Below are 144,179 nucleotides of genomic sequence, written 5' to 3' on the forward strand. Positions count from 1 at the left end.
GTGGGGTCCAGGGTACATTGGTATGGTCATCTGCCCAGGGAAGTCAAGTTGGCATCATGGTAGCATCTGCAAGTTGGTGGCTGAAAAGCATTAAGATATAAAGCAGAACAAATTGTTTAATAATCAGAAAGGTAAGAATAGAGCAGATGAGATATGGGGTCTCCATTTTAGAAAAAGCTAGGAAGTCTATTCTAGGTATATTCCAAGGGACCCATGATTTTATTAATGTTTTCCTGTGCTTGACAGCTAACAATAGGTGGGCTAAAGATATTGTCTGGGGAGATTGCGTCAGAGTTGGTAATACAACTAGAAAGCTGGATAAGGGCAGAGAGTAGCTCCAAAATATGGGAATAGTATATAAATACCATTAACTGTAATCCCTATCTATCTGACCTGTGGACCATATTAAGCACAGGAGCCCGTGTAACTTCTGCATCCCTGTAGGTCTGAGCTCACATTTCATTGTCATAGCTAAGAGCATTCCAGACTGCACTCATTCCAGGATCAGTCTTCTTGTGTGTGGCAGAGTATGTTGACCCAGTCTTCCTTCAGAGAGTGGAGCAGTCCCTACAATTGCTGTTCCACATTGAGGGCAAGGTCCCAGAGAGGGTCCATGATGCTGTTCCTGATAGAGATGGTCAGCGATGGTGTAGAGAGGGATCTGACAGAGGTCTAGGCCCATCAAAACTCTGTGAGAATCCCAGGATTCCTTGACTTGGGCCCCAGATTATGGGGTGGCCTGGTAATGACCAACTAACCTTGTCCTTCTAAGTGTAGCATACCTTGAGCATATTGTATATTATATAATTTATTATTTTTTTATTTATTTAAAAAGGAGACATTAATAAAACCATAGGATAAGAGGGGTACAACTCCACATAATTCCCACTGCCAGAACTCTGTTTCCCAGCCCCTCCCCTGACAGCTTTCCTATTCTTTATCCCTCTGAGAGTATGGACCCAAGGTCATTGTGGGATGCAGAAGGTGGAAGGTCTGGCTTCTATAATTGCTTCCCCGCTGAACATGGGCATTGACTGGCCAATCCATACTCCCAGCATGCCTCTCTCTTTCCCTAGTGTAGTGGAGCTCTGGGGAAGCGGAGTTCCAGGACATATTGGTGGGGTCGTCTGTCCAGGGAAGTCTGGTCAGCATCATACTAGTATATGGAACCTGGTGGCTGAAAAGAGAGTTAACATACAAAGCCAAACAAATTGTTAACCAGTCATGGGCCTAAAAGCTGGAATAGTGCAGATGAAGTGTTGGGGGGTCCTCCATTTTGTAGATAGCTAGTAGGCATATTTTAGTTGTATTCCAAAGGGCCTAGTTTTTTTTTTTTTTCCCCAGCCTGAAATATGATATGTAGGTGGATCCAAGTTATTGTGTGGGGAGGTGATGTCAGGGCTGGAAAAGGGACAGAAAGCTGAATCAGGGAAAAGAGTAGCTCCCTAATATGAGAAAGCGGTATAAATATTGTTGATTGTAAACCCCATCAATTTGATTTGGTTTGGGGCCCATATTCAGCTTAGGAGCCTATGTGACCTCTGCATCCCTGTAGATCTGAGCTCACATTCTTTGGTCATCAGTAGTAGGAATATTCCAAGCTGCCCCAATATAGACCCATCTTCCTCAGGTGTAGCATAGAGTATGTTGTCCATATATAATAATTTATTAACAGATTTTAGTGAGCACTCCCTTCATGACTTGCAAATAAGCATCTCATTGTGACCTCAGATGAACTTTCTTAGCTGTGGAGGTGTTTCTCTCTCTCTCTCTTTTTCTCTCTCTCTCTCTTTCTCTCTCTCTCTCTATCTCTTTCTTTCTTTCTCACACATTTCCTTCTCACCTAAACTTCTAATCCTATCATGAAGATCCTGAGTCATAATTTTATCTAAGCTTAATCATCTCCAAACTGTTCCATCTCTGGTGGTTACAACTCTACTATATGCATTTTGAGGAACCTTCCACTCATATCTCTACTGTTAATACAGTCTCTGAAATTTTTCATTTTATTTTATGTTTGGTTCTATGTCTAAATTTACATGATGTTTAATTTTCTGTAAATGATTTAATAGAACTTTCTATATCCTTGAATACCTTTAGAATTTAGCTATGAATTTTGGCATTCACTTTTCTAATTTTTACCTCTTTCCTTCCTATTCTCCTAAACATTTCAGTAAATTCTTCCTATAATAATTCCTTCCACAGGGAATTTTGTTCCTTTATTTCTTTTCCATATAAAATTACCTGTCTTCCCCTTGGCTGTAGCTCCTATGCACCGTCATATTTAACTCCTACTTCATTTTATATTTTAAAATATCATTTTTCCTAGTTTCCTGTATATAAGGGAGGTAATTTCACACATTATATTCTGAGATGTTTAAGAGTAGAGAAGTTGATATTTTGATTTTGGTTGAACTATGAACACCTCACTTAACTGCTTGTGTCTCTTTTTTTTATTACTGTTTTGTTGCCCTTGTTGTTGTTATTGATGTCATTGTTGTTAGATAGGACAGAGAGAAATGGAGACAGGAGGGGAAGACAGAGAGGGGGAGAGAAAGACAGATGCCTGCAGACCTGCTTCACCGCCTGTGAAGTGACTCCCCTGCAGGTAGGAAGCTGGGGGCTCAAACCAGGATCCTTACACTGGTCCTTGAGCTTTGCACCACCTGTGCTTACCCCTCTGAGCTACCATCCAACTCCCCTGCTTGTGTCTCTTAAGTCTTCTGATGTCATTTTTCTTATCTGTGAGGCTGGTATAATAACACAATTTTGTTCAATATAATCAACTTAAATTCATTGAAGTTAGTGGGAACCCAATAAAGAATATCAGGTAAAACATACATGACGCTTACTATGTACCAGGGCAGAAATCTGAGTGCTTGACTAATATCTATTTACTTAATAATCTCATACAATTTTATGAGATAGATATGGCATCATTTTTACAGACCAAAAAAAAAAAACCGATATCCCAAGTTTTCCAAGTCAGTAGTTTGCCAAGAATGATTCTACCACTGATTGGTAGTGCATGTGTATATGACCACAAAATTTTGTTCAAGAGAAAAATATTTATTGAGGCTTTTGATTTGTATGTTTGTTTTGTTTTGTTTTTCTGCCACAAGGGTTACAGCTGGGGCTTAGTGCTGACACTACAAATCCATCTCCCCAGACTGCTATTTTTTCATTCTTTTTTTTTTCCTTCTATTTTCATTTGATAGAACAGAGAGCAATTGAGGGAGAGGGAAACAGAGAAGAAGAGAGAAAGAGAGACACCTACACACATGCTTGCTGATTCTGAAAGTCCCCTCACCTACAGGTGGGGAGCAAGGGCTTAAACAGTTGGTCCTTGTGCATAATAATGTGTGTGCTCAGCAGGAAACTCCACTGCTCAGCCCCCTTGAGTATATTCTGTAATGATTGCACACACAGAGTCACAGTAAACTTCAGAGCCCCTTTTTTCATATTCATAAGTCATTAGGTCAACTGGAACTCAACTGGGATTCAGCAGTCCAGGTTCAGATGAACTGATTCAGCCAAAACAGATTTGTCTTGAATGGATGACTTTTCGGAAGTTAGCTGGTCACTGATTGTGGGCTAGCCATTTTCACATGGATTTGATTTGACTGAGATAGCTCTCAACTGTGTGTTTTCCTGCTAGAGCCACAGGTGATCCATACCACACTCTTTTCATGACAATGGAAGAAATGCAAGTGGCCCCGTGAAGACACACAAGGATGTGGAGGTCTTTGTTGAAAACTGGCACTCTCATTTCAGCGAACCAAAAACAAGTTACACAGTAAACTTGACGTAGGAATTGGAAAAGTACACAACCATTACAAGAGTATAAATGGACAATAGCTGGAGACTTGAAAAGATAATGGATTCAGAGAGACTACTCAGTATCACACAAAATGACAAGATAGAGTTTTCTTGCTTTACTTTGTATTGTTTAGTTTAATTGGATGTCCTGGGGATGACATAAATCCACCAACATGATTTCAGTGGTTGAAAATTCATGGAGACACTGTTTTGTAGCATGGTTCTGTACTCATACTGTTTTTAAACTTCTTTATTACAGGGATTAATGGTTTAGAGTCAACAGTAAAATGCAATAGTTTGTACATGTGTAATATTTCTCAGTTTTCCACATAACAGTTCAATCCCCACTAGGTGCCCCTATGCCGTCATGTTCCAGGACCTGAACCCTTCCTCCCCACCCCAGAGTCTTTTACTGTGGTGCTATACACCAATGTACTTGTACTTTTTATAGTTTACCAAACCTGGACAAAATATATATATATATATACACATATATATATATTCATAATATCCTGATATAAATCTATCTCTAATGCTTTTAAATAGCAGATGCTTAAAATCAATTTTTGTCAACTTCATAATATTAAATTGAGTGGATCTACTCTTCAAAAAGTATAAAATACTGTAAATATAACATTAATTTTTCTACAATAAATCCCTTCTGATATTTTTGGCACTAGTTTCACTTTGATGTTGCTTTCACTCAAGGCCATCAAATTAATTGATTCACTGCGTGTGTTGTCAATAGTTGAATTAGTCCCCTCAGGTTATCAGATAATGCTTGTGTCACATCAAGGGTAATAGCAAAAAATAGTAGAATGTGGGGCTTGCTCACCTGAGGTTTCCAGTTTGTTCCCTTGCACTGCTTGTAAAGGAGTATACTTTGATTTCTCTATCGCTTTCATCAAACTTACAATGTTAAATTAATAAATTAAATCTCAAAAAAGGTTCAGGTTGTGATTCTCCTGGTAGCCTGCACATCACTACACCTAAAATCTGTGTTCAAGATCCTGGTCCCCACCTGCAGGTGGGGAGCTTTGTGAGTAGTGGAACAGTGTCTCTTCTTTTCTCTCACTCTCTAGTCCTCTGTATTTTACTCTCTATTGCTCTCTGTCTCTTAACTATTAAACAGGGAAAAACACTGATTGGCAGGAATAGCTGAATCCTGCAGGCACCAAGCCCAAGTGATAATCTTGGTTTCAACAATTAAAAAAATCAATCAACAAATACAAATCTCAAGAATTTGTCCTTTTCTGTGATTTTTTTTAACATCTGCCCCCACCACTGTCAGATATCATCATTGAACAAAAGATGCCAGAAATGAAAATTTCAGCCTGAAAAATAATGGCACTGGGAAGTCAATTGATGGCACACAGGTTATCATACACAAAGACCTGAGTTTAAGCCCCTAATTCCCACCTGCAATGTAGAAGCTGTACAAGTGGTGGAGCAGGTGGCAAGTGTCTCTCTCTCTCTCTCTCTCTCCCTCTCTCTCTCCTCCCCCATTTCACTCTATCTCTATTATGAAAGAAAAATAAAGAAAAAGAAAAATATTTAAAAAACGGCTGCTAGGAGTGATTTAGTCATTATCTAACCACCAGTGCAGTAGCAACAAGAACAAGAAAAGAAAAATACACTGTTTTATATCCAAAGACTAGTACTCCCTTACAGTTCCTTTCTGTTTAGATTAGAAATACAAAATAGAAACTAGTTATCACCAAATGAGAGTTACATGTGCCCAAATATTTGAGAAGACATTACTCTACCTGCTTAGACCATCTATTAGTTATCTCTATTATAGACTCACAGATTTAAAGATTAACAGGGTCAAATATCCTACAGAAAAGAAACAACATATTTCTTAACCTTGAAACTTCACAAATACTCATGGAGAGATTAACAAATGAGATGAAGATTCCTTATCTATGTTTAAAGTAATGAGTCTCAGTATAAGATATGTTGTCTTTGTTTGGAATTGATTTAGATGTTGATCCATGTTGGCATTTGCTGGATGTGTTAAATAGAGCAGAATCTTTTAAAAATTGTATGTGCATATTCATGAGCTAAGAGATTCTGATTGGACAAAACTATTGGAAATCTAAGAATCTATGACTTCAGAAGTACCCTTTCTTCTTTGGTAACCTCTTCAAGGCATCTTTTATTTCCTTGTTCCTTATACTGTAAATCAAAGGATGCAACATGGCTATGATCCCAGTGCAGAAGACAGATACAAATATGTCAACGGTGGAGGAACTGCCAATGCTGGAATTCAAACAGACAAAGATACTTGAGGTATAGGAGAGGCTCTTCACTGTCATCACATGAGAATTATAAGTATTGAAGGCCTTGGGCCTTCCTTTAGCTGACGTTATTTTTATGATGGAATTGGCAATATAACCATAAGATACCATGATAACTAGGGCATTTGTTATCCCAATCATTGTGAATATTGCTACCATAGTTTGTACAAAGAACATGTCATCATCATAGAAAGACAGGATTAAGAGTTGAGGCAAGTCACACAAGAAGTGGTTGATGGTATTAGGCCCACAGAAGTGGAGCTGAAGTATAGCATAGTTGGGATATAGAACCATAGAGTGTAGCCACATAAGACATTAAAACCAACCTAATACAGAGGATGGGTGTCATGATGGAAGAATAGAGCAGTGGATTACAAATGGCAGCATATCGATCATAAACCATAGCAGTTATAAGACAAGACTTATTCAGTCCCAGGGTTGCAAAGATGAAGTGCTGAACAGCATAACCCATAAAGGTGATAGTTTGCTATTCTTGGAAGAAAGCAGAGAGCATCTTGGCAGATGTGGATGTTACATAGCAGACTGCAGTCATAGCAAGTGTATAATGTGTTAACTATAATTCCTAGGAAATAGAGGGGAACTATGTATTATTTTCTTTACTTATGATGAAAATCTATCATAAATTTATAATGATGGCAATGGAGCACCACTTGAACTCTGCCAAAAGGCCAGTGGAATTGGACAAGAGTACTTGAAAAGTACTTGAATTTTAAACAGAAACCTTTAAATCCTTGTGTGTCTACACATGTCCATTTGCACCTCTTTCATTGTCATTAAAAGAAAAATGGTATGTACCAATACTGGTTACAGGAGGAAAACATATAACTAAAAATGGGTATCCCACAATCAATGCCAACTTCAGAAGTCATCAAGTTAAAATAACTCTGTGATGACTGAGTCACAATTAATCTCAATCTAGATTAGTTGAATTCCAGTTGAACTCCAGCCAGCCTAAAGACTTATGAATCTGGCAATAAATGAAAGGAATAATCAGTCCTGAGGTTGAGTGCGGCTTTGTATGAAATATTCATTAAGAAATATACTCAATAATTATTGTTCCTCTTGAACCAAAATTCATGACTATAAACATATACTCTCAATTAGTGATATACTAATTCCTGGCAAGCTACAGAAAACCATGCTTCACTTTTCTTGTCTGTAAAATAGTGATGTCATCATGTCAGTCTCATGTGTTCATGTCATATGATGAAGGAAATAGATATTTCTGCTGTGAAACATAATAAACATCATATATGTTTCATCTGTTATTGTTAATATTAAGTTACCAGTAAGTTCAAGGAATTCAAGTTGATCATATTGAACAAAATCCTGTTTCTATGCTAGTTTCCTGAGTTCGGAAATGGGGCATGAGAATATGGAAAACTAATAGGACAGGTATGTGATGATGGTGAAATAATTGAAAACAAATAGCTCTATTCTTGCCATTGTCACTTACCCAGAATTCCTCCTAAGATTCTGTGCCTAGAGTGCTTGCCACATAACTGCATTCCCTTGCCCCTGAGCCACACCCTTGACCTTGGTTCTCTGGCAGACCCATAGTTCAGTCAGGGAGATGCCTCAAGTAGGTATTTGTCAAAATATCTTTCTTTAGGATCAATTGAAGGGAAAGAAGCAGCAATTTTCACAAGTCAGTATATTCCTATTGATTATTCTCAAGAGAGTTGGGTGATGAAATTACTGGGAAATTTTCTCTACTAGTCCCTCATGATCCAATTAGAACAATCATACCTCACCACTATATAAACATACCATTCTGAGCTCTGAAAACACAGTGTTGTACTCACATATATTAACTTAATGTTTCAATAATCTGGGTCACAAGTACTGTTATAATGCTTATTTCAAAGATGTGAACAGTGAAATACCAGAAAGATCAGTAACTTCCCCAAAGTTACCTCACAAGTCAGTAGTCAGTAGAATAAATTCAAGCAATTTCACTCCAGTGTCTGGCTCTTCAACCATTATATTCTCCTGTCTCTAGCACCTCTTTGAGTTGTTTCAAGCTTTAATTTCAGGAACAAGAGGGGCCTTAGGATTCTCACAAACAACATCTTTAATCTCTCCTTCATATTTATAAAGTCAAGCTAATAACCACTAAAAACTTTGAAACTCAGGGGTCGGACAGTGGAACACCAGGTTAAATGCACATAGTACAAAGTGGAAGGACCAGCTCAAGCATCCATGTTCAAGCCCCAGTTCCCCACCTGCAAAGGGGGTCCTCTTTCACAAGCAGTGAAGCAGGTCTGCAGGTGTCTCTTTGTTTCTCTCCCACTCTAACTCTCTCCCTCCTCTCTCAATTTCTGTCTGTTCTACCAATAAATAAATTAAATAAATAAATAAATGAAAAAACTTGAAACTCTGCTTTAGTGCTGTGTGGTCATTATTGAGCTAATGATTCTCATTTCCTCTAGTTTCTGCTTGGGAATATTTTATTAATTTACATCACACTATCTTAACTACCCCTCCCCTCTTTTTTATTTTAAGAGATTAGTATACTATGAGCATGTTATAAGTTCTTTACAAATGATTTATTAACATAGTCTGACCTTAGTGAAAGCTCCCTTCCTTACTTGCAAATAAACTCCCTATGACCTCACATGAACTTTCTTGCCCATCATGAGCTAGCTTGCCCTTCTTCACCTTCTCCTTCTTCTCCTCTTCTCCCTTCTCCTCCTCCTTCTTCTCTTTCTTTCTTCCTCTCTCTTTCTCTCCCACTCTCACTCTCCCTCACTCTCTTTCTCTCCCCTAATTTTCTTATAAGGTTCTATATTTGTCCCTCATTTATGGTTTCAGCTAAACTTAATTATCTCCAAAAGGTCCTGTCTCTAATGGTTTCAGCTCAAACGTATGGAGGAAACATCAGTTCATATTCTATTGTGTCTCTTTTTAAAAACATCAATTTATTTCATACGTAGTTCTGTTTCTAAATTGACATGATATCTCCTCTTGTCAACGATGTTTGTTTATGGCCATAAAACCCTGAACATGCCCAGTATCGTCTGATCTCAGAATACAAACAGGGTTAGTACTAGGATGGGAAAGAACAATGTTAGTACTAGGATGGGAGAGAACAATGTTATAAAACCATCTACATTCCTGAATACCTCTTTCAGATTTAACTAATAATGTTGGTGTTCTCTTTCCCAACACATATGTACTTTTTTCTTTCTATTCTCCTACAATTTTCATTAAATTCTTCTTATAATTTATCTACTGAAATTTTGTTCCTTTATTTACTTTCACTATAAAATTACTTTGGCTTTCACATTGGTTGTATCTCCTAAGTATTATCATGTTTAATTCAAGCATTTAATAGTACTAATTATTCCCACTTTCCTGTATATCATGGAGGTAATTTCACAAGTTGTGGTTTGAGATCTTTAAGAGTAGAGAATCTCATATTTGTGATCCCTGTGAACTCTGTAGCTCTCCATTTATTTGTTGTTTCTTGATTCCTCTGACTTTAATTTTGTATCTGTGAAACTAATATGACAATAGAACTTCAATGAATATAATCAACTTGAATTCTTTAAACATAGTAGAACTCAATAAATAATGGACATGATACATATATAGTGTCAATTATGTGCTAAATCTTGAATCTGAGTTCTTGACAAGTATCTGCTTAATTGATCATCCTATATAGTTTCATAAACTGTGTTATTTTACAGACAAAAAACTTAATGCATAGAAAGTTTTCTGTAGTATCCTATCAATGAGTGGTAGAGTCTAGATTTATAATCAGGAGTTTTGGTTCAAGAGAAAAATAATTATAAAGTATATTTCTCAATGATTCCTGCCTAAAATGCTACACTAAATCTCAGTGCCTATTACCAGTTTCATTTATTTCATTTATTACTCTTCAGGTTTACCTAAGGTCAACTTGAATTCAGCCAATTTAGGCTGAGATTAACTGTGATTCACCCAATATGGATTTGTCTTGAATGAAAGACTCTTCTGAAGTGTGCTGCTATTGACTGTGGGTTGGTCATTCTCAGTTGGGTTTGGCTAAGCTATATCTGGTGCATATGTTTTTTTTCTCCTAGAACCAGTAGTTTCCCATATATTTCTTTTCATGACAATGGATAAAGTGCAAGAGGACACATGAAAACATACTTTGCCTTTTAAGACCCTCGTTGAAACCTGGCGCTCTTAAACTTCTGTCAGCCAAAGCAAGTGGCAAGGTAGATTCAAAGTCAAGAATTAGAAAACACACAAAACCTGTGACAAGGTTGCAAGAAGAATGGATACAGGGAGACTTGACAAAAAGGGGTGATGATTTGATCTATCACACAGTGTGACTGGATACTCTTGCTTTAAGCTTTATTATTTAATTTGATTTAATGAAACAGAGAGCTAATAATTTTGCAAACATAATGTCAGTGGTCAGAAATTCATTGAGACATTTTTCTGTAACACTCTTCTGGATTCATTTTTCATTGTTCTACCAAACCCTAGATCAAAAAAATATAGGCATGTCAATAGAAATCCATCATTCCTGTTTTTAAATGCCAAGTGTTTTAATTAAATTTTATATCAACTTTTTGGTATTAAATTGACTGTATGTAAAGTTCATGAAATTTAAAATGTGTGTAATGATAATAATTTTAATTGCATACTAAATTTCCTCTGAATATTTGGCACTTATTTTTTCTTTATTGCTATTATTTGACAACTGATGTATAATTACACTGTTGTGATTAAGTGTGTGTGTGTGTGTTGTCAATAGGTGGATCAGTACAGTCAAAATATCAGGTATTATGTTGCCATAGCTAGAGAAATAGTTCAGCTAGTAGACTAGCTAAAAGATCCTGATTTAATTCATAAGATTGCATGCTCTGGGTTCTCCCTCTCTCATGTGAAACTCTTAACCTATCTCATATCAAAGATATAAAGTAACTCTTAAGAAATTGCTTTATTTATAATATGGATTTTGATTATTATCTTACATTAGAAATAATCACTGAACACAAGGTGCATCAGATTCATAAATAACTGAAAATGAGGGGACTATTTGGTTCCTTATTATTAGAATGCCTCTCTTATTCCTTACTCCAGATGATGGAGATTTGGATTTGACCAAAAATTCATACATGATCATCACTGAAACATGTCATAGACATGGGCTAAGATTGGTCTTTTATACAAATTGTATAACTTTGTTTCTATCCAATGGTATATCCTCCTAATTCTTAATTCCACATTAGTTATAAACAAATGAAAGGACTTGTCACCACATATCTAGATTCTGCTGCATCAGAATATCTGGGAAAGAAAATGGGTTTTTTTTTTATTAAATATTTCATTGGATAGACAGAAATTGAGAGGAGAGGTGGAGCTAGGAAGGGAAAGAGACAGAGATACACCTACATCTGTACTTCATTACTCACAAAGCTTTCCCCTGCAGGTGGGGACCAAGGTCTTAACAGTAGTGTGTGCACTTAACCAGATGCACCACTGCCAGGCCCCGAGAAATAAAAAGGTTCTACTATCATAGGTCTCTAGTAGTTATCTTTATTTTAGGACCAAGGGCTGATGTTTAACAAGGCATAGTCTCAGTAGAAAAGAGAAATAGCATATTTATTACTCTTGATATTTTGCAAATGCTTATGGAGAAATTTAATAAATGATAATACTTTATGAAAGTTTAAAGTACCAAACACCTAGAAATTAAAAACATTATGGTTGTGTGGAATTGATTCAGATATTTATTCATTTTGGCATGATATGTATGTTAAACAACCTTCTTTGTTGAAAATCTACTGAATTTTGGCAAAACCCACTCTGTGCATATTGTCATAGGCTAAGGAATTCTGATAGGACAGATCTACTGGAAATCTAAGAACTTGTGACCTCAGAAGTACTCTCTCCGCTTCGGCAACCTTTTGAAGGCATCTTTTATTTCCCTGTTCCTCAGGCTATAAATCAGAGGATTCAGCATGGGTATAACCACGGTGTAAAAGACAGATGCAAATCTATCAAAGGTGGAGGAACTGCCAATGCTGGAACTCAAGTAGACAAAGATACTTGAGGTATAAAAGAGGCTCACCGTCATCACATGAGAAGCACAAGTGTTGAAGGCCTTGGACCTTCCTTTAGCTGAAGTTATCTTCATGATGGAATTCACAATATAACCATAAGATATCATGATAACAAGAGCATTTGTTACCCCATAGATCATTGTGAGTACTGCCATCATGAATTGTACAAAGAAAGTATCAGTACAGGATAAGATCAAGAGTTGGGACATATCACACAAGAAGTGGTTGATGGTATTAGGCCCACAGAAGTGGAGCTGAAGTATAGCACACAGTTGAGATATAGAACCAGAGAGTCCAGCCACATAAGACATAAAAACCAACCGGACACAGAGGGTGGGAGACATGATGGAAGAATAAAGCAGTGGATTACAAATGGCAGCATATCGATCATAAGCCATGGCAGTTATGAGACAAGACTCACTCAGTCCCATGGTTGAAAAGATGAAGTACTGAACAACACAACCCACAAAGGTGATAGTTTGCTGTTCTTGTAAGAAGGTAGAGAGCATCTTGGGAGCTGTGGATGTCACATAGCAGATATCTAGGAAGGACAGATGTTTGAGGAAGAAGTACATGGGTGTGTGCAGGTGGGAATCCATTCCTATTAAGACAATGAGGCCCAGGTTCCAAGTCAGACTAGCAATGTACATCAATAGAAACAGGATGAAGAGAGGTACCAAGAGTTGGGGAAAATCTGAGAATGCCAAGAGGATAAAATAAGTGACCTCTGTAGTATTTTTTCCTCCAATCATTGGATTAATTCCCCTAGAATCAGAAAAGAGAACACAGTCATTGACCCAAAAGAAACGATCACATTGCAAATCTTACATGTGTCATTATTCCCTCTCACTGACTATTTATTGTTTAAGAAGAAATGCTTCACTTTTCTTGAGAACAGATTCTAGCTTTTCACCTCTAAAAAAATGTAATCATGTGCTACTTTGTGTTTCAGATTTTCAATTTCAACTCTTGTGAAAATTAAAATATGGGGGGGTTCCCGGAAGATGGCGGACTGAGAAGCTGCTAGTCGCTTGAGCTCTGACCACACAGTCTGGAAACAATAGGATTTTCTGCCTTTAGTAGGCCAGTCAATAATGGGTCCTAGCAGTGACACCAAGGAGGTGACTATAACTTAATTTGGGTTAAAAAATAGAGTAGAAAAAAAGGGAAAAAATTTTTTTTCTTTTAAATTATTATTCCCAAAGCGCATCTCCTCCCCCCTTCCCCCTCCCATAACCAGTCCCTGGAGACCAGCTCCTAGCAGGCTCCCCTGCTGAGATTCTTTCTTTACCAAGCTTCCTGTCCCACCAGGGAGTATCATTCATTCTAAGTCTATTCCCTTCTGAAACCTCTGGCGTTTTTTCTTTCTAAGTAGCCAAACCCCCCCACCATAGCTAATTAAATAATAAAAAATAAATAAGTAAGAAACTCTTTCCTTTCAGCGCTCTTTTATTACTGTTCTTTTTCTTATCTTTTTCTTTTTTCTCTCTCTTTCTTTTTTTTTTTCTTTTTCTCATTCTTGTCATCCTTTCTTCCTTAAACCTACAGCTTTCTGAATTAACTAATACATGTTTGGGAATTATTTTGGGGAAGAAATCTGACTCAGAGTGGACTCTCGCTGCGAGTATCTCTGCTCAACTTCCCTTCCTCCTTTCGCTACCCCTAGAATATACAGTGGATAGTAGATTTGTCTAGTCCTGCTATCCTTGTCTAGTCCTGAGGGTTTTTTGTTTGTTTGTTTGTTTTTTCTTTCTTAACAATCTGCTGCCTCTTTTCATGAGGTTTGAGGTAATCTGGGACAGGGTTTTTTTACCCGGCTGTATTTTATTATTAATATTATATAAAATCATATATCTCCCCCCCCTTTAGGTTGATCAGAATGAACTCTTAGGGTATATTTCATTGCTAGGGTAATGGGCATCTTATCTATTGTGGGAGGAACTTGTCTCATTACTCCTACCTTCTCTACAGAATCTCCCCATCTTCCTCCTCCTAGATAATTAAAAAAATTAAATTAAAAATAAATTAATCAAAAAAACCTTTCCTATCACTGCTCTTTAATTACAGCTCTTTTTCTTATCTTTTCTCTTTTCTCTCTCTTGTTTCTCTTTTTTTTTTAATCTTGTCATACACTTCTTCCTTCTTCTTTGCCTTTCTGAATTAGTGAATTATTTTGGGGAAGAAATCTGACTCAGAGTGGACTCTCTATGTGTGTATCTCTGCTTTACTTCCCTTTCTCCTCTTGTTACCCCTAGAATATACAGTGGATAGTAGAGTTGCATAACTGTCTATTCTTGCAATCCCTTCTTTCTTTTCTCTTTTTTCTTCACTGGCATTTGGTTACTATTTTTTGACAGACTGGAGACATTGTTTGGCTAACTGGTAGTGATTAAACTGCTTCAATACTTGCTTCGGTTGCTATTGTAATTCCTGAGGTTGGTGAGTGCAATTGTCATAAAGGTATTTAGTACAGTGTTGCTTGTACTCAAGACACAACAACTGAGGAACAACAGAGCATAAAAAAAAGAAATACATAAATCAAAAAAATGGGTAGATCAAAAACAAATAAAACTGCTACTCCAATGAATGAAGAAAAGAGCCCAGAAGAAACTACAAATCAGCCAGAAGTAACCATAGATAAGAAAAGTATGCAAGCAATAATAAACTTATTAATCACAGAAATGAAAACAACATTGGAGGAAAGGAATGGCAGTATTAGGAAAACAACAGTTGAAACACCCAAGGAAAATACTGATTGTCTTTAGACAATTAGAGAACTGAAAGCTGAAATAGTTGTAATGAAGAAAGAAGCTGAGGGAAGGGAAAGAAGACTAACAGAAGCAGAAAACAGAACCATACAAAAGATCAATGAAGGCAAAGGTTGGTTCTTTGAAAGATTAAACAAAATTGTCAAACCCCTAGCCAGACTCACCAAACAAAAAAGAGAGAAGACTCAAATTAATAGAATTGTAAACGATGGAGGAGATATCACAACTGACACCACAGAAATCCAGAGAATCCTGCAAAACTTCTATAAAGAACTATACGCCACCAAGCTAGAGAATCTGGAAGAAATGGAAGAATTCCTAGAAGCATATGCCCTTCCAAAACTGAACCAAGAAGAACTACAAAATCTAAATGCACCAATCACAGACAAAGAAATTGAAACCGTTATTAAGAATCTCCACAACAACAAAAGTCCTGGACCAGCTGGCTTCACAAACGAATTCTACAAAACTTTCAGGAAACAGTACCCATACTTCTTAAGTTTTTCCATAAGATTGAAGAAACAGGAGTACTCCCTTCCACCTTCTATGAAGCCAACATCACCCTGATACCAAAAGCTGATAAGGACAGAACAAAAAAGGAAAACTACAGACCAATATCTCTGATGAACATAGATGCCAAAATATTAAACAAGATCTTGGCCAACCGGATACAGCAACATATCAAAAAGATTGTTCATCACGACCAAGTGGGATTCATCCCAGGAATGCAAGGCTGGTTCAACATGCATAAGTCAATCAATGTCATTCACCACATCAATAAAAGCAAAGCCAAAAACTACATGATTATCTCAATAGATGCAGAGAAAGCCTTTCACAAAATCCAACACCCATTCATGCTCAAAACTCTACAAAAAATGGGAATAGATGGGAAATTCCTCAAGATAGTGGAGTCTATATATAGCAAACCTACAGCCAACATCATACTCAATGGACAGAAGCTGAAAGCATTCCCCCTCAGGTCAGGGACTAGACAGGGCTGTCCACTGTCACCGTTACTCTTCAACATAGTATTGGAAGTTCTTGCCATAGCAATCAGGCAAGAGAAAGGAATCAAAGGAATACAGATTGGAAGGGAAGAAGTCAAACTCTCACTATTTGCAGATGACATGATAGTATACATAGAAAAACCTAAAGAATCCAGCAGAAAATTACTGGAAGTTATTAGACAATATAGCAAGGTATCAGGCTACAAAATCAATGTACAAAAATCAGTGGCATTTCTTTATACAACCACTAAATCTGAAGAAGAAGACATCCATAAATCACTCCCATTTACTGTTTCAGTAAAGTCAATCAAATACCTAGGAATAAAGTTGACCAAAGAAGTGAAAGACTTAAAATTATGAGTCGCTACTCAAGGAAATAGAAACTGTTACCAAGAAATGGAAAGATATCCCATGCTCATGGATTGGAAGAATAAATATCATCAAAATGAATATTCTCCCCAGAGCCATATACAAATTTAATGCAATACCCATCAAAGTTCCACCAAGCTTCTTTAAGAGAATAGAACAAACACTACAATCATTTATCTGGAACCTGAAAACACCTAGAATTGCCAAAACCATCTTGAGGAAAAGAAACAGAAATGGAAGCATCACACTCCCAGACCTTAAACTATTTTATAAACCCACCATCATCAAAACAGCATGGTACTGGAACAAAAATAGGTATACAGACCAGTGGAACAGATTGAAAGCCCAGAAGTAAATCCCCACACCTATGGACATCTAATCTTTGATAAGGGGGGCCAAAAGAATTAAATGGAAGAAGGAGTCTCTCTTCAATAAATGGTGCTAGGAAAACTGGGTTGTTACATGCAGAAGAATGAAATTAAACCACTTTATCTCTCCAGAAACAAAAATCAACTCCAAATGGATCAAAGACCTAGATGCCAGACCAGAAACAATCAAATACTTAGAGGAAAACATTGGTAAAACAGTTTCCCACCTACACCTCAAGGACATCTTTGATGAATCAAACCCAATTGCAAGGAAGACTAAAGCAGAAACAAACCAATGGGACTACATCAAATTGAAAAGCTTCTGCATGCACTGCCCCATCACGACCACCAGAGAGACTGACAATGTCATCTCCTCTGGACCTGCATTCAAACTTCAAAGAAGCTGGGCAGAAGGACGAGAATGGGTCAACGCATTCTCCCCCCGTTATTGCTACAAACAATTATACTGTCACAATTGATTAATAATGCTCTGGCAGTGCCTGGTGGGAATGGAGAGTCAGAAACACCCCCTCTCCCTTACACAGGAGCATATTTGAAAGTTACATTATGAAAGTGGAGAAGGTGGGTCAACATAGACGGACAAAACAAGTCATGTTATGACTTGCCCCTCATAAAAACAATACAGAGATTGAGGCCTCCCAGGTACAAGTTGACATATTGAAACAAAGAAAGATTAATAGTTAAACTGTACCAAACCTAGATGAGCAGTGGTCCACGACTAGGCAAAGATCTGTATGCCCCCATAGAAGATTAATGGTAGAGATAGCCCTCAGCAAAAGTCTAAAACAATTCTGGGTATGACCTCCCCTGGGAACAGAACGATACAAAGTATTATACCCATTCTTTACAGTTATAGGGGAGTAACATGTAGCTTGCCAAAGCCACAAGACTATTGTTACTTCTTTATGAGCTGGTTGCTTAGGCAACCTGAATGTAACCTGAAAAAAGTATAAAAGCTAATGCAGTTTCACTATTAAAACGAGTCCCGATTCACCCTCCAATAGAGTGTGGTGTCTATCTGTTCTCCCTCGCCGACTCCTGACCCACCTGGGAGGTTGCCTTCAAGACCCCTGACCCTCCTGCTGCTCATCCACTGAGTGGTCCGCGGCATCTGCACAGCCAAAGAAACTATTAAACAAACAAAGAGATCCCTCACAGAATGGGAGAAGATCTTCACATGCCAGACATCAGACAAGAAACTAATCACCAAAATATATAAAGAGCTCAGCAAACTTAGCAACAAAAAAGCAAATGACTCCATCGAAAAATGGGCAGAGGATATGAACAAAACATTCACTTCAGAGGAGATCCAAAAGGCTAACAAACACATGAAAAACTGCTGCAGGTCACTGATTGTCAGAGAAATGCAAATTAAGACAACACTAAGATACCACCTCACTCCTGTGAGAATGGCATACATCAAAAAGGACAGCAGCAACAAATGCTGGAGAGGATGTGGGGACAGAGGAACCCTCTTGCATTGCTGGTGGGAATGTAAATTGGTCCAGCTTCTGTGGAGAGCAGTCTGGAGAACTCTCAGAAGGTTAGACATGGACCTTCCATATGATCCAGCAATTCTTCTCCTGGGATTATACCCCAAGGACTCCATAACACCCAACCAAAAAGAGGTGTGTACTCCTATGTTCATAGCAGCACAATTCATAATATCTAAAACCTGGAAGCAACCCAGGCGCCCAACAACAGATGAGTGGCTGAGAAAGCTGTGGTATATATACACAATGGAATACTATGCAGCTATCAAGAACAATGAACCCACCTTCTCTGACCCATCTTGGACAGAGTTAGAAGGAATTATGTTAAGTGAGCTAAGTCAGAAAGATGAAGATGAGTATGGGATGATCCCACTCATCAATAGAAGTTGAGTAAGAAGATCTGAAAGGGAAACTAAAAGCAGGACCTGAGCAAATTGTAAGTAGGACACCAAAGTAAAAACCCTGTGGTGAGGGGTAGACATGCAGCTTCCTGGGCCAGTGGGGAGTGGGAGTGGGTGGGAGGGATGGGTCACAGTCTTTTGGTGGTGGGAATGGTGTTTATGTACACTCCTAATAAAATGTAGTCATATAAATCACTAGTTAATTAATATGAGAAGGGGAAAATTAATTGTATGTCTCAAAGTTTTCTTAAAAGACAGACTGAGTCTTTTTAATATATAGGCCACAGCATATTTGATATGCAGACTCTCTCAAAAGCCTAGACCAAGTAGATCAGAAGCAACCAATAGCATAGCTATATACAAGATACTGGGTACTGTACAGCAAACCCTAACAAAAGGACTTTTCAAAGTTAACCCAATTACCAAATAATGTGATGATAACATTAACTATCCATTGTCTTTTTGAACCCTAAGACAGCAGGAACCTCACATCTCCACTATAGAGCCTCTACTTCCCCCAGTCCTGGAACCCTTGGATAGGGTCCACTTTCCAGTATGCCTCTCCCAATTCATATCAAATAATGTTGCATCAGCCGATCGCAATCTAATCAATGCAACGACTGCCACCTCAACATGCTTCAGCTCAGACTGTGTCCAGAGATTTCAATGTGTGGAATGACAACCCTTCAGCTTCATTACTCGGGTGAGACCTTTCCTTTCATAGTATACTCTAATTCCATCCCAGGTGGTTCACTTTCTAACAAAGTCCCAAAACCTAGATATGCCCCAGTTTCTATGAGAGAGAGCATATGTTCACACGTATCTGTACTACTGCAAAATATATACCTGAAAGCAGAAGTACACTAGAGTTTGCAGTGAGTACCCCCCTAACACTTCCTCTTCACTATTCCAAGCTTTGGGTCCATGATTGCTCAACAATTTGTTTGGCTTTGTATGTTAACTCTCTTTTCAGTCACCAGGTTCCAGATGTCATCAGGATGCCAGCCAGGCTTCCCTGGACTGAAGACCCCACCAGTGTGTCCTGGAGCTCCTCTTCCCCTGAGACCCACCCTACTAGGGAAAGAGAAAGGCAGACTGGGAGTATGGACTGACCAGTCAATGTCCATGTTCAGAGGAGAAGCAATTACAGAAGCCAGACCTTCCACCTTCTGCAACCCACAATGACCATGGGTCCATGCTCCCAGAGGGATAGAGAATGGGAAAGCTATCAGGGGAGGGGGCAGGATATGGAGATTGGGTGGTGGGAATTGTGTGGAGTTGTACCCCTCCTACCCTATGGTTTTGTTAGTTTATCCTTTCTTAAATAAAATTAATAAATAAATAAATAAAGGGGAAAAAAAGAAAATTAAAATATATTTTAATAGATCATGGACAACTTTAAAAACAATAAAATCCTGTTGTTAATATAAAAAGGTAGAAAAGGTTGTTTAAGTAATGCAATTCATAATCCAGTAAAACTTTTTTTCAGGGCTCATCTGGTCATTGTCAAAAAGGCAAGAGACAGGATATTATGATAAGGATAGGGACAAAGTAGAAACCTTGTGTGTTGTTGCTTGGACTGTAAATTGGTATAATCATGGAAAAATATGTAAGTCCTTTAAATAATTAGAAGCATACCTAAACATGATTCAGAAATTTCACTTTTTCATGTGTACTCAAAGGAAATAAAATCACTGCCCTCAAAAACTTTCTGCAAATTTATATTAGTTACAGAATTATTTATTTTTATTTATTTATTTTTACTGAAACTGAAAAATTTGTATGCATCAAAAGCAAAACAAACTACATGAGGATAACCAGGCAACTGAGTAAATGGGAGAAGATATTTGCAGCATTATTTATAATAGTCATTATTTGAAGAATTACACACTGACAAAAGAATGGTTAAATTGAACATTACATTTATATACATGTTTATCTACATACTGTGTATGTGCATAGAATATTGTTCACATGTCTGATGATACATTATTCTGGAATATGATGAAAGTATAACCTCATTTTGTAATAACCTGAATAGATCTTGAGGGCACTGTACAAAAAAAATGATAAGTCAGATAGACTAAGACAGATATATGCTCTTTTCCACTCATGCAAAATATGAAAAAAAACTCAACAAATAAACTAATAAAATGTGGATTAGATCTGTATTTGCCAGAAACTGGTGTTTGGGGTAATAAGGTAAAAGTGGCCAAGGTTACTCACACGATTATAAAGTCATATAACAAATAATTTCTAGGAATTCCATATACCACATAATGACAACAGTTAACAATGTTATATATTCACATAAAGAATAGGAAAGCAAGGAGTCAGGCGGTACACAGCGGGTTAAGTGCATGTGGTGTGAAGCGCAAGGACCAGCATAAGGATCCCTGTTCCAGCCCCCAGCTCCCCACCTGAAGGGGGATCGCTTCACAAGCAGTGAAACAGGGCTGCAGGTGTCTTGTCTTTCTCTCCTCCCTCTCTTTATTCCCCTCCTCTCTCCATTTCTCTCTATTCTATCCAACAACAAAAACAATAATAGCTACAACAATTAAAAAGGGCAACAAAAGGGAATAAATAAGTAAATCTTTTGAAAAATCATTTTTAAAAAGTCAGTCAGAGCAGTAAAGTTCCCATGACAGAAAAAAAAAAAAATCACAGAGTGGAGTGTTGATGATACCTGGTTAAGCACAGGTATCATCAAGCACAAGGATTGGAATTCAAGCACCCGCTCCCCACATTCATGGGGAACACCTTATGAGAGGTGAAGCAGGTCTGCAGATATCTTTCTCTCCCCATCTCTATTTCTGCTTCCCTCTCAATTTCTCTCTGTTCTATTAAATAAAAATAGAAAGGAGAAAGTAAAGAGGAGAGGAGAGGAGAGGAGAGGAGAGGAGAGGAGAGGAGAGGAGAGGAGAGGAGAGGAGGGAAAGGAATAGAAAAGTGGCCACAGGAAGCAGTGTATTTGTAGTACATTCACAGAGCCTCAGAATTTTTTTAAAATTATGTATTATAATTCAATATTATGGTCACTCATAGTTAAAAATGTAATAGACTTCATAATCCCTGAGAAACTGAGAGGAGTTGTGCATAACTTTTTTTATTCATGAGAAAAATCTATCCTAAATGTCAAATGTCATAAGTGGATAATCTAACGAGAGAGGAAAAAATTCTAAATATACTCACTCTTCTTGCTTATTATTTTGCGTGTGTTTACTATCTGCCAAGATAGAGAAGGAAGGATGCACAATGAAAAATTCTTTAGAGATCAGGGAATCTAGCAAATCAATTCTTTCCCAAAACTGATAAGTAAGGATGCAGTTATTTTCAGGCTTGTGCAAATAAAATCACTTTAAGAAACCTGAGAGTGTTGCTGAGTGAAGAACGACATGACATAAAGAGGTAAAAGATGGCTAGATTGTTCCAAATCACCTGTGATTCTTTAGTGCCATCTCTGACTCCAGACACCAAGGAACTCCAATGATAACAACGGAGAACCACTTCAACTGTGCTCAAAAAAAAAAACAAAAAAAACACTGTATTTATGCATACATATTGTATCTTTTTTAATATAGAGATGAAACTGAGTGACTGCTCTTTCAGTTCTCAGAAATTATGAACCAAAGCTATAAACTGAAGTAGAATATACATTAGGTAATAACCTAGAAAACAGAACCTTCAAGGAAAGAATTAATTAAATGAATCCTCAAGATGGATACATTTGAAAAACAAATATGTCTTAATCATAGTTAATTACCTAGAAATTTATAAGATATCATTTTAAAATTTACTGCTCAAATGTTAAATTAGGCACTATTAAGCTATTTTCTAAACATTTTGTCATTTGGTTTCAGCTGATCTTTTTTTATCCCTACTTGACAACCATAAAAATGGTAACATATCAAAGCCACATCCTTGAGAAATTATAAAACTAGAAAGCAATATGGATCTCTCTCCAGAGAAGAATGACTCACAATTTTGGTTAGTGATTTTTTTTTCCCAAGGAAGTTTCAGAATTTGATTAAAATTAAAGAAAACTTTAGGGAAAACACTAAGAAAGGGGTATAAAAGTGAAGGAACGGGAAGAGTTAAAGAAGTTACTGAGGGTCATAAAGACAGTCATGTCGGTCCTATTGGAAGATTCACCGACGACTATTAAAGTAACACAGAATCCAGGCTATTCTCTAAATCTTGTCAGCTGACCTTGGCCTAAATGCTATCTGACCTTCACCCAGGGAAATAGACTCCTTGAACCCAAATTGAATCCTGTATGTCTTTTCCAAAAGATGGGTGTTTCCAGGTCTGAAATTCATCTGTAACTCACAGCAAGAGAGGTGCCTCCAGGTGGGATCCTCAGAATTGTGTTATTAAGAGCAGAGATAGGATGTGAGGGCAATCTGGCTGCGACATCTGTCATCCCATTGATCGCCAGGGTTGATTCCACTGATCTGGCTGGCTAGTTGGGTGTCCCCTTCCTCCCTCACCATTCCATGTGCGTCCCTCTGGAAGCTGCACGCTCAGTTGAAGAGGACAACCTTCCCCGAATAGAGACGGACCGGTCTTCAGTCTAGGGTATAGGAGTAGCTGCGCTCCCCTGCTAGAACCTCCAAACAAGCTCTCAAGAGCAGAGATAAAAGAATAAAAGTCAGAGGGAGAAACTCTCCAGGTACTTGTGTTGTATAGTCATGATTGCTTTGTGGATTAGCTAATTCCATGTCCTCACTTTACCATGTCCCTTCTGATTCAATTCCCAACTTCCCCATGGTCCTACCTGAACTGTTGATTGTACCTTTTCTACTAATGAACTTGGGGCCATTAGAGCTGGAAAGTACAGAGTAATTATGCGATTTTCTTTCAGTTACTAGGTCATGACTGGAAGTCAATAGAACTAAGATATTTGACCACGATGACACAGCCAGCAAAACAATGTATACCAACACACCACCATTTTAGTTATATACTAACATGCATTTCTTTAACTCTCTGACCTGAAATCATCAGAGCAGCCCTCTGGGGCACTTGTAACATTATGTCCTATGTCTAAGTGAGGGAACCTAGACAATAAGGAACACAGGAAAACTAACTTGTGAATTACCATGGTTAAAGCTATCAATATTGACATCAGTCAATCTGGGTTAGATTTGGTTTCTTTTCAGTTGCTATTTCACTTTGAGAAAATTAACCTCTCTGGGCTAGGTGGTGGCGGACCTGACGGGGAATACACATTACAGCACACGAGGACACAAGTTCAAGCCTCATCTACAGGGGGAGGCTTCTTGAGTGGTGAAGCAGTATTACAGATGTTTCTCTCTCTTTCTCTCCTTCCCTCTCAATTTCTGTCTCTACCCAATATAAATAAATAAAAATAAAAAGAGCCTCCCCAATCCTCAGCATGCTCATCTATAAAATAAATGGTTCTGAGAGTAGTAAGTACACTATGAAATAGGTCTTCATAGAGAAAATAACCACCCTCTGTTAAGAGTAGGCCACATTTATGTGCACTGAGTTGGAGCTATTTCTACAAGTTAAACTAAATTACCAGCATTTATTTAAAACATATGCTTAAGGTCATCTGCACACAGTTTTTAACAATTGGAATTAGTATATCAATATCATGGCAATACTAGGAATATTTTAGATAAAGTCCCATCCTGGTTGGTCCATTGAAACCAATCTTATGTAAGGAAAAAGGGGAGGTTAGAAGGAAATGAATTAATTATTTGATTAAACTCTTTTTTCAAAATAAAACTTTTAGTGGGGGTAAGTAATGCTTTACAGGACAGTTATTAACACATGGGTACAGTTTCTTACCTTCTTTTTTATTATTAGCATTTTTATTATTTAAGAAAGGAGACATTAACAAAACCATAGGATAAGAGGGTACAGCTCCACACAATTCCCACCACCCGATCTCCATATACCATCCCCTCCCCTAATAGCTTTCCCATTCTCTAGCCCTCTGGGAGTATTGACCCAGGGTCGTTGTTAGTTGCAGAAAGTGGAAGGTCTGGCTTCTGTAATTGCTTCCCTGCTGAACATGGGTGTTGACTGGTCAATCCATACTCCCAGTCTGCCTCTCTCTTTCCCTAGTAGGGTGGGTCTCTGGGGAATCAGACCTCCAGGACACATTGGTGGGGTGGTCAGTCCAGGGAAGTCTGGACGGCATCAATGGCATCTGGAACCTGGTGGCTGAAGAGAGAGTTAACATACAAGGCCAAACAAATTGTTGAACAATCATGGACCTAAAGGCTGGTATACTGCAGATGAAGTGTTCATGGCGTACTCCTTGGAGACTCTTGTGTACTTCTGATTTCAGGTATATATTTTTCCCTGGTTTATGGACACGTATGAACATATGCTCTATCTCAGGGGACCTGGACTATATCTAGGATTGGGACTTTATTGGGCAGTGGACCACCTGGAATGGAATTAGAGAATACTATGAAAGGAAAGGTCTCACCCAAGTGATGAAGCTAAACAGTTATCATACCACACCTGAAGTCTCTGGACACAGTCTGAAGTGAAGCATGTTGAGGTGGCACTCGTTGCATTGATTAGGTTGCAATTGGCGGATGCAATATTACTTAATATGAATTGAGAGAAGCATGCAGGAAAGTGGGCTCCACCCTAAGTTCCAGGACTGGGGGAAATATATCTATAGTGGAAATGTGAGGTTCCTGCTGTCTTAGGGTTCAAGAAGACAATGGAAAGTTATTGTTATCATCTCATTATTTGGAAATTGGGTTAACTTTGAAAAGTCCCTTTGTTAGGGTTTGCTGTATAATACCCAGCATCTTGTATATAGCTGTGCCACCGGTTGCTTCTGTTCCCCCTGGTCTAGGCTTTTGAGAGAGTCAACATATCAAAGACACAGCCTACATATTAAAAAGACTCAGTCTGTGTTTTAAAAAGTTCGAGATATATGATCAATTTTCCCCTCTCATATTAATTAAATAGTGGTTTATATGACTACACTTTAATAGGAGTGTACATAAACACCATTCCCACCACCAAAAGACTGTGTCCCATCCCACCCACCCACCCCCGTACCCCACCTACTGCCCGGGGAAGACGAATGTCCACGCTCCCCCTCACCACAGAGTATTCATTTTGGTGCCCTACTCTCCGTTTAATCAGATCCTGCTTTTAGTTTCCCTTTCTGTTCTTCTTTTTCAACTTCTGTTGATGAGTGGGATCATCCCATACTCATCTATCTTTCTTTCTTTTTTTTTTTTTTGTTATTCTTAAAATATTATTATTTATTTATTAATGGACAGAGACATAGAGAGACTGAGAGAGGAGGGAGGGAGAGAGGGAAAGAAACAGAGATATCTGCAGCCCTGTTTCACTATTCATGAATATTTCCCCCTGCAGGTGGGGACCAGAGGCTTGAAGCTGCATCCTTCTGCACTGTAATGTGTGCGCTTAACCAGGTGCGTCACCGCCTGGCCCATCAAGTTGTTTTTTATCTCTGGATTTTCAAGTGAAAACAATTTTTGAATGATATTCATTTATATAATACCAGGCATTAGCTGTAAACCCCTATTCCCACATTATTTCAATTCCTAAATACCAATTTAGATAATAGTGACTTCGAAGTTTTTCTAAGCAAGTACAGGAAATACATACAGTTTTCAGCTTTCACTAGAAATTACCTTTGCAGAACTACCAATAAAAGGTGAGTCTGTCCAAATCTTTCATTTTTCATTTATCACAGTTAACACTGTGATGAATTCGAAAGCAAATATTACAAACAAAATATTTTATCTGTAAGTACATATTTTAAATGGGCTTAATGAGTAACTCTCCAAGAAACTTCTCTTTTTCCAAATGTGTTAAATCATATATTTTAGAATTTTAAACTGAAGTCTGGAAATGTTTACATTTAACTTTGAAAATTTTCAAATTTCATATAAAAAGAGACAATTTAAATAATAGAGTGCTGAGCATCTGGGGAAGTGGTTCCTCAGGTAAGAAAACATTACATACATGAGGCCTTGAGTTCCATGTCTGGCATCACATATGACCAACCAGTGTGCTGGTCTGTCTCTCTCAAAGCTAAAGAACTAAACATGTATAATAAAGCTCTCAGGTGGAGGGTGGGGACAAAAAACATTGGTAGTGTATGTGGTACGGAACTGTACGTTATAATCTTACAGTTTTGTATCAAACTATGAATAACAAATAAAAATCATTAAAATAATAATGACACATCATTGAATAAAACCAAAAGGAAAGAAAATGTTTTAAAAACTACAGTCTCAGGGGCTAGGTGGTGGCACATCTGGTAAAGCATACACATCACAGTGTGCAAGAACCTGGGTTCAAGGCCTGGGTCTTCACCTTCACGGGAAAAGCTGCACAAGCAAAGCTGCAAGTGCATGTCACTCTTTCTCCAGCCTTCTTGTTCAGTTACTGCCAAAATGAACTCTTCTCTACCTAAAATAAATGAATTTATTAATAATAAAAAAAAAGTGCAGTCTTGGGGATCAATGCAATAGCTCACTTGGACACTGCACTGCTTTGCCATGTGCACCACACAGATTTTAGCCATCCTCCACCACATTGAAGAGAGCTTCACTGCTGTGGTCTCTTTTCCTTTCTTTCTCTCTCTCTTTCTTTCTCTCTCTCTCTCTCTCTCTCTTTCTCCCTCTCTTATCCTTTCTCTCTTATCCTTTATCTTTCTCTCTCTCTCTCTTCCTCTCTTTTTTTTTTTTTATTTAAATTTTTAATTTAAGAAAGGATTAGTGAACAAAAGCATAAGGTAGGAGGGGTACAACTCCACACAATTCCCACCACCCAATCCCCATAACCCACCCTCTCCCATGATAGCCTTCCCATTCTCTAGCCCTCTGGGAGCATGGACCCAGGGTCACTGAGGGTTGCAGAAGGTAGAAGGTCTGGCTTCTGTAATTGCTTCCCCGCTGAACGTGGGCGTTGACTGGTCGGTCCATACTCCCAGTCTGCCTCTCTCTTTCCCTAGTAAGGTGTGTCTCTGGGGAAGCTGAGCTCCAGGACACATTGGTGGGGTCTTCAATCCAGGGAAGCCTAGCCAGCATCCTGGTGGCATCTGGAACCTGGTGATTGAAAAGAGAGTTAACATACAAAGCCAAACAATTTGTTGAGCAAACATGGATCCCAAGATTGGAATAGTGGAGAGGAAGTGTTGGGGAGGTACTCACTGCAAACTCTAGTGTAATCCTGCTTTCAGGTATATATTTTGCAGTAGTTTATGGATACGTGTGCGCATACGCTCTCTCTCACAGAAACTGGTGTATGTCTAGGTTATGGGACTTTGTTAGAAAGTGAACTACCTGAGATGAAATTAGAGTGTACTATAAAAGGAAAGGTCTCACCCGAGTAATGAAGCTGAAGGGTTGTCATTCCACACGTGAAGTCTCTGGATACACTCTGAGGTGAAGCATGTTGAGATGGCAATCGTTGCTTTGGTTAGGTTGTGATCGACAGATGTAATATTATTTGGTATGGATTGGGAGAAGCATACGGGAAAGTGAGCCCTATCCATGGGTGCCAGGACTGGGGGAAGTAGGGGCTCTATAGTGAAGATGTGAGGTTCCTGCTGTCTTAGGCTTCAAAAAGACAATCAATAGTTAATATTATCATCACATTATTTGTTAATTGGGTTAACTTTGAAAAGTCCCTTTGTTATGGTTTGCTGTACAGTACCCAGTATCTTGTATATAGCTGTGCTATTGGAAGCTTCTAATCTACTTGGTCTAGGCTTTTGAGAGAGTCCGCATATCAAATACGTTGCCTATCTATTAAAAAGATTCAGTTTGTCTTTTGAGAACCTTTGAGACATACAATTGATTTCCCCCTCTCATATTAATTAACTACTGATTTATATGTCTACATTTTGCTAGGAGTGTACATAAACACCATTCCCATCACCAAAGGACCGTGACCCATCCCTCCCGCCCATTCCCACCCCCCACTGGCCCAGGAAGCTACATGTCTACCCCTCACCACTGGGTTTTTACTTTGGTGCCCTACTTACAATTTGATCAGGTCCTGCTTTTAGTTTCCCTTTCAGATCTTCTAAGTCAGCTTCTGTTGATGAGTGGGATCATCCCATACTCATCTTTAACTTTCTGACTTAGTCCACTTAACATAATTCCTTCTAGCTCTGTCCAAGATGGGTCAGAGAAGGTGAGTTCATTGTTCTTGATAGCTGCATAGTATTCCATTGTGTATATATACCACAGCTTTCTCAGCCATTCATCTGTTGTTGGGCACCTGGGTTGCTTCCAGGTTTTAGCTATTATGAATTGTGCTGCTATGAACATAGGAGTACACATCTCTTTTTGGTTGGGTGTTATGGAGTCCTTGGGGTATAACCCCAGGAGAGGAATTATTGGGTCATATGGAAGGTCCATGTCTAGCCTTCTGAGAGTTTTCCAGACTGCTCTCCACAGAGGCTGTACCAATTTACATTCCCACCAGCAATGTAAAAGGGTTCCTCTGTCCCCACATCCTCTCCAGCATTTGTTGCTGCTGTCCTTTTTGATGTATGCCATTCTTACAGGAGTGAGGTGGTATCTTAGTGTTGTCTTAATTTGCATTTCTCTGACAATCAGTGACCTAGAGCAGTTTTTCATATGTTTGTTAGCCTTTTGGATCTCCTCTGTGGTGAATGTTTTGTTCATTTCCTCTGCCCATTTTTGGATGGGGTCATTTGCTTTTTTGCGGCTAAGTTTGCTGAGCTCTTTATATATTTTGGTGATTAGTTTCTTGTCTGATGTCTGGCATGTGAAGATCTTCTCCCATTCTGTGAGGGGTCTCTCTGTTTGTTTAATAGTTTCTTTGGATGTGCAGAAGCTTTTCAATTTGATGTAGTCCCATTGGTTTGTTTCTGCTTTGGTCTTCCTTGCAATTGTCATCTATCTTTCTGACTTAGCTCACTTAACATAATTCCTTCTAGCTCCGTCCAAGATGGGACAGATAAGGTGGGTTCATCGTTCTTAATAGCTGCATAGTATTTTATTGTGTATATATAACCACAGCTTTCTCAGCCACTCATCTGTTGTTGGGCACCTGGGTTGCTATCCAGGTTTTAGCTATTATGAATTGTGCTGCTATGAACATAGGTGTACACATATCTTTTTGGTTGGGCATTATGGAATCCTTGGGGTATATCCCCAGGAGATAAATTACTGGATTATATGGAAGGTCTATGTCTAGCCTTGTGAGAGTTCTCCAGACTGCTTTCCACAGAGGCTGGACCAATGTACATTCCCACCAGCAGTGCAGAAGAGTTCCTCTGTCCCCACAGCCTCTCCAACATTTGTTGTTGCTGTCCTTTTTGATGTATGCCATTCTCATAGGAGTGAGATGATATCTCAAGGTTGTCTTTATTTGCATTTTTCTGACAATCAGCGACATGGAGCAGTTTTTCAGATGTTTCTTAGCCTTTTGGGTCCCCTCTGAAGTGAATGTCTTGTTCATATCCTCTGCCCATTTTTGGATGGTGTCATTTGCTTTTTTGTTGCTAAGTTTGCTAAGCTCTTTGTATGTTTCGGTGATTAGACTCTTGTCTAATGTATGGCATGTGAAGATCTTCTCCCATTCTGTGAGGGGTCTCTTTCTTTGTGTGATAGTTTCTTTGGCTGTGCAGAAGCTTTTCAATTTGATGTAGTCCCATTGGTTTGTTTCTGCTTTAGTCTTCTTGCTATTAGTGCAATTGGGTTTGGTTCATCAAAGATGTCCTTGAGGTGTAGGTGGGAAACTGTTTTACCAATGTTTTCCTCTAAGTATTTGTAAGTTTCTGGTCTAACATCCAGGTCCTTGATATATTTGGAGTTGTTTTTTTGGTTCTGGTGAGATAAGGTGGTTCAGTTTCATTCCTCTGCATGTTACAATGCAGTTTTCCCAGCACTGTTTATTGAAGAGAGACTCCTTCTTTCATTTAATACTTTGGGCTCCATTATCAAAGATTAGATTTCCATAGGTGTAGGGATTTAGATCTAGGCTTTCAATTCTGTTCCACTGGTCTGTGTGCCTATTTTTGTTCCAGTACCAGGCTGTTTTGATGATGATGGCCTTATAATATAGTTTAAGATCTGGGCATGTGATGCCTCCATTTCTGTTTCTTTTCCTCAAGACAGTTTTGGCAATTCTAGGTGTTTTCTGGTTCCAGGTAAATGATTGTAGTGTTTGTTCTATTCTCTTAAAGAAGCTTGGTGGAACTTTGATGGGTATCACATTAAATTTGTATATGGCTCTGTGGAGAATATTCATTTTGATGATATTTATTCTTCCAATCCATGAGCATGGGATGTCTTTCCATTTAAGTATCAGTTCCTACTTCCTTGAATAGTGATTCATAGTTTTCAGTATACAAGTCTTTCACTTTTTGGTCAGCTTTACTCCTAGGGATTTTATTGATTTTGCTGCAACAGTGAATGGGAGTGATTTATGGATGTCTTCTTCTTCAGTTTTAGTGTTTGCATAAAGAAATGCCACTAACACTTCCTCTCCACTATTCCAAGCTTGGGATCCATGATTGCTCAACAAATTGTTTGGCTTCATATGTTAACTCTCTTTTCAATCACCAGGTTCCAGATGCCACCAGGATGCTGGCTAGGCTTCCCTGGATTGAAGACCCCACCAATGTGTCCTGGAGCTCAGCTTCCCCAGAGACACACCCTACTAGGGAAAGAGAGAGGCAGACTGGGGGTATGGACCGACCAGTCAACGCCCATGTTCAGCGGGGAAGCAACTACAGAGGCCAGACCTTCTACCTTCTGCAACCCTCAACGACCCTGGATCCATGCTCCCAGAGGGATAGAGAATGGGAAAGCTACCATGGGAGGGAGTGGGTTATGGGGATTGGGTGGTGGGAATTGTGTGGAGTTGTACCCCTCCTACCTTATGCTTTTGTTCACTAATCCTTTCTTAAATAAAAAATTAAAAAAAAAATGCCACTGATTTTTGTACATTGATTTTGTAGCCTGACACCTTGGTGTATTACCTAATTAAGTTCTAGTAGTTTTCTGCTGTATTCTTTAGGTTTTTCTATGTATACTATCATGTCATCTGCAAATAGTGAGAGCTTGACTTCCTCCCTGCCAATCTGTATTCCTTTGATTTCTTTCTCTTGCCTGATTGCTATGGCAAGAACTTCCAATACTATGTTGAAGAGTAATGATGAGAGTGGACAGCCCTGTTTAATCCTCGATCTGAGGGGAAATGCTTTCAGCTTCTAACCATTGAGTATGATGTTGACTGTAGGTTTGCTATATATGGATACCACTCTCTTGAGGAATTTCCTGTCTATTCACATTTTTTGTAGAGTTTTGAGCATGAATGGGTGTTGGATTTTGTGAAAGGCTTTCTCTGCATCTATTGAGATAATCATGTGGTTTTTGGCTTTGCTTTTATTGATGTGGTGAATGACATTGATTGACTTATGTATGTTGTACCAGCCTTGCATTTCTGAGATAAATCCCACTTGGTTGTGATGAGCAATCTTTTTGATATACTGCTGTAGCCGATTAGCCAAGATCTTGTTTAATATTTTGCCATCTATGTTCATAGAGATATTGGTCTGTAGTTTTCCTTTTTATTGTGTCTCTATCTGCTTTTGGTATCAAGGTGATGTTGACTTCATAGAAGGTGGAAGGGAGTGTTCCTGTTTCTTCTATCTTATGGAAAAGCTTTAGAAGTATGGGTATTAACTGTTTCCTGAAAGTTTTGTAGAATTCATTTGTGAAGCCATCTTGTCCAGGACTTTTGTTGTTGGGGGATTCTTAATAACAGTTTAGATTTCTTTGTTTGTGATTGGTGTATTTAGGTTTTGTAGTTCTTCTTGGTTCAGTTTTGGAAGGGCATATGCTTCTAGGAATTCTTCCATTTCTTCCAGATTTTCTAGCTTGGTGGCGTATAGTTCTTCATTGAAGTTTCACATGATATTCTGGATTTCTGTGGTGTCAGTAGCGATATCTCCTCTATCATTTACAATTCTATTAATTTGAGTCTTCTCCACTTTTTTAGTGAGTCTGGCTAGGGGTTTGTCAATCTTGTTTAATTTTTCAAAGAACCAGCTTTTGGCTTCATTGATCTTCTGTATGGTTCTCTTATTTTCAATGTTGTTTGTTTCTGCTCTAATTTTAGTCATTTTTGTCCTTCTTGTTGCTTTAGGGTTCCTTGTTCTTCTTCCTTTAAGTCCTTAAGGTGTGCAGTAAGGTTGTTTATTTGAGCTTTTTCTTGTTGTTTAATATTTGATTGTATGGCTATAAGTTTCCCTCTCAATACTGCTTTAGCTGTGTTCCAAATATTTTGATAGCTTGTGTCTTCATTTTCATTTGTTTCCAGGAACATTTGAATTTCTTGCTTGAGTGTCTCTCAGACCCAGTGGTTCTTAAGCAGTATGTTGTTTAGTTTCCAAATTCTGTGTCTTTTAATAGTTTTCTTTTTGTTGTTGAATGTTAGCTTTACTCCATTGTGGTCTGAGAAGATACTTGGGTTGATTTCAATGCTCTTGAATTTGTTGATGCTGTCTTTGTGGCCTGAAATGTGGTCTGTCTTTGAGTATGTGTTGTGTGCATTTGAAAATAATGTGTATTCAATTTTTTTGGAGTGAGGAACTCTAAAATGTCCAAGAGGTCTAGTCTGTCCATCTCTTCATTTAATTCTCTTGTTTCTTTGTTGATTCTCTGCTTTGTTGATCTAAGTGTGAGATTGGGGTGTTAAAGTCTCCCACTATTATTGTATTACTATTGATATATTTTTGGAGTCTTTGAGTAGGTGGTTTATGTATTTAGATGGTCCCTCATTGGGTGCATAGATGTTAAATATTGCTAAGTCTTCTTGGCTGATTGATCCTCTTATCATTATGTAATGTCCTTGCCTATCTTTTATTACTTTATTTAATTTAAAATCTATTGTGTCAGAAATGAGAATCGCTGTTCCTGCCTTTTTTTGTGGTCCGTTAGCCTGTATGATAGTTTTCCATCCTTTCATTTTAAGTCTGTGTTTATCTTGTTGTGACAGATGGGATTCTTGCAAGCAGCATATGGTTGGGTTATGTTTTCTGATCCATTCCCCCACTCTGTGCCTTTTGATGGGTGAGTTTAAGCCATTGTAATTTATTGATATTATGGATTTAATGTATTGTGCCATTGTTCAAAAACATTTTTTGTTTGCTCTGATACATTGTAAGTATTATGGTGATGTTCTTGTTTATAAAAGGTCTTTCAGAACCTCTTTCAGGGCAGGCTTGGTGATGGTTGCTTCCTTTAACTATTGTCTGTCTAAGAAGGTTTTGGTCCTTCCATCTAGTTTGAATGAAAGTCTATCAGGGTGTATTATCCTTGGTTGAAACCCTTTTGCATTAAGGGCTCGATAGATATATTACCATGCTCTTCTGGCTTTTAGAGTTTGAGTGGAGAAGTCTGCTGATAATCTTATGGGTTTTCCCCTGTATGTGACTTTTTGTTTTTCTCTTGCAGCCTTTAGAATCCATTCTTTATCCTTATTTCTTTTCATTTAACTATTATGTGTCTTGGTGTCTTCAGGTCTGGGTTGATTCTGTTTGGGACTCTCTGGGCCTCTTGAATCTTAATGTCCTTTCTGTTGTTTAGGTCTGTGAAGTTTTCTTCTATTATTTCCTCTAGAATGTTTGCTTCCCCTTCCTCTCTTTCTTCCTCTGGCAGGCCAATTATGTGAATGTTACTTCTTTTGAGATCATCCCATATGTCTCTGTTGTTGTTTTCAGTGTCTCTCCATCTCTTTTTGACCTCTTTCACCTCTTTCTTAGTTTTCTCTAGCTCATCCTCTGGCTAATTCTGTTTTCTGCTTCTGTTAATCTGCTTTTCCTTCCCTCAGCTTCTTTCTTCAGTTCTGCTTTTTCAGCTTTCAGTTCTTTAATTGCTTCAAGGTAGTTAGTATTTTCTTTGAGGAGCTCATCTGTTGTTTCCCTAATACTGCTATTCCTTTCCTCCAAAGTTGTTTTCATTTCTGTGATTAATAAGTTCATTATTGCTTGCATACTTTTCTTATCTATGGTTACTTCTGGATGATTTGTAGTTTCTTCTGGGCTCTTGTCTTCATTCATTGTAGTATCAGTTTTATTTGAAGAAACAGGAATACTCCCTTCCACCTTCTATGAAGCCAACATCACCCTGATACCAAAAGCTCATAGGGACAGAACAAAAAAGGAAAACTACAGACCAATATCTCTGATGAACATAGATGCCAAAATATTAAACAAGATCTTGGCCAACCGGATACAGCAACATATCAAAAAGATTGTTCATCTCGACCAAGTGGGATTCATCCCAGGAATGCAAGGCTGGTTCAACATGCATAAGTCAATCAATGTCATTCACCACATCAATAAAAGCAAAGCCAAAAACCACATGATTATCTCAATAGATGCAGAGAAAGCCTTTCACAAAATCCAACACCCGTTCATGCTGAAAACTCTACAAAAAAATGGGAATAGATGGGAAATTCCTCAAGATAGTGGAGTCTATATATAGCAAACCTACAGCCAACATCATACTCAATGGACAGAAGCTGAAAGCATTTCCCCTCAGATCAGGGACTAGACAGGGCTGTCCACTGTCACCGTTACTCTTCAACATAGTATTGGAAGTTCTTGCCATAGCAATCAGGCAAGAGAAAGAAATCAAAGGAATACAGATTGGAAGGGAAGAAGTCAAGCTCTCACTATTTGCAGATGATATGATAGTATACATAGAAAGACCTAAAGAATCCAGCAGAAAATTACTGGAAGTTATTAGGCAATATAGCAAGGTATCAGGCTACAAAATCAATGTACAAAAATCAGTGGCATTTCTTTATGCAAACACTAAATCTGAAGAAGAACACATCCAGAAATCACTCCCATTCACTGTTGCAGCAAAATCAATCAAATACCTAGGAATAAAGTTGACCAAAGAAGTGAAAGACTTGTATGCTGAAAACTATGAGTCGCTACTCAAGGAAATAGAAACTGTAGTATCAGTTTTATTTGCTCTTGATCTACCCATTTTTTTTGGATTAATGTGTTTCTTATTTTCTTTTTTTTAAAATATTTATTTTATTTATTTATTCCCTTTTGTTGCCCTTGTTGTTTTATTGTTGTAGTTATTATTGTTGTTGTTGTTGGATAGGACAGAGAGAAATGGAGAGAGGGAGGGGAAGACAGAGAGGAGGAGAGATAGATAGACACCTGCAGACCTGCTTCACTGCCTGTGAAGTGACTCCCCTGCAGGTGGGGAGCCGGGGTTGGAACCGGGATCCTTATGCCGGTCCTTGCACCACCTGCGCTTAAGCCGCTGTGCTACAGCCCGACTCTCTGTTTCTTATTTTCATGTTCTGTTGTTCCTCAGTTGTTGTGTTTTGAGTACAAGCCATGTGACATTAAATGCTGGTCTGCTTCTCATTCTGCTTCTAAGACCCCTTCTGTTGCATTGCATTGCTTGATGCTGTGGTCTATTTACATAATCACTGCTTTACCTGAGAACTGCCCTGCCTGCAGGGCACTGGTTTAATCCCACTGGTTAGCACTCTCTTTTCGCTCCACCCCCTCTCCTAGTCACACCCTGTTTTTATACCCTACCACTTCCTTCCTGGCGAATATAAATGCAGATGAATAAAGCCAGCATGGCATTGCATTGCACTGCTTCCTAGCTCAGCAATGAGTCCCTGGTCATCCGTCTCCCACCCGCGAAGCTAGCCCAGCAATAAAATACCTTTATGATAAATGCAATCACCAACCTCAGAAATTACAATAGTAACTGAAGCAAGGATTGAAGCAGTTTAACCAATACCAGTTAGCCCCACAATGTCTCCAGTCCAAGAAAAAATTGCAACCAAATACAAATAAAAAGAAAGAGAAAGGGAAAAGGGGATAGCAGGAATAGACAATTATGCAAATCTACTGTCCACTGTAAATTCTAAGGGTAGCAAGAGGAGAAAGGGAAGTAGAGCAGAGACACACACAAGGAGAGTCCACTCTGAGTCAGATTTCTTCCCTGAAATAATTCACAAACGAGTATCAGTGAATTCAGGAAGCAGAGGAAGGAGGGAGGAAGAATGGAAGACAGGGGAAAAAGAGAGAAAAGAAAAAAGAAAAGAAAAAAACAGTAAGAAAAAAGAGCAGTGAAAGTCGGGTTGTGTGTGTGTGTGTTTTAATTAGCTAGGAGGAGGGAGAAGGGGGAGAGTGGATAGAGGAGGTATGAAAAGTGAGACAAGTTCCTCTCACAATGGATAGGACACCCAGTTGCCTAGCAATGGAAATTATACTAAAAATTAATTTTAGTCAACCAGGGGGGCACAAAGGAATACACATATACATAACAGTAATAATAAAACAGAACAGAGTAAAAAGCCCTAGCAGTGGGTCTGCAGCTTGGACAACTCCCTGTTAGCTCAGGCACATTGAGCCTAGACAACTGATTGAAAAAGAAAAAAGAAAAAAAAAAAAAAAACACCTTCCAGGCAGTCTTTCCCAGGCAGGGTGAGGTTTAGGTTGGTCAGATATTTGTCACTCCAATTGGGCCTAAGATACATACTCAGAGAAAAAAAAAAAAGGCCAAGGTATTCCAAAAGGAACAGATATGAAATGGCACCCCTGGTGAGCTACAAATCTTGGTAAACAAAAAAGGTCAGCAGGGAGCCTGCTAGGAGAGACTCCCTACCACCTGGGTTCTGGTTATGGGGGGTGGGGAGGAGAGAAATAATTTTAAAATTTCCTTTCTTTTTGCTCTATTTTCTAACCCACATTGAGCTATAGTCACCTCCTTGGTGTCACCCTTAGAATGTCTTGTTCACCATATTGCTGAAGGCCAGGATCTGATGCTTTCCAGCAATTGTTGTCAGAGCTCAAGCCAGCAGCTGCTTCCGAGTTGTCATCTTGGCTCCACCCCCCTGTTTTTAAATTTCTTTATTGGAGGGATTAATGGTTTAGAGTCAACCATAAAATACAATGGTTTGTACATGTGTGATATTTCTCAGTTTTCCACATAACAATTCAATCCCCACTAGGTGCTCCTCTGCCATCATGTTCCAGGACCTGAACCCTTCCTCCCCACCCTAGAGTCTTTTACTGTGGTGCTATACACCAATGCACTTGTACTTTTTATAGTTTACCTAAATAGAAGATGCTTAAAATCAATTTTTGTCAACTTCATAATATTAAACTGAGTGGATCAAGAGTTCGAAAAGTGTAAAATACTTTAAATATAACATTAATTTTTCTACAATAAATCTCTTCTGATATTTTTGGCACTAGTTTCACTTTGATGTTGCTTTCACTCAAGGCCATCAAATTAATAGATTCACACTGCATGTGTTGTCAATAGTTGAATTAGTTCCCTCAGGTTATCAGATAATGCTTGTGTCACATCAAGGGTAATAGTGAAAAATAGTAGAGTATGGAGCTTACATACCTGAGGTTTCCAGTTTGTTCCCTTGCACTGCTTATAGAGGGGTTTGCTTTAATTTCTCTATCGCTTTCATCAAATTAATAAATTAAATCTCAAAAAAAGGTTCAGGTTGTGATTCCCCTAGTAACCTGCACATCACTACACCTAAAATCTGTGTTCAAGATCCTGGTCCCCACCTGCAGGTGGGGAGCTTTGTGAGTAGTGGAACAGTGTCTCTTCTTTTCTCTCACTCTCTAGTCCTCTGTATTTTACTCTCTATTGCTCTCTGTCTCTTAACTCTCTGTTAAACAGGGGAAAACACTGATTGGCAGGAATAGCTGAATCCTGCAGGCACCAAGCCCAAGTGATAATACTAGTTTCAACAATTAAAAAAATTAATCAACAAATTCAAATCTCAAGAATTTGTCCTTTTTTGTGATACATTTTTTAAAATATTTTATTTATTTTCTCTTTTGTTGTCCTTGTTGTTTTTCATTATTGTTGTAGTTATTATTGTTATTGATGTTGTCGTTGTTGGATAGGACAGAGAGAAATGGAGAGAGGAGGGGAAGACAGAGAGGGGGAGAGAAAGATAGACACCTGCAGACCTGCTTCACCGCTTATGAAGCGACTCCCCTGCAGGTGGGGAGCCGGGGGCTCGAACTAGGATCCTTACGCCAGCCTTGTGCTTTGCGCCACCTGCGCTTAGCCCGCTGAGCTACAGCCCGACTCCCGATTCATTTTTTTTAACATCTGCCCCCACCATCATCAGATACCATCATTGAACAAAAGATGCCAGAAATGAAAATTTTAGCCTGAAAAATAATGGCAGTGGGAAGTCAATTGATGGCACACAGGTTATCATACACAAAGACTTGAGTTTAAGCCCCTAATTCCCACCTACAATGTAGAAGTTGTACAAGTGTTGGAGCAGGTTGCAAGTCTCTCTCTCTCTCTCTCTTTCTCTCTCTTTCCTCCCCCATTTCTCTCTATCTGTATCATAATATAAAAATAAAAATAGAAAAAAAGGGTGCCAGGAGTGATATTATCATTATTCAATCACCAGTACAACTGCAACAAGAACAAGAAAAGAAAAATAATGAACTAAATGAAATACTGAATTACTCTGCATTCCAACAATGGAGATTACAGTGTTTCAAAAGATGCATTTGATGATGAGCACTGAAAGAAGTGTAGACACACATAAGACATCTAGGACCACACTTCCAAATATGTAGTCATACAAATTGAACACACGGTTTTATATCCAAAGACTAGTACTCCCTTACAGTTCCTTTTTGTTTGGATTAGAAATACAAAATAGACACTAGTTATCACCAAATAAGAGTTACATGTGCCCAAAAATTTAAAAAGACATTACTTGTTGGTATGCTTCTAATTCTGCTTTTAAAAACCCCTTCTGTTTCATTTGGTTTAATCCCCCCTGCATCCTATTTACATAACACTGTATTCTATTTACATAACCTCTGTTAACAAGCACCACCCTCCCTCCAGGGCATTGGTGGTTCAGTGGTAGAATTCTTGCCTGCTCTGTCCCCTCTCCTTGTCATACACTGATTTTCACCAGTCACTTTTCTCTCCACCCTCTCTGCGTCGCATCCTGTTCCCACCCTACTGGGCTAGTATATTTATAAGGACAAGATTGTTTGTAGTTTTTGGTTTAGCTTAGCTTGGTATAGATTGCACTGCATCCTGCATGAATAAAGAGATACTATGTACAACCCAGCCATGAGTCCCGGGTCGTCTGTTACCCGCGCGTGAAGCCAGCCCGGCAAAAATAACATATGGCGCCTACAACGTGGGACTGGACCTGCACAACTCCCAGATAAGTGAAGACTTTGCCTACCTATACACTATGGTCTTCTCTTCTACTTATGAAGACGTTTGCCAAAGCCTCTACTGTTTCATCATGAGACAGTCACTCTGTCTCTGGAACATTTTGCTCTGGGCCACACTTTGTTTCCCTGACCGGGAACTTTGGTTTCTTGTGACCCTAATCATAGAGCTTGGGAGATGCACTGAGATTTCTCCTTTTACTTTCTGGATTCCCTCTCCCATGTTTCCTGAGGAAAAGGACTACATTTTGCTCCGGGCCACAATTTGGTTCTTTATGACCATGATTGTAGACCTTGGGATATGCATGGGGATTTCCCCCTGGGACTTTCTGGACTTCTTCTCGAATGTTTCCCATGGAGAAGGACTACTTAAATTTGAGGAGCATTCTCGAGTACCCTGGCAGTCCCCAAGAATGGAGACACGTGGTTAGTTCTACTCTCCTGATTGGATTCTTTCTTCGATGGGAAGACACTTTTAAAAATGGGTGCCTGAAGCAATCCAGAAAAAACAGTCAGAAGCACCCTAAATGGAATTTCGAGGAGTTTTTTGGACTAGGACGCCCTCCAGGGACTCTTGATGCTACATGGTGAGATTTGTTTCGTAAGAGAGTGATTTGAATGACTGAATTTTTGTTTGACATTGACTTAAAAAAAAAAAATGCTGGACGCAGCCATGATTTCTAGAGACATCCAGAAACAATCCAAAAAATTGTTTTTTCCTCCTTTGATTTCTTTTTTACATCTTGGATAAATCTGAAACGTTTAATCCTGAAACAGTATGAGTTATGGGCGGGGCAAATAGTGCAATGATTATGTTAATTATTCTCATGCCTGAGGCTTCTACCATGGTTCTTCTGTTTACCTTTCCACATTTTATTGAGTTTAAACTGTTTAAACAACCTTAAAATCATACTAGAAAGGACTTCCAATTATAATGGAGTTATCAATTATAGTAAACGTCTATTCTGCTACAAGTTTTGTTTGACAAGTAAGTAAATTTCAGCTGTCAAGTCTTCACATGAAAAAGCATCTACTCGGGAGTCGGGGTGTAACGCAGCGGGTTAAGCGCAGGTGGCGCAAAGCACAAGGACAGGCATAAGGATCCCGGTTTGAACCCCGGCTCCCCACCTGCAGGGGAGTCACTTCACAGGCGGTGAAGCAGGTCTGAAGGTGTCTATCTTTCTCTCCTCCTCTCTGTCTTCCCCTCCTCTCTCCATTTCTCTCTGTCCTATCCAACAACGACAACAACAATAATAACTACAACAATAAAACAACAAGGGCAACAAAAGGGAATAAATAAATAAAATAAATATTTAAAAAATTAAATAAAAAAAAAAAGAAAAAGCATCTACTCAAATGGAATTCCCGGAAATCCATTTGGACCCCTGTTCTCTGACATCGCCCACAAGATGGAATGACTACAACACACCCCCGGAAACCAATTATGTGACCTGGCACGACTTGAAGAAACAGATTCACAGACTCCAAAGCTCACTTTGAGAGAGCTAATAATTTTGCAAACATAATGTCAGTGGTCAGAAATTCATTGAGACATTTTTCTGTAACACTCTTCTGGATTCATTTTTCATTGTTCTACCAAACCCTAGATCAAAAAAATATAGGCATGTCAATAGAAATCCATCATTCCTGTTTTTAAATGCCAAGTGTTTCAATTAAATTTTATATCAACTTTTTGGTATTAAATTGACTGTATGTAAAGTTCATGAAATTTACAATGTGTGTAATGATAATAATTTTAATTGTGAACTAAATTTCCTCTGAATATTTGGCACTTATTTTTTCGTTATTGCTATTATTTGACAACTGATGTATAACTACACTGTTGTGATTAAGTGTGTGTGTCTCTGTGTGTGTTATCAATAGGTGGATCAGTGCAGTCAAAATATCAGGTATTATGTTCCCATAGCTAGAGAAATAGTTCAGCTAGTAGACTAGCTGAAGATCCTGATTTAATTAATAATATTGCATGCTCTGGGTTCTCCCTCTCTCATGTGAAACTCTTAACCTATCTCATATGAAAGATAAAAAGTAACTCTTAAGAAATTGCTTTATTTATAATATGGATTTTAATTATTATCTTACATTAGAAATAATCACTGAACACAAGGTGCATCAGATTCATAAATAACTGAGAATGAGGGGACTATTAGACTCTTTATTATTCAAATGACTATCTTATTCCTTACTCCAGATGATGGAGATTTGGATTTAACCAAAAATTCATAGATGATCATCGACAGAGGTTGTAAACATGGGCTAATATTGGTCTTCTATACAAATTGTGTAACCTTGTTTCTATCCAATGGTATATCCTCCTAATTCTTAATTCCACATTAGTTATAAACAAATGAAAGGACTTGTCACCACATATCTAGATTCTGCTGCATCAGAATAACTGGAAAAGAAAAAGGTTTTTTTATTGAATTTTTTATTGGATAGAAAGAAATTGAGAGGGGAGGTGGAGCTTGAAAGGGAAAGAGACAGAGATACACCTACATCTGTACTTCATTACTCACAAAGCTTTTCCCCTGCAGGTGGGGAGCAAGGTCTTAACAGTAGTGTGTGCACTTAACCAGATGCACCACTGCCAGGCCCTGAGGAATAAAAGGTTCTACTACCATATGCCTCTGGTAGTTATCTTTATTTTAGGACCAAGGGCTGATGTTTAACAAGACATAGTCTCAGTAGAAAAGAGAAATAGCTTATTTATTACTCTTGATATTTCACAAATGTTTTTGGATAATGCTTCATGTAAGTTTAAAGTACCAAACACCTAGGAATTAAAGACATTGTGATTGTGTGGCATTGGTTCATATATTTATTCATTTTGGCATAATATGTATGTTAAACAACCTTCTTTGTTGAAAATCAATTGAATTTTGGCAAAACCCACTCTGTGCATATTGTCATAGGCTAAGGGATTCTGATAGGACAGATCTACTGGAAATCTAAGAACCTGTGACCTCAGAAGTACTCTCTCCACTTTGGCAACCTTTTGAAGGCATCTTTTATTTCCCTGTTCCTCAGGCTATAAATCAGAGGATTCAGCATAGGTATAAACACGACGTAAAAGACAGATGCAAATCTATCAAAGGTGGAGGAACTGCCAATGCTGGAACTCAAATAGACAAAGATACCTGAGATATAAAAGAGGCTCACCGTCATCACATGAGAAGCACAAGTGTTGAAGGCCTTGGACCTTCCTTTAGCTGAAGTTATCTTCATGATGGAATTCACAATATAACCATAAGATATCATGATAACAAGAGCATTTGTTACCCCATAGATCATTGTAAGTACTGCCGTCATGAATTGTACAAAGAAAGTATCAGTACAGGATAAGATCAAGAGTTGGGACATATCACACAAGAAGTGGTTGATGGTATTAGGCCCACAGAAGTGGAGCTGAAGTATAGCACACAGTTGGGATATAGAACCAGAGAGTCCAGCCACATAAGACATCAAAACCAACCGGACACAGAGGGTGGGAGACATGATGGAAGAATAAAGCAGTGGATTACAAATGGCAGCATATCGATCATAAGCCATGGCTGTCATGAGACAAGACTCACTCAGCCCCATGGTTGAAAAGATGAAGTACTGAACAACACAACCCACAAAGGTGATAGTTCGCTGTTCTTGGAAGAAGGTAGAGAGCATCTTGGGAGCTGTGGATGTCACATAGCAGATATCTAGGAAGGACAGATGTTTGAGGAAGAAGTACATGGGTGTGTGCAGGTGGGAATCCATTCCTATTAAGACAATGAGGCCCAGGTTCCAAGTCAGACTAGCAATGTACATCAATAGAAACAGGATGAAGAGAGGTACCAAGAGTTGGGGGAAATCTGAGAATGCCAAGAGGACAAAATAAGTGACCTCTGTAGTATTTTTTCCTCCAATCATTGGATTAATTCCCCTAGAATCAGAAAAGAGAACACAGTCATTGACCCAAAAGAAACGATCACATTGCAAATCTTACATGTGTCATTATTCCCTCTCACTGACTATTTATTGTTTAAGAAGAAATGCTTCACTTTTCTTGAGAACAGATTCTAGCATTTCATCTCTAAAAAAATGTAATCATGGGCCTACTTTGTGTTTCATATTTTCAATTTCAACTCTTGTGAAAATTAAAGTATATTTTAACAGATCATGGACAAGTTTAAAAACAATAAAATCCTATTGTTAATATAAAAAGTTATAAAAGGTTGTTTAAGTAATGCAATTCATAATCCAGTAAAACTTTTTTTCAGGGGGCTCAACTGGTCATTGTCAAAAAGGCAAGAGACAGGATATTATGATAAGGATAGGGACAAAGTAGAAACCTTGTGTGTTGTTGCTTGGACTGTAAATTGGTATAATCATGGAAAAATATGTAAGTCCTTTAAATAATTAGAAGCATACCTAAACATGATTCAGAAATTTCACTTTTTCATATGTACTCAAAGGAAATAAAAATCACTGCCCTCAAAAACTCTCTGCAAATTTATATTAGTTGCAGAATTATTTATTTTTATTTATTTATTTTTACTGAAACTGAAAAATTTGTATGCATCAAAAGCAAAACAAACTACATGAGGATAACCAGGCAACTGAGTAAATGGGAGAAGATATTTGCAGCATTATTTATAATAGTCATTATTTGAAGAATTACACACTGACAAAAGAATGGTTAAATTGAACATTACATTTATATACATGTGTATCTCCATACTGTGTATGTGCATAGAATATTGTTCACATGTCTGATGATACATTATTCTGGAATATGATGAAAATATAACCTCATTTTGTAATAACCTGAATAGATCTTGAGGGCACTGTACAAAAAAATGATAAGTCAGATAGACTAAGACAGATATATGCTCTTTTCCACTCATGCAAAATATGAAAAAAAACTCAACAAATAAACTAATAAAATGTGGATTAGATCTGTATTTGCCAGAAACTGGTGTTTGGGGTAATAAGGTAAAAGTGGCCAAGGTTACTCACACGATTATAAAGTCATATAACAAATAATTTCTAGGAATTCCATATACCACATAATGACAACAGTTAACAATGTTATATATTCACATAAAGAATAGGAAAGCAAGGAGTCAGGCGGTACACAGCGGGTTAAGTGCATGTGGTGTGAAGCGCAAGGACCAGCATAAGGATCCCTGTTCCAGCCCCCAGCTCCCCACCTGAAGGGGGATCACTTCACAAGCAGTGAAACAGGGCTGCAGGTGTCTTGTCTTTCTCTCCTCCCTCTCTTTATTCCCCTCCTCTCTCCATTTCTCTCTATTCTATCCAACAACAAAAACAATAATAGCTACAACAATTAAAAAGGGCAACAAAAGGGAATAAATAAGTAAATCTTTTGAAAAATCATTTTTAAAAAGTCAGTCAGAGCAGTAAAGTTCCCATGACAGAAAAAAAAAAAAAAATCACAGAGTGGAGTGTTGATGATACCTGGTTAAGCACAGGTATCATCAAGCACAAGGATTGGAATTCAAGCACCCGCTCCCCACATCCATGGGGAACACCTTATGAGAGGTGAAGCAGGTCTGCAGATATCTTTCTCTCCCCATCTCTATTTCTGCTTCCCTCTCAATTTCTCTCTGTTCTATTAAATAAAAATAGAAAGGAGAAAGTAAAGAGGAGAGGAGAGGAGAGGAGAGGAGAGGAGAGGAGAGGAGAGGAGAGGAGAGGAGAGGAGAGGAGAGGAGAGGAGGGAAAGGAATAGAAAAGTGGCCACAGGAAGCAGTGTATTTGTAGTACATTCACAGAGCCTCAGAATTTTTAAAAAATCATGTATTATAATTCAATATTATGGTCACTCATAGTTAAAAATGTAATAGACTTCATAATCCCTGAGAAACTGAGAGGAGTTGTGCATAACTTTTTTTATTCATGAGAAAAATCTATCCTAAATGTCAAATGTCGTAAGTGGATAATCTAACGAGAGAGGAAAAAATTCTAAATATACTCACTCTTCTTGCTTATTATTTTGCATGTGTTTACTATCTGCCAAGATAGAGAAGGAAGGATGCACAATGAAAAATTCTTTAGAGATCAGGGATTCTAGCAAATCAATTCTTTCCCAAAACTGATAAGTAAGGATGCAGTTATTTTCAGGCTTGTGCAAATAAAATCACTTTAAGAAACCTGAGAGTGTTGCTGAGTGAAGAACGACATGACATAAAGAGGTAAAAGATGGCTAGATTGGTCCAAATCACCTGTGATTCTTTTGTGCCATCTCTGACTCCAGACACCAAGGAACTCCAATGATAACAACAGAGAACCACTTCAACTGTGCTCAAAAAAAAAAAAAAAAAGTGGAATTATGCATGCATATTGTATCTTTTTTAATATAGAGATGAAACTGAGTGACTGCTCTTTCAGTTCTCAGAAATTATGAACCAAAGCTATAAACTGAAGTAGAACATATATTAGGTAATAACCTAGAAAACAGAACCTTCAAGGAAAGAATTAATTGAATGAATCCTCAAGATGGATACATTTGGAAAAACAAATATGTCTTAATCAGTTAATTACCTAGAAATTTATAAGATATCATTTTAAAATTTACTGCTCAAATTTTAAATTCTGCACTACTAAACTATTTTCTAAACATTTTGTCATTTGGTTTTAGCTGATCTTTTTTTTATCCCTACTTGACAACCATAAAAATGTAACATCTCAAAACCACATCCTTGAGAAATTTTAACACTAGAAAGCAATATGGATCTCTCTCCAGAGAAGAATGACTCACAATTTTGGTTAGTGATTGTTGTTGTTTTTTTCCCAAGGAAGTTTCAGAATTTGATTAAGATTAAAGAAAACTTCAGGGAAAACACTAAGAAAGGGGTATAAAAGTGAAGGGACAGGAATAGTTAAAGAACAGGAAGAGTTAAAGAAGATACTGAGGGTCTTAAACACACTGTCATGTCTGTCCTATTGGAGAATTCACCCATGACTATTAAAGTAACACATATTCCAGGCTATTCTCTAAATCTTGTCACCTGATCTTGGCCCAAATGCTATCTGACCTTCACCAAGGGAAATAGACTCCTTGAAACCAAGTTGAATCCTATATGTCTTTGCAAAAGATGGGTGTTTCAAGGTCTGAAATCCATCTGTAACTCACAGCAAGAGAGGTGCCTCCAGGTGGGATCCTCAGAATTGTGTTATTAAGAGCAGAGATAAAAGAATAAAGGTCAGAGGGAGAAACTCTCCAGGTACTTGTGTTATATAGTCATGGTTGCTTTGTGGATTAGCTAATTCCATGCCCTCACTTTACCATGTCCCTTCTGATTCAATTCCCAACTTCCCCATGGTCCTACCTGAACTGTTGATTGTACCTTTTCTACTAATAAACTTGGGGCCATTAGAGCTGGAAAGTACAGAGTAATTATGCGATTTTTCTTTCAGTTTCTAGGTCATGACTGGAAGTCAATAGAACTAAGATATTTGACCACGATGACACAGCCAGCAAAACAATGTATACCAATACACCACTATACTAACATGCATTTCTTTAACTCTCTGACCTGAAATCATCAGAGCAGCCCTCTGGGGCACTTGTAACATTATGTCCTATGTCTAAGTGAGGGAACCTAGACAATAAGGAACACAGGAAAACTAACTTGTGAATTACCATAGTTAAAGCTATCAATATTGACATCAGTCAATCTGGGTTAGATTTGGTTTCTTTTCAGTTGCTATTTCACTTTGAGAAAATTAACCTCTCTGGGCTAGGTGGTGGCGGACCTGATGGGGAATACACATTATAGCACACGAGGACACAAGTTCAAGCCTCATTTACAGGAGGAGGCTTCTTGAGTGGTGAAGCAGTATTACAGATGTTTCTCTCTCTTTCTCTCTTTCCCTCTCAATTTCTGTCTCTACCCAATATAAATAAATAAAAATAAAAAGAGCCTCCCCAATCCTCCGCATGCTCATCTATAAAATAAATGGTTCTGAGAGTAGTAAGTACACTATGAAATAGGTCTTCATAGAGAAAATAACCACCCTCTGTTAACAGTAGGTCACATTTATGTGCACTGAGTTGGAGCTATTTCTACAAGTTAAACTAAATTACCAGCATTTATTTAAAACATAAGCTTAAGGTCATCTGCACACAGTTTTTAACAATTGGAATTAGTATATCAATATCATGGCAATACTAGGAATATTTTAGATAAAGTCCCATGCTGGTTGGTCCATTAAAACCAATCCTATGTAATGAAAAAGGGGGGGGGGTAGGAAGGACAATGAATTAATTATTTGATTAAACTCTTTTTTCAAAAAAATTTTAATGGGGGTAAATAATGCTTTACTGGACAGTTGTTGACACATGGGTATAGTTTCTTACCTTCTATCGTTGGGGTTTGCATACTACTCTAACCACCAGCCCAAACCCCTCTTCACCATGGTGTCCTGGATACCCAACACCCTACCCCACTTCTACAGTCTAGAGTCTTTTGTTTTTCTGCAATATGCCTCACCCCATCCAAGCACCACCCAGTGTTTCTTATTTCTTGCCTTATCTCTTAAATGCCATCTAAAGATGAAATAATCTTCTATATTCAACCTTCTCTTTCTGGAATTTCTCACTTAACATGATTGCTTTAAGTCCCATCCACGATCTGAAAAAAAGAGAATATTGCATCATTTCTTATAGCTGAGTGATATTCTATCAGTTATGTTACCATTGATGTAACTCTTAGCAATAGTTTAGTCATAATATATTACCCCTCATAAGAACTATGAGAATCTGACCCTTTAAAATGAACATATTCTTAAGAGTACTTTAAAGATAAAACACCAAGAGAATAGAACTTTCACCATGGCCAAGAAATGGAGAACACATTTCTGGTCAGTAAGTCGTTTCTGTTCCATAAATCATACTATAATATCCTACATGGGTTATTGCTAGCGAGAAGAATGCTGCAGACCTCAACATGCCCAATGTTTCTGTCTGCAAGATAGGGATAGTTTTTCACATCTATCTTCAGATGACAATAAAAATCAAAGCTATATAATGTAAAGTGTTGTATAATTTCTCACACTCCGTGCATGTCAGTCTATAAGCTCTTGTCTGAAAAAGCAAGTCTTTTTACATTTTCATATGAAATTTCCCACTTAAACTGAGCCTTTGTCAGATCCTGCAAAGAGTGCAGCTTAGAATGTCCCTAGCTGTAACCACAGAATATGAGCTCCGATTTGCAATGATACAGAGGTTGCACAGGCTTCCATGCTTAATATGGGCCCTGGATCAAATCGATGGGGTTTATAGTTAACAATATTTGTATACTTTTCCCATACTTGGGAGCTACTTTATTCCTTGATAAAGATTTCTAGTCCTATTTCCAACTCTGACATCATCTCCCCAGACAATACCATTAGCCCACCTGCATATTAGCTGTCGGGTTCAGGCAAAAAGTAGGAAAGTTGGGGGTTGGGAGGTAGTGCAGTGGATTAAGTACACATGGCTCAAAGTACAAGGACTGGCATAAAGATACAGGTTGGAGCCCCTGGTTCCCCACCTGCAGGGGGTCACCTCACAAGTGGTGAAGTAGGTCTGCAGGTATCTTTCTCTCTCCCTCTCTGTCTTCCTCTCCTCTTCCCATTTCTCTCTGTCCTATGACAACAATAACTATAGCAACTACAACAACTTAAGAGAAAATAATTAAACAAGTCAATCACTAGCATCGAAACTGAATCAGTGATAAAAATTTTCCCAAGAATAGAAGCCCAGGCCCAGATTGCTTTACTAATAAATACTATAAGACTTTCAAAGAATAACTAATATCAATTCTCTTCAAACTCTTCCAGAAATTTGAAAAGGGGCAAGCATTCACAAGTCCATTCTATGAGGCTAACATCATTTTAATACACAAATCAGGAAAGGACTCTACTAGGAAATAAAACTATAGACTATATCCCTAACGAACACTGATGCAAAGATTCTTTTTTTAAATTTATTTTTTATTTAAAAAAGGATAAATTAACAAAACCATAGGGTAGGAGGGGTACAATTCCACACAATTCCCACCACCCAATCTCCATATTCCATCCCCTCCCCCGATAGCTTTCCCATTCTCTAACGCTCTTGGAGCATGGACCCAGGGTCCTTGTGGATTGCACTTGCTCAACAATTTGTTTGGCTTTGTATGTTAACTCTCTTTTCAGCCACCAGGTTCCAGATGCAAAGATTCTTAACAAGACCTTGGAAAATCGAATCCAACAATATATCAAGACCAAGAATCAAAGATGTTTCAACATCAAGTCAATCAATGTAATTCATTATATCAACAAAAATAAAGATAAATACCACATGATAATATCAAATAATGCCAAAAAGGTATTTGACAAGCTCCAACACCTATTTCTGATAAAGACTTTACAGGAATTGGGAATAGAAAGATAATTCCTCATCAAAGCCTCTAAATTGGGAACTAGATAAGGAAGTACATTATCTCCACTATTATTTAGCATAGTCCTTGAGGTCCTAACCACTGCATCCAGACAAGAAAGAGATAATAAAGATACACAGATAGGAAAGGAAGAAACCAAACTACCACTACTTGCTGATGACATGATATTATACATAGAGAACCTCAAAAACTCCACACACACAAAAAAAACCCTACTGGAAATACTTAAAAAATTCAGTGGACTAGCAGGACACAAAATCAGTACAAATAAATCTGTGACATTTCTGCATACAAACAAGGAGTCAGAGAAAAGGAAAATAAAAGACTCAATCCCATTTACAATCAAACCCAAAAAGATAAAATACCTTGGAGTGAATCTCACAAAGGAGGTGAAGGACCTTCACAATGAAAACTATAGGGCATTGTTAAAAGAAATAGAGGACACACAAAAAAGAAAGAACATTCTTTGTTCCTGGTTTGGGAAAATAGACATTATTAAAATGGCCATTGTACCAAAAGTGATCTACCATTTCAATGCAAACCCTATCAAGATCACAATGATATATTTTAAGCATATTGAACATGTCCAAAGATTGGTGTGGAAACACACACACATACACACACAAATTACCAGAGACTTGTAAGGAAAAAAAAAGGGGGGAAGTATCATGTTCTACAACTTCAGTTTATACTACAAAGCAATAATAATCAAAACAGCATGGTACTGGAAAACAAAATAGATACTTGGATCAATGGAGCATAAATGGAACCAGAAATGAATTCATACATATTCAGCCACCTAATAGATGACTAACAGGCCAAAACCATTCAGTGAGAAAAAAAGAAGTTCTTTTCAACAGATAGTGCTGGGAAAATTAGATAACCATATGTAGAAAAGTGAAACAGATGGCCACTGACACCATACATCAAAGTCAAATAAAAATGGGTCAAAGATATTAGACCAGAAACAAAAAAATATAGAAGAAAATGTTGGTGAAACTTTTCAGGATTTCATGTCAAAGATGTATTTGAAGACTCAACCCCCTGGCCATTGGAAATGAAAGCAAGAGTAACTAAATTGGATTACATGAAACTAAAAAGCTTCTACACATCAAAAGCAAACTACGCAAGGATGACCAGACAAACCAGTAAATGGGAGAAGATAGCTGCACATCACACATCTGATAAGTGACTAATGTCAAACACTATACAGAAAGGATACAAATCTACAAATGAAATTAAAAATAACCTAATAAAAAAGCAGGCCAAAGAACTGAAAATAACTGAAGTTTTCTAAAGAAAAGATACCCATTACTCTGCCCCTAATTTAAGAAGTTTGCACTTCACACACCTGAAAAAAAAAACAACAAAAAACTGTAGTAGCCCAAACATGGAAGCAACTCACTTGTTTAACAGCAGATGAATAGTTAAATACAGTAGTATTGGTGCACAATGTAATAACACTCAGCTGTAATTAGTGATGAAATCTCTTTAGTTATATCTTGGGTAGACATTGTAGGAGTCCTATGAAGTAAGGGAAGTCAAAAGAAGAAAGATGAATACAAGATGATCTCACTAGTAAGTGGAACTTCAAAATACGGCAAGCAGCACAATCTGTAATAGCAAAAAACAAACAAACAAACAAAAAACCTGGAAGTAACCTAGGTGTCCAACAACAGAAGAGTGGCTGAGAAAGTCATGGTCTAAATACATAATGGTATACTACTCAGCTATTAGGAATGATAACTTCACCTTCACCTCGTCTTGGATGGAGCTTGAAGGAAACATGTTAAGTGAAGTAAACCAGAAAGAGAAGAATGAATATGGGATGAACCTAGTCATGGACAGAAGTTGAGAAATAAGAACAGAAAGGGAAACACAAAGCAGAACTTGAACTGGTATATTTGGTATATTGCACCAGAGTAAAGGGCATTGGGGGAAAAGAGGGCTTTCCGGTCTTAGTACAAGATGGTGGAGAAGGATCTAGGCTGGAGTGAGAGTATTTAGCAGAAAACAGAAATTTTACACATGTACTAACAATAGTATTTACTGTAAACCACTAACAATCAAAAGCAAAAGGAAAAAATACAAGGTGAAACTTGGATTAGACATAGTCTGTTGTAGCAAGTTCAATATCCATGGAACAGTTGGGGAGGGGGTTGATTGGACACTGAGGACCCAGTAAGAAGGATATAAGCTGGTTTTAGAAGTCTTATGTAGGTGCTGATCATGGAACTATAAGAAATTATATTCACTGGACATTAACTTTAATAAATTTCTGGTAAGCCATTATTTACCTACCAAAACTAAACAATTTAAAGTAAAATCATCTTTCCCATTTCACTTAGTTTACACATTATTTTATTTTGTTTTCCAGATGTATAAATGAATGCATAGTAATTAAATATCAAGAGAATAATGAAGAAATTAGAAAACAAGTTTGTGAGGTTCCTAATGTTCTTGACATTTATTTGCATATAATTTTACTCAAAGCATGAGTTTTATCCACCTGAGTGCACTCTTGGAAATACGATGTTAAAATTAATTAATATTGGTGAGACTTGTCTCAGACAAATCACTTTATCATGTAGTTAAGTATTCTAAGAGTCAAGGGAAGCAGGTTTCCACTTTTCTGCAGATAGGTATTCTTGTGAGATATGAAAAGTCACTTAGAATTATTATATTTGTCTTTATTTTTTAATTTTTTTTCTGTTTTACCAGAACACTGTTCAGTTCTGGTTTATGGTGGTGCAGGGGATTGAACCTGGGATGTTGGATCCTCAGGCATGAGAGTCTGTTTGCATAACCATTATGTTATCTACCCTCTGCTTGTCTTTATTTTAGTGTGAGTAATCTTTGCCCAGCTGTTATTCTGACTGGGTTATTTGTGTTGTTCTCTTCACTGCCCTCTTGAAAGCATCTTTTATCTCTTTGTTCCTGAGACTATAGATCAGAGGGTTTAACATGGGAATGATGATAGCATAGAGCACTAACAAGATTTTGTCTTGTTTCTTGGAGTGGTTGGAATTAGGACGCATGTACACAGAGAGAGCTGTGCCAAAGAAGAGTGTCACAACTGCCAGGTGGGAGGTACAAGTATTAAAGGCCTTGGCACTACCTTTGAGTGAAGATATTTTCAAGATGAAAGATGCAATGAAACCATAAGATAAAATGATAAGAAATAAGGAACCAAAGCCAACAAAAGTAGCTACCAGAAAAACAATCATTTGGGTGATAAAGGGATTGGAGCAAGACAAGACAATAATCTGGGGTAAATCACAGAAGAAATGTTGAATGACATTTGATCCACAATAGTCAAGATTAAAGCAAAGGATAGTTTGGACTAAGCTACCAAGGAAGCCAGTTCCAATAACAGCAGCAACCATTTTCTGACAGAGGGCAGGCGCCATGATGGCTGAGTAATGCAGAGGACTCCCAATAGCCACATATCTGTCATAGGCCATGGCAGTCAAAAGTCCACACTCAGACAAACACATCCAGCATCCAACAAAGTACTGGGTGGCACAAGCAGTGATGGAAATTGTTTTTTCATCTCTGAAGAAGTCTGAAAGCATTCTTGGACTGACAGAAGTTGTATAGCAGATGTCTGTAAATGACAGAAAACTAAGGAAAAAGTACATGGGTGTGTGCAGGTGAGAGTCCATCCTGATGAGGGTGATAATAGTCAGGTTCCAAACTAGAGTCACGAGGTAGACAACAAGGAAAATTGGAAAGAGGATGAGTTGCAGATCTTTTTCATCTGTGAGTCCCAGGAGAATAAACAAGGTCACAGACGTGTGATTTCTTCCCATGGCCCTGACTGATTCTGTCTGCAGATAAATAGATAATAAACAGTTATCATTTGATTATTCATTTTTTTCAGTCATGCAACTGAGTAAGTAACTTTAAGACATCAGTGTTTGGTTTAGCTACTTATTTCACATAAAATCTCAAACTTAACTGAAAGTCTTCTTGAAATATATGGCTACTCTTTTGTTGATGACAAATACCACAAATGGGAAATACCACAAATGGGAACCATTATCTCCTAAAATTTTCTTTTTTTTTTTTTCAGTAAGAACAATGCTCATCTCTGGCTTAAGGTGGTGCTGGTGATTCAGCCTTGGACATGAGAACCTATGGCATAGAAGCTTTATATATATGACAGAGAGATGAGAGAGAGAGAGACTTGGATTTTGCACATGATAAAGCAGTGTACTTTGTATGTGACCTATTTGTACTTGACCAGCCTGGAAATCCTCTGCAGGATAACTGCTGGCATTCCTGTGAAGGTGATTACCAGCATGGAAGGCAAACGACCGGTTCTCCTTCGCTCGTTCAAGAGATGATGCGATATAGGCAAGAGACACTGGGGAGAATTGGGACACTCTCCTTTACTGGCAGTTAGGCATAGGTTTAAAGAACCAAACAAAGAACATATTTCAAATATATCAAAAATTACAGGTTTCTTAAAGGTCAGCTTGCCCCTATGGTAGGAGGCTGGTATGACAGGAATTTATACAATACAAGACAATTATTCTCCATGATGCAAGCAACTTAATTATCCAAAGGTATTTGAAAGAAACATAGGGGTTAAACCAGTAGGGTGAGACAGAGAGAAGATGGATATCAAAGGCCATAGAGTTTGGAATTTCTCTTGTCTGGGGTTTGAGGTGTATGATGGAGTGTGTGATAAGTTGTGTTCTCCTCTGTGATCAGAAGGTGAGCTGAACTTTGAGTAAATGAACCTTAAGGCAGGCCTGCAGTTACTGGGGAGAGGCAGTGAGATCTCTGTGGGCTTGAGAGTCTGGAAAGGGAGAGTCTTGGCGAGAGAGGCTAACAAGGAGGTGTCTTTCCCAGACCTCCATCCAAGGATGGGGGGAATTTTCCCTAAGCTCTACCAAGCTTACACTTAGCCCCACAGATAATTATTCCCTGAACCAAAATATTCTTTTAAAATGATTTACTTATTAGGAAGAGGAAACCAGCAACCAGAAGAGCAGTATGGAATATTTGGTTCCAGGGATCAAACTGAGGACACTATGCATGCAAGCCTTGAACTCCACACACCCCAAGCTGTCAGGCAACCCTTAAAATACCTTCCTTTCTTCCTTTTTTCTTCCTTCTTTCTTTCCTTCCTTTATTTCTTTCTTTCTTTCTTCCTTTCTTCCTTCTTTCCTTCCTTCCTTTGTTTCTTTCCTTCTTTCTCCCTTTTTTCACTACATTCATCACTGGCGGTGGGGGGGGGGGTGTTGCTCAGTGCTCCTGGCAGCCATTTTATTTGATAGAGAGTGATAGCCAGAAAGAGATAGAGAGGGAGAAAGATAGAGAGAAGAGACATATATGGCACAGTTCTGTTGCCTACTAGGTTTCTCACCTTGAACCCAGGTCTCTGAGCATGACAGCATATGCACTCTACAGAATGAACCTGACCCCCCAAATATTTTTTGAAGTTTTATTTATTTATTTATTTATTTATTTATTTATTTATAGCAGAGAGAAACTGAGAGGGGAAGGGAAGATAGAGAGGGAAAGACACAGAGAGACACCTGTAACCCTGCTTCATCACTCATGAAGCTTTCCCCCTGCAGGTGGGGACCAAGAATTTGAACCTGAGTCCTTGCATACTGTAGTGTGTGCACTTAACCAGGTGTGCCACCACCTAGTCCCACTCAAATATCTTGATTATATATTTGACTACTCCACACTTTTGAAAACATATGGGAACTTTAAAATGACAAATTAGGAAAATATTAATATCTCTATATGCTTTAGAAAGTTAAGAATTTTTTTAGGCATGACTAATATCAACTATATACTTGAAGAAGTTTCTGAGTCATGCTGAACCCCATAACCTCTCCTGGTCATGGCGACCAAGTCAAAACCTTACAGAAATGTGAATATTATCTTTTTGTTTATTTATAATATTTTTGGCAACAGCATAGATATATTTTTCTTTCCCTTTCTTCTTCTTCTTCCTCCTCCTCTTCTTCTTCTTCTTCTCCTTCTCCTCCTTCTCCTCCTCCTCCTCCTTCTTTTCCAGAGCACTGCCCAGCTCTGGCCTATGTTGGTGATAGGGCTTAAATACAGATTGGAGATTTAGGCATGAAAACCTTTGCATAACTTTTATGCTATCTCCCCAAGATCTGTTGATCTTTGGAACTTTAACCCCAACTCAAATCTTTAGATCCCCCCCCAAAAAAGTCACTATTTGGTGCACTTATTACCAAAAGCAAGGACCCTAGTTCGAGCCCCCAGGTGGGGACCTGCAGGAGGGATTCTTCACAAGCAGTATGCAGGTCAGCAGGTGTCTCTCTTTCAACCTCTCTAGCTTCCCTTAAAAGAAAGTCACCATTTTCTGTTTTTACATATGGGTTTACACTGTATTCCCAATCATCCTGACTTTATTATTGTTCCTAGTATGTACTCTTCCTACTAAGGTTAATGATGTGAATTCAAGTACCACTTAGGAGGTTTAGATAGTGGTTTTGGAAAAGAAAAGGAAACTGGGACACAATTTTAGATTTTTTTTTTCTCCATGTGCTTTTAATCAGAGACAGTCCAGAATATACAAGAATTACTTTTAGGCTAATAGTAACTAAGCAAAAAAACTATTTTTTGTGTCAGTGCTTGTATGTTCTCATGAAGATGAGAAAAAAGAAGTGTTTTTTTCCAGTTCAGTTAGCATTATCTTTTTGAACATATAAAATCTATGTATAAATAGACTATACATTTGAATACATATTATCTGAAACACCTATCCAACTAAAACTCTTGTGAATATTTTAGTATTGCCAGTTTATCACTGGATGCTTCCTCTACAATCCCAAAGTCATTAATTTGCAATTTTTGCCCCATATGCAGTAACTAGTATTAGGAAGCTTAACTTTCATCAGTCTATATAGTATGCTTCATGTGTTTTAATAAATTCTCTGGTATTGTAATTATTTAACTGTTTGCTTTTAACTAAATACTTTGGTTATTTATTTTAATTGCTAAATTCTATCATTTACCTCTTTATGAGACATGGACTCTTAACCTTTCTCACTTGAAAATGTAGAGGCTGACTTACCATGTTCTCTCATGCTAAATACTAGTCAAAGGTGTAAAAGGGTTTCCAGTCTCCATTGTAGGCTGAAAAAATATGTCTACATAGTGTGCATATTTACATCATTCGGAACAGGTTTACTTACCCCTTGTAAAAATTAGACATGGAGGACAGTTGCATATCTACATAGTGTGCATATTTACATCATTTGGAACAGGTTTACTTACCCCTTGTAAAAATTAGACATGGAGGATAGTTTCATAAAGCATATTGGACATATTTGAAAGTCTTCTTGGGTCCTAGTCCCTCAAAGCTCCTCAGAACAGAATCCCTAATGACTCACCTAAAGGTTTTGGAAAACTTGATGCTCTCTTCTGATCCTTTCTACTCTGTGGTGTATCCAGCCTTCAGGAATGGCCAGTAGATATTCCAGTGCTGAGCCTCGGAGAGTCTTCCATTCCATCAGTATTCTGAAACGAGTGCATAATCTTTTGTTTGAAGCGCATGAAGTTGTGTCCTGCAGAAATGAACCAATTGTAGTTGAGAAGGACTTTAAATGTGCTTGGCCATTTTCTAAAACATGACCATTTTCTAAAACATCTGAAAGAACTTGGAAATACAGCTAGCAACAAAGGAACAATTAAATCTGCAGAGCTGAAAATAACCTCCCTCTTGGGTGGGAGAAGGAGACCAATTCTATGCTAATTGGGCTCCTTAATTAAACTCCAAAGTCTCCCTTCATGGTATTAATCTTTTGAGACATTTCATTATCATAGAATCTGCTGCTTATCCAGGAAAGAACTATGAATTTCTTTTTTTAATTTCTTTATTGGAGAATTAATGTTTTACATTTGACAGTAAATACAGTAGTTTGTACATGCATAACATTTCCCAGTTTTCCATATAACAACATATACAACCCCCACTAGTCCCTCTGTCATCCATACGCCAATTCCAGTTCAGGTTCTACTTGTGTTTTCTCTTCTGATCTTGTTTTTCAACTTCTGCCTGAGAGTGAGGTCATCCCATATTCATCCTTCTGTTTCTGACTTATTTTACTTAACACGAATTTTTCAAGGTCCATCCAAGATAGGCTGAAAACGGTGAAGTCACCATTTTTAATAGCTGAGTATTATTCCATTGTGTATATACCACAACTTTCTCAGCTAAGAACTATGAATTTCTTATAGAAATTAAGTCTGACAGTTTTACCCAGAAAATATAAACAGGTTACTCCAGCAGAGAAGAAATCATTAGGGACATCTGTCTGGAAACAGCACCAGAGATTGGAGAATTCCCTACAATTCAGACTTCAAGAGAAGTTTAGGTAGGGGGCTTGGTGGTGGCACACAGCACAGTGTGTAAGGACCTGGGTTCAACACCCCCCGCCTTCCAACCTGCAAAGGGAAAACTTCATAAGTGGTCAAGCAGTATTGCAAGTCTCTCTCTCCTTTCTCTCTTTCTCTCTCTCTCTCTCTTTCTCTTCCTTCCTTCCTTCTCAACTTCTCCTTTTTTTTCTATCCAAAATAAAAATGTAAAAAAAGGCTTAGCTCTCTCAGCTCTTTCTCTCATTCACTTTATTTGGAGGGTTATGGTTTACAGTATATTTGTTGACACATGGGTAAGATTTCTCACCTCACCATGTAGGGGTCTACAAAACAGGCTCACCACCACTGAACAAGTTATTTGTCATTTAGGTGGAAGTCTTCAGATGGTTCCTGTACAAAGAGACCTACAGAGCCTTTGGGTATAGAAGAAGAGACATGAGATTCTGTCCTGTGGGTCCAGCTACTTGGTTTAAAGGAATAAAAGTATGCTTAGTTACTATTAGCCTAAAAGTAATTCTGTTTGTTTTAACTAAATACTTTGGTTATTTATTTTAATTGCTAAATTCTATCATTTACCTCTTTATGAGACATGGACTCTTAACCTTTCTCACTTGAAAATGTGACTTACCATGTTCTCTCATGCTAAATACTAGTCAAAGGTGTAAAAAGGGTTTCCAGTCTCCATTGCAGGCTGAAAAAATATCTGTCTACATAGTGTGCATATTTACATCATTCGGAACAGGTTTACTTACCCCTTGTAAAAATTAGACATGGAGGACAGTTGCATATCTACATAGTGTGCATTTATTGTTGTTGTAGTTATTATTGTTGTTGGATAGGACAGAGAGAAATGGAGAGAGGAGGGGAATACAGAGAGAGGGAGAGAAAGACAGACACCTGCAGACCTGCTTCACCGCCTGTGAAGTGACTCCCCTGCATGTGGGGAGCCGGAGGCTCAAAACGGGATCCTTCTGCCAGTCCTTGCGCTTTGCGCCACGTGCGGTTAACCACTACGCTACCTCCCGACTCCCTCTTTTTTTTTTAAGTACAAGAAAATTAGTCTTGCTCTGGATCACAAGACACAAAAAGAAATTGTCTTTTAGTCCTGAAACTGTGATTTCACTTTTTCTACTTACCATATGAGACAGGAGCTCTCAGAGGGGTTAGAAGAGTTCTGGGAAAGAGTTAATAGCCAATTTCAAGAATTAAGAAAATTAAGTGTGTTTTCACTTATAAGAAAGATGGTTTGTTATTACATTTATTTATTTATTAGAGACAGCCAGAAATCAAGAGGGAAGGAGGGGGTGATAGGGAGGGAGAGAGACAGAGATACACCTGCAGCACTGCTTCACCACTCCTAAAGCTTTCCTCCTGCAGGTGGGGACCGGGGGCTTGAACCTGGGTCCTTGCGCATTCTAACATGTGCTCTCATCCAGGTGCGCCACCACCCGGCCCCGGTAAGTTTGGTCTTTTTTTTTAATTAGCATCTCCATTCTGGAAAAAATAAACTATCTTTACTCATCTGTATGAATAAAATACTATCTTTTAAATACTATCTGCTTTGCCCCTGGTATTTCCTTTCACAAATCAATTATCACCAGGCAGGTAACTGTTAGCTCCACAAGCCTCAGAGAAGGGCTAGGGCTCTGGAGAGGCAGAGTTCCAAGACACATTGGTAAGGTCCTCTGCTCAGTTGACCTACTTTTAGAACTTCAATCTACAGCCATACCACTCTGCATACCCCATCTCCTCTGATCTCAGAAGCTAAGCAGGGTCAGGCCTGGTTAGTATATGGATGAGAGAACCTCACAGACAAGTTGTCCCTAAATTATAGACCCTCATAAACTGCATAGCAGGCGGGGGATTCAGAGTGACCCACACCAGACAAATCACTTGGTCACACAGTTCTGTATAATGACACCAGGAATCAAGGAAACCAGGTGTTCATTTTTCTTTACCTAGCTATTCATGTGACCTACAAAAGGACACTTACAAATTTTTACATTCATCTATATTATAGCATTCACAGTTCTTTCCAAATATTGTTTTGACTAAACTATATGGGTTACTCTCTTCATTATCCTCTTGAAGGCATCTTTGATCTCTTTGTTCCTCAGACTATAGATCAAAGGATTTAACATGGGAATGAAGATAACATAGAACACTGACAATAACTTGTCCTGCTTCTTAGAGTTTTTAGAATTAGGGTGCACATATACAGAGAGAGCTGTGCCATAGAAGAGTATCACAACTGCCAAGTGGGAGGCACAGGTATTAAAGGCCTTGAAACTACCTTTGATTGATGACATTTTTAGAATGAAAGATGCTATGAAACCATAAGATAATAGGATAAGAAGTAAAGAACCAAACCCAACAAAAATAGCTTCTAGAAACGTAATTGTTTGGGTGATGAAAGGATCGGAGCAAGACAAGACAATAATCTGAGGTAAATTGCAGAAGAAATGTTGAATGATATTTGACCCACAGTAGTCAAGATTAAAGCAAGGTACAGTTTGGGCTAAGCTACCAAGGAAACCAGTCCCAAGAGCCCCACCAACCATCTGCCAACAGAGAGCAGGCACCATAATGGTAGAGTACTGTAGAGGACTCCGAATAGCCACATATCTGTCATAGGCCATGACAGCCAAAAGGCATGACTCAGACATAGCCATCCAGCACGAAATAACATACTGAGTAGCACAGGCAATTATGGAAATCCGTTTTTCATCTCTGAAGAAATCTGAAAGCATCCTTGGGCAGATAGAAGTAGTATACCAGATGTCTATAGATGAGAGGAAACTGAGAAAGAAGTACATAGGTGTGTGAAGGTGAGAGTCCATCCTGATAAGAATGATAAGACCCATATTCCACATGAGGGTTACAAGGTAGATTCCTAGGAAGACTGGAAAGAGAAATAACTTCAGATCTTTTTGATCTGTGAGTCCTAGAAGAACAAACATGGTCGCAGATGTGTAATTTCTTCCCATAGTCTTGGCTGTTGATGTCTGCTAAGAAAAAAAGATGAGAAACAAAATGTTTACATATTCATTTCATTTTATCATGTAATATAATAATCTTAAGTCACCAATATTGATTTGATATAGCATCACAACACTTATCTGTACTTGAATAAGAATTGTTGTACTAGATGAGAAGGGAAAACACTAAGCAGAACTTGGGCTGGAGTTGGTGTATTGCAACAAGGTAAAAGACTCTGAGGTGGGGAGAGTGTTCGGGTCCTGGAACATGATGGCAGAGGAGGACCTAGGGGGACTGTATTGTTATGTAGAAAACCGGGAAATGTTACACATGTACAAACTATTGTATTTTACTGTCAACTGTAAACCATTAATCCTGCAATAAAGAAATTTTTAAAAAAAGAATAGTCATACTCTTGTTGGAGACAAATAGGGTAAATGCAGGGGCCAGGTGGTAGTGGTGCACCTGAGCACACACATTACAGTGCACAAGGACTCAGGTTCAAGTCCCTGGTCTCCACTTGCAGGAGGAAAGTTTCCCGAGTGGTGAAGCAGAGCTGTTGGTGTCTCTCAGTCTCTGGCCCTATGTCACCCTTCCCTCTTGATTTCTGGCTGTCTCTACCCAATAAATAAAGATAATAAAGTTTTTTTAAAAAAAAAAGAACAGATGGGTGCTATTAGTACATTAACTCCCAAAATAACTTTTTTTAAAATTTTGTATTTATAGAAAGGAAATATTGAGTAAGCCATGGGATAAGAGGAGTACAACCACACAATTCCCACCACCAGAACTCTGTATCCCCTGCCCTCCCCTGATAGTTTTCCTATTCTTTAACCCTCTGGGAGTATGGACCGAAGGTCATTGTGGGATGCAGAAGGTGGGAAGGTCTGGCTTCTGTAATTGCTTCCTTGCTGAACATGGACGTTGACATTTCGATCCATACTCCCAGTGTGTGTCTTTCTGTAGTGGGGAAGGGCTCTGGGGAAGTGGAGCTCCAGGACACTTTGGTGAGGTTGTCTGTCTGAATTTGTTGAAAGAAAGAAAACCAGAGCATCACTCTGGCATGTGTTATGGGCCTGTATGATGTCAGGTATTTAACTCAGGACCTAGTTCATACAACTCTGGAGCTTTATATACTAACAGTCTCCTCGGCTACCTCTAAAATATCATATTGCCTTTCTTATCAATAAAAAATTTACAAAAATGAGAACTAGGGAAATATAATATCTCTTTCTGGATTTAAATATTGTATTTTTCAGGCATATTCTTGAAGACATTTTTGAATCATACTGATCCCTGTTGCAAATTAAGGATGCTGCAGTCAGTGTAATTTAAATCTTGAGAACCGGTATGCAATTCATCTCCAGTGAATTGTGGTAGACAATTCTTTCTTTCTGATTCTCTGACTGAGAATTACATGAGTTATGTAATGGGTTGGTGGGAAGAATCTGAACAAATACTTGAATAACAGATATGACTTGGTCAATTTCATGACTCTAGGGAGATTCCTGAGTTGTAAGAGTTCTCAGGCCTTCTTCATTTACAGTTGTCATCTATGAAGATAATGACGTTTGATTCATATTCAAACTAGAAAGTATGCCTGAGAAGAAGGCCCTCTATGCAATGTTTCTTCAAGGAGTTAGGTACTGGGCTATTTGCATATCTTTGACTTTCTGAATTCTAGATCCTTCCCATTCCTTACAATTTTAGTCCCCAGTGACTCACCTAAGTATTCTGAAAAGTTTTACTCTGTGGTGCACCAGAAATTCAGAAATGGCAAACAGATTGTTCACAGCAGGTTTCTGGGAGTATCCCACTCCTTCCGGACTCTGAAGTGAACATACAGTGTTCTGCTAGCAGTTTGACTCATACAGAAATTTCCTGGCTATAGAAGAAGAGGGCTTAAATGCCTTGGAGCCTGTCTTTTCAAAGCTAAGAAAGTAGAGTATCAAACCACAACAAAGAAGGAGCAATTATAGCTGTATATTCTGTATGTCACCACTCTATTGGGTATAAAGACTAAATCTGTTAATTAGCCCCTAGTTTAGACTGGAAGATCTTCCTGCACTGTGAATTCTCTTGAGATGTTATTATGTCAAGACATATTCCTTTCACTTTTGAAAGAGGAAATAGAGATTGATTGCATCCAACTGTGATACTTATAACATATATTAAATGGGGTGCAAACATAGACCAACCAGCAATGATATCTATCAGGGAAAAGTGTCAGAAGGTAGTAAACCTTCAGCATCACTAAGTCAAAGTTCCTTCGTTAGATGTGTCTCAGACTTCTCCTGTTCTCTTTTTCTCTAATTCCACACCTTTAGACAGGACTTCCTGGATGATCATGGTCAAAGTCCATGATTGCTCAACAATTTGTTTGGCTTTGTATGTTAACTCTCTTTTCAGCCACCAGGTGCCAGATGCCATCAGGAGGCCGGCCAGGCTTCCCTGGACTGACAACCCCACCAATGAGTCCTGGAGATCCGCTTCCCCAGAGACCCGCCCTACTAGGGAAAGAGAGAGGCAGATTGGGAGTATGGACCAACCAGTCAATGCCCATGTTCAGGGGGGAAGCAATTACAAAAGCCAGACCTTCCACCTTCTGCAACCCACAACGACCCTGGGTCCATGCTCCCAGAGGAATAGAGACTTGGAAAGCTTTCAGGGGAGGAGATGGGGTATGGAGATTGGGTGGTGGGAATTGTGTGGAGTTGTACCCCTCCTACCCTATGGTTTTGTTAATTTATCCTTTCTTAAATAAAAAATAAATTTAAAATATATTTTTTAAAAAATCTTTATTGTAAGAAGAAGAAAAAAAAATACTCTTGTTATTTCCCATGGTTTCAACTGTTTGGTTTTAAAGCAGAAAAAGTGTAAGAGAGGAGAAGAACAGAAGGGCAGATGCAATTATATGTGGAAGAGCTGAGATCAGGAAGGAAATGAGCTGGGTAAAGACTTTTACAGAACTTTGAATAGACAAATCATATTCAGTCTCCTCAAAACACACACAAAATGGAACTTGGACAGGTTTGATGCACGAAGCCAAAGGACTCAGGGGAAGAAGCTCAGAGAGATGAATAGTGGGAGGGGGGCTTCCAGGTCCTTGAACAGGATGATGACAATGGAGGTGAGAGTATTTTGCAAACATCTGTCATAGAGATATGGGAAATTGTACCCATGTGCCAAGAACTGTACAGTCAACCATTAACCTTCCAGTAATAATAATTGTTTACCATATGACTATACTATATTCTTCTTTTTTTTCACAATGGTTTATGTTTTCAGTAGATCACTGTGAATAAATGTATTCCGAATCGTTTGTGTGATCAACAGCCCAAGATGTTTCCCAGTGATCCTGCCTCTTCACAGTCATGACCATGTGAAGAGCTCTTCTTTTTTTTTTAATTTTTTATTTATAAAAAGGAAACATTGACTAAACCATGGGACTCCCTGGTAATATTTTAATACTTGATACAAGTTCACATGTTAAATTGACAGAGAAAAAAACAGGCCTTCCTAATGTTCTATGAGACATGGTTCACCACAACAGAAAACATTAAAAAAATGGCAAGCATGCATTTATATACATAATATCAAGATATGAATGAAATCTCAGGAATATAATATCAAACTAAACATCGTAAGAGATCCATAGCAGAAGTATTTAAAAGTTGGTTATGACTTGACAAAACTCATTCATATAAAATGTTTTTGAAATGGTAATTTTAAAAAAACAGTGAAAAATAATCATAAAATATAAAAAAGAAATTGTGATGAGATCTTTACTGCCAAAAGCATAAATAAGCAAGGGATATGGGATGTGGACACACACTGCTGACTAGTGTACAATATGAATTTCCCCTTCCAAAAGAAAAACATCAGTGTTGCTTTATTGTATTGTGCTTACATGCATGTGTACACACACACACACACACACACACACACACACACACACCTTTACCCAAGACAGTTTGTCAGGATGGTGGCTTTATTAAGTATTCTTTACAGAGTTTCTGTACTAATTTAGCAAATATTGTTTTTACAACACCGTTGTCTCAAGTGTTGTAATTTTCACCTCCTCAACAATCTGTGGGGTAGGACACACCATCCCCTCTTTCACCACCAGCAAACACATTTCCAATTCTGATCTAGTAAAGAATTTATATGGTCAGTTTTTTGTAGTATCAGTTTTTTTTAAAAATCCCAAATCAATGTTCCATTATCTGAAGGGATGTTGGACAACATACTCTACCTACCACCCGAGGAAGATGGGTCCTGAAATTAGTGCAGCCTGGAACATTCCTAGCCATGACCACAGAATGCAAGCTCAGACCTAAAAGGATGCAGAGGTTACACAGGCTCCTGTGCTGACTATGGGCCCCAGATCAAATGTAATTTTGTTATAGTTAACAATATTTATATACTTTTCCCATATTTAGGAGGTACTCTTTTCCCTGATCCAGCTTTCTAGTCCTATTTCTAACCCTGGCACCATCTCCCCAGACAGTACCTTTAGCCCTGCACGTAGCTGTCAGACTCAGGCAAAAATTAGTAAAGTCATAGGCCCTTTGGAATATACCTAAAATAGACCTGCTAGTTTTTTCCAAAATGGAGACACCCAAATCTCATCTGCTCTTTTCTTACCATTAGGTTCCTGATTATTTAACAGTTTGTTCTTCTTTATATCTTAATGCTTTTCCAGGAACCAAGTTGCAGATGTTACCATGACGCCAACCTGACTTCCCCAGGCAGACAACCTCACCAATGTACCTGGAATCCCAACTCTCTGGAGTCTTGTCCCACTAGGGAAAGATAGAAATAGGCTGGGGGTATGGATCAACATGCCAATACCCATATGCAGTGAAGAAGCAATTCCAGAAGCCAGACCTATAAGGATCCTGGGTCCATATTCCCAGAGGGATAAAGAATAAGAAAGTTTTCAAGGGATGGAATGGGATATGGAGTTCTGGTGGTGGGAATTGTGTGGAATTGTATCCCTCTTATCCTATAGCCTTGTCAGTTTTTCCATTTTATAAATAAAAATTGAAGAAAAATATGTAAAACCCAACAAATGTAATTCTCAGACTATGACAACCTGGTGGCTGTACAGTTCCCCTCCGACGGTGGTGGTGGTAAGGTCAAGTGGTGAAGGGTATCAACTTAATAGTGGTAAGTAGTCCTACATCTTTACTGATAATTTGTGGTGTGCTGCTAAAAAACTCAGAAACTTAAATAACCACATAAAGTTCCTGATCAATGAAAATCGAGTGTTTTAAAAGCAAATACATTATTGAAACACAACTCTAAAGTAAGTCAAGGACCCAAACTTTTAATTCCCTCTATCTCGCTACTACTAAGACCTACAAAAGACTGCTTACATATTACTACCAATATTTTCCTTTCAACATCATAATCTCTATGGAAATTTTTGTTATTGTTGCCTACATTTGTTGTTTTTTTTTTTTAATCTCAATTAACATTACCAGATATAATTCCTACAATCCTACTGAGGTAAATGTGTTGTCCTTATCACCCTCTTGAGAGCTCCTTTGATTTCCTTGTTCCTCAGACTGTAGATAAGAGGGTTTAGCATGGGTATGACTATAATATAGAACACTGACAGCACCTTGTTCTGCTGCTCAGGGTGTCTGGAGCTAGGATGCATGTACACAGGGAGAGCTGTGCCATAGAGGACAGTCACAGCTGCCAGGTGGGAGGCACAGGTACTGAAGGCCTTGGCACTCCCTTTAGCCGAGGATATTTTCAAGATGGAAGCTCCAATGAAACTATAAGATGACAGGATAATAAACAAAGAACCAAATCCAACAAACATAGATGTCAAAGAAAGAATCATTTGACTAATAAAGGTATTAGAGCAAGACAAAACAATAATCTCAGAGATGTTACAGAAGAAATGCTGAATGACATTTGGCCCACAGAAGTAGAGGTTAAAACAACTGACACTTTCAACTAAGCTACAAAGGAAACCAGTCCCAAGGACTCCAGCAACCATCTTCCTGTAGAGTCCAGGCACCATGATGGATGAGTACTGCAGTGGATGACCAATAGCCACATATCTGTCATAGGCCATGGCAGCCAACAGGCAGCACTCAGCCTGACCCATCCAAGCTGCAACAAAATACTGGGTAGCACAGGCAACAAAGGAAATGTTTTTTTCATCTTTGAACAAGTCTGAAAGCATCCTTGGGCTGATGGAAGAAGTAAAGCAGATGTCTATAGATGACAAGACACTGAGAAAAAAGTACATTGGTGTGTGCAGATGGGAGTCCATCCTGATGAGGATGATCAGACCCAGGTTCCAGGTCAGGGTCACTAGGTAGATTGCTAGGAATATTAGAAAGAGTATATGTTGCAGGTCTTTTTCATCTGAGATTCCAAGGAGAACAAACATCACAAAGGAAGTATGATTTCTGTTCCCTTCTGTGGGCCTCCTTGGTATCATTTCCTGAGAAAAAGATAACAAGAAGTGATTTTTTTTTTTCAAAAAAGGAAAGTGATACTCTTCAGTCAATAAACTGATTAAATATACACAAATCAGAAAAGTTGAATTAATTTAATATTCCTGTATAATCACAAACATAAACTGAAAAATCCCCTTGGGTAAATTTTGGCACTCTGTCCTTGAGGACAAAAGGTCGTAGAAAATTATATTGCTAAATTAATACATAAATCATTTTTATTAAGTTCACTAAATTATAATACATTTGAAAATATAAGAAATCCTATTTTGTTTTATTAAAACATCTTAACATTATGTTTTTCCTTTAAAATTTGTACATGTTGAGAACTGTAAATATACCAAGTTATATGCTCCTAGCCTTATGGTTTCTTGGGACAGCTGATACCCAACTATAGAGAAGAATACTTCTTTCTGACAAAGAACTTCACTGAATTTTTTCTTTAGCAGTCTATTTTGGAAGTCATATAATTTCATGTTATTTTTAAGAGTTTATTTTCTTTCATTGTACAGAGGGAAATTGAGATGGAAGGGGATAGAGAGAGAGAAACAGAAAAGCAGCTGCAATACTACTTCACCATTCATGAAGCTTTCCCCCTGTAAGTGGGGAATAGGGGCTTGAACACAGGTCCTTGTGCATGATAACGCATTCACTCAACCTGGTGTGACACCACCCAGCACCAAAAGCTGCATAACTTTTTAGTGGGCTTAATTAGTAAATTTACACCCAACACCACTACCAACACTAATTTTAACTTATCCCCCATGTGTCACAAGTTTCAGTAACATAAGTCCTTAATACAGAAGATATTTAAATCGTTTATTTTTATTTCCACGTGGAGAATGGTTAAGTTCAACTCCATTCAACAGGTTCCCAAAGAAAAAAGGAATTCCAAAAGCAGGGACTCAGTGTCACAGTCTTTCAAACTTCCAAGTCCAGAGAGATATAGCTGCCCTGACCTGCCCGAGGTGGCATACCCAGGTCCTAGCAGTGCTGGGAATAGCAGTGAAGTAACTAGTATCACACAATTTAAAGTATTCATAATTAAAAACTAAAACAGGAATAACATTTCGGCCACAAACTAGAGACTGACTTGACTTTAATTATTTATTTGTTTATTTATTTACATTCACTGAATTACTTTTATTTCAGGCAAATGAAGAAACAATCCAGTACACAGTAACAGTCAAATAGGTGTTAAGAGTAATCAAGTAAGAGTACTCAAGTAAGAGTGATCATTAGATTACTCTTACTGTTTGTTTAATGATCACTACAAATGACAAGTATACCTGTGGGTAGGAATGCTAAGTGAACTAAAGTTTGGTAGGTTCATCTGACAAAAATCCCCAGTTAAGCTCACACATTACAATGCACAAGAACTCAGGTTCAAGTTCCTGCTCCCCATCCGCCTGGGAGGTAAGCTTCACAAGCAGTGAAACAGTGCCGTGGGTATCTCTCTCTCTTCTTCACTATCTCCCCCTTCTCCATCATTTTTTCTCTATCTCTGTTGGATATTATCTCCAAAGTAAATTTTTTAAAAAAAATCTCTAGGGCATCATCATCCCTGTAGACAGTCAAGAATCACTACCATGAGACAGCATTGATTCAGACCAGTTATCCAGGACAGTCAAGTAACTGGATTTCATGAAGACACAGGCTACCTGAATTATTTTCCATTTGGTCTCTGAAATCAGTGTCATATCACAATCATTTCATGGGGCTGCTTCTCACCTGAGCCAGTGACTAGGAAGCCCAGCAATGATTATATAAATCATTCAAAAGATTCCTCCATTCCCTATTGATGCTTTCAATTCATTGCAATATTCTTTAGCAAGGAGATTTTATTTTGAGCTCAGTTCTTCATTATTTAACACAACAAACACAGTCACTGGAGATTTTGATCAATTAATTGGAGTAGCACTCTTTACTTACTTATTACTAGGGATAGAGATAGGCATAACTAAAAGTAGTCTATACAGTACATCACTTCCTGATAAAAGTGAGGTTTGTGGATTGTTTTTACTTATTATATATTTCAATCTGTTATAATTTGAAATTTGTATGTCAACTCTCTTTTCTGCCACCAGGTTCCAGATGCTAACATGATGCCAACCAGACTTTCTTGGACAGACAACCCCATCAATGTGTCCTGGAGCTCCAACTCCCCAGAACCCGACCCCACTAAGGAAAGAGAGGGGGAGTATCAATCGACCAGTCAATGCCCATGTTCAGTGGGGAAGCAATTACAGAAGCCAGACCTTCAACCTTCTGCAACCCACAATGACCTTGGGTCCATACTCTCAGAGGGTTAAAGAATAGTAAAACTATGAAGGGAGAGGATGGGATACAGAGTTCTGGTGGTGGGAATTGTGTGGAGTTGTACTCCTCTTATCCTATGGTTTTGTCAGGCAATTATTTTATTTTTCACATACACATAATTTTCTAAGAAGGCTTGCAAAAGGGAATACAATTAATATATATAGTTCGAGCTAATGGAAACTTTCTAACTTTAATGCACCTAGAACACCATGAGAGTTTTGGAGCATGCAGGAAACAAAATCAACTTATCAGTAGTAGGATGTCACTAAATGAAGAGGAATAAAACATAGGAAATTTTCAAATTACAATTCAGCCAACACTTTCTGTGCCTGGAGTAGAGCATTTCTGGTACCTCTGTCACCCACTACTGTATCCAGATCTACAGAATCTCAAAAGATTGGAATGGAGATGTATTTGAAGTATTTCAAAATTCCAGTACCACTGTACATAAGTTTTGTTATTTATTGAGGTAGTATCAATCTCAGCTCTTGATGCTGTTTTTCTTTTCAAAGTTAAATGTTTGACATTTAAGATTGCAAAGTGATCTGTTTTCTGAAGTTCAGAAAATTTGGGTGATATTAGAGCAAACCATAGAAAGAGTCCTAAGTGGGGGTTGTTGAAGTGTGTTTGTGTGTGTGTGTATAAAAGAGACAAAGAAAGATAGAAAGAGAGAGATATCACAATAGAGATGAGTTAAAGGAGTGAGTGGGGACCTTCAAGTGTTTGCTAGACTGATGATAGAATTACAAAAACTATTTGGTTATTTCGATAGCACTAGATTCCACTCTTGTCTATAATTCTTGTCTTCTCACCTCGACCAAGATCCCTCAGGAAGATAGATTTCTTGCTAAAGGCTGAAATCATGCATTTCTTCCTTCAGTGTTTTTCCAAGGTGGCTCCTGTTGAAAAAAAAATGGAAGATTTTGACCATGAAACAGATTATCCACTTACAATAAGATAAATGCCTACATGTAGGAATTATAAAGGCAGATATTTAAAGGAGGAAAGATAATAAGATAGAGAAAATTCCCCAGAGATTTATTCTCTAGAGACATGGCTACCATAGAGCTTTTTGTCACAGTTAATATAGCCTACTTCTCCTGTCCCTTCTGGACCCATTTTTTAATATCCCCAAAGCCCAACCATAATCTTGTGGTTATAGACTACCTGTAACACCCTATAAATCATTGGGGCTCCAAAGGGCTTAGTAATAGTCTAATCAATTACATTTGTTTTCCAGATGAGAAATTTGAATCAAGGGTGCTAATAGGTTTGTTTTTCCAAGATGACACAGCTAGCTGGTAAGTATCTTCATCACAAAAACAGTGAGTATGTGAATATTTCCCTGTTTATTAAGCACTTTCATTTTGTTTATGAACATATATTCATTCAACTTCCTGATCTGAACCAATCATCACAGCATCCCTATGAGGCAGAAATGGCTTTAATCTTCATTCGTAACTGATGTAATCAAAGCAAGAAAAAGTATAACAAAAATAGCTCTAGGCAGGAAGACAGTTATCCTGGTAACACTTGGGTCCAGTAGTATTAAGCAATCTAGGCTGAGATCTGGTTCTTCTACTTGCTGGTCACATAATCTAAGCAAATTAACCTGTCCACATCTCTGTGTTAACACCTACAAAATTGGGTTAGTAATAGTAGCTACTTCTTAGAGTATATCATAATAAAATCAAATTATATATTGACAACTAAGAACTTGGCAGACTGTTGAATCCAGCATGCCTCTACTAACAACAGTAGATGTAACTTACATATTCTGATTTGATGCTATTTAATACACTTCGATGATTTTTGTTTTGGGTACTATGTGTTCTCTTCAATTTGCTATAACTGTCATTTCCCCTACAGGGAAATTAAATACTTCTGAAAATAATAAATAGTTTTGTCCAAATTCAACTAGAAAGTATGCCTGGGAAGCTGTGATATGCAGAAAATAGGTGTCAAGTATAGCCTGGAAGTTGTATATATGGGGAAAGTATGTCTCCTTTTTTTTCTTTTATTCATAAAAAAACACCAACAAAACCATAGGATAAGAGGGGTACAACTTCACACAGTTCCCACCAGAACTCTATAACCCATCCCCTTCCCTGAGAGCTTTCATATTCTTTAAGCCTCTGGGAGTATGGACCCAGGATCATTGTGGGATGCAGAAGGTCTCGCTTCTGTAGTTGCTTCCCCACTGAAAATGGGCATTGGCAGGTCGATTCATATTCCCAGCCTGCTTCTCTCTTTCCCTAGTGGAGTAGTGCTCTGGGGAAGCAGAGCTCCAGGACACATTGGTGGGGTTGTCTGTCCAGGGAAGTCTGATCGGCATCATGGTAGCATCTGGAACCTGGTGGCTGAAAAGAGAGTTAACATACAGAGCCAAACAAATTGTTGACCAATCATGAACCTAAAGGCTGGAATAGTGCAGATGAAGAGTTGGGGGTTCTCTATTTTGTAGATAGCTAGTAGGCATATTTTAGTTATATTGCAAAAGGCCTGTGGCTATACTAGTTTTTTTTCTTTTTTTTTTTTTTTTGGGGGGGGAGTATGTCTTGAAGATTTCCAGAGAAAGCTTTGTGGGTGAGGTGGTAGTGCACATGATTAAACACTCACATTACAGTGCACAAGGACCTGGGTTCAAGCCCCTACTCCCCACTTGCAGGGAGAAAGCTTTGCAAATGGAGAAGCAAGGCTGCAGGTGTCTCTGTCCCTCTCTATCTACCCCTCCCCTCTTAATTTCTCTTGGTATATCCAATAATAAATAAATAGTAATAAAGAATTCAACTTATCTTAAAAAAAAGAAAGGTGTATTGTTATATGGAAAACTAGGAAATGTTATGCATGTACACACTACTGTATTTACTGTAGAGTGTAAAATATTAATTACCCAATAAAGAAATTTTTAAAAAATGAGAAAGGCTGTGAAGAAAACATTAAAAGTTATGCTTGTGAGCTATAAATATTTGTCATAATTAGTCATCCAGAATGACTACTTTCTGCACAATTTCTTACCTATTAGATCCAAAAATGAATGGAAAAGATAAAAAAACCACATATAAGCTATTGTTATGCCCTAATAAATAAGACAAAAAATCATGTACATAATTTCTTCATGAAACTGAAAATTCAGAAAGAAAGGATCAATTACAAAATAGTAAGACTTTTCCCATCTTTTTCTGGAGTGAAAAATAGTAACAATCTGTATTTCTGTTTTTCCAGACATAGTTCTATTCCTCTACACAAAGAAGATTGAATGGATGAAGAGAATGTTCCTAGGCTAGCTATGACCTCAGAATGCAAGCTCAGACCTACAGGGACACAGAGATTACACAGGCTCCTCAACTGAATACAGGCCCAGATCAAATTGATGAGGTTTACAGTTAACGGTATTTGTACACTTTCCCCATATTTGGGAGCTACTCTCTGCCCTGATCCTGCTTTCTAGTGCTATTTCCAACCCTGGCACCATCTCCCCAGACAATACCACCTGCACATTAGCTGTCAGGCTCAGGCAAAAATTAGTCAAGTCATGGGCCCTTTGGAATATACCTAAAATAGACCTGCTAGGTTTTTTTTCCAAAATGGAGACCCCAAATCTCATCTGCTCAATTCTTACCTTTGGGTTCCTGATTATTTAACAGTTTATTCTGCTTTATATCTAAATGTTTTTTCAGCCACCAAGTTGCAGATGCTACCATGATGTCAACCTGATTACCCTGGACAGACAACCTCACCAATGTACCTTGGAGCCCCACCTCTCCAGAGCCCTGCCCCACTAGGAAAAGATAGAAACAGGCTGATAGAATCAGGTTGTGAGTATGGATCAACCTGCCAATGCCCATGTTCAGCAGGGGAGCAATTACAAAAGCCAGACCTCCCACCTTCTGCACCCACTAATGATCCTGGGTCCATATTCCCAGAGGGTTAAAGAATTGGAAAGATTCCCATGGAGGGGGTGGGATGCAGAAGTCTGGCAGTGGGAATTGTGTGGAATTGTATCCTTCTTATCCTAAGGTCTTGTCAATCATTATTAAATCAATTTTTTTAAAAAAGAAGGAAAGAAAGAAAGAGAGAAAAAGAGAGAGAGAGAAAGAAAGAAAGAAAGGAAGGAAGAAAGAAAGAAAGAAAGAAAGAAAGAAAGAAAGAAAGAAAGAAAGAAAGAAAGAAAGGAAGAAAGAAATGGAGTGCTCTCTTCTTTTTTTGCTTCCAGGGTTATGGAGTAGGGGTTGGTGCCTACGCTTGAATCCTCTCCTCCTCTGGCTATTTGCAGAGAGGGGGGAGAATAGAGAGAAATTGAGAGGGGAGAGGAAGATAGAGAGGGAGAGAAAGACACCTGCAGACCTGCTGCACATTTTGTGAATCAACGCCACTGCAGGGGGGGAACTGGGGGCTCGAACCGGGATATTTGCACGGGTCCTTGTAGGGAGTGCTCTTCTAATAAAGCATCAGGTACTTGTAAATTGGTCCTTTCTCTTCTGTCTCTTCACACCACTGAACCCTGCTGGAAGCTCGTATTTATGAAGTTTGACTAGATATCTATAAAGAGAAAGTGATCTTTATTTACATCTCAAAACGTTTCTAAAAATTCTGTGAGACATTAATCATTAAACAATCCATATCTGGACTTGCTAAAGATTTTTCAGGGTAACAGTTTTCAACAGCAGTTTTCATTAGTTCAACCCATTTAGAACATATTTCTGTTAGCAGTACAATAGGGGTTTCTTCCCCTTCTCAGCTGAAGAAAATTTCTAAGCCACTGATCGCTTGGGACTGAGCTCTCCTAGGACTTCAAATTCCCTCTGAGTTATAGATTCTGAGCATAACTTCCTCTAGGCAGAATTCATGGTCTTTATGAGACTGTATTTCAAGTCTTACCTGCCAGAGTGACATAGTAGAAGATATTGAAATGGTTCTTCTAGAACTCTCTGTGTCAATTCAGTATTCAAGATCACCTCAAGCGCTTCTGGAAGATAATCTTGGCATAGAGGCTTTTAAAGTTTGAGATGGACTGGCGGAGCCAAGATGGTGGACTGAGAAGTAGCTTCTGGTTTGAGTAGGATTTTTTGCCTTCAGCAGGACAGTGAATTCGGGGTCCCAGCTGTGACACCAAGGGGGCAAATATAGCCCAGTTTGGGTTATAATATAGAGGAAAAAAGAAAGGAAATTTTTTTTTATTATTCCCGAAGCACACACCTGGGTGCCAGAAAGCTGCTCCTAGCAGGCTTCCCTGCTGAGCTTCTTTCTTTACCAAGATTCCTAGCTCAACAGGGGTTCCATTCCAAGTCTATTCCTTTATGAAACCCTCATCCCTCTTTCTTTCTAAATGGTCAGTTGGATCTACAAAAGGGAAAGACTGCCCTGAGGTGCTTTGTATTTTTTTGGCTTTGGGGTTTTTTTGTTTGTTTGTTTTACTTTCTTAACAATCAGCTGCCTCTGCTCAGGTGGCTTTAGGCAATCTGGGACAGGGTTTTTTACCCTGCACTATTTTATTATTAATATTATATAAAGGTGTATCTCTTCCCCCCCTCCTTTAGGTTGACCAGAATTAACTCTTAGTGTATTTTCCATTGCTAGGGGACTGGGCATCTTATCCATTGCGAGAGGAACTTGTTTCACTACTTCTACCTCCTCTACCCACTCTCCCCTTCTCCCTCCTCCTAGCTAATTAAAAAATAAAATAAAAAATAAATAATTAATTAATTAAAAAGCTTTCCTTTCACTGCTCTTTTATTACAGTTCTTTTTCTTATATTTTTTCTTTTCTCTCTCCTGTTTATCTTCCTTTTTTTCTTCTTGTCTTCCTTTCTTCCTTCCTCCTTCTTCGGCTTTCTGAATTCACTGATACTCATTTGTGAATTATTTTGGGGAAGAAATTTGACTCAGAGTGGACTCTCTATGTGTGTATCTCTGCTCTACTTCCCTTTCTCCTCTTGCTACCCATAGAATATATAGTAGATAGTAGATTTGCATAATTGTCTATTCTTGCTAGCCCCTTTTTCCTTTCTCTTTCTTCTTCACTTGGACTTGGTTGCTATTTTTTCATGGACTGGAGACATTGTTTGGCTAACTGGTAGTGGTTAAACTGCTTCAATACTTGCTTCAGTTGCTGTTGTAATTTCTGAGGTTGGAGATTACATTTGTCATAAAGTTATTTAGTACAGTGTTGCCTGTACTCAAAACACAACAACTGAGGAACAACAGAAAATAAAAATAAGAAACACATTAATCCAAAAAAAAATGGGTAGCTCAAGAGCAAATAAAACTGATACTACAATGAATGAAGACAAGAGCCCAGAAGAAACTACAAATCAGTGAGAAGTAACCATAGGTAAGAAAAGTATGCAAGCAATAATAAACTTATTAATCACAGAAATGAAAACAACTTTGGAGGAAAGGAATGGCAGTATTAGGGAAACAACAGATGAGACCCCCAAGGAAAATACTGATTATCTTGAGGCAATTAGAGAACTGAAAGCTGAAATAGCTGAACTGAAGAAAGAAGCTGAGGGAAGGGAAAGCAGAATAACAGAAGCAGAGAACAGAATTAGTCAGAGGATGAGTTAGAGAACACTAAGAAAGAGGTGAAAGAGCTCAAAAAGAGATTGAGAGACACTGAACACAACAACAGAGACATATGGGATGATCTCAAAAAAAAGTAACATTTCTATAATTGGCCTGCCTGAGGAAGAAAGAGAGGAAACAGAAGGAAGCATTCTAGAGGAAATTATAGAAGAAAACTTTCCAGGACTGAACAACAGAAAGGACATTAAGAGGCCCAGAGAGATCCAAACAGAATCAACCCAGACATGAAGACACCAAGACACATGATAGTCACGATGAGAAGAAGGATAAAGAAAGGATCCTAAAGCCTATAAGAGAAAAACAAAAAGTCACATACAGGGGAAAACCCATAAGACTACCAGCAGACTTCTCCATTCAAACTCTAAAAGCCAGAAGAGAATGGCAAGATATCTATCAAACCCCGAATGAAAAGGAGTTTCAACCAAGGATAATATATCCTGCTAGACTTTCATAAAACTAGATGGAGGGATCAAAACCTTCTTAGACAAACAATAGTTAAAGGAAGCAACTATCACCAAACCAGCCATGAAAGAGGTTCTAAAAACCCTCTATAAACAAGAACTTCACTATAATACTGCCATATATCAGAGCAAATAAAAATTCGTTGAACAATGGCACTTCTTCTTCTAGCGTTTGCCCTTCTTCCGTAGCCAGTCAACAGCGTCAGGTTGAGCCTGATGTCTGCTTGTTGCTGGCTTTGAAAGTGACTGGGATCCATGTGGATTCATTCGGCTAGGAAGGACTGTCAGTTTCCCCAATAAATGGGTACTCATGGGATGCAATGGCACTGCAATACATTAAATCCATAATATCAATAAATTTCAATGGCTTAAACTCACCCATCAAAAGGCACAGAGTGGGAGGATGGATCAGAAAACATAACCCAACCATATGCTGCTTGCAAGAATCCCATCTGAGACAACAAGATAAACAAAGGCTTAAAGAGAAAGGGTGGAAAACTATCATAAAGGCTAAAGGACTGCAAAAAAAAAAAGGTGGAACAGCAATTCTCATCTCTGACACAATAAAGAAATAAAAGATAGGCAAGGACATTACATAATGATTAGAGTACCAATCAGCCTAGAAGACTTAACAATTATTAACATCTATGCACCCAATTGAGGGACCATCTAAATACATCAAGCACCTACTGAAAGAACTTCAAAAATACATCAATAGTAATACAATAATAGTGGGAGATTTTAACACCACACTCTCACACTTAAACAGATCAACAAAGCAGAGAATCAACAAAGAAATAAGAGAATTAAATGAAGAGATGGTTAGACTAGACCTCCTGGACATCTTCAGAGCCCTTCACCCCAAAAAACTGGAATACACATTCTTCTCAAATCCACACAACACATACTCAAAGGCAGACCACATTTCAGGCCACAAAGACAGCATCAATAAATTCAAGAGCATTGAAATCATCCCAAGTATCTTCTCAGACCACAGTGGAGTAAACCTAACATTCAACAACAAACAGAAAACTATTAAAAGACACAGAATTTGGAAACTAAACAACATAATCCTTAAAAACCACGGGGTCAGAGAGTCATTCAAGCAAGAAATTCAAATGTTCTTAGAAACAAATGAAAATGAAGACACAACCTATCAAAATATCTGGGACACAGCTAAAGCAGTATTGAGAGGGAAACTCATAGCCATACAATCACATATTAAACAACAAGAAAAACCTCAAATAAACAACCTTACTGCATACCTCAAGGACTTAGAGGAAGAGGAACAAAGGAACCCTAAAGCAACCAGAAGGACAGAAATGACTAAAATTAGAGTAGAAATAAACAACATCGAAAATAAGAGAACCATACAGAAGATCAATGAAGGCAAAGGTTGGTTCTTTAAAGATTAAACAACATTGACAAACCCCTAGCCAGACTCACTAAACAAAAAATGGAGAAGACTCAAATTCATAGAATTGTAAACTACAGAGGAGATATCACAACTGACACCACAGAAATCCAGAAAATCATGCAAAACTTCTATGAAGGACTATATGCCACCAAGCTAGAAAATCTGGAAGAAATGGAAGAATATCTAGAAGCATATGCCCTTCCAAAACTGAACCAAGAAGAACTACAAAACCTAAATACACCAATCACAAACAAAGAAATCTAAACTGTTATTAAAAATCTCCCCAACAACAAAATTCCTGGACCAGATGGCTTCACAAATGAATTCCACAAAACCTTCAGGAAACAGTTAGTACCCATACTTCTAAAGCTTTTCCATAAGATCGAAGAAACAAGAACACTTCCTTCCACCTTCTGTGAAGCCAACATCACCCTGATACCAAAAGCAGATAGGGACACAACAAAAGAAGGAAAACTACAGACCAATATCTCTGATGAACATAGATGCCAAAATATTAAACAAGATCATGGCCAACCTGCTACAGCAGTATATCAAAAAGATTGTTCATCACGACCAAGTGGGATTTATCCCAAGAATGCAAGGCTGGTTCAACATGCATAAGTCAATCAATGTCATTCACCACATCAATAAAAGCAAAGCCAAAAACCACATGATTATCTCAATAGATGCAGAGAAAGCCTTTGACAAAATCCAACACTCATTCATGCTCAAAACCCTACAAAAAATGTGAATAGTTGGGAAATTACTCAAGAGATTGGAATCCATATATAGCAAACCTACAACCAGCTTCATACTCAATGGACAGAAGCTGAAAACATTCCCCCTCAGATTGGGGACTAGACAGGGCTGCCCACTGTCACCATTACTCTTCAATATAGTGTTGGAAGTTCTTGCCATAGCAATCAGGCAAGAGAAAGGAATCAAAGGAATACAGATTGGAATGGAAGAAGTCAAGCACTCACTATTTGCAGATGATATGATAGTATATAAAGAAAAACCTAAAGAATCCAGCAGAGAACTTCTGGAAGTTATTAGGCAATATAGCAAGGTGTTAGGCTACAAAATCAATGTACAAAAATCAGTGGCATTTCTTTATGCAAACACTAAATCTGAAGAAGAACACATCCAGAAATCACTCCCATTCACTGTTGCAGCAAAATCAATAAAATATCTAGGAACAAAGCTGACCAAAGAAGTGAAATACTTCTTTGGTATTGGGTTGTATACTGAACACTATGAGTCACTATTCAAGGATATAGAAACTGATACCAAGAAATGCAAAGACATACCATGCTCATGGATTGGAAGAATAAATATCATCAAAATGAATATTCTCCACAGAGCCATATACAAATTTAATGCGATACCCATCAAGCTTCCACCAAGCTTCTTTAAGAGAATAGAACAAAAACTACAATCATTAATCTAGAACCAGAAAACACCTAGAATTGCCAAAACCATCTTGAGGAAAAGAAACAAAAATGGAGGCATCACACTTCCAGACCTCAAACTTTATTATAAAGCCATCATCATCAAAACAGCATGGTACTGGAACAAAAATAGGCACACAGACCAGTGGAACAGAATTGAAAGCCCAGAAATAAATCCCCACACCTATGGACATCTAATCTTTGATAAGGAGGCCCAAAGGATTAAATGGAAGAAGGAGGCTCTCTTCAATAAATGGTGCTGGGAAAACTGGGTTGTAACATGCAGAGGAATGAAACTGAACCACTTTATCTCACCAGAAACAAAAATCAACTCCAAATGGATTAAATACCTGGATGTTAGACCAGAAACAATCAAGTACTTAGCAGAAAACGTTGGTAAAACACTTTCCCACCTAAACCTCAAGGACATCTTTGATGAAACAAACCCAATTGCAAGGAAGACTAAAGCAGAAACAAACAAATGGGACTATATCAAATTGAAAAGCTTCTGAACAGCCAGAGAAACTATCACACAAACAAAGAGACCCCTCACAGAATGGGAGAAGATCTTTACATGCCATGCATCAGACAAGAGACTAATCACCAAAATATATAAAGAGCTCAGCAAACTTAGCAACAAAAAAGCAAATAACCTCATCCATAAATGGGCAGAGGATATGAACAGAACATTCACTCCAGAGGAGATCCAAAAGGCTAACAAAAATATGAAAAACTGCTCCAGGTTGCTGATTGTCAGAGAAATGCAAATAAAGACAACATTGAGATGCCACCTCACTCCTGTAAGAATGGCATACATCAAAAAGGACAGTAGCTACAAATGTTGGAGAGGCTGTAGAGAAAGAGGAACTCTTTTGCACTGCTGGTGGGAATGTAAATTGGTCCAGCCTCTGTGGAGAGCTGTCTGGAGAACTCTCACAAGGCTAGACATGGACCTTCCATATGACCCAGTAATTCCTCTCCTGGGGTTATATCCCAAGGACTCCATAACACCCAACCAAAAAGATGTGTGTATGCCTATGTTCATAGCAGCACAATTCATAATAGCTAAAACCTGGAAGCAACCCAGGTGCCCAACAACAGATAAGTGACTGAGAAAGCTGTGGTATATATACACAATGGAATACTATGCAGCTGCTAAGAACAATGAACTCAACTTCTCTAACCCATTTTGTCAGAGCTAGAAGGAATTATGTTAAGTGAGCTAAGTCAGAAAGATAAAGATGAGTATGGGATGATCCCACTCATTAACAGAAGTTGAGAAAGATCAGAAAGGGAAACTAAAGTCAGGATCTGACTAAATTGAAAGTAGGGCATCAAAGTAAAAACCTGTGGTGAGCGGGAGGGTGGACATGAGGATTCCTGGGCCGGCGGGGGGTGGGGCTTGGGGTGGGTGGGTGAGAAGGGACACAGTCTTTTGGTGATGGGAATGGTGTTTATGTACACACCTACTAAATTGTAGTAATATAAATCACTATTTAGTTAATATGAAGGGGAAAATTGATTGTATGTCTAACAAAGGGACTTTTCAAAGCTAACCCAATTACCAAATAATGTGATGATAACAGTAACTATACATTGTCTTCTCGAACCCTAAGACAGCAGGAACCTCATATTTCCACTATAGAGTCTAAACTTCTCCCCGTCCTGGGACCCTAGGGTAGGGCCCAAGTTCCTGTATACTTCTCCCAATTCTTATCAAATAATATTGCATCTGCTGATTGCAACCTAATCAACACAACGAGTGCCAACCCAGCATGCTTCACTTCAGACTGTGTCCAGAGACTTCAGGTGTGGAACGACAACCCTTCAGCTTCATCACTCGGGTGAGAACTTTCCTTTCATAGTATTCTCTAATTCCATCCCAGGTGGTTCACTTCCTAACAAAGTCCCAAAACCTATATATAGACCAGGTTCCAGGAGATATAGCATATGTTCACAGGTATCCATAAACTAGGGAAAATATATACCTGAAAGCAGTAGTACACTAGAGTTTGCAGTGAGTACCCCCCAACACTTCATCTCCACTATTCCAACCTTTGGGTCCATGATTCCTCAACAATTTGTTTGGCTTTGTATGTTAAATCTCTTTTCAGCCACCAGGTTCCAGATGCCATCAGGATGCTGGTAAGGCTTCCCTGGACTGAAGACCCCACCAATGCATTCTGGAGCTCAGCTTCCCCCAGAGACCCACCCTACTAGGGGAAGAGAGAGGCAGACTGGGAGTATGGATTGACCAGTCAACGCCCATGTTCAGCGGGGAAGCAATTACAGAAGCCAGACCTCCCACCTTCTGCAACCCACAATGACCCTGGGTCCATGCTTCCAGAGGGATAGAGAATAGGAAAGCTATCAGGGGAGGGGATGTGATATGGAGATTGGGTGGCGGGAATTGTGTGGGGTTGTACCCCCCCATCCTATGATTTTGTTATTGTCTGCTTTATTAAATTAATTAATTAATTAATTTTTGTTTAAGTTTGAGATGACCAACTGTTAGAGTAGGGGAGTTGTGACAGGGGCAAGAACTTCATGGTTACAGAATTACACTCCTCCTGCAAGTTGTCTTCCAAGTGTGGAGAATAAACAAAGCCATTATCTTAAGCGAGCCCTCACAGGTAGTATTTTCCCTTCAAGTATTTCTTATGCTGGGATCAAACACATCATATATCCACTGGGTGAATAACTGCCTGGATGGAGGCCAGGTGACAGCACATGTGGTTGAGCACACATGCTACCATGAGCAAGGAACTAGGTTCAAATCCCATTCCACCTCTGTGAAAGGACAGTCTCAAAAGCCATAAAGTAAATTTGCAGGGGTCTCTCTTCCTTTTTCCCCCCTCTCTCTTTTTTATATTTATTATTATTTTTTTTTCTGTTCCAGACTCTTGGAAACAGAGTTGGCAGTCAGCTGAGGTAAAGAACAAACACCTCATCACAGACCCCTGCAAGCGTCAACCCGGCTTTGACCTAGCACGTTATGACTGGGCCCTCCTCAATCGCTATCGAACAGGCCATGGCCGGGGCGCCGCTATGTTCCATCGCTGGGGAGCCGCTATGTTCCATCGCTGGGGAGCCAGAGACGACCCAAACTGCCCCTGCGGCTCCAGACAGACTATGACCCACATAGTCAACGACTGCCACCTCTCCAGATTCAAAGGAGGTCTCGAAACTTGACATCAGGCTCAACCTGACGCTGTTGACTGGCTACGGAAGAAGGGCAAACGCTAGAAGAAGAAGAATTTATTTATTTATATTTACTGGATAGAGACAGAGAAAAATAAAGAGGGGAAGGGGAAAGACAGAGAGGGAAAGAGATACCTGCACCACTGCTTCACCACTCATGAAGTTTTCCCTCATCTGAAAAGTTAATGAGTAATATAAAGTAATTGTATCTGGGGCCTGGCAATGGTGTACCTGGTTGAGTACACATGTTACAGTGAGTAAGACCCCAGCCCCATCTGTGGGGGAAAAGCTTCATGAGCAGTGAAGCAGTGTTGGCAAGTGTCAGAGAAAACATTTGCTTGATTAGGAAATGTAACAAGATCAATCTTCTTTTTTTTTTTTTCCAAAGCTCTAGACAACTTTTCAGTTGGAGAAAATGAGGGTGAGAGAGGAAAAATTTACACAGTCCCAAAGTTTCCTCTCCAGTGTGGCGGGGGGGCAGGTTCAAACCTATGTCACTTGTTTGATAAAGCAGGTGTTGAGTGATCTTGCAGACCCTCAGTCTTTCTGTTTTTCCACCATGTTTCTTTCATACTCTCCGTATCCCATTCATCACCTCCTTTTCCATTGTCTCTTATTCCATTATCTCTCAATAAAATTATGATATGTTCATTTTAAATTTTTTTTTACAGTTTTAAACTTACATGCTCTTTCACTAAAAAAATAATAAATTATTGAAACTGAAAATAAAGCAATCTGGTGAAGAAAGACCAGTGTGTATGACTTAACTTTCTCGGGTCTTTTTAATTCTCTACAGAAAAAAATATCCATCAAAATATCGATTCTCAAAACATAGTGTTTAATCTACATGAGTCTAGTCAGAGTAGTAGGTTTATAAAACTGACTCCCCCATAGGTGACACTGCTCAGACAGATTATTGGGTGGTAGCAAATAAACACAATGTTTTAAATGAAATTTTGCCTTTTATGACTACATAAAGGAGTTAAGTGAAATAAGTCAGAAGGTAAAGACAACATAAAACCATATGGCCTCAGTCATATGTGGAAGATAAAGAAAACAAATTAATGAAATTGTGTCCTAGAGTAGGGCAGCAAAATGGTGGTTCCCTTCTGGCTGAAGAGAACAGATGGGTGGAGGCTGCCAACTTGATAGTGATAAATGATGATAGATCTTCTGCCATGGGTGTTTGATGTGCTGCATTAGCCCTTAGAAACTTTGTGAAACAACCATATGTCAATAAAAAAAAACTTACAGTTTTAAAAAATAAATTAAGTGGAGGACCAGGTGGTGACAGACCTGGTTGAATATACACAGGCACATTACAATGTGTAAGGACCCTGGTTCAAGCCCTTGGTCCTCACCTAGAGGGAAGAAGCTTCACAAATGGTGAAGCAGTGTTGCAGGTCTCTCTCTCTCTCTCTCTCTCTCTCCCTCTCTCTCTCTCCCTCCCTCCCTCTCTCTCCCTCTCTCTCTCCCTCCCTCCCTCTCACTCCCTCTCTCTCTCTCCATTCCTCCCTCTCTCTCCCTTCCTCCCTCCCTCTCTTTCTCCCTCCCTCCCTCTCTCTCCCTCTCTCTCTTTCTCTCTTTCAATTGCTCTATGTCTCTATCCTAAATAAATAAATATACCTCATAAACTCTGCAACACAACTAATACCTATTAAAGGTTACTTAGGTATTTTTACCCCCATGTATCGTTAGCCACAGTAATACACTTACAAATATTTTATCTTTTTTAAATTTCAAGTAGCACTACCAAGTGTACTAATTCTTTCTAAGGTAAACGTCTTGGCTTCCCTTTTAATCTCTTGAGAGCTTCCTTTATATCTTTGTTCCTCAGACTATAGATAAGAGGGTTTAACATGGGGATAATAATAATATAAAAGACTGACAGCACTTTGTCCTGCTGCTCAGAGTGTCTGGAATTAGGACGCATGTACACAGAGAGAGCTGTGCCATAGAAGAGTGTCACAGCTGCCAGGTGGGAAGCACAGGTATTGAAGGCCTTGACACTACCTTTGACTGTAGATATTTTCAGTATGGAAGCTGTAATAAAACCATAGGACAAAATGATAATAAGAAATGAACCAAACCCAACAACCGCGGATGCTAGAAAAAGAATTATTTGAGTGGGAAAGGGGTTGGAACAAGACAAAACAATAATCTCAGAGATGTTACAGAAGAAATGCTGAATGACATTTGGCCCACAGAAGTAGAGGTTAAAACAACTGACACTTTCAACTAAGCTACAAAGGAAACCAGTCCCAAGGACTCCAGCAACCATCTTTCTGTAGAGTCCAGGCACCATGATGGATGAGTACTGCAGTGGACGGCCAATAGCCACATATCTGTCATAGGCCATGGCAGCCAACAGGCAGTACTCAGCCTGACCCATCCAAGCTGCAACAAAATACTGGGTAGCACAGGCAATCAAGGAAATGTTTTTTTCATCTTTGAACAAGTCTGAAAGCATCCTTGGGCTGATGGAAGAAGTAAAGCAGATGTCTATAGATGACAAGACACTGAGAAAAAAGTACATTGGTGTGTGCAGATGGGAGTCCATCCTGCTGAGGATGATCAGACCCAGGTTGCAGGTCAGGGTCATGATATAGATCACTAAAAATATGGGAAAGAGAAGGAGCTGCAGGTCTTTTTCATCTGAGATCCCAAGGAGAACAAACATGACAACAGAAGTGTGATTTCTGTCCCTGTTCATGAAATTGCTGGATACCATCTCCTGAGAAAATTATAAGAGAGAAAATAGTTTCATTCTCAAAAAGAAAAAGAGAGATATCTTCATTCATTTTGTCATGAGTCTAACTAAAATACAGCTTTGACTCAGCAGTATGGAGTTTATCTTAATGTTCTTATACAATAAGACAACTAAACTAAACATTTCTTTTGGGCAAATATTATTACTCTCCTTGGGGACAAAAGAATGTAATTAATCAGTATTATTAAATTATCACATAAAATGTCCTTTTTATAGATACACTAAATATAATTATAATATATTCAAACTGTAGGAATATTGAATTTTGCTATGTTAAAAATTCCCTAATAATATTTTCCCTTTAAAATGTATAAATGTTAATAATCAGAAATACACCAAATTACGTACTGCTGTAACTCTCCCAGTGATCTTATATCTCATGGGTTCTTTTTATATAACTTTATGATAAGAAAATAACTTTATTATGTATGTAAGCAACCAGGATAAAGTCATACAAAGATGAGATATAAGAACAAAAATCTTATTCTCATTTTCATTTCAAGATAATTGATGAGAGCACTGTGAAAATTTAAGATGTGCAATAATATCTCAGACATTTGCTTGCTGCAAATGATCCCCACAGTACGACTGGTTTAAATGCATCAGATCACATACTTCCCTCATGGGAATTCAAATTCTATTATCTTAGCAACGTTCAAGCATATGATAAAGTGTTAAGTACAGTAATGCTTGCCATTATATTATAGTAAAAGACATTCTTTGTCTTAAAACTGAGAGAGTTCATTTTTTCATCATATTCACCCAATTTTCCCACCTCTTTCCTCTAGGAAGCTTGACAATTTTTCATATTTCTCTCAGCTTGTTATTTTTTTTTAGGACACCAATACAAAAATCAATTACAGGGTATTTGTCTTTCTATGTAATTTAGGTGACTAAGCTAATGCCCTCAGCATTACTAATGCTGTTGCAAAGGAGTAAGTTGCTCCTTAAGCATGAATAACGTTGTATTAGATGACATACCTATCTATGCATTCACCTCTCACTTTTCTTTACAGTGTTGAATAGATATGAGTTGTGCTTGATTCCTGCCAGCCTCGTGGTCTTTTAAGTCACTGCACATCCAATTCTAGGTTAAAGTGTTTATGTTATCAAAAAAACTCCTGAAATTTTCTCTTTAACAATCTGTTTTTGGAAGTTGCATACTTTTCCCATTTTTCCCCCTGCTAAATTTATTTCCCCAATTTTAACTAGTTCTCTCCAGTGTTACAAGTTTGAGTAACACACTTCCTCGTGTAGAAGATATTTACATCAGTGCTTTTGATTCTCAGGTGAAGAATTGCTAACGAGCTCCTCCAAACACACCGCCCTCCTTTTCTAGATTTTATTCTTGTTTTTTTTTTTTATTTTTATTTTTTTATATTTATTTTATTTATTTATTCCCTTTTGTTGCCCTTGTTGTTTTATTGTTGTAGTTATTATTGTTGTTGTCGTTGTTGGATAGGACAGAGAGAAATGGAGAGAGGAGGGGAAGACAGAGAGGAGGAGAGAAAGACAGACACCTGCAGACCTGCTTCACCGCCTGTGAAGCGACTCCCCTGCAGGTGGGGAGCCGGGGTTCGAACCGGGATCCTTATGCCGGTCCTTGTGCTTTGCGCCACCTGCGCTTAACCCGCTGCGCTATAGCCCGACTCCCTAGATTTTATTCTTGAAGAAAACATTTCCCAAACCAGAAAAGATATGTTAGAAGCTTTTGGAATCTTCTCACATATAAACTTTAAGAGAAAACTCTCTGAAGAGAAAACTTTCTCTGAAGAGTCAGTTCAAAGTACTCAGGTCCAGCAGTGTGTGGACAGAGCTAATTGACCCAGGCAGGGTGACACACCCAATTCCTGGCAGTTGTGGGAGTAACATCCAGAAAATCGAACCATGAAGTAACCTTTTTCAAACAATTAAAATTATCAATAACCAAAAGATAAGACACAAAGGAATGATTTTCTGGATGTCACTTGAAGACCAGTTTAATTATGTTATTAATTTTATCCACTGGAGTATTTTTCTGTCAGACAAATTCATAACACACAACGCAGCTGCTACAGTACCAAAATAGGTGCTAATTCTCTCATTGTTTGCTGAAAAAAATCATGACTGGCAGTTGTACCTTGGATAGGAATGAGAGTGGGGCTAGAGTTCTCTGGATTATTCTGAGGAAAATCCCATGGGCTTTATAAGCTCTGTAGACAGTCAGATATCACTGCCCCTTGGCAAGTACAGACTCAGACCTAGAGTCTAGTAGAGTCAAACCACGAGAATCTATCAAGTTCCAGGCCCCATAAATTATTTTCAACTTAGTTTCTGGCATTTCAACAGTCATTTCCTTGAGTTGTTTTTCACCTGTGCTACTTGCCAGATGGTACAGCAACCACTCAAAAGTCTCTTTCATCCCTAGTGAGTCCATTCAAGTGGATGCCACTGCATTCTTTCATGGACAGAATTTATTTTTAGACTACATCTGTGTCACATAATATGACAAAAACAGTAACTCGAGATTGTAATGGGTCGATTTGACAGGTATACTTCATTTTCTTACTACTACGATCAGAGGCATCATGAGCTGAATGTACACTCCTCACTACTGGGTAAGAGAATGGTGGATTGTTTTTACCTACTTTGGATAATTTCCATTGTGGAAAAATATACAAAGTTACAAAAAAATAAAAGGAATACATATGCTCGATTTTGTTCATATTTTTCACATGTGCATTATTTTAAGAAGACTTACAGAAGAAAATGTGGCTGGGTAGATATCTATTGGTGGTCTCAATATAGATTTGGCTAATGAAAACTTTTCTAATCCCGATGCATATAGAACATGGTGAGCTTTGGGAGTTTATCCATAATACAAAATCAAGTTATGGAAACCAAGTAGCATCAAGAAATTTTTAAAGGCAGTTGAATCAACTCTAACTGTACCTGGTGAAGGGCATCTACATGGTTAATGTAGGGAACTGTGTCACCTACTATCACTAACCCATCTCAAATGAAGATTTATATGTTATATTTCTTTTTTTAAAAAGAATTTTTTATTATTTATTTATTCCCTTTAGTTGCCCTTGTTTTATTGTTGTAATTATTATTGTTGTTGTTATTGATGTCGTTGTTGGATAGGAGAAAGAGAAATGGAGAGAGGAGGGGAAGGCAGAGAGGGGGAGAGAAAGACACCTACAGACCTGCTTCACTGCTCGTGAAGCAACTCCCCTGCAGGTGGGGAGCCGGGGGCTCAAACCGGGATCCTTCTGTCGGTCCTTGCGCTTTGCACCACATGCCCTTAACCAGATGCGCTACCACCCGACTTTCGATATATTTCTTTTTAAAAAAAATATTTATTTATTTACTCCCTTTCGTTGCCCTTGTTTTTTTAATTGTAGTTATTATTGTTGTTGATGATGATGATGTCATCGTTGTTGGATAGGACAGAGAAATGGAGAGAGGAGGGGAAAACAGAGAGGGAGAGAGAAAGACACCTGCAGACCTGCTTCACCGCCTGTGAAGTGACTCCCCTGCAGGTGGGGAGCCGGGGGCTCCAACCGGGATCATTATGCGGGTCCTTGCACTTTGCACCATGTGCACTTAATGGACAGCACTGCTGCCAACTCCATATAGGTTATATTTCTAAAGTCTGGTGGGTGCATACATAAGTTTTGTCATTTATTTAGGTAGGAACAAGCTCATTTCTTGCTACTAAACATTTAAGTCAAGGCTGCGTATCTAAGAAGAAGGATGATTAATATTATTGCTATAAAAATTAATTCTCAAGGGAAAAATGAAAACTGCCCTCCAAATGGAAATATACCTTGGGGGGATAAGACAAGCTTGTTTTCACTTCCTGTGGGTGCCTCAATCAGTGCATCATTACTTTGACTCAACACTACATTAAGGATTTTGAAATTTGTAGGATTTTTATAGAGATTATTTCTATGGCTCTAGATTACGACATTACACTCATTTCAGAAGCAGGGGGGAAAGTATAGAAGAATTGAAGACTGTATTCTAAAGACTTTGCAAAATTAGATTTAAGGTCCACATCCGAGTGGTGAAGGCTGGAAATTTTAGTGACATAATTTTCTGTTCTCTGAAGATAAAAACACTTGGGTTGAAAGAGAGAGAAGCATAGAAAGAATCACAAATAGAGATGGTTGAAGTGAGAGAAAGAAGAGCTAAAGATGGGAGTGACTGAGGATCTTCAACTTTTTCCTAGAGTTGTTAGAAGTATTGCAGTTCCCCACCTGCAGGGGAGTTGCTTCACAGGTGGTGAAGCAGGTCTGCAGGTGTCTATCTTACCCTACCCCTCTCTGTCTTCCCCTCCTCTCTCCATTTCTCTCTGTCCTATCCAACAACGATGACATCAATAACGACAGTAATAACTACAACAATAAAAAACAACAAGGGTAACAAAAGGGAATAAATAAATAAATAAATAAATAAATAAATAAATATTTTTTAAAAGAAGTATTGCAGTTACTGAGGTAACACAGACAACACTGTTCTCCTCAAACCTTGCCTTCTGACCTTGACAGAGATTCCACAGAAACACAGAACTCTTACCAATGGTTGAAATTGTATATATCTTCACCTACTTTTTCCCCCAACATGATCCCTGTTGATTTAAAGATAGAAGAAAGATAGGAAATTTGGGCCGTGAAACAGATTTTTCCACTTCCAACATGAGGTATGCCTGCAGCTAGGCCTCCTCTATTGTTCTTAAAGACAGAGGCGAAGGAAGGAAAGACAATAGATGGTGGAAACTCTCCAGAGATGTGCTCTCTGAAGTCATGGTTGTCATGGACTTTGCCTGTCCCTTCTGAATCCTTTTTTTTTTTCATCTCCATAGTCCAATCAAAATCTTGGGGTCATAGGCCTCCTAGACCTCCAGTAGCCATGAAAAATTCAGTAGAGTTTGGAAACATCTAAAATAGTTCAGCTTATTAGATTTAAATTCAAGGTGAGGGGAGTCAGGCGGTAACTCAGCGGATTAAGTGCAGGTGGCACAAAGCGCAAGGACCGGCATAAGGATCCATGTTCGAGCCCCTGGCTCCCCACCTGCAGGGGAGTCGCTTCACAGGCGGTGAAGCAGGTCTCTTTCTCTCCCCCCTCTATCCTACCCTCCTCTCTCCATTTCTCTCTGTCCTATCCGACGATGACATCAACAACAATAAAACAACAAGGACAGTAAAAGGGAATAAATAAATAAATATATATTTTTAAATTCTAGGTAAGGAACTTGAGCCAGTGGAGTTAAGAAGTTTATCCAAGATAACACGGCTAGCTGGAATATAGTTTCATAACAATAAAATAAGAATACAGACATTTCCCTTTTACCAAGCACTTTCATTTTAATTATGTATATACTTAAATTTACTCAACTCCCTGATTTGAATCAGTCATCACAGCATTCCTATGAGGCAGACATTGATATAATCTCCATTCCTAAGTAATAAATCAAGATAAGAAAGACAATAATTTAAATGAGTCCAGACAAAAAGGTGGTAACAGTCATGCCTAACTGTATTAACCAAGCTGAGTTGAGTTCTCTTTCTTTTAGTGTTTGTGTGACCTGAGGAAAATTTGAGGTTTCTTCAAGTCTCAGTACTACCACCAACAACATTGTGCTGGTATTATTGAAAGCATTATTTTTGAGACCATCTCATTGTACAAGACCACTAAGAGAACTCTGTGCAGTCATTCATGCAAATGCTAACACAATCAATTACATCAGAGTAATTGATCACAGATGTTGGGTATTATTATCATTCATTGCTTATTAATACCCGTAAGTGGCAGCTGTGCCAGCAGATACAGAGGTGCTGGTTTCTAGGTGAATCTGGGTAAACTTCTGACATATCATCAGTCCTCTGGATAGGCATCATATTCTCTAAGTAGGTGTAGATTCTGACCTCATACTTATGCAAGTCAAGCCCCTTGAGACCATGAAGAAGCAAACCAGGCAAACCGGGTTCTACTCTGTTGTTTTTTTTTAAAAAAATACAGTCCGAGTAAACAGCATGTTAGCTTTGATAGACTCAAAGTAGTTAATGTCAGTTCCAGATGATGCATAGGTATACATCTTATGATTTTGTTGATGTAGTTAGCATGTTAGAGTTCATTAAGATTCATAATGCATACTGGTTATGCTATATGCCCTTACCATACAAATAAAAGATAATAACAGGGGGGGCCAAGGCAAGATGGCGACTTGGAAACAACACCTGGAGTAAGCTCCAAAAAGAAGTAGCTTAAAACCTAGGATCCTCTGGACAGGGTAGGATATTGGGTCGTCAATAGGAGGGTGAACAAGGGGTGGTCAGGGTGACACCACAAAAAGAGTCCTATAACCCACTCTTGTGCTGGCAAACAGAGGCCAAAGGACAAAGAAAGGAAAATCTTTTGCTTGATTATTTCTGAACTCACCTCTCTCCCCCAACCCCAGAACCAGCCCCCAGGGGCTTGACAGCCTAGCAGACTTCCTGCTGAGTGATTTTCTTTACCAAGATTCCTGACTCACAAGGTTGTCATTCCAAGCCTCCTCCTCCTCTCTCTCTCTCTCTCTCTCTCTCTCTCTCTCTCTCTCTTTCTTTTCTTTTTTTTTTTTTTTTTTTTTAGGTGGCTGGAGCTCTATATGAGTGACAAAACACCTGACCAATCAGAGTCTCGGCCCTTTTACATTGCTGGTGGGAATGTAAATTGGTACAGCCTCTGTGGAGAGCAATCTGGAAAACTCTCAGAAGGCTAGACATGGTTTTGGATACTTCTTATAATTGGCTGTCTTTGCTCAGGCTGCCTGCAGCCAATACTGCTGTTGAAGCAGTCCAACAGCAGACTGACTGTTAGGTTTTTTTACTCTATTTTACTTTATTATTTATATTATTATATACACATTTTCCCTCCTTCTTCAGGTTGACCAAAACTAACTGTTTTTTTTTTCCATTGATAGGTGACTGGGTGTCCTATCCATTGTGAGAGGAACTTGTTTCTCTGTCCCTCTTCCCTCCTTTTTCTCTCCTAATAAAAAATCTCTTTCCTCTCGCTGATGTTTTTTCTTTTCTTCCTTCTCTTGCTTTCTGAATTCACTGATACTCATTTGTGAATTATTTTGTGAAAAAAAATATGACTCAGAGTGGACTCTCTGTGTATGTGCATGTCTCTCTTTTCTACTTCCCTTTCACCTCTTGCCATCCATAGAATTTATAGTGGACAGTAGATTTGCATAATTATCTGTTCTTGCTCTCCATTTTTTCCTTTCTCTTTCTTTTTCTTTTGATTTTGGTTGCTATTTTTTCTTGGTCTGGAGGTGTTGTTTGGCTATTGGTGGAACTGCATCAAACTTGCTTCAGTTGCTATTGTTGTAATTTCTGAGGCTTGTGACTGCATTTGTGAAAGGTCTTTAGTATAGTGTGGCTTGTACTCAAAACACAAAAACTGAAGCACTGAAGAATAGAAAAATAAAAACTACATCAATAAAAAAATGGTTAAATCAATAGCAAATAAAACTGCTACCACAATGAATCAGGACAGGAGCCCAGAAGAAACAACAAATCATTCAGAAGTAACTATAGATAAGAAAAGTACACAAGCAATAGTAAACCTAATAATCACAGAAAATAAGACAGCTATGGATGAAAGGGCTATCAGAATTAGGGAAACAACAGATGAGACCCTCAAGGAAAATACTAGCTACCTCAAGGTAATTAGAGAACTGAAAGCTGAAATAGCTGAGCAAAAAGGCCAATTAGGAGAACAAGCTAATACTATAACTGAACTGAAGAAAGCAGCTGAGGGGAGGGAATGCAGATTAACAGAAGCAGAAAACAGAAGTAGCCGGAGGATGAGCTAGAGAAAACTAAGAAAGAGATAAAAGAGCTAAAATAGAGATTGAGAAACACTGAAAACAACAACAGAAACATGGGATGATCTCAAAAGAAGTAGCATTCATATAATTGGCCTACCAGAGGAAGAAAGAGAGGAAGGGGAAGTAAACATTCTAGAGGAAATAATAGAAGAAAACTTCACAAACCTAAACAACAGAAAGGACATTAAGATTCAAGAGGCCCAGAGAGTCCCAAACAGAATCAACCCAGACCTGAAGACACCAAGACACATCATAGTTACAATGAAAAGAAATAAGGATAAAGAAAGGATCCTAAAGGCTGCAAGAGAAAAAACAAAAAGTCACATACTGGGGGAAACCCAAAAGATTATCAGCAGACTTCTCCACTCAAACTCTAAAAGCCAGAAGAGAATGGAAAGATATCTATCAAGCCCTCAATGCAAAAGGGTTTCAACCAAGGATAATACATCCTGATAGACTTTCACTCAAACTAGATGGAGGGATTAAAACCTTCTTAGACAGACAGCAGTTAAAGGAGGCAACCATCACCAAGCCTGCCCTGAAAGAGGTTCTAAAAGACCTCTTATAAACAAGAACATCACCATAATACTTGCCATATATCAGAGCAAATAAAAAATTATTGAATAATGGCACTACAATACCTTAAATCCATAATATCAGTAAATGCCAATGGTTTAAACTCACCCATCAAAAGGCACAGAGTGGGAGGATGAATCAGAAAATACAACCCAACCATATGTTGCCTGCCAGAATCCCACCTGACCCAACAAGACAAACACAGGCATAAAGTGAAAGGATGGAAAACTATCATACAGACTAATAGATCACAAAAAAGGCAGGAACAGCCATTTTCATCTCTCACACAATAGACTTTAAATTAAATAAAGTAATAAAAGACAGGCAAGGCCATTATATAATGATTAAAGGATCAATCAACAAAGAAGATTTAACAATTATTAACATCTATACACCCAATGAGGGACCATCTAAATACATCAAACACCTACTGAAAGAACTACAAAAATACATCAATAGTAATACAATAATAGTGGGAGACTTCAACACCCCACTCTCACACATAGACAGATCAATTAAGCAGAGAAGCAACAAAGAAACAAGAGAATTAAATGAAGAGATGGACAGACTAGACCTCCTGGACATTTTCAGAGTTCTTCATACCAAAAAACTGAAATACACATTCTTTATAAATCCACACAACACATACTCAAGGGTAGACCACAAGTTAGGTCACAAAGACAGTATCAACAAATTCAAGAGCATTGAAATTATCCCAAGTACCTTCTCAGACCACAGTAGAGTAAAGCTATCATTCAACAATAAACAGAAAATGACTAAAAGTCACAGAATTTGGAAACATAACAACATGGTGCTTAAGAACCACTGGGTCAGAGAGGCACCCAAGCAAGAAATTCAAATGTTCCTGGAAACAAATGAAAATGAAGACACAAGCTATCTAAATACTTGGGATACAACTAACACAGTACTGAGAGAGAAACTCATAGCCATACAATCACACATTAGAGAGCAAGAAAAAGCTCAAATAAATGACCTTACTGCATACCTTAAGGATTTAGAAGAAGTGGAACAAAAGAAATAAAGCAACCAGAAGGACAGAAATCACTAAAATTAGAGCACAAATAACAATGAAAATAAGAAAACCATACAAAAGATCAATGAAGCCAAATGTCGGTTCTTTGAAAAATTAAACAAGATTGACAAACCCCTAGCCAGACTCACTAAAAAAAAAAAAAAAAAAAGGGGAGGTAATATGGCGACGGCCTGAGAAGTCGCTAACAGCGAGTGCTCTGATAGCATCGTCGGCAAAGGTAGGATTTTCTGCCTTTAGCAGGCCAGTCAATAAGGGGGGGGGGGGGCACCAAAGAAGTTATTACAGTTTAATTTGGGTTAACAATTAGAGCAAAGGTGACACGGACTAGCGGGGCGCCAGAATTCCCAGGCGGCGCCAGGCAAGGCGAGTGCGCCGGGCATTGTCCTCCGCCCGCCCGGGAAGGCGGCTCCTCCGCCGGTTGCAGAGCGCGGCGGGCAGAGGACCCGGAGAGAGCACTTTAGCTCGGGGGCTGCCTCTTGGGAGTTGCCAGGGTCCACCGCGACCCTGAGGGTGGATCCAAAGACTTCTTGAGTATAGCTCTCATTGGATCAAAGGACTTGGAGCTAGTTTTCATTTTTGAGAAATCCTTTAAAAAAGTCTGGAGGGCGGGGTTTCCCGGAAAATGGCGCCCGGAGAAGCAGAAGCGGCCAGCCTTTGAGCTCCGGACACATCTCGTGTAAACAATAGGATTTTCTGCCTTTAGCAGGCCATCCAATAAGGGGCCACAACGGTCATACCAAGGATGTTTCTATAACTTAATTTGGGTTAAGAATTAGAGTAGGGGGAAAAATTTCTTTTTTCTTCCTTTTAATTTTCAAGCATACATCCTTCCCGCCGCCCCCCCTCCCCCCATAAGCAGTGCCTGGGACCAGCTACTAGCAGGATACCCCATACCACCAAACAGGGTTTTTTTTTTTTTTTTTTTTTGTTAATTCACTGATACACATTTGGGAAGTTCCTCGCACTGCTCTTTAATTACAACTCTTCTTCCTATTTTCTCCCTTTTCTCTCTCTTATCTCTCTCAATCTCTCTCTCTTTTTTTTTTTTTTTTAATCTTGTCATACACTTCTTTCTTCTTTGACTTTCTGAATTTGTGAATTACTTTGGGGAAGAAATCTGACCCAGAGTGGACTCTCTATGTGTGTATCTCTGCTCTAGTTCCCTTTACACTCTTGTTACCCTTAGAATATACACTGGATAGTAAATTTGCATAACTGTCTATTCTTGCTATCCTCTCTTCCTTTTCTCTTTCTTCACTGGGATTTGGTTACTATTTTTTCACGGACTGGAGAAATTGTTTGGCTAACTGGTAACGATTAAACTCCTTCAATACTTACTTCAGTTGCTACGGTTATTCCGGAGGTTGGTGAGTGCAATTGTCATAAAGGTATTTAGTACAGTGTTACTTGTGCTCAAAACACAACAACTGAGGAACAACAGAACATTAAAAAAAAAAAAGAGAGAAACACATAAATTAAAAAAAAATGGGTAGATTAAAAACAAATAAAACTGCTACCCCAATGAATGAAGACAAGAGCCCAGAAGAAACCACAAATCAGTCAGAAGTAACCATAGATAAGAAAAGTATGCAAGCAATAATAAACTTATTAATCACAGAAATGAAAACAACATTGGAGGAAAGAAATGGCAGTATTAGGGAAACAACAGTTGAGACCCCCAAGGAAAATACTGATTATCTTGAGACAATTAGAGAACTGAAAGCTGAAATAGCTGTAATGAAGAAAGAAGCTGAGGCAAGGGAAAGCAGACTAACAGAAGCAGAAAACAGAATTAGTCAGACAGAGGATGAGTTAGAGAAAACTAAGAAAGAGGTGAAAGAGCTTAAAAAGAGATTGAGAGACACTGAAAACAACAACAGAGACATATGGGATGATCTCAAAAGAAGTAACATTCGTATAATTGGCCTGCCAGAGGAAGAAAGAGAGGAAGGGGAAGCAAACATCCTAGAGGAAATAATACAAGAAAATTTCCCAGACCTGAATAACAGAAAGGATATCAAGGTGCAAGAGGCCCAGAGAGTACCAAACAGAATCAACCCAGACCTGAAAACACCAAGACACATCATAGTCACAATGAGAAGAAGTAAGGATAAAGAAAGGATCCTAAAGGCTGCAAGAGAGAAACAAAAAGTCACATACAGGGGAAAACCCATAAGACTTTCTGCAGATTTTTCAACTCAAACTCTAAAAGCCAGAAGGGAGTGGCAAGATATCTATCGAGCCCTGAATGAAAAAGGGTTTCAACCAAGGATAATATATCCTGCTAGACTTTCATTCAAGCTAGATGGAGGGATCAAAACCTTCTTAGACAAACAACAGTTAAAGGAGGCAACTATCACCAAGCCGGCCCTGAAAGAGGTATTAAAAGACCTCTTATAAACAAGAACATCACTATAATACTTGTAATATATCAGAGCAAACAAATTGTTTTTTAGAACAATGGCACTACAATACATTAAATCCATAATATCAATAAATGTCAATGGCTTAAACTCACCCATCAAAAGGCACAGGGTGGGGGGATGGATCAGAAAACATAACCCAACCATATGCTGCTTGCAAGAATCCCATCTGTCACAACAAGATAAACACAGACTTAAAGTGAAAGGATGGAAAACTATCATACAGGCTAACGGTCCACAAAAAAGGGCAGGAACAGCCATTCTCATCTCAGACACGATAGATTTTAAATTAAATAAAGTAATAAAAGATAGGCAAGGACATTACATAATGATAAGAGGATCAATCAGCCAAGAAGACTTAACAATTATTAACATCTATGCACCCAACGAGGGACCATCTAAATACATTAAACACCTATTGAAAGAATTTCAAAAATACATCAATAGTAATACAATAATAGTGGGAGACTTCAATACCCCACTCTCACACTTAGACAGATCAACAAAGAAGAGAACCAATAAAGATATAAGAGAATTGAATGAAGAGATTGACAGACTAGACCTCTTGGACATTTTCAGACTCCTCCACCCCAAAAAACTGGAATACACCTTCTTTTCAAATCCACACAACACATACTCAAGGATAGACCACATGTTAGGTCACAAAGACAGCATCAATAAATTCAAGAGCATTGAAATCATCCCAAGTATCTTCTCAGACCACAGTGGAGTAAAACTAACTTTTAACAACAAACAGAAAATTATTAAAAGACATAGAATTTGGAAACTAAACAACATGCTCCTTAAGAACCACTGGGTCAGACACTCACTCAAACAGGAAATTCAAATGTTCCTGGAAACTAATGAAAATGAAGACACAACCTATCAAAATATTTGGGACACAGCTAAAGCAGTACTGAGAGGGAAACTTATAGCTATACAATCACATATTAAACACCAAGAAGAAGCCCAAATGAACGAACTTACTACACACCTCAAGGACTTAGAGGAAGAGGAACAAAGGAACCCTAAAGCAACCAGAAGGACAGAAATCACTAAAGTTAGAGCAGAAATAAACAACATCGAAAATAAAAGAACCATACAAAAGATCAATGAAGCCAAATGTTGGTTCTTTGAAAGATTAAACAAAATTGACAAACCCCTAGCCAGACTCACCAAACAAAAAAGAGAGAAGACTCAAATTAATAGAATTGTCAACGATACAGGAGATATCACAACTGACACCACAGAAATCCAGAGAATTCTGCGAAACTTCTATAAAGAACTATATGCCACCAAGCTAGAGAATCTGGAAGAAATGGAACAATTCCTAGAAACCTATGCACTTCCAAAACTGAACTAAGAAGAACTACAAAATCTAAATGCACCAATCACAGACAAAGAAATTGAAACCGTTATTAAGAATCTCCCCAACAACAAAAGTCCTGGACCAGATGGCTTCACAAACGAATTCTACAAAACTTTCAGGAAACAGTTAATACCCATACTTCTTAAGCTATTCCATAAGATTGAAGAAACAGGAATACTCCCTTCCACCTTTTATGAAGCCAACATCACCCTGATACCAAAAGCTGATAGGGACAGAACAAAAAAGGAAAACTACAGACCAATATCTCTGATGAACATAGATGCCAAAATATTAAACAAGATCTTGGCCAACCGGATACAGCAGCACATCAAAAAGATTGTTCATCATGACCAAGTGGGATTCATCCCAGGAATGCAAGGCTGGTTCAACATCCGTAAATCAATCAATGTCATTCATCACATCAATAAAAGCAAAGCCAAAAACCACATGATTATCTCAATAGATGCAGAGAAAGCCTTTGACAAAATCCAACACCCATTCATGCTCAAAACTCTACAAAAAATGGGAATAGATGGGAAATTCCTCAAGATAGTGGAGTCTATATATAGCAAACCTACAGCCAACATCATACTCAATGGACAGAAGCTGAAAGCATTCCCCCTCAGATCAGGGACTAGACAGGGCTGCCCACTGTCACCATTACTCTTCAACATAGTATTGGAAGTTCTTGCCATAGCAATCAGGCAAGAGAAAGAAATCAAAGGGATACAGATTGGAAGGGAAGAAGTCAAGCTCTCACTATTTGCAGATGATATGATAGTATACATAGAAAGACCTAAAGAATCCAGTAGAAAATTACTGGAAGTTGTTAGGCAATATAGCAAGGTATCAGGCTACAAAATCAATGTACAAAAATCAGTGGCATTTCTTTATGCAAACACTAAATCTGAAGAAGAAGACATCCAGAAATCACTCCCATTCACTGTTTCAGCAAAATCAATCAAATACCTAGGAATAAAGTTGAGCAAAGAAGTGAAAGACTTGTATGCTGAAAACTATGAGTCGTTACTCAAGGAGATAGAAACTGATACCAAGAAATGGAAAGATATCCCATGCTCATGGATTGGAAGAATAAATATCATCAAAATGAACATTCTCCCCAGAGCCATATACAAATTTAATGCAATACCCATCAAAGTTCCACCAAGCTTCTTTAAGAGAATAGAACAAACACTACAATCATTTATCTGGAACCTGAAAACACCTAGAATTGCCAAAACCATCTTGAGGAAAAGAAACAGAAATGGAGGCATCACACTCCCAGACCTTAAACTATATTATAAAGCCATCATCATCAAAACAGCATGGTACTGGAACAAAAATAGGCACACAGACCAGTGGAACAGAATTGAAAGCCCAGAAGTAAATCCCAACACCTATGGGCATCTAATCTTTGATAAGGGGGCCCAAAGGATTAAATGGAAGAAGGAGGCTCTCTTCAATAAATGGTGCTGGGAAAACTGGGTTGAAACATGCAGAAGAATGAAATTGAACCACTTTATCTCACCAGAAACAAAAATCAACTCCAAATGGATCAAAGACCTAGATGTCAGACCAGAAACAATCAAATATTTAGAGGAAAACATTGGTAAAACACTTTCCCATCTACACCTCAAGGATATCTTTGATGAATCAAACCCAATTGCAAGGAAGACCAAAGTAGAAACAAACCAATGGGACTACATCAAATTGAAAAGCTTCTGCACATCCAAAGAAACAATTAAACAAACAGAGAGACCCCTCACAGAATGGGAGAAGATCTTCACATGCCAGACATCAGACAAGAAACTAATCACCAAAATATATAAAGAGCTCAGCAAACTTAGCCGCAAAAAAGCAAATGACCCCATCCAAAAATGGGCAGAGGAAATGAACAAAACACTCACCACAGAGGAGATCCAAAAGGCTAACAAACATATGAAAAACTGCTCTAGGTCACTGATTGTCAGAGAAATGCAAATTAAGACAACACTAAGATACCACCTCACTCCTGTAAGAATGGCATACATCAAAAAGGACAGCAGCAACAAATGCTGGAGAGGATGTGGGGACAGAGGAACCCTTTTATATTGCTGGTGGGAATGTAAATTGGTACAGCCTCTGTGGAGAGCAGTCTGGAAAACCCTCAGAAGGCTAGACATGGACCTTCCATATGACCCAATAATTCCTCTCCTGGGGTTATACCCCAAGGACTCCATAACACCCAACCAAAAAGAGGTGTGTACTCCTATGTTCATAGCAGCACAATTCATAATAGCTAAAACCTGGAAGCAACCCAGGTGCCCAACAACAGATGAATGGCTGAGAAAGCTGTGGTATATATACACAATGGAATACTATGCAGCTATCAAGAACAATGAACCCACCTTCTCTGACCCATCTTGGACAGAGCTAGAAGGAATTATGTTAAGTGAACTGAGTCAGAAAGTTAAAGATGAGTATGGGATGATCCCACTCATCAACAGAAGCTGACTTAGAAGATCTGAAAGGGAAACTAAAAGCAGGACCTGATCAAATTGTAAGTAGGGCACCAAAGAAAAAACCCAGTGGTGAGGGGTAGACATGTAGCTTTCTGGGCCAGTGGGGGGTGGGAATGGGCGGGAGGGATGGGTCACGGTCCTTTGGTGATGGGAATGGTGTTTATGTACACTCCTAGCAAAATGTAGACATATAAATCAGTAGTTAATTAATATGAGAGGGGGAAATCAATTGTATGTCTCAAAGGTTCTCAGGAGACAAACTGAATCTTTTTAATAGATAGGCTACGTATTTGATATGCGGACTCTCTCAAAAGCCTAGACCAAGTAGATTGGAGGCTTCCAATAGCACAGCTATGTACAAGATACTGGGTACTGTACAGCAAACCATAACAAAGGGACTTTTCAAAGTTAACCCAATTAACAAATAATGTGATGATAATATTAACTATTGATTGTCTTTTTGAACCCTAAGACAGCAGGAACCTCACATCCTCACTATAGAGCCCCTACTTCCCCCAGTCCTGGCACCCATGGATAGGGCTCACTTTCCCGTATGCTTCTCCCAATCCATACCAAATAATATTGCATCCGCCGATCACAACCTAACCAAAGCAACGATTGCCATCTCAACATGCTTCACCTCAGAGTGTATCCAGAGACTTCACGTGTGGAATGACAACCCTTCAGCTTCATTGCTCGGGTGAGACCTTTCCTTTTATAGTACACTCTAATTTCATCTCGGGTGGTTCACTTTCTAACAAAGTCCCATAGCCTAGACGTACACCAGTTTCTGTGAGAGAGAGCGTATGCGCACACGTGTCCATAAACTACTGCAGAATATATACCTGAAAGCAGGATTACACTGGAGTTTGCAGTGAGTACCTCCCCAACACTTCCTCTCCACTATTCCAATCTTGGGATCCATGTTTGCTCAACAAATTGTTTGGCTTTGTATGTTAACTCTCTTTTCAATCACCAGGTTCCAGATGCCACCAGGATGCTGGCTAGGCTTCCCTGGATTGAAGACCCCACCAATGTGTCCTGGAGCTCAGCTTCCCCAGAGACACACCTTACTAGGGAAAGAGAGAGGCAGACTGGGAGTATGGACCGACCAGTCAACGCCCATGTTCAGCGGGGAAGCAATTACAGAAGCCAGACCCTCTACCTTCTGCAACCCTCAACGACCCTGGGTCCATGCTCCCAGAGGGCTAGAGAATGGGAAGGCTATCATGGGAGAGGGTGGGTTATGGGGATTGGGTGGTGGGAATTGTGTGGAGTTGTACCCCTCCTACCTTATGCTTTTGTTCACTAATCCTTTCTTAAATTAAAAATTTAAATAAAAAAAATTAAAAAAAAAAAAAAAAAAAAGGGAGGGAGAAGACTCAAATAAATAGGATTGTAAATGATAGAGGATATATCACAACTGACACCACAGAAATACAGAAAATCATGTGAAACTTCTATGAAAAACTATACACCACCAAGCTAGAGAATCTAGAAGAAATGGAAGAATTCCTAGAAACATATGCCCTTCCAAAACTGAACCAAGAACTACAATACCTAAATGCACCAATCACAAAGAAATCAAAACTGTTATTAAGAATCCTCCCAACGACAAAAGTCCTGGAGCAGATGGCTTCAAAAACGAATTCTACAAAACCTTCAGGAAGCAGTTAATACCTATACTTCTAAAGCTCTTCCACAAAATCAAAGAAACAAGAACACTCCCTTTCACCTTCTGTGAAGTCAATATCACCCTGATACCAAAAGCAGATATGGACACAACAAAAAAGGTAAACTACAGACCAATATCTCTGATGGACATAGATGCCAAAATATTAAACAAGATCATGGCCAACCGTCTGCAGCTTTATATCAAAAAGATTGTTCATCATGACCAAGTGGGATTTATCCCAGGAATGCAAGGCTGGTTCAACATACGTTAAGTCAATCAGTGTCATTCAACACATCAATAAAAGCAAAGCCAAAACCACATGATTATCTCAATAGATGCAGAGAAAGCCTTTGACAAAATCCAACACCCATTCATGCTCAAAACACTACAAAAAAGGAAATAGATGGGAAATTCCTCAAGATAGTGTAGTACATATATAGCAAACCTACAGCCAACATCATATTCAATGGACAGAAGCTGAAAGCATTCCCCCTCAGATCAGGGACTAGACAGGGCTGTCCATTATCACAATTACTCTTCAACATAGTATTGGAAGTTCTTGCCTTAGCTATCAAGAAAGAGAAAGAAATCAAAGAAATATAGATTGGCAGAAGAAGTCAAGCTCTCACAATTTGCAGATGATATTATAGTATACATAGTAAAACCTAAAGAATCCAGCAGAGAACTACTGGAAGTTATTAGGCAATATAGCAAGGTGTCAGGCTACAGAATGAATGTACAAAAATCAGTGGCATTTCTTTATGCAAACACTAAATCTGAAGAAGAAGATATCCAGAAATGATTCCCATTCACTGTTGCAGCAAAATCAATAAAATATCTAGGAACAAAGCTGACCAAAGAAGTGAAAGACTTGTATACTGAACACTATGAGTCACTATTCAAAGAAATAGAAACTGATACCAAGAAATGGAAAGACATCCCATGCTCATGGATTGGAAGAATAAATGTCATCAAAATGAATATTCTCCACAGAGCCATATACAAATTTAATGTGATACCCATCAAGTTTCCACCATGCTTCTTTAAGAGAGTAGAACAATAACTACAATCATTTATATGAAACCAGAAAACACCCCAGAATTGCCAAAACAATCTTGAGGAAAAGAAACAGAAATAGAGGCATCACACTCCCAGATTTCAAACTATATTATAAGGCCATCAACATCAAAAAAGCCTGGTACTGGCACACAGACCAGTGGAACAGAATTGAAAGCCCAGAACTAAACCCCCACACCTATGGACATCTAATCTTTTATAAGGGGGCCCAAAGTATTAAATGGAGAAAGGAAGCTCTCATCAATAAATTGTGCTGGGAACACTGGGTTGAAATATACAGAAGAATGAAACTGAACCACTTTATCTCACCAGAAACAAAAATCAACTCCAAATGGACCAAGGACCTGGATGGTAGACCAGTAACTATCAAATACTTAGAGGAAAACATTGGTGTAACACTTTCCCACATAGACCTCAAAGACAACTTTGATAAAACAAACCCAACTGCAAGGAATACTAAAGCAGAAACAAATCAATGAGACTACACCAAATTGAAAAGCTTCTGCACAGCCAAAGAAACCATCACACAAATAAGGAGACCCCTCAAAGAATGGGAGATGATCTTCACATGCCATACATCAGACAAGAGACTAATAACCAAAATATACAAAGAGCTCAGCAAACTTTGCAACAAAAAAGCAAATGACCTCATCCAAAAATGGGCAGAGGGTATGAAAAGAACATTCACTACAGAAGAGATCCAAAAGGCTAGAAAACACATGAAAAATTGCTCCAGGTCACTGATTGTCAGAGAAATGCAAATAAAGACAACATTGAGATACCATCTCACTCCTGTGAGAATGGCATACATCAAAAAGGACAGCAGCTACAAATGTTGGAGAGGCTGTCAGGACAGAGAAACCCTTCTGCACTGCTGGTGGGAATGTAAATTGGTATAGCCTCTGTGGAGAGCAGTCTGGAGAACTCTCACAGGCTAGACATAGACCTTTCATATAACCCAGTAATTCCTCTCCTGGGGATATACCCCAAGGATTCCATATACCCAACCAAAAAGATATGTGTACACCTATGTTCATAGCAGCACAATTCATAATAGCTAAAACCTGGAAGCAACCCAGGTGCCCAACAACAGATGAGTGGCTGAGAAAGCTGTGGTTATATATACACAATGGAATACTATGCAGCTATCAAGAACAATGAACCCACCTTATCTGTCCCATCTTGGACAGAGCTAGGAGTTATGTTAAGTGAGCTAAGTCAGAAAGATAGATGAGTATGGGATGATCCCACTCATCAACAGAGTTGAAAAAGAACAGAAAGGGAAACTAAAAGCAGGATCTGATTAAATGGAGAGTAGGGCACCAAAATGAAAACCCTGTGGTGAGGGGGAGCGTGAACATTCGTCTTCCCCGGGCAGTAGGTGGGGTATGGGGGTGGGTGGCTGGGATGGGACACAGTCTTTTGGTGGTAGGAATGGTGTTTATGTACACTCCTATTAAAGTGTAGTCATATAAACCACTATTTAATTAATATGAGAGGGGAAAATTTGATCATATGACTTGAACTTTTTAAAACATAGACTGAGTCTTTTTAATATATAGGCTGAGTCTTTGATATGTTGACTCTCTCAAAAGCCTAGACCAGGGAGAACAGAAGCACCCGGTAGCACAGCTATATACAAGCTGCTGGGTATTATACAGCAAACCCTAACAAAGGGACTTTTCAATGTTAACCCAATTACCAAATAGTGTGATGATAACAATAACTATCCATTGTCTTCTTGAACCCTAAGACAGCAGGAACCTCACATTTCCACTATAGAGCCTATATTTCCCCCAGGCCTGGAACCTTAGGGTGGGGCCCAGTTTCCTACATGCTTCTCTCAATTCATATCAAATAATATTGCATCCGCCAATTGCAACCTAATCATTGTGAGTGCCACCCCAGCATGCTTCACTTCAGACTGTGTCCAGAGACTTCAGGTGTGAAACGACAACCCTTCAGCTTCATCACTCAGGTGAGACCTTTCCTTTCATAGTATTCTCTAATTCCATTCCAGGTGGTCCACTCCCCAATAAAGTCCCCAAACCTAGATATAGACCAAGTTCCCTGAGATAGAGCATATATTCACATATGTCTATAAACTAGGGAAAAATATATACCTGAAAGTAGAAGTACACAAGAGTCTGCAGAGAGTACCCCCACAATATTTCATCTGCACTATTCCAACCTTTAGGTCCATGATTGTTTAACAATTTGTTTGGCTTTGTATGTTAAATCTCTTTTCAGCCACCAGGTTCCAGATGCCAGCACGATGCTGACCAGACTTCCCTGGACTGACAACCCCACCAATGTGTCCTGGAGCTCCGCTTCCCCAGAGATCCACCCTACTAGGGAAAGAGAGAGGCAGACTGGGAGTATGGGTCGACCAGTCAACGCCCATGTTCAGCGGGGAAGCAATTACAGAAGACAGACCTTCCACCTTCTGCAACCCACAATGATCCTGGGTCCATACTCCCAGAGGGATAGAGAATGGGAAAGCTATCAGGGGAGGGGATGGGATATGGAGATCGGGTGGTGGGAATTGTGTGGAGTCCTATCCTACAGTTTTGTTAATGTCTCCTTTCTTAAATTAAAAAAAAAAAAAAAGGATAGCAGCAGCAAATGCTGGAGAGGCTGTGGGGAAAGAGGGACCCTGCTACATTGCTGGTGGGAATGTAAATTGGTTCAGCCTCTGTGGAGAGCAGTCTGGAGAACTCTCACAAGGCTAGACATGGACCTTATGACCCAGTAATTCCTCTCCTAGGGATATACCCCAAGGGCTCCATAACACCCAACCAAAAAGATATGTGTACACCTATATTAATAGCAGCACAATTTGTAATAGCTAAAACCTGGAAACAAACCAGATGCCCAACAGATGAGTGGCTGAGATAATTGTGGTGTATATACACAACAGAATACTACGCAGTTATTAAGAACAACGAACCCACCTTCTTGACCCATCTTGGATGGAGCTAGAAGGAATTATGTTAAGTAAGCTAAATCAGAAAGATAAAGATAAGTATGGGATGATCCCACTAATAAACAGAAATTGAGAAAGAATAGAAAGGGAAACTCAAAGCAGGATTTGACTGAATTTGGAGTAGGGAACCAAAGGAAAAACCCTGGGGTGAGGGTGAGGGTGGATGTTCTGCTTCAAGGAGGGGTAGAGAGGGGAGGATGGGATGAAACACAGTCTTTTGGTGGTGGGAATGGTGTTTATGTACACTCCTATTAATTTGTAGTCATATAAATCACTATTTAATTTATATGAGGGGAAAAAGTGATTGAATGTCTCAAACTTTTTAGAGCACAGACCATAGGCTGAGTCTTCCATATGTTGACTCTCTTAATAGCTTAGACCAGGGAGAACAGAAGTGGCATAGCTAAATATAAATAATGTCAAAGGACATAAATTTTAGTGATGTTGTGTATGATACAGCAAATCCTAACAAAGGGATATTTCAAAGTTAACCCAATTGCTAAATAATGGGATTATAGCAATAACTATCTATTGCCTTCTTAAACCCTAAGACAGCAGGAACCTCCCACTTCCTCTATGGAGCTGATATTTCCCCCAGTCCTGGGACCTCTAGTGTGGGTCTTACTTTTCTGCATGCTTCTCAATCCATACCAAATGATATTCCATCCGCCAATCCCAACCTAATCAACGCAATGAGTACCACCTCAGCATGCTTCACTTCAGACTGTGTCCAGAGACATCAGGCATGGAATGTCAATCCTTCACCCTCTTTACTCTGATGAGACCTATTCTTTTATAGTATTCTCTAATTCCATTCCAGGTGGTTCACTTCCTAACAAACTCCCAAAACCTAGATATAGACCAAGTCCCATGAGATAGAGCATATGTTCACATGTATCCATAAATTAAGGCAAAATATATACCTGAAAGAAAAAGTACACAATAGCCTGCAGTGTGTCCGTATGAAGTTCATAACGAAATAGATACCCTCCTCACATACTTCCTATTACACTTCCCTCACTCACTCCAAAGCTAACCTTATCAAAGCAAGGACTGCAAAAGCTGAATAAGGGCAAGAGAGTGGCTTACTTTAAGGATGACTCTAGTCACTGTCAGGCCACTCCATCAGCTGGGGCCCTATTCGGGGAGTCCTGAGATTCCCAAACAGACATGATGTGCCTAAACCTCTAATAAATCCCTCTCTCCATTGTTACCGGTCATGTCTATCAGGAACAACAAAACAGACCCCTTTGTGACCCCCCCATAGGACCTTGCCCTCAACTTGGATCAAAAATGGTAGAGAATGTTCCATCCTCCAAAGGGAGACTGGACAACATATTCTATGCTACACCTGAGGAAGATGGGTCCTGATATTGGAGCATCTTGGAACATTCCTACCGATGACTACAGAATGTGAGCTCAGATCTACAGGGATGCAGAGGTCACATAGGCTCCTAAGCTGAATACAGGCCCCAGATCACATCAAATAGATAGAGTTTACAGTCAACAATATTTATACACCTTTCCCATATTTGGGAGCTACTCTCTTCCCTGATACAGCTTTCCTGTCCTTTTTCCAGCCATGACATCATCTCCCCAGACAATAACTTGGATCCACTTGCATATCACATTTCAGGCTCAGGGGGAAAAAAAAAAACTAGTATAGCCACCAGCCTTTTGGTATAACTAAAATATGCTTACTAACTATCTACAAAATGGAGACACACACCCCCAAATATTCATCTGCACTATTCCAGCCATTAGGTTCATGATTAATCAACAATTTTTTTGGCTTTGCATGTTAAGTCTCTTTTCAGCCACCGGGTTCCAGATGCTAGCATGATACCGACCAGACTTCCCTGGACAGACAACCCCACCAATGTGTCCTGGAGCTCCGATTCCCCAGAACCCCACCTCACTAGGGAAAGAGAGAGGCAGTCTGGGAATATGGATTGACTTGTCAATGCCCATGTTCAGAGGGGAAGCAATTACAGAAGCCAGACCTTCCACCTACTGCATCCCACAATGACCTTGGGTACATACTCCGAGAGGGTTAAAGAATAGGAAAGTTATCAGGAGAGGGGATGGGATACGGAGTTCTGGTGGTGGGAATTGTGTGGAGTTGTACCCCTCTCACCCTATGGTCTTGTCTGTGTTTTCTTTCTATAAATAAATAAAACAAGAAAAGAAAATTATGAATCATCATTGTATACTCCAAAGGAGATAAAATCATATGAAAATAAAAAAATTAAATTTTTAAAATTATCTGTCCAATTTTTTAAAATATATATCATTTTATTTCACTTTTCCCTTTTTTAATTCAGGTTATATTAGCAAATATCCTACTATCAAGCTAAATGTATTGCCTCTTTGTCACCCTCCTGAATGCCTCTCTGATCTCCTTGTTCCTCAAACTGTAGATCAGAGGGTTTAACATGGGGATGATGATAACATAGAACACGGACAGCACCTTGTCCTGCTGCTCAGAGTGTCTGGAATTAGGATGCATGTACACAGAGAGAACTGTGCCATAGAAGAGTGTCACGACTGCCAGGTGGGAGGCACAGGTATTGAAGGCCTTGGCACTCCCCTTAACTGAGGATATTTTCAGGATGGAAGCTGCAATGAAACCATAGGATAACAGAATAACAACCAAAGAACCAAAACCCACAAATAAAATAAAAAGAAAAACTGTCATTTGGGTAATAAAGGGACTGGAGCAAGACAATATAATAATCTCAGATACGTTGCAGAAGAAATGTTGAATGACATTGGGACCACAGTAATCAAGAGTAAAACAAGAAACTGCTTCAACCAAACTAGAAAGTAAACCAGTCCCAAGTGCACCAGCAACCATCTTCCAACAGAGTCCAGGCACCATGATGGATGAGTACTGAAGAGGACGGCCAATAGCCACATATCTGTCATAGGCCATGGCAGCCAACAGACAGCACTCAACCTGACCCATCCAGGATGTTGCAAAATATTGTATAGCACAAGAAATGAAGGAAATGTTTTTTTCATCTTTGAAGAAATCTGAAAGCATCTTTGGACTGGTGGAAGAAGAATAACAGATGTCAATAAAGGACAGTGAACTGAGAAAAATGTACATAGGTGTGTGCAGCCGGGAGTCCATCTTGATGAGGATAATAAGAGCCAGGTTCCAAACTATGGTCACAAGATAGATCCCTAGGAAGACTGGAAATAGAGCCACCTGCAGCTCTTTTTCATCTGTGATTCCTAGAAGAACGAACACAGCAACAGAGGAGTGATTTCTGTCCCCTTCCATGGCTCTTCTAGATGTAATCTGCTCAAAGAGAAAAGAGAAACTGGTTTTATTCTCAAGAAACAAAAGAAATCCCTTCACTCTTTTCCACTTGTGCAGTTGGTTAAATAGAAGCCCTTGATTCCCCCCAAACAGAGATCATCTTGATTTCCTGTGTAGTCACTGAATTCAACAGCGACAACAACAAAATTCTTTGTTCTAAGTACTATCTCATACAGTATATTTTAATGTTAGCAAAAGGCTTAACCTAATCTTTCATTTCAAATTTCACAAATACACAAAACTCAGAAACATATCACAACTGAATAAATTATCGTTTCTCCATATGGTGAAACATTATTTTAATCAGGCATACCTCCATGAGCATCCATTATGAATCATAATGGATCTGATATGTAAAATGAGTTTGGGGATATGTGTTCTACTAGATACCCTGGAGAATGTGATACTGTTATTTCATTTATCTACATTAGGAGAGATGGATAATTTTGTAGCTGCTCCACTATTTTATAAAGCACGGACAATTACAAGATTAGTATAGTGACATCAAGGTGAGGGTCATATCAAGTAGGTGCTTGATCCTGAAATGAGTGCAGCATGCAGTGTTCTTCAGATGTGACCATGAGCTACTAAGTTCAGGCCAATAAGGACTTAGAGGTTACACAGGCTGTGGTGCTTAGTATAAATATATATTTATATATGAGCCCTGGAGCAGGTGAATGGAGACAAATAGTTAATTTTAGCCACAGATTTTTTTTTCAAAGAATGGGAGCTACTCCCTGCCCTAATCCAACTTTCTAGCCCTTTTCTCTACTCTGACACCATTCTCTTATACAGTATTCTCATCCAAACTCAGGCTAGCTACCAAACTCAAGCAAAACTACTACAGTTGTGTGCCCCCCAGGTTCTCCTAGCTTTATTCTACCCTAGCTGTTTTCTACCCTAAAATCCCTGACTTCATCCGCTCTGGTCCTACTTTCTGGTTCCTGTTCATTAACCATCTTGTCTCAATTTAGGTCATGCCACCTCCCAGACACCAAGTTACAGATGCTACCATGATACCATCCCAAATTCTCTGGGCACACGACCTCACCAATGTGTCCTGGACCCTCGTGTCTCCAGAGCTCTGGTCCACTAGAGAAAGATATAAACAGGCTTCTTTTTTAAAAAAAGAAAGAAAAAAAAAGAAATGCATGCATCTTAATCAGAGTAATGATTCTAGGCCAGTTCCTGAGAAGTGAAACAAGAAAAATTGAAAAACAATATGTACACGATGTTCCTTCCTGGTAAAGATTTTGTGTGGCTCAAATAAAGATACTGATGATTTTAGTCAGTGAGGCTTTTGAAAATCAGTTGGGAATGCTAGGTGCTCTCTCCAGCAAATTACAACCATTGAGCAATGCTTTGTATGGTATTATAGACTCGGACCCTTCGTGTTTTCCCAGTTAAAGAACCCCCTTACATGAGACAGAGACTAGAAATCATGTAAAGTTAGAACATTTAGAAAATGGAATGGAAACAGGAAATAGAGGCAGATCTGGAAATTCTTCACTCTTCTTTCACTGAAGTCAGTCAGAGGGATAAAAATCTCTTCAAAATCTACTTCTCTGTCAATACCCATGTTTAGCGGGGAAACAATTACAGAAGCCAGACCTTCCACTTTCTGCATCCCACAATGACCCTGGGTCCAAACTCCCAGAGGGATAAAGAATAGGAAAGCTATCAGGGGAAGGAATGGGATATGGAGTTCTGATGGTGGAAACTGTGTAGAATTGTACCCCTCTTATCCTATGGTCTTGTCAGTATTTCCATTTTGTAAATAAAAGCTTAAAAAAAGAAGAAAAAACCTAAAAAATATTTTTAAGGAAAAAAAATCTACTTCTATAATTATCTACAGTAATCACAGGAATATCTCCAAATCCTGACATTTTTTTATTCAGCAGAGACAGTATTGATATAAAATCTTACACTCAAAGGGATTTCTTTTGTTGGTAGAACTATAGCAGTGCCTGGACAATGTGGGTCAAAAAACCATTGTAAGAAAATTTGAGATTTTAGATGTGAAAAGGCTGTGGAACTAGCATTCACTTCAGAATAATATGTAATATCTGGTGTCACAGATTAGTCTTTTGTCTAAAGATCAGAGGATTCGAATAAGGAGAAAGAAAGTCATGTAAAGAGCCCTAAAAAGGAGGCTGTGGAATGAGAGAAAGAAGAGTTGAATGAGAACCATGAAACTATTTCCCCATAGTTACTGTGAAACAATACACTTGGCTCTTGTGATAAAGCAGAAGCTACCATTGTCTCTAAATCTTGCCTTCTTGCCTTCACCCAGATCTCTCAAGAAGACAGACTTTCTGAAGAGGGTTACAATCGCATGATTTCTTCCAAAAATGATTTCCAGTATAAACTACAGATACTGGTTTCATTGTATCCTTACAGTCCCAGTCCAGGCTGGAGTAATTGTCTATGTAACTGTCTGCCCATTCACAGGAGAGATGCCCATAACTGCAGAGTGCTCTTAATTTATTATAATGTCAGTAGTGTGAGGAGAGAAGACAATTAGAGGGAGCAAATTCTCTAGGTACTTACTCTCTGGGGTCATGACTGTCACAGAACAGTGGTCACAGTTAATCTGTCTCTACTTATCTGTCCCTTCTGTATTCTTCACATACCCATAGTCCAATCATAACCTCAGAGTTACAGATTCCCTTTTAAACACTTGGAATCCTTAGAGCTGGAAAACACTTAATTTCTCTCTATCTCCAGCCAAAATAAATAAATTTTTAAAAAATTTATGATTTAATTTTTAATTTATGTTTTTTGAAGAGCCGCTTAGACTTATCTTAGCAAGGTCTTTTATTATACAATACCCAGACATGTGAGAAGGAAAAAATGTCAGTCAGATAAATCATCATATTCATAAAACCTCTTCTCATTCAGAAATAGTGCTGCTCAGGTTTTTCTACCTGATGTCACCAATTTAAAACAATTAATATCTGCTTCTGATCGTTGTTACAGAATTCTTCTGTTTCTTGAATAGAGCTCATGAACTGTTACGAAGTACACCTTTCAGTTTTAGACATGCAATTTGGGGGGGGGGCAGGTGGTGACTCACCTGGTTGAGTGTGTATATTAGAACACTGAAGGACACTGGTTCAAGTCCCCAGTCCCCACCTGTAGGGGGAAAGATTCGTGAGCACTGAAGTAATGTTGCAGGTGTCTCTCTGGCTCTCTCCCTCTCTGTCTCCTCCTTCCTCCTGATTTCTGCCTGTTTCTATCAAGTAAATAAAGATAATTTTAAAAAGTTTTTTAAAAAGACATATAATGGGCATAAAATGTACAACAGTGATTATAGTTAAAAAGATTTTACTCGAAGTCTGAAAGTTGCTAAGACACAACATTTCCAAAGTTCTCATCACAATGAAGAAAACTGTAAATAAGTCAAGTGACAGATACCAATATTATTGTGGTGATCACATGGCAAAATTTGTAAAACACTATATTATACCTACTGATTTTAACTTTTGTTTTGGCTATATCTCAATTAAATTTACTTTGAAGTATGAAATCTCTCTTGCTACACTTTGATGGAACTTGAAGGATAAAGTTAAGTCAAAACAATAGTGAGGTATAAGACCACTTTTGCTAGAATGATCATTATCAAAAATGAGACGAGATACCAAACACTCATAGCGAGTGCAGAAAAAAGGGAAATTGTGGGCATAGAAGTAGAAATATAAATTACATCCACTCCAGAAGCAATAGTAGTTAAAGTTAAAATTTGCATTATATAGCGGCTGGGTGGTGACACACCTGGTTGAGTACATGCCTTAAAGTGTGCAAGGACCTGGGTTCAAGCCCTTGGTCCCCACCTACATGGGGAAGCTTCATAGGTGATGAAGTAGTGATGCAGGTGTGTCTCTCTCTCTCTCCTTCACCACCTTCCTCTTCTCTCTAGATTTATCTGGCTTTATCCAAAAATAAATAAAAATATTTTTAAAAGTTGTATTATGTGCCAGAAATTTCATTTGTATCTACCCAGAGGAAATAAAATCATTGTCTCATAAACATCTAGAACACTAAACCCACAGCATTATTTTCAGCAGTCATACAGTGAGACAGCCTGTCTACACTTTAAAGGATAAGGAAATCAATTTACCTATTTCTTTCTATGTCATTTCATTATTCAATTCTATGTACATACTTTATGAAGATTATTGAATGTTTTTTAATATTTACTTATTTACTCCCTTTTGTTGCCCTTGTTTTATTGTTGTAGTTATTATTGTTGTTGTCATTGATGTCGTTGTTGAATAAGACAGAAAGAAATGGAGAGAGGAGGGGAAGACAGAGGGGGGAAGAAAGAGGGACACCTGCAGACCTGCTTCACCGCTTGTGAAGTGAGTGACCTACCTTGCAGGTGAAGAGCTGGGGCTGGAACCAGGATCCTTGGTCCTTGTACTTTGCACCACGTGCGCGTAACCTGCTGTGCTACTGCCCAGACTCCCAATATTATTAAATATTATTCAGGCATACAAAGAAGGAAATCCCAGGCAACATCCATGAAAACAGATAAAAGCACTCAAAGTGAGCCTAATCATGTAAGTAAGGATTATTTAAGAGTATGCTCTCACTATAAATAAAATCTAAAATAACCTAATTCCTAAAAACAAGGATCAGATTTGCCACTGCCCAAGTGCTTATTTCATTTAGCATAAAGGACTCTGGGGGTAGCGGGGAACTCAGGTCGTGGTGCATGGTGCTGAAAGAGGACTTGGACTGAAGGGGAGAGAGCTTTACAGAAAATTGAAAAAATTTTACCCACATATCAGCAACTGTTTTCATAGTAATCCATTAATCCCCCAATAAAAAATTTTTTCATATATGTTGAATTATATGTTTTCTATATATTTAACTGACCTACCTTTTTCCCACTTCAAATGCAGGTGTACATCATAGAAAGCTATATTTCCAAACCATGCTCACGTGAGCTATAAGTTGATAATATCAGCACTCACAAAGCTTCATTTGAAATGACAAGTATCAGATACTGACATGGAAATACTGATAGTCTAGAATCCCTGGTTAAAAAAAACATGATTTAAAAGAAAACATGGGAGTTTTAAAAAATAAACATACATATTACAAAAAATTTAACACTTCTTAAAAATGAATATTTCATATTGCTACAGTAAAAAATTAATTCTCCCATAGTCTTTGAGATCTGTCTGACTATAAGTAAAGAAAAAATCATGGGAAATAAGTAGAAAACACTGGTTGTATAATTTTGGGATGGAAATAAAATTCTAAAATATAATACCAACCAAAATCATAAAAAATATGATGTGACATAAAATTTGATTATAACTGAAAAAACGACTTATAAAACACTTTTGAAATACCTTAATGAAATAGAAATGGATCGATCACAAAATATAAAAAGTGTAATAATATGAAAGATAAGAAATAGTAAGTGAGCAAGGGATTATCATACACACTGACTGCTGATAAGTGCACAATATTGCTTTAGCTTTCAGAAGGATTGAATTATACTGATCTTTCTCTGTATTTCACATATCATATCACCTGCCAAGAGATGCTAGAAGAAGAAACATTAGTGCAGATGTTTAAATGTACAGGTAAGCTGGCAAAACATTCTATAATTCCAACCTACAAAAAAATTGTTTCTTTTTTGTTTTTGTTTTTCATCAATTTTAATGACTTCTGCCTTAGAACATTAGACAATAAATCACAGTCTCTCTGACTTTCCAATGCTTTATTCTTTTTTCTTTCTTTTGTTATTATTATTATTGCTATTGTTATGATTGTGTTGGTTCATAATTTACAGTAAACCTATTGAGATATGGGTAAACTTGCTTATCTAACCATGATAGGTGTTTACAGAATGCTCTCAGACCCAGCCTAAGTCCTTTACCACAAACATGCAACAAAACCCCAAAGTGTCCCCCAGTCCCCTCTCTCCAAAGCATCCTTTATTTTAGCACAATAGTAATAAAATGGTTCCTTAAGAGGGTTGTACATAGTAGAGATTGGGATGGTTTTTTTTCTCTTTATTTATTTACTGGATAGAGACAGCCAGAAATTGATAAAGAACGTGTGACAGAGAGGGAGAGAGACAGAGAGACACCTGCAGCCCTGCTTTACCACTCTTGAAGCTATCCCCCTGCAGGTGGGGACCGGGGGCTCAAACATGGGGACCAGGGGCTCAAACCTGGGTCCTTGTGCATTGTAACATATGTGCTCAACCAGGTGTGCCACCATCCAGCCCCAGTAGAAACTGTTTAAGGATACCAAAAATGCAACCACAGAGGGAAGACAACATAAAGGAAAGAAATTAAAAGTGGAGAGGATGGGATACGGAGATCTGGTGTTGGGAATTGTGTGGAGTTGTACCCCTCTTATCCTATGGTTTTTCTCAGTGTTTCCTTTTTATAAATAAAAATTTTTTAAAAAGAAATTAAAAGTCACAGACCATAATTTTTTTTCCAAAATGGGATCTCTCTGTGAAATAAATGTCATCTACATAGTAGAATACTCCAATTGACAAAGGAGAGATGACTGAGTATTTGCAAAGGTCAAAGAAATTGTGAGAGAGTACTTTGTCATGATCTGGCTGTGACATCTGTCACCCCATTGATCGCCAGGGTTGATTCAGCTGATCTGGCTGGCTAGGCTGGTGTCCCCTTCCTCCCTCACCACTCCATGTGCATCCCTCCCGAAGCTGCACTCTCGGTTGAGGAGGACGGCCTTCCCCGAACAGAGACGGACCCGTCTTCAGTCGAGGGTATACGAGTAGCTGCACTCCCCTGCTAGAACCTCCAAACAAGCTCTCAAATTAATTATCTGTCCAATTTTTAAATATTTATAGTTTTATTTCAAAGATTGTTAAGATAACAAGGGTATAATTCCATACAGTTTCCATCACCAGAGTTCTGTGTCCCATCCCATCCATTACTAATTTCCCTATTCTTTATCCCTCTGAGAGTATGGACCAAAGTTCTTGATGGGGTGTAAAAGGTAGACGATCTGGGTTCTGCAATTACTACTCTGCTGGATGGGACATTGGCAGGTCAATCCATACCCCCAGCCTGTTTCTATTTTTCCCTAGGGTAGGGCTCTGGAGAGGTGAGACTTCAGGACACATTTGTGAGGTCTTCTACACAGGGGAGTCAAGATGGAATCATAATAGCATCAGTGACTTGGTGGCTGAAAGGCAGTAAGATTTAGAGCAGGACAAAAAGTTTGATAAGCAGGAGCCCAAAGGTAGGAATAGAGCAGATGAAATTGGTAATTTTTGCCTAAGTCCAATAGCTTAACATGCAGGTGGACTAAAAATACCATCCAGGAAGATGATATCAAAATTGAAAATAGGGCTAGAAAGCTGGATTAGGGCAGAGTAGCTCCCAATCATGGAGAGAATGTATAAATACCATTAATTGTTTATCCACCCATCTGACCTAGGGCCCCGATCTATTCATATTTAGCACAGAAGCCTGTGTAACCTCTGAGTCCCAGACTGAGCTTCATTTTGCCTTTTTTAATTCAGATGCTATTAGCAAATATTTTTCTGTTAATATAAATGTATAGCTCTCTTGGTCACCCTCTTGAATGCCTCTCTGATCTCCTTGTTCCTCAAACTGTAGATCAGAGGGTTTAACATGGGGATGATGATAACATAGAACACGGACAGCACCTTGTCCTGCTGCTCAGAGTGTCTGGAATTAGGATGCATGTACACAGAGAGAACTGTGCCATAGAAGATTGTCACGACTGCCAGGTGGGAGGCACAGGTATTGAAGGCCTTGGCACTCCCCTTAACTGAGGATATTTTCAGGATGGAAGCTGCAATGAAACCATAGGATAACAGGATAACAACCATAGAACCAAAACCCACAAATAAAATAACAATAAAAAGTATCATTTGGGTTATAAAGGGATTGGAGCAAGACAAAATAACAACCTCAGATATGTTGCAGAAGAAATGTTGAATGACATTGGGCCCACAGTAATCAAGATGAAAGCAAGAAACTGTTTCAACTAAACTAGAAAGAAAACCAGTCCCAAGTGCCCCAGCAACCATCTTCCAACAGAGTCCAGGTGCCATGATGGATGAGTACTGAAAAGGACGGCCAATAGCCACATATCTGTCATAGGCCATGGCAGCCAACAGGCAGCACTCAGCCTGACCCATCCAGGATACTGAAAAATACTGCATGGCACAAGAAATGAAGGAAATGGTTTTTTCATCTTTGAAGAAATCTGAAAGCATCTTTGGACTGATGGAAGAAGAATAGCAGATGTCAATAAAGGACAGTGAACTGAGAAAAATGTACATAGGTATGTGCAGCCGGGAGTCCATCTTGATGAGGATAATAAGAGCCAGGTTCCAAACTATGGTCACAAGATAGATCCCTAGGAAGACTGAAAATAGAACCACCTGCAGCTCTTTTTCATCTGTGATTCCTAGAAGAACGAACACAGCAACAGAGGAGTGATTTCTGTCCCCTTCCATGGCTCTTCTAGGTGTAATCTGCTCAAAGAGAAAAGAGAAACTGGTTTTATTCTCAACAAATGAAATTTTTTTTCATTATTTCCACTCATAAGGTTGACTAAGTATACACAGTTGATTCATCAAAATGTGGTTAATTTTGATTTCTTGCATAATCACTGTTCTAAATAGAAAAATTATCTTGTGTAAAGACAAAAATGGCAAGCTAGAATAGGAAGAAGTTATTTGCAAATTGCACATCTGACAGGTGGTTGATATGAAGTACCTATTTAAAAAATCAATCGTCTCACTCAACACCTAAACAACTGAGAGAAAAATCTAAGGTCATCAGATAAAGAGAGGACTACAAAAGTTGGATAAAGGCAAGAGACTGGCCCACTTGGTGAATATCACACCACCTCACCATCTGGGGCCCTAGTTAAGGAATCCTTGGATTCTCATGCACATATAATGAGCCAAGTCCTCTAAAGGGTCCCTGTCTACACCACCACTGGTCACTTGCATAAGGAACAGCATCTTGTGGGTCCTCCCAGACCCTTGTCCTCACCATAAAGCAATGACAGTAAGGATAGTCCCCTTCCAAAGGAAAGCTGGGGGTATCCTGGCCTGCCACACGAAAAAGATTGGTCTTGAAATGAGTGCAGCCCGCGATGTTCCTCAGATGGATGGAGGTAAATAGTTAATTTTAGCCACAGAATTTTTTTTTCAAGAGCAGGAGCTACTCTCTGCCCTAATCCAACTTTCTAACCCTTTTCTCTGTTCTGACACTATTCTCTCAGACAATATTCTCATTCAACCTCAGGCTAGCTACCAAACTCAAGCAAAATTACCATAGTTGTGTGCCCTAAAATGAATTTTCTAGCTCTCTTCTGCCCTAAAATCCCTAATCTCTTCTGCTGTAATCCTACTTTTTGGTTCCAGTTCATTAACCATTTTGTCTCAACGTAGGTCATGCCACCTTCCAGACACCAAGTAACATGCTACCATGACTCCATCCTGACTTCTCTGGGCAGATTGCCTCACCAGTGTGTCCTGGACCCTTGAATCTCCAGAAATCTGGCCCACTAGAGAAAGATAGAAACAGGCTAGGGGTATGGATCCACCTGCCAATGTCCATACTCATTGGAGCAGCAATTATAGAAACCAGAACTCCTACCTTCTGCACTCCAAAACAGCCTTGATCCATACCCCTCAGCAGGGAAGATGTGATAGTGTGATGATAAGAGGTCTCTGGGGAGTCGGGGAGGTAGCACAGCGGGTTAAGCGCAGGTGGCGCTAAGCACAAGAACCAGTGTAAGGATCCTGGTTCAAGCCCCCGGCTCCCCACCTGCAGGGGAATCGCTTCATAAGCGGTGAAACAGGACTGCAGGTGTCTATATTTCTCTCCCCTTCTTTGTCTTCCCCTCCTCTCTCCATTTCTCTCTGTCCTATCCAACAACAATGACATCAACAACTACTACAACAATAAAACAACAAGGGCAACAAAAGGGAATAAATAAATAAATATTTTTTTAAAAAGAAAAGTTTTTTTTTAAAAAAAGAGGTCTCTGAACTACAGTTCCATCAGCATCCAGAGAGAGAGAAGGAAAAGAAGAGGGACATAAGGAGGTAGTTGTGTTGTCATTAATGGCTTGGAGGAGAAGAGAGGATTGAATTAGAAAAGGGGGGAATTAAATTATGTATAAATGTGGACAGATAGCTGTAGAGAAGATGGTTGGCCCATGTCTACAACTTTAGGGGAACTGTGGTGGGTTGCAGTGGGGAGAGTGAAGATTCAGAACTCTGGTGGTGGGGATGGTGTGGATTTAAACCCCTGTCAGCATGTAATTCTGTAACATAAAAATAAATAAATAAAAATCATCTCAACAATGAAATTGGGATACAGAGTTCTGGTGGTGGGCATTATATGGAGTTGTACCCCTCTTATCCTATGGTTTAGTCAATGTTTCCTTTTTGTAAATAAAAAAATTTTTTTAAAGAACTGAAAAAAAGAGAAAAAAACAATGTAATATTTTTAAACAAAATATTGTTTTGTTATGGCCAACACTATCTATTCTTGCAAGAAGATATCTCTGATATCTTATCATCTACACTTGAGTCTCTATATGCCCAGGGTCTCCAAAGATTACATGGAAGTGCATTTTAAAAGTCCCAAAAATCCATTAAACATTATACCTAAGTTTTATCATGTTTTCACTACTATTGTACATAAGCTCAAATTAAAATAAAGTTAATATTATGTTAAGATTCTTCAAGGGAAAATAAAAAGATTGTTCAGAACACATAAATTTGAAACAAGTATGCTTTAATCTGAAGAAATTCCCTCTGAACTACAGTGAATTTTTATTTTTGATTCAGCTTTCCATTATTAACTTTTATAATCTGTCAGGATTTATAGGCATTCATTGTCTTCTAAGGATGGGCATACTAATCCCATTTTAGATGTGAAAAAATTGCAAAACTAGAATTCAACATCATCCCTTATACCAGATTAATATGCAGCATTTTAGGCTATATATTAATATTTTCTCTAAAGTTCACAAAACAGAATAAGGAGTAAATTATTGTTAGGAAGACTCCTAAGAAAAGAATGTGGAGTGAGAAAGAAAGAATAGTTGAAAGTGACATTGACTGCAGACTAGTGATCTCTTCTGCATAAATTCTACTAAAAATACATACTTAGCTGGTGGGATGGAACAGAATTCACTGTCCTCCCTAAATCTTGCCTTCTCACCTTCACTGGGATCTCTCAGGAAGACAGACTTTTTGATGAAGGTTGATATTCCACATTTCATTCCAAAAACAAAGTTTTCATGATGGAAAACTGATGTGTTTGAGGTCTTATTAACTGCAAGTTGGGAGTTCTTGTCTATGTAACTGGTTGTCCACTCAAATAGAGATGTCTAGAGCTGGAGAATCTTGTATTTATTATAAGTTTAATAGTGTGAGGAGAGAAAGCAATTAAAGACAAAACAATTGAAGGGAGAAAACTCCCTAGGGACGTGGCCCCTGGAGTCATGCTTATTATGGAAGATGTTCACAGTTAATCAGTCTCATTTTGTCTGTCCCTTCAGGATCCATTCTTATCCATGTATACCAATCATATATTCATCTTAAAGAGTTTCTTGCAAAAGCATAAAATCACTAGAGCTGGAAAGAGTTCAGGCTGTTTGTTTCATATCCAGGTAAGGAGCCTGAACCAGAGGAGCTTAAAGATTTGTAAGAGATGACATAGACAGTTTGTAAAGAGCATCATAAAAATAAATTAGCTAGGTAGGTACTATGCTATTTACCAATAGCTATTACTTTAAATAAGTATTTAACATAAAGTTTATCAACTTCCTCACCTGAACCAGTCATCCTACATGGTGGAATAAACATGATACCATCTTCCATTCCTAACAAATGAAATCAAGACAAGAACAACTGTAACACAACTGACTCCAAGTAAGAAAATGATTATCAAGGTAACACTCATGGGCAATTGGTCCCACAAGATTCAACTGAATAATGTTTCTTTCACAGGTTGATTTGTGTGAACTGAGCAAATCAATACCTCCAAGCCTCACTATTAACATCTAGAAAACAGGACTAGTAGTAGCAGCTACTTCTATAGGGTGGGTCCTCCTAGATAGAAACAAGTTACATAAATGTTTATATTTTTTAAAAAAAAAAAAACTTATCAGGAAAGGGGAAAGGGGAGATAGTGGCTATATAAAGAAAAAAAAGGATTTTTGGGGGGGGCCATCATTAGGGTTTCACCACTTCAGGTCAGCTTTTTCTTTTCAGATAGAAAGAAAGGTAGAGAGAAAGACATCACACAACAGAAGTTTTAGTGCAGTGGGGGGCCTGGCTCAAATATGGATCTTGTCCATGTCATAGCCAGCACAATATTCAAGTGAATTATCTTTGCTGGCTCAAATAGAATAGCTCACACTTGTAAAACAAAAAAAAATTAAATCTTGGGATTTTTGGGGTCTATCACAGCATGGATGAACTTTGAGAGTATAAGACATAGTGAAGTAAATTAGACAGGGAAAGACCATTTCACTCGTATGTGTTCTATAGAGAAAACATTCAAATGGATGAACTAAAATCAGATAAGCTAAGGCAGGGTGGTGGCACACCAGGTTGTGAGCACACAATACAGAACACAAGTACCCAGGTTTAAGGACCCAGTCCCAAATGCGGGGGGGGGGGATGCTTCACGAGTGGTGAAGCATACTACAGATGTTTCTCTTTCCTTCTCTATTCCCCACTTCCCTCTCAATTTTTGTCTCTTTCCAAAATAAATAGAAGGACATATTTTTTAAAGAAACACTGTAAACTTGTAAAAAAATAATATTTAAAATAAAAGGAAATAGACTAAACTTGACTATAAAAATACAGGTTGTCAGCATAGAGAAGGAGAATGGTTGAATCCAATAAAAGAGGGGAATTGTGTACTGAGGCAATTGTGTACTGAAGTGATTGTGTACTGAGTTGAATTCTAGTAGCTTAATATATTATCTACACTGCTGCCTTCCAAAATAGATAAATTTGGTCATGAATTCAGATGTAACTCACAGAAGAGTGATATACAGCAAGTGAAACCTCTGAAGAGTGGTGTTGAGGCAGAGATGACAAAATAAAGTGTAGCTGACATGACTTCCGTTGAGAGACAACCCCACCAATGTGTCCTGGAGCCCAGCCTCCCCAGAGCCCTGCCCCACTAGGCAAAGAGAAAGACAGGCTGGGAGTATGGATCGACCTGTCAATGCCCATGTTCAGCAGGGAAGCAATTACAGAAGCCAGACCTTCCACCTTCTGTATCCCACAACGACCCTGGGTTCATACTCCCAGAGGGATAAAGAGTAGGAAAGCTATCAGGGGAGGGGATGGGATATAGAGATCTTGTGGTGGGAACTGTGTGGAAATGTAACCCTTATCCTATAGTCTTGTCAATATTTCCATTTTATAAATAAAAAATGTAGCTAAAAGTAGAACTCTCCAGACATTTGTCTTCTAGAGTCATGGTTATTGCACAATCTTTGTTCATTTCTATAGATAAAAGGAAACAGAGATAAAGAGAGGAAAGGGCAGGGTAGACAGCATAATAGTTATGCAAAGAGACTCTCATGCCTGAGGCTCCAAGTCCCAAATTCAATCCCCCATATCACCATAAACCAGAGCTAAACTCTGGTAAGGAAGGAAGGAAGGAAGGAAGGAAGGAAGGAAGGAAGGAAGGAAGGAAGGAAGGAAGGAAGGAAGGAAGGAGGAGAGAGGGAAGAGAGGGAGGAGAAATAATAAAAAAGAAAGAAAGGAAAGATAGCACAGAAGTGTAGTTCTCCAGTGTGATGGGTACTGGGCTGGAACCTGAGAATTTGTTCAGGACAAAGCAAGCTCACTATCCAGGTGAGCTATCTTGCCTACTCAAAAAAGTTTTTCTTTTTGTGAGCTTCGGATCACTGAAACTGGAAAGAACCTAGATATCTTCTAGTCTGGTGCCTTCAATGTCTAGGTGAGGTAACTGTTTGACTAAGGTGATACAGTGAGCTGATAAAATATTTTACTATTGTTGGAGAAGTGGACACTTTCTTATACACAAAGAACTTTTATTTTAAATACGTACATCTATTTCTCAGTTCCATGAAGTACTTCAGTCATCACAACCAACCTGTGAGGCAGATATGTCATTATTTCCTATGGATAAGTGAGAAAGTTGAGGTAATAATTTAAAAAATGAAATTACTTCATTACAGAACCATTATTTATCAGGGTAACAAAAATGAACAGCTGTATAAACCAACCTGGTGGAATTCTGGATTCTTCCACGTAACTGGCTTTGTAACCTTAATCAAATTATTGATATTATTCAAGATGTTAAATTTAGATCTGGGTGTCTGACAAAGGAAAAGATGAGATATATTTATCATCACTAGGAATTATTGATATTCTGTAAATCACACTTTGTGAAGTTCAAGGTGGACTGATGCTACACATAGAATACACTGGCCAAAGTTATTATTCCCAAAAATTCTATCTGAAATATAGTATGGTTTCTATCCTACCAACTTCACAAGGTAATAGAAAAATAATCACATCTCTGCAATGAAAATAAATTATGAAATATGTCTTGTCGTAGGACTGAAACAGTTTATAAGTTTTCATCTGTGGAAAAGAAATCTTTGTTAATTTCCTGTGAGTCCTCTTGATTGTATTTGATTCCCTATGTTACTCCCAGGTCAGTTGGTTTTTATGTCCTGGTCAAACATAAGGTCAAACATCAAGGATCAATATATATATATTGATCTCTAGACATATTATAGTAGCTATTGTTTCTATTGTTTTGTGTGGTCTAGCCAAGAAATTACCATAGATCATGCCCCAAGGTCCCCTAATACAGAAATCCATTGATTTGACTTTATGTCTAATCCAGAGAAATCTTCCCAACACTTGACTATAAACATGCCCATTATCATTCCTCTGTCCCTTTCTTCCATCTCTTTTCCACCAGAAGTCTCAAAGTAAAAGGCAGAAGACACAAGCTAATTTAAAAGAAAACTCTTTTTCCCCTTTCCTGTCTTTCTGAACCCTAACATTCATAACCCTAACAGAAGGAATTATGTTAAGTGAGCTAAGTCAAAAAGATAAAGACGAGTATGGGATGATCCCACTCATAAACAGAAGTTGAGGAAGAAGAATAGAGAGGGAAACTCAAAACAGGATCTGCCTGAATTTGGAGTAGGGCACCAAAGTAAAAACCCTGGGTTGAGGTGGATGTTGTGCTTCACAGGGCGGGCGAGGTGGGAATGGGATGGGACAAAGAGCTTTGGTGGTGAGAATGGTGTTTATGTACACTCTTATTAATTCGTGGTCATATAAATCACCCTAACATTTCCTTTCTTCTTTTCCCTTTTCCTAATCATGTCTTCAGTCTCATCTCCCCTTACAATACATCTTTTCTGTTTCCCTCCCTTCTATGTCTCATTCACTGTTTAGTATTAAACTTGACAAGTGTTTCCTTTTAAGTGATTTTCAAATTCCACATAATATTTTGTGTGTTGTTTTATTGAAAACAGAATATTAATATTGAATATCTTCAAAGGAATAAAATATATGTTATATATAATATATATTATATTATATTATATATATATTGTCTTGGTTGGACAAAGAGAAATTTGTGTGGGTTACTATATTCTTAACATCTCTCTGCATGTGATAATGAGCAACACCTCTGTTACCAGAATATGGGGAACGTTTATCCATGTGACTCTACTCATGAAAACAAACAACTTAGTAAATTCAGTGGCTGTGATTCAGCCTCAGACACATTGATGGTGGTGGATAGTCATAATGACAAAAGGAATCAAAGCAGTCAGGTAGTCAGGTTTTCTTTTCTCTCTCTCTCTCTCTCTCTCTCTCTCTCTCTCTCTCCCTCTCCCTCTCCCTCTCCCTCTCCCTCTCCCTCTCCCTCTCCCTCTCCCTGTCCCTCTCCCCCCCCTCTCTCTTGGCATTATGGTGACCTAAAATGTCATTTGTGAACCTGGGAGGAGCCTGCCTGTTTTGTCATGCACACTAACCAGGTTTGAGTCCTCAGTCCCCAAAGCACTGTGGGAGATTTTTGTCCTGTAGTGCCTCTCCCTTTTTTTTTTTAATGAATCTTTTTTAATACATTTTTTAAGATTCTATATATTTATTAATGAGAAAGATGGGAGGAGAGAGAGAACCAGACATCTTTCTGGTACATGTGCTTCTGGGGATTAAACTCAGGACCTCATGTTTGAGAGTCCCAACACTTTATCCACTGCACCACCTCCCGGACCACTGGTGTCTCTTTTTCTATCTGAAAAAGTTGATCATGAATAGTGAAGATCTGATGTTGGCAAAGAAAATAAAACCCAAGTACATATTTTTCACTGTGTTTTCCTTACAGAGACAAAAATTCCTAGAAAATATTCTTTCTGAAGTAAATGTGTTGTCTATTTTGTCACCTTCTTGAGTGCCTCTTTGATCTCCTTGTTCCTCAGACTGTAGATAAGAGGATTTAACATGGGAGTTACCAGAACATAGACCACTGTGAGAATTTTCTCTTGCTTTTGAGAGTGATTAGAACTAGGATTTAAATACACAGAGAAACTTGTGCCATAGAAGAATGTCACAACTGCCAGATGGGAGGCACAGGTATTGAAGGCCTTGGAACTACCTTTGGCAGAGGAAATTTTCAGGATGGAAGCTGCAATGAAGCCATAGGTTAACAATATAACAAGAAAGGAACCAAATCCAACAAATATGGCAACTAGAAAAAGAATCACTTGGGAGACAAATGGATCAGAACAAGACAAGCTAATAATCCAGGATATGTCACAGAAGAAATGCTGAATGATATTTGGTCCACAGTAGTAGAGAGTAAAACAAGGGCTTGTACCAGGTTCCAGATGCTAGCAGAATGTGACCAGACTTCCCAGGACAGACAACCCCACTGATGTGTCCTGGAGCTCTGCTTCCCCAGAGCCCTTCCCCACTAGGGAAACAGAGATGCAGGATGGGAGTATGGATCCAACTGGTAACACCTAAGTTCAGCAGGGAAGCAATTACAGAAGCCAGACTTTCCACCTTCTGCATCCCACAATGACCTTGGGTCTATACTCCCAGAGGGTTAAAGAATAGGAAAGCTATCAGGGGAAGTGATGGGATATGGAGGTCTTGTGGTGCAAAGTGTGCCAAGTTGTACCCTCTTATCCATGGTTTTGTCAATGTTTCCCTTTTATAAATAAACATTTTTTTAATTTAAAAAAATAAAACAAGGGCTTGTTTGAATTAAGCTGCTAAGGAAACCACTCCCATAATCCTCAACAATAATTTTCCAACAGAGGTCAGGTGTGATGATGGTTGTGCTCTGCAAAGGGCTTCCAAAAACTACATATCTGTCATAGGCCATGGCGGCCAAGAGGTAGCACTCAGCCTGATCCATCCAAGCTACAACAAAATACTCAGTAGCACAAGCAACAAAGGAAATTAATTTTTCATCTTTAAAAAAGTCTGAAAGCATCCTTGGTCTAACAGAAGTAGAGTAACAGATGTCAGGAAATGACAGAAAACTGAGGAAAAAGTTCATTGGTGTGTGCAGGTGGGAGTCCATCCTTACAAGCACAATAAGAACCGTGTTCCACAGAATACTCACCAGGTAGATACCTAGGAAGACTGGAAAGAGAATAAGCTGCAGCCCCTTCTCTTCTGTGAGTCCCTGAAAAACAAACATGACCACAAAGGTGTGGCTTCTTTACATAGCCCTGCTTCGCACCATCTGCTGATAGATGAAAGAACAAAAGTTTTATTCTCAGAAACAAAAACAACACTTCTAATTTTTCCCAACCATACAACTGGCTATACAACTTTGTTTCATCAATGTAGAGTTAATCTCTGAGTTTTCACTTATATTCAACAACCTTAACTGAAAATTCTTCTTGTATCAATATTGTCACTTTCCTGGGTGGCTTGTAGACAGTAAGTAACCATCATTAGTACATTATCCCATAAAATATATTAAATGTATGTTTGCCCATTTTAGTCTTTTCAAACAAAAAAGAACTAGAAAAAGACTAACTTAAGAAAATCCTTTCATTAACAACAAACAGAAAATTATTAAAAGTCACAGAATTTGGAAACTAAACAACATACTCCTTAAAAACCACTGGGTCAGAGATTCACTCAAGCAGGAAATTCAAATGTTCCTGGAAACAAATGAAAATGAAGACACAACCTATCAAAATATTTGGGACACAGCGAAAGCAGTACTGAGAGAGAAACTTATAGCCATACAATCACATATTAAACACCAAGAAGAAGCTCAAAGGAACGACCTTACTGCACACCTCAAGGACTTAGAGGAAGAGGAACAAAGGAACCCTAAAGCAACCAGAAAGACAGAAGTCACTAAAGTTATAGCAAAAATAAACATCAAAAATAAAAGAACCATACAAAAGATCAATGAAGCCAAATGTTGGTTCTTTGAAAGATTAAACAAAATTGCCAAACCCCTAGCCAGACTCACCAAACAAAAAAGAGAGAAGACTCAAATTAATAGAATTGTAAACGATAGAGGAGATATCACAACTGACACCACAGAAATCCAGAGAATCCTGCGAAACTTCTATAAAGGACTATACGCCACCAAGCTAGAGAATCTGGAAGAAATGGAACAATTCCTAGAAGCATATGCCCTTCCAAAACTGAACCAAGAAGTACTACAAAATCTAAATGCACCAATCACAGACAAAGAAATTGAAACCGTTATTAAGAATCTCCACAACAACAAAAGTCCTGGACCAGATGGCTTCACAAACGAATTCTACAAAATTTTCAGGAAACAGTTAGTACCCACACTTCTTAAGCTTTTCCATAAGATTGAAGAAACAGGAATACTCACTTCCACCTTCTATGAAGCCAACATCACCCTGATACCAAAAGCTCATAGGGACAGAACAAAAAAGGAAAACTACAGACCAATATCTCTGATGAACATAGATGCCAAAATATTAAACAAGATCTTGGCCAACCGGATACAGCAACATATCAAAAAGATTGTTCATCACGACCAAGTGGGATTCATCCCAGGAATGCAAGGCTGGTTCAACATCCGTAAGTCAATCTATGTCATTCACCACATCAATAAACGCAAAGCCAAAAACCACATGATTATCTCAATAGATGTAGAGAAAGCATTTCACAAAATCCAACACCCATTCAAGCTCAAAACTCTACAAAAAATGGGAATAGATGGGAAATTCCTCAAGATAGTGGAGTCTATAAGTCTATATATAACAAACCTACAGCCAACATCATACTCAATGGACAGAAGCTGAAAGCATTCCCCCTCAGATCAGGGACTAGACAGGGCTATCCACTGTCACCGTTACTCTTCAACATAGTATTGGAAGTTCTTGCCATAGCAATCAAGCAAGAGAAAGGAATCAAAGAAATACAGATAGGAAGGGAAGAAGTCAAGCTCTCACTATTTGCAGATGATATGATAGTATACATAGAAAAACCTAAAGAATCCAGCAGAAAACTACTGGAAGTTATTAGGCAATATAGCAAGGTATCAGGCTACAAAATCAATGTACAAAAATCAGTGGCATTTCTTTATGCAAACACTAAATCTGAAGAAGAAGACATCCAGAAATCACTCCCATTTACTGTTTCAGCAAAATCAATCAAATACCTAGGAATAAAGTTGACCAAAGAAGTGAAAGAAAGACTTGTATGCTGAAAACTATGAGTCGTTACTCAAGTAAATAGAAATTAATACCAAGTAATAGAAAGATATCCCATGCTCATGGATTGGAAGAATAAATATCATCAAAATGAATATTCTCCACGGAGCCATATACAAACTTAATGCAATACCCATCAAAGTTCCACCAAGCTTCTTTAAGAGAATAGAACAAACACTACAGTCATTTATCTGGAACATGAAAACACCTAGAATTGCCAAAAGCATCTTGAGGAAAAGAAACGGAAATGGAAGCACCACACTCCCAGACCTTAAACTATATTATAAAGCCATCATCATCAAAACAGCATGGTACTGGAACAAAAATAGGAGCACAGACCAGTGGAACAGAATTGAAAGCCCAGAAATAAATCCCCACACCTATGGACATCTAATCTTTGATAAGGGGGCCCAAAGGATTAAATGGAAGAAGGAGGCTCTCTTCAATAAATGGTGCTGAGAAAACTGGGTTGTAACATGCAGAAGAATGAAACTGAACCACTTTATCTCACCAGAAACAAAAATTAACTCCAAATGGATCAAAGACCTAGATGTTAGATCAGAAACAATCAAATACTTAGAGGAAAACATTGGTGAAACAGTTTCCCACTTACACCTCAAGGACATCTTTGATGAAACAAACCCAATTGCAAGGAAGACTAAAGCAGAAACAAACCAATGGGACTACATCAAATTGAAAAGCTTCTGCACATCCAAAGAAACTATTAAACAAACAAAGAGACCCCTCACAGAATGGGAGAAGATCTTCACATGCCATACATCAGACAAGAAACTAATCACCAAAATATATAAAGAACTCAGCAAACTTAGCACCAAAAAAGCAAATGACCCCATGCATAAATGGGCAGAGGATATGAACAAAACAATCACTACAGAGGAGATCCAAAAGGCTAACAAACATATGAAAAACTGCTCTAGGTCACTGATTGTCAGAGAAATGCAAATTAAGACAACACTAAGATACCACCTCACTCCTGTAAGAATGGCATACATCAAAAAGGACAGCAGCAACAAATGCTGGAGAGGCTGTGGGGACAGAGGAACCCTTTTACATTGCTGGTGGGAATGTAAATTGGTACAGCCTCTGTGGAGAGCAGTCTGGAAAACTCTCAGAAGGCTAGACATGGACCTTCCATATGATCCAGCAATTCCTCTCCTGGGATTATACCCCAAGGACTCCATAACACCCAATCAAAAAGAAGTGTGTACTCCTATGTTCATAGCAGCACAATTCATAATAGCTAAAACCTGGAAGTAACCCAGGTGCCCAACAACAGATGAGTGGCTGAGAAAGCTGTGGTATATATACACAATGGAATACTATGCAGCTATCAAGAACAATGAACCCACCTTCTCTGACCCATCTTGGACAAAGCTAGAAGGAATTATGTTAAGTGAACTAAGTCAGAAAGATAAAGATGAGTATGGGATGATCCCACTCATCAACAGAAGTTGAGTAAGAAGATCTGAAAGGGAAACTAAAAGCAGGACCTGACCAAATTGTAAGTAGGGCACCAAAGTAAAAACCCTGCGGTGAGGGGTAGACATGCAGCTTCCTGGGCCAGTGGGGGGTGGGAGTGGGTGGGAGGGATGGGTCACAGTCTTTTGGTGGTGGGAATGGTGTTTATGTACACTCCTAGTAAAATGTAGTCATATAAATCACTAGTTAATTAATACGAGAGGGGGTAAATTAATTGTATGTCTCGAAGTTTTTCAAAACACAAACTGAATCTTTTTAATATATAGGCTGTGTAATTGATATGCAGACTCTCTCAAAAGCCTAGACCAAGTAGATCAGAAGCAAGCAATAGCACAGCTATATACAAGATACTGGGTACTGTACAGCAAACCCTAACAAAAGGACTTTTCAAAGTTAACCCAATCACCAAATGATATGATGAAAACATTAACTATCCATTGTCTTTTGAACCCTAAGACAGCAGGAACCTCACATCTCCACTATAGAGCCTCTACTTCCCCCAGTCCTGGAACCCTTGGATAGGGCCCACTTTCCAGTATGCCTCTCCCAATCCAGATCAAATAATATTGCATCTGCTGATCACAACCTAATCGACACAACGATTGCCACCTCAGCATGCTTCACTTCAGACTGTGTCCAGAGACTTCACATGTGGAATGACAACCCTTCAGCTTCATTACTCGGGTGAGACCTTTCCTTTCATAGTATATTCTAATTCCATCTCAGGTGGTTCACTTTCTAACAAAGTCCCAAAACCTAGATATACACCAGTTTCTGTGAGAAAGAGCGAGCATATGTTCACACGTATCCATAAACTACTGCAAAATATATACCTGAAAGCAGAAGTACACTAGAGTTTGCAGTGAGTACCCCTCTAACACTTCTTCTCCACTATTCCAAGGTTTGGGTCTATGATTGCTCAACAATTTGTTTGGCTTCGTATGTTAACTCTCTTTTCAGTCACCAGGTTTCAGATGTCATCAGGATGCCAGCCAGGCTTCCCTGGACTGAAGACCCCACCAATGTGTCCTGGAGCTCCACTTCCCCAGAGACCCACCCTACTAGGGAAAGAGAGAGGCAGACTGGGAGTATGGACCGACCAGTCAACGCCCGTGTTCAGCGGGGAAGCAATTACAGAAGCCAGATCTTCTACCTTCTACAACCCACAATGACCCTGGGTCCATGCTCCCAGAGGGATAGAGAATGGGAAAGCCACCAGGGGAGGGGGTGGGATAAGGAGATTGGGTGGTGGGAATTGTGTGGAGTGGAGTTGTACCCCTCCTACCCTATGGTTTTGTTAATTAATCCTTTCTTAAATAAAAAAGAAGAAAATTTTTTAAAAATTAAAATTTAAAAAAATCCTTTCATCTCTCAACATCATAAACTTAGGTAGGCTTCAGACATTAAATTCAGACATTGAGAACTTCCTTGAATTTTTTTAGGCACCATATGTAAAATGAGATCACTGGAGAAGGTGTTCTTTAAAATTTCCTTTGGAGCTAACATTCAATTTATCTGTGATCAGGAAGTGTGGATAATTGTGCAACAGCCTTTTTGCTTTCTTGGAGCCTAGAGAAGTAAATAGCAATGTGACAAGATGGTAAGAGGAGTTACACACCAAGAAGCAGCTTGGAAATAAATATAAATGAAATCATTTAATTATTCTAGGAAAACTGAGACGTTGGATAAGGCAAAGTTGAAATCTCCATTATTCTCCTTACTTGGAGAAGTAATATTTCTTCCTCAAATCTGATGCCTCAGTTGTGGTTGGTGGGTTTTGTTAAGGTCTATAGTTGTAGGTGTTTGTTGTTTGGGGTGGGGAGGATCATTTATTTTCCTTGTACTCCATGGCCATGCCTCCCAGAAGTCTCCCCAACAGCTTTTATTTACAGGGTGGGGAGGGTAAAATATTCTTAAGCTTTACTCATGTTTTTACATATGGAAAAAAGTCTCCTTTTATCATTAATCTTCCAACCTTGATTCTTACTCCCAGCAGGGGAGAAATGCTAGGATGAAGATAAGGGGACTCTGCACTCCATCTCCATCAGCACCCAGAGAGAGAGAAGGAAAAGGAGAGGGACATATGGAGGTGGTTATGATGTCATGAACGGCTTAAAGGGGAAGAGAGGATTGAACCAGGAAAAGAAGGGGCAACTATGTATAAGTGTGGACATACAGTTGTAGAGAAGATGGTTGGCCCATGTCTACAACTTTAGGGGAACTGTGATGGGTTGTAGTTGGGGAGAGTGAGATTCAGAACTCTGGTGGTAGGAATGGTGTGGATTCCAACTCCTGTAGACATTTGATTCTGTAATATAAAAAATATTTAACAATATAAAAACAAAGAGCTACAGCTTATACTCTTTCCAGTCTTTCTAGGAATCTACCTGATGACTGTCCTCTGGAACCTGGGACTTAATCATCCTCGTCAGAATGGACTCCCATCTGTACATACCTATGTATTTTTTTCTCAGTTTCCTGTCATTGTAGCCATCTGCTATTTTACCTCCATCAGCCCAAGGATGCTTTCAGACTTCTTCAGAGATGAAAAAAGAATTTGCTACATTAGCTGTGCCACCCAGTTTTTTGGTTGCATCTTGGATGACTCTATCTGAGTGCTGCTTCATGGCTGCCATGGCCTATGACAGCCATGTGACTATCGGGAGTCCTCTGCAGTACTCGGTCATCATGGTTCCTGGCCTCAGTAAGAAGATGGTTGCTTGGGGCCTGTGGGAGTTGTTCCCTTAGGAGTTTGGTCTAAACATTCCCTTGCTTTAATCTCTACTACTGTGGGCCAAATACCACTCAACATTTCTTCTTGACATACCCCAGCTCTTTTCTTTGTCTTGTTCCAATCCTTTTATCAACCAAGTGATCCTTTGGCTGATAGCTGTATTTATTGGAACTGGTTCCTCTCTTGTTATAATGTTATCCTATCATTTCACTGCTGTTTCCATCACAAAAAGTTTCCTCCATCAAAGGTAGTGTCAAGGCCTTCAACACCTGTGCCTCCCACTTGGCAGTTGTGACACTCTACTATGGCCCAACTTTCTCTGTGTACTTCCATCCTAGCTCTGGCCACCCTCAAAAGCAAGGCAAAGTTCTCTCAGTGGTCTATATTAACATTATGCTCTTGTTAAACCCATTTATCTCTAGTCTGAGAAACAAGGAGATCAAAGAGGCTCTCAAGAGGGTTATGAAGAGGGCAAAATTAAGAGTAATATTTGCCAGAAATAATAAGAATACTAAAAATGATTTTGAATAATTTTGAAGTACAATTAAAGAATTGAGTAAAAGTCACAAAATATTAAGAAGACAAAGAGGTAATGAATTTAATATAAACGTCATAACAAATTTACTTTATTTAAATAGTTATGCAGTTATACTCCAGTGCTATAAAATCTGAAAAGGCATAGCTTTATACTTAGAGTTGTATATAAAACTCCCCATACCCCACACCAGTCTTGCAGTGCTATCCCACCAAAAATAACCTTCTACCTATTATTTTAAAATATATATTATTTATTTATTAGACAGACACAAGGAGAAATTTAGAGGGCATGGGGGAGATAGAGAGGGAAAGAGACAGAGAGAGACACCTGCAGCCCTGCTTCACCACTCGTGAAACTTTCCCCCTGCAGGTGGGGACCAGGGACTTGAACCTGGGTCCTTGTACATTGTAATGTGTGCACTTAACCAAGGATGCCACCGACTTCTACCTACTCTTCTCACTTCTTCCTCATCTCCTGAAATAACCACCATAATTTATATTGAGTATATAGTAAGCTTTGTTTTTTTTTAAAAAAAAAACTATATAATCTCTCACCCAAATATAACATCTTCTAAGACAGATTGGAGAAGAAAACGACTACATTTCACATGCACACCTAGAAAAACAATAATCCTTGAGTTTGGGTGGTGGTCCCTAGTTGAATGAACATTCATTCAACAAATGTGAAATACACAAGGGCCTGGATTCAAGCTCCCCCCCACTTGCAGGAGAAAAGCTTCAGGAGTGGTGAAGCAGTGCTGTGGTATCTCTCTGTCTCTCTTCCTCTGTATCTCCTCTTTCTCTCTTGATTTCTTTCTGCCTCTCTCAAACAAATAAATAAATGCAAAATCCTTTTGAATTCTTATCTACAAAGTCCTTAGTCAGTTTGAAAACAGGGTGTGGATTAGGTCAAGACAAAAGAAAGTGGTGTGGTGAAGAACAATTTGAAATTAAATATTTTAAAAAAACAGCACCACCCACCATGCTTGGAGTGGGGCAACTATAACACGTAATTCCTCCACCCCTCTATCTCCAACACCAGGGACTCCAGGTGAAAACAGAAAGAGATTAATCCCTTATGTCCTCATTTTATATAGTGACCAGATTGTCTCTGTGCTTTAGAAATCATGGATTATAGTTATATGTCTAAATGTAAATGAAATGATTTTTAAATAAGAACATAGGGGGATTTTAAACAAAATAGTTATTATATGAATAACACCAATATACATGGTTTTTGGGGGGTCCTTTTCATTTATTCATATTTCTTAGCAAAAAAATAATTGCCCTTACTGAGTAAAATGAGTCACCCTGTTTATCAGTCTCTTTAGGGCCTCTTTGATGTCCTTGTTCCTCAGACTATAGATCAGAGGGTTTAACATGGGGATGATGATAACATAGAACACGGACAGCATCTTGTCCTGCTGCTCAGAGTGTCTGGAACTAGGATGCACGTACACTGAGAGAGCTGTGCCATAGAAGAGTGTCACGACTGCCAGGTGGGAGGCACAGGTATTGAAGGCCTTGACACTACTTTTGACTGAAGATATTTTCAGGATGGAAGCTGCAATGAAACCATAGGATAACAGGATAATAAGCAAAGACCCAAACCCAACAATTAAAACTACTAAAAATATAATCATTTGGGTAGTGAAGGGACTTGAACAAGACAAGATAATGATCTCAGATATGTTACAGAAGAAATGCTGAATGACATTGGACCCACAGTAGTAGAGATTAAAGCTAGGGACTGTTTCAAGGAAGCTACAAAGAAAGCCAGTCCCAAAGGCTGTAGCAACCATCTTCCAACAGAGACCAGGCGCCATGATGGATGAGTACTGCAGAGGATGGCCAATAGCCACATATCTGTCATAGGCCATGGCTGCCAAGAGGCAGAACTCAGATTGACCCATCCAAGACGCAACACAATACTGGGTGGCACAGGCAATAAAGGAAATGGTTTTCTCATCTTTAAAGAAGTCTGAAAGCATCCTTGGGCTGATGGAAGTAGTGTAACAGATGTCTATAAATGACAGGACACTGAGGAAAAAATACATAGGTGTGTGGAGGTGGATGTCCATGCTGATTAAGATGATCAGTGTAAGGTTCCACAATAAAGTCACAAGGTAGATTCCCAGGAAGAGTGGAAAGAGAATAAGCTGCAGGTCTTCTTCATCTGAAATGCCTAGGAGCACAAACATGGCAACAGGTGTATAATTTTTATTACTTTCCATCAACCTTCTTAGAACAATCTGTTGAGAAAAGATGAAAAAGGAAATCATTCTTTAAAAAGTAAGAAACACTCTCATTTTTTCTAGTTATATAATTGACTAAAGATAGACTTTCTTTATATATATAGATATAGATAGATATAGATATTAATAAGTTAATATGAGTGCATATTAACACCATTTCTGCCAGCAAAGGTCTATGTCCCTACCCCCATCCCCTATAGTGAAGCTGAAAATCTACCCTCACCCTCCACCCAGAGTTTTTTACTCAAACTCAGTCAAATTCTACTTTGAATATACTTTCATTCATCAAGGATGAATTCATCTTGACTTTCTATATAATCACTGAATTATATTTATCTTGGATAAATAGTATCTCTCTCTTTGAGATAAAAAATGGTATTTGAGAATCATTAGTATATTGTCATATAAAATGTCATAATTTTATGCTTTCTTTGCTTCTGATAATTAACTCAGTGTTTGAAGAATCTTCTGAATCAGGCTGGACCTCACATGCAAAAGATGTACTTTTCAGCCACCGAGTTGCAGACACTACGATGATGCCAGCCTGACTTCTCTGGGCAGATGACCTCACTAATATGTGTCCTGGAATCCCACCTCTCCAGAGCCCTACCCAACTAGGGAAAGATAGAAACAGGCTAGGGGTATGGATCCACCTTCCAATGCCCATGTCCAGCAGAGAAGCAGTTACAGAAGCCAGACCTTGGGTCCATACTCCCAGAGGGATAAGAATAGGGAAGCTTCCAAGGGAGGGGAGGGGATATGGAACTCTGGTGGTTGGAACTGTACCCCCTCTTACCCCACAACCTTGTCAATCATTATTAAATCACCAATAAAAAATGAATACTCTAAGTATGTACTCCTTAAAATCAACTTGATAAATAGTATTTAATTTATGACATACAAAGGGGATATTTTTATAACCAGCTTTTATAATCTACAAGGAGGACATTTTTATAACTGCCATTCTATGCCATAAATTCTAGAGACATATAGGAATTTAAAGGAATTCTGCAAAGCATACCTAGAAGCATCTTGGAAATGGTTGTGGTTAATCAAACTAATGTTCCTAGAAATATTGCTGAAATATTAGAAAAGATAAAATAGTGGGACCAGGAAATTAGTATATATAGATCAAATTCCCGAGTTTGATTCCCAGTGATTAGAACTGAGTGATGCTCTGGTACAAAATTAGCAGAAGATGGAAAGTCAGATGAAGGAAAGAAGGAAGGAAGGAAGGAAGGAAGGAAGGAAGGAAGGAAGGAAGGAAGGAAGGAAGGAAGAGGGGAGGAAGAAAGAAGGAAGGGAGGGAGGAAGGAAGAAAGAAGGAAGGAAGAAAGGAGGAAGGGAGGAAGGGAGGAGGGAGGAAGTTAATACTGCAAATGTATTGTGTTCCCTTCTTTGTAATGAGATTTTTATTTCTTCAGATCAGAGATATTTAAGACTTAATTTGTCTAGAATAATGACTCAGTCTTCTTTGGGTCAATGATACTTTCAATAATCTGTTGGATACTCTAGGTCCCCTACCCAGAAAACGTCTAACATTTATCAATTTTGCATGTGGCTTCTTGTATTCTCAGTCCACATGGTGTCTACCCATAGTTTCCAGGTAAAAACCCTTCTCAGGGGGCCAGGTGGTGGCATACCCAGTTGAGCGCACTAAGACCTACTTCAAGCCCCCGCTCCCCACCTGCAGGAGGGGAAACATCATAAGTGGTGAAGCAAAGCTGCAGGCGTCTCTCTGTTTCTCTCCCTCTGTAATTCCCCCCTTCCCTCTCAATTTCTGTCTGTCTTATCCAAATTAATAAATAAAATCTCATAAAAGACAGTGGTATTAAGAGATATTAAGCACTAAATAATTAAACCAGAAAACAAATAACAAATTTTTGAAAAAGTCTATGTATTTGTCCTTCAAGATGGTATAACTGTCATTCTCTTCAGATGGTCACTAGCACAGCTCCCAACACAAACATATTTATGGAGTAAACTCAAGCTAGAATGAAAATATGGAGGGGAAACTCAACCAAAACAGGTCATTGTGGGTGGGCTAATTTGCCCCTCCCCAACCTCTGGGCCTGAAAAAATGGAGTTACTCTGCAATCTCTAAAATTCCCAAGATTTGAGACATTGATTTCTAGGTTTTGAAACTTTTTGTTTCTTTGTTTTTTAGGGATAAACATTTTTAAAAGGAATGAATCTCCATCCTGACTTCCCTGGGCAGCTGACCTCATCAGTGTGGCCTGGAGCCTCACTTCTCCAGAGCCCTACCCCACTAGGGAAAGACAGAAACAGGCTGGGAGTATGGATTGGCCTACCAATGCACATATCCAGTGGAGAAGCAATTACAGACAGGAGCCAGACCTTCTGCCCTCTGCACTCCAAAAAGAATTTTGGTCCAAGGGATCAGGTAGTGGTGCACCTGGTTGAGCCCACATATTATAATGTGCAAGGACATGGGTTTGTCCCCAGTCCCCACCTTCATGGGGAAAGCTTTGCAAGTGGTGAAGTAGGGCTGCAGGTCTCTCTCTCTCTCCCTCTCTCCCTCTCTCTCTCTCTCTCTCTCTCTCTCTCGCAAAAAAAAAAAAGGAAAGAAGGAAAGATAGGAGGAAAAAATGGCCACTGGGAAAGTGGCAATGATAGGGTCAGGCAGAAACCAAGCCCTCAAGATTACTCTAGTGGCAAAGAAAAAAAAGTTTCAGTTCTTCCTTGTATAATTGAATTTTGTTTTGTTTGTTTGTTTGCTTGCTTGCTTGTTTGTTTTAACTGGAGCTCTGCTTAGCTCTGGATGATGGTGGTGCTGGGGGCTGAACTTGGAACTCTGAAGGCATGAATGTCTTCTGCATAATCACTATGCTGACTCCATGGTCTAAAAGTCTTAGTTCTGATAACCTCCCATCCTATAAACTTAGCCAAGCGGCACAATAAATGTGACTTATGAATACTAACGTCAAGACAGAGAGTTCCTGAATTAGTTATAAGGTCAAGTGGGAAAGACTGTATAAACAGATTGATTGAGATGCTCAGCACACAGTCCAGTAAGCAATAGTTTCAGAATAAGCATTGTCATTTACTTTTAGGAATTGCTTACAGATAACCATGAGTTGCAGCTCTACCTATAGATAAAAGTGTTAGAGTTTCTAGGAGAGTTAGGGAGGTAATTTTGAGAAACTCCTGAGATATTATCAGTTATAGGCACATAGGCATCATTGTCCCTGTCAAATATAAATTCAGACCTAGTGTCTAGGAAGTTCAAATCACTTGTAGTCATGACTAGACAAACCATATAGATTTATTTCTATTTCATTTTCATTTTTCTGTCTTTTTTTTTTTTACCAGAACACTGCTCATCTCTGGTTTATGGTGGTGTGGGGGATTAAACCTGGGACTTCGAAACCTCAGGCTTTAGAGTCTCTTCGCATAATCATTATGCTATCTCCCCCCACCTTCTATTTTATTCTCTTTAGTTCTAGTATGCATATCAATTTCCTGGGGCTGTTTCTCTCCTGTGCCAGTAACCAAGATGTACAGTAATGATCACCCAGATAACTGAACGGGTTACTCCATTCCTTGAGAGCATCTTAAAGTGAATGTTACAGTCCTTTTTACACTGGATTCTTTCCAAATGAGATGGACATCACAGAATACAAAAAAGGTCAAGTGTTTGCTCAATCACTTGCATTAGAGGTCTTCTCATATTGCATCCTGCTAAGTCAGATAGAAAAGTACTCGATGTGACCCCATCATTACCAAATAAGAATGAGATTTTATAAACTGCCCAATGTATTCATGTAAAGTTTGTCATGTTCAAACTTGGAAAAGTAGGGGGGAGATATGAATACACACTTTGGTCAATTTGCACGTGTTCATAATCTCTAAGAAAGTTTAGATAATGAAGGATTTCTGATAAATATTTATTGGAGATTTCAGATTGTGCAAATATAGAGAATTAAAACCTTTCCGAAGTCTGATATTCATAAAGCACAGAGATTTTTTTTTTCAGTTGGGGCAGTTTCTGCAACGTCAGTTTCTGAAAGCCAGGATGCTGCTGAATAAAGAATAATGTAATGTTTTTGTGCAAGGTGCATGTGAAAAACAGGAAGAGCATGATGGTGATACTGAAAAGTTTTAAGAGCAGTCAGGCCAATACCACCTGCTCTTACAATAGGACGCCTCAGATAACTTGCCACCCACACTAGTCTCCAGATCCTCAGATTCTCCAAAGATGACATTGGAGGTTCATTTGAAGAATCACAAAATCCCAATGACACTGTATATAAGCTCTGTCATATCACTCACTGTGTACTAACCCTTTGCCTCTTGCCAAATAAAGTTTGAGTCTATAGGAAAAGGAAATTAATATTTTTATTTTGTAAAAGATTTCTCAAGAAAATAAAGCAAGTCCTTGGGTAGATCAATTTAGGAAAAGATGGCGAGTATAATACAAAGTTGGGATGTTCCCCCTGAAATTCAATAAAGTACTGTTTTCTTAAATATTTTATTTATTTACTTATTGGATAGAGACAGTAAAATTGAAAGGGAAGGGGAAGTCAGAGAAGAAGAGAGACACATACTACTTCCCTGATTGTGAAGCTACTCCCTGCAGATGGGGACCAAAGGCTTGAACCCACGTCCTTGTATATTGTGACATGTGCACTCAGCCAGGTGCACCACCACTTAGAACCTTAAGTATTATTTTCAGTTCAGCACTGAGGTATTAGCTCTTACAATCTAACATGCTTTTATACATCTCATTTGATTTTAAATGAGAGTCCCGATAGCATCACATATGAGAAAAACCAATATGAGGGGGCTGGTGGTAGCATACCAGGCTAAGCGTATATACTATGCTAGAGAATCCTGGTTCAAGCCCCCCAGCTCCCCATCTGTGAGGACACTTCATAAGTGGTGAATCAGGATGAAAGAAAAAGAGAGAGAGAGAGAGAAAGGAAAGAGAAAAGGAAGGAAGGAAGGAAGGAAGGGAGGGAGAGAGGGAGGGAAGGAAGGAAGGAAGGAAGGAAGGAAGGAAGGAAGGAAGGAAGGGGAAGGAAGGAAGGAGGAGAAGGAAACAAGGAAGGGAGGAAGGAAGGGAGGGAGGGGGAGGGAGGGAAAGAAAGAGAGAGAGAGAGAGAGAGAAAGAAAGAAAGAAACAAAGAAAGAAAGAAAGAGAGACACAATAGGGAACAGAGTTCAAGATCACATTATTATGAAATGTCAATACTAAATACTAAATCTAACTACCTGCTCTCCACTCAGAGTTATACATGACATTGTGAGTTACAGATGAATCTTGTTCTTAACTATAAGAGAACTTGAACTTTAAAAAAAAAAAAAAAGTAGTGAAAAAATCTAGGGGCCGGTTGGTGGTGCACCTGGTTGAGCGCACCATGTTATAATGCACGAGGACCCAGATTCAAGTCCCCAGTCCCCACCTGCAGGAGGAAAGTTTTGTGAGTGGTGAAGCAGGGCTGCAGGTGTGTCTGTCTCCCTCTCTATCTCCTCCTTCCCTCTCAATTTCTGGCTGACTCTATTCAATAAATAAATAAAGATAATAAAAATTATTTTTAAAAAAAAAGGAAAGAAAAAAGTCTAAAGGAAGTATGTGGACATTAAGAAGAGAGAAGAGTCTGGAAGAAGGTGACTAGTTGGGGGGAAATGGACCTAGCTCTACAGAGAGTCTACTGGAAAAATTCAGGATCTACTGGGATAGTGCAGAATTCACTGCTTTCTCTAAAATTTATTTTGCCTCCAGGGTTATTGCTGGGCTTCGTTGCCTGCACCATGAATCCACTGCTCCTGGATGCTATTTTTTCCCTTTTTGTTACCCTTGTTTTTTTTATCATTTCTATGGTTATTATTATTATTGTTATTGATGTCGTTGTTGGATAGGACAGAGAGAAATCAAGAGAGGATGAAAAGACAGAGAAGGGAAGAGAAAGATAGACACCTGCAGACCCGCTTCACTGCTTGTGAAGTGACTCCCCTGCAGTTGGGGAGTCGGGGGCTTGAACCGGGATCCTTAGCCTCCGGTCCTAGAGCTTGCATCATGTGGGCTTAACCTGCTACACTACTGCCCGACCCCCAAAATTTATCCTCTTACCTCAAGCAAGATCCCTCAGGAAAATAAGAGTTCTTTTCAAAAGTTGAAATTGTGCGTTTTCGCTACACGGTGTGTTGTTGTTGT

The 144,179-nt window shown here is 38.7% G+C and overlaps 10 protein-coding genes and 2 pseudogenes across 10 annotated transcripts; 1 reads left to right on the plus strand and 11 right to left on the minus strand.

Moving 5' to 3' along the window:
• Window positions 1-5,933: 5,933 nt before the first annotated feature.
• Window positions 5,934-6,672, minus strand: LOC103110434 (olfactory receptor 5AN1-like; annotated as a pseudogene).
• A 5,343-nt stretch (window positions 6,673-12,015) lies between these two features.
• Window positions 12,016-12,957, minus strand: LOC103110437 (olfactory receptor 5AN1-like). The gene has a single exon (XM_007519605.2). It carries the CDS (start codon window positions 12,952-12,954, stop codon window positions 12,016-12,018), a length of 939 nt encoding a protein of 312 aa, XP_007519667.2. The 5' UTR covers window positions 12,955-12,957.
• Window positions 12,958-42,870: 29,913 nt separating this feature from the next.
• On the minus strand, window positions 42,871-43,809 carry LOC103110435 (olfactory receptor 5AN1-like). Its single transcript, XM_007519604.2, has one exon. It carries the CDS (start codon window positions 43,807-43,809, stop codon window positions 42,871-42,873), a length of 939 nt encoding a protein of 312 aa, XP_007519666.2.
• A 9,388-nt stretch (window positions 43,810-53,197) lies between these two features.
• Window positions 53,198-56,198, minus strand: LOC103110438 (olfactory receptor 5A1-like). Its single transcript, XM_007519606.2, has 3 exons — window positions 56,150-56,198; window positions 54,572-54,699; window positions 53,198-54,160 (listed from the first exon to the last, which is right to left on the minus strand). The coding sequence occupies exons 1-3, from the start codon at window positions 56,196-56,198 to the stop codon at window positions 53,198-53,200; spliced, it is 1,140 nt and encodes a 379-aa protein (XP_007519668.2).
• Window positions 56,199-60,757: 4,559 nt separating this feature from the next.
• On the minus strand, window positions 60,758-61,693 carry LOC103110320 (olfactory receptor 5AN6-like). Its single transcript, XM_007519494.2, has one exon. It carries the CDS (start codon window positions 61,691-61,693, stop codon window positions 60,758-60,760), a length of 936 nt encoding a protein of 311 aa, XP_007519556.2.
• A 5,498-nt stretch (window positions 61,694-67,191) lies between these two features.
• LOC103110440 (olfactory receptor 5A1-like) lies at window positions 67,192-68,151 on the minus strand. Its single transcript, XM_016186601.1, has one exon. The coding sequence runs from the start codon at window positions 68,149-68,151 to the stop codon at window positions 67,192-67,194; it is 960 nt and encodes a 319-aa protein (XP_016042087.1).
• A 17,223-nt stretch (window positions 68,152-85,374) lies between these two features.
• Window positions 85,375-86,325, minus strand: LOC103110441 (olfactory receptor 5AN6-like). The gene has a single exon (XM_007519608.3). The coding sequence runs from the start codon at window positions 86,314-86,316 to the stop codon at window positions 85,375-85,377; it is 942 nt and encodes a 313-aa protein (XP_007519670.3). The 5' UTR covers window positions 86,317-86,325.
• Window positions 86,326-110,251: 23,926 nt separating this feature from the next.
• Window positions 110,252-111,199, minus strand: LOC103110442 (olfactory receptor 5AN6-like). Its single transcript, XM_007519609.3, has one exon. It carries the CDS (start codon window positions 111,185-111,187, stop codon window positions 110,252-110,254), a length of 936 nt encoding a protein of 311 aa, XP_007519671.3. The 5' UTR covers window positions 111,188-111,199.
• A 7,579-nt stretch (window positions 111,200-118,778) lies between these two features.
• Window positions 118,779-119,732, minus strand: LOC103110443 (olfactory receptor 5AN6-like). Its single transcript, XM_016186621.2, has one exon. The coding sequence runs from the start codon at window positions 119,718-119,720 to the stop codon at window positions 118,779-118,781; it is 942 nt and encodes a 313-aa protein (XP_016042107.2). The 5' UTR covers window positions 119,721-119,732.
• Window positions 119,733-127,681: 7,949 nt separating this feature from the next.
• Window positions 127,682-128,961, minus strand: LOC103110321 (olfactory receptor 5A1-like). Its single transcript, XM_007519496.3, has 2 exons — window positions 128,515-128,961; window positions 127,682-128,125 (listed from the first exon to the last, which is right to left on the minus strand). Exons 1-2 carry the CDS (start codon window positions 128,959-128,961, stop codon window positions 127,682-127,684), a joined length of 891 nt encoding a protein of 296 aa, XP_007519558.3.
• A 2,015-nt stretch (window positions 128,962-130,976) lies between these two features.
• LOC103110444 (olfactory receptor 5AN6-like) lies at window positions 130,977-135,740 on the plus strand (annotated as a pseudogene).
• A 1,295-nt stretch (window positions 135,741-137,035) lies between these two features.
• On the minus strand, window positions 137,036-141,205 carry LOC103110445 (olfactory receptor 5AN6-like). Its single transcript, XM_060176248.1, has 2 exons — window positions 141,195-141,205; window positions 137,036-137,987 (listed from the first exon to the last, which is right to left on the minus strand). Exons 1-2 carry the CDS (start codon window positions 141,203-141,205, stop codon window positions 137,036-137,038), a joined length of 963 nt encoding a protein of 320 aa, XP_060032231.1.
• Window positions 141,206-144,179: the final 2,974 nt, after the last annotated feature.

Source organism: Erinaceus europaeus, chromosome 17 (assembly GCF_950295315.1).
Source record: "Erinaceus europaeus chromosome 17, mEriEur2.1, whole genome shotgun sequence".
NCBI lineage: Eukaryota > Metazoa > Chordata > Mammalia > Eulipotyphla > Erinaceidae > Erinaceus > Erinaceus europaeus.

What these genes read in the sequence shown, in the direction of transcription:
- LOC103110437 (XM_007519605.2), bottom strand. Translation starts at nt 12,954, where the DNA reads ATGATTGGAGGAAAAAATACTACAGAGGTCACTTATTTTATCCTCTTG.
- LOC103110435 (XM_007519604.2), bottom strand. Translation starts at nt 43,809, where the DNA reads ATGATTGGAGGAAAAAATACTACAGAGGTCACTTATTTTGTCCTCTTG.
- LOC103110438 (XM_007519606.2), bottom strand. Translation starts at nt 56,198, where the DNA reads ATGACCAGGAGAGGTTATGGGGTTCAGCATGACTCAGAAACTTCTTCA. An exon ending in TGACTCAGAAACTTCTTCAA is followed by an intron (nt 54,700 to 56,149) that starts GTATATAGTTGA and finishes AATTCTCCCCAG; the next exon opens with TGTCTCTTGCCTATATCGCA. An exon ending in AGGATTTCCAGGCTGGTCAA is followed by an intron (nt 54,161 to 54,571) that starts GTACAAATAGGT and finishes ATTTATCTGCAG; the next exon opens with ACAGAATCAGTCAGGGCCAT.
- LOC103110320 (XM_007519494.2), bottom strand. Translation starts at nt 61,693, where the DNA reads ATGGGAAGAAATTACACATCTGCGACCATGTTTGTTCTTCTAGGACTC.
- LOC103110440 (XM_016186601.1), bottom strand. Translation starts at nt 68,151, where the DNA reads ATGATACCAAGGAGGCCCACAGAAGGGAACAGAAATCATACTTCCTTT.
- LOC103110441 (XM_007519608.3), bottom strand. Translation starts at nt 86,316, where the DNA reads ATGAACAGGGACAGAAATCACACTTCTGTTGTCATGTTTGTTCTCCTT.
- LOC103110442 (XM_007519609.3), bottom strand. Translation starts at nt 111,187, where the DNA reads ATGGAAGGGGACAGAAATCACTCCTCTGTTGCTGTGTTCGTTCTTCTA.
- LOC103110443 (XM_016186621.2), bottom strand. Translation starts at nt 119,720, where the DNA reads ATGGAAGGGGACAGAAATCACTCCTCTGTTGCTGTGTTCGTTCTTCTA.
- LOC103110321 (XM_007519496.3), bottom strand. Translation starts at nt 128,961, where the DNA reads ATGTTTGTTTTTCAGGGACTCACAGAAGAGAAGGGGCTGCAGCTTATT. An exon ending in TCCTTAGCAGCTTAATTCAA is followed by an intron (nt 128,126 to 128,514) that starts ACAAGCCCTTGT and finishes CTGGAACCTGGT; the next exon opens with ACAAGCCCTTGTTTTACTCT.